Genomic DNA, 144179 nt, shown 5'->3' on the forward strand with positions numbered 1-144179 from the left:
AAATGAGATGTGAAGGAATTTCTTCTCCCAATGGGTAGTGAATTTCTAGAATTTTCTACCCCAGAGTGTTTTGGAGGCTAGATCACTGCAAGTATTGAAGAGGAGCTAGATTTTTGAAATATTGGAAAATTGAGAACTATGCTGAGCTGCATGAAAGAACAATTGAGGTCTGGGGCAAATCGACCATGATTTTATTAAATGAAGGGACAGGCTTGAGGGGCTGAATGGTCCACCTTACTTTTTATTAAGGAGGTGTGAGTGTCGTAGGCTGGCCAGCATTTATTGCTCATCTGTAGTTGTCATTTGGAAGGTGGAGATGAGCTGCCTTCTTGGAACTCTGCAGTCCGTCCATCATAGATAGACCATAACACCCTGGAGAGGGAGGTCCTGTTCATGCTTATATTTATTATATTTTTAAAACTCACACAAAACTACTATCACACTCATTGCTAGAACTTTCAGACCCAACTAATTAACAGAAACTGCTACAGCCCAGATCATTTTTATCTGGCAAAATTGTTTTAGTGCACATTTTTCATCAAAGCTGAAACTGCCTCACATTGATGAAATCTGTGCAAAATAATTCTAATTTACGTTAGATTAGGTTCCCTACAATATGGAAACAGGTCATTCAGCCCAACAAACACACAGCAACCCTCTGAAGAGTAACCACCCAGACCCATTCCCCCACCCTATATTTACCCCTGACTAATGCACCTAACACTACAGGCAATTTAGCATGGCCAATTCACCTGACCAGCACATCTTTGGATTGTGACATAAGCTGGAGCACCCAGAGGAAACCCATGCAGAAACAGGGAGAATGTGCCAACTCCACACAAACAGTCACCCAAGGCTAGAATCAAACCCAGGTCCCTGGCATTGTGAGGCAACAGTACTAACCACTGAGCCACCGTGCTGCCCTGAGCAGATGGTATAACATATCCATAAGGAAGATTCACACTACCATAACTTTGTTGTGACTGTAACATAAATGCAGCTAGTGCAAAATAAACTTTTGCAAAGGGCCATCTATCCTGTTGGTTCATTGTTAATGTTAAATTTAACTGATGAGCAGACCTTCATTCTGCTTAGGCGGAGACCTTCTCATTATATAGTGGAACAAATCAATGTTATGAACTTCATACCACTCTAAGGACAAAATATCAGTTTCAGATCAATGCTTGTGGAATATCTGTCCCTTGTTTATATTCCTGTGAAATGTAAACCAATATGATACAACACGTGGCTGAATCTTGTCTATTATCAAAGCAGAAGTGTAAATTAATCCTGAGAAAGAATGTTTCTTGTACCATCCAGCCACTTCTGTGGATTATATTTCAATCTCACTGCGTTAGCTTTGGTAACATACTTGTTTCTGAGTTCAAAGGTCATGGGACAATGTCCCATCCCAGCCACTTAAGTCAATAACACAATCTGACATCCAAAGTTATGAGGAAAGAGATCTGTACTGGTGCAAGTGTTGCTTTTCAGGTAATGTGTTAAATTCATAGTCTCTCAGATATTGTGTGTTGCGCTACCAATTACTTGTGGTTGGAGTAAAGTGATGTCACTAATCTTTCCTAATAAAGTTTTTTTATTCACTTGTGAGACATAGGCATCACTGACTGCTACATATTTATTGTCTGTCCCTAGTTACCGTTGAGAAGGTGGTGGTGAGCTACCTTCTTGAACTGCCTCAACAACTTTTCCTTCGAATCCTCCCACTTCCTTCAGACCAAACAGGTAGCCATGGGCACCCATACAGGGATCACCTATGCCTGTCTCATTGGATACATGGAACAGTCCATCTTCCGTAGTTACACTGGCACCATTCCCACCTTTTCTTCCACAACAATGATGACTGTATCGGCACCACCTCATGCTCCCATGAGCAGGTTGAAGAGTTCATCAACTTCACGAACACCCTAACCTTAAGTTCATGTGGACCATCTTGGATACCTCCCTCCCCTTCCTGGACCTCTCTGCCTCCATCTCCTGCAACCGACTCAACATGGGCATCTACCTGAAACCCAACAAATCTGGACTCCATCTCCTCCCATCCCCACTACAGGAAAAACACTATCCCTTACTCCCAGTTCCTCCGCTTCCACCGTATCTGCTCCCAGGAGGAGCAATTCCACTCTGGGATATTCCAAATGGCCTCCTATTTCAAGGACCGCAATGTCTCCTCCCACATGATCAACAGTGCCCTCCAGTGCATCTCCTCAACTTCCCGCACCTTCGCCCTTGAACCCCACCCTTCCAATTGCAAAAAGAATAGAATTCCTCTGGTCCTCACCTTCCACCCCACTAATCTCGGATACTGCACATTAGTGTCCACCATTTCCGCCACCTATAATCAGACCCCACCACCAGAGATATATTTTCCTCCCCACCCCATCTGCATTCCACAGAAACCATTCCCTCTGCGTCTCCCTCAGTAGGTCCACAACCCCCACCAACCCACCCTCCACTCTCGGCATCTTCCCTTGCTGCTACAAAAGGTGTAAAACCTGTGCCCACACCACTCCCGTCACCTCTGTCCAAGACCCCAAAGGATCCTTGCACATCCAGCAGAGATTTTCCTGCACATCCAAACACCTCATCTAAAACGTCCATTGCCTCCAATGTGATCTCTGCAACATTAGACAGGCAGGACGCCAACTTGCAGAACATTTCAGGGAACATCTCTGGGATACATGCACCAAACAACTCCACCACCCTATGGCCAACCACTTCAACTCCCCTCCTACTCCGCCAATGACATGCAAGTCCTGGGCCTCCTCCACTGCCAAATCCAAGCTACCCAACAACTGGAGGAAGAATGCCTTATCTTCTGCCTTGGGACCCTCCAACCACACGGTATCAATGTCAACTTCACCAGTAACCTTATCCATCCTCCCCCCACCTCATCCCAGATTCAACCTTCCAACTTGGCACTGCCCCCTTGACATGTTCTACCTGTCTATCTTCCTATCCGCTCCACCCTCCTCTCTGACCTATCACTATCACTCTCCACCTTCATCTACCTATTCCCAGCTACCTTCCCCCCACCCCCACCCTCGTATTTGTCTCTCAGCCCCCTTCCCCTCCCCCCCATCATTCCTGATGAAGGGTTTATGCCCGAAACTCTTCTGTTCCTCGGATGCTGCCTTACCTGCTGTGCCTTTCCAGTACCACACAGATCTCCAGCATCTGCAGTCCTCACTTTCTCTCTTCTTGAACTGCCTGTAGTCCAAGTGCTGTAGATAGCAATGGTAATTAGCAATTAGCTAATTAGCAATGGTAGATGATTTCCTGAAGGATTAAGATAATTTACTAATCACCAAGAACAAGCTTGGCAGTGCCCAGATCCAAAATACTGGTGGTGCCTGTAGTATTATTAGAATGCATATTTAATGATATGATGCTCAAACCCTAACATCAACATTCATTTTATATCGAGGTTCTGAGAAGACCTTTACCTTGCCTGCAATCCCAAGCCTTGTAGGTGTTTAAGCCAAGGATGAACCTATAGCTCAGCAAGATACGCTCTCTGTGGACCCTCTAGCCTCAACCACCTTGAGGTCACTTGCCCATAACTCCAAAGCCAACAGGCTGCACTATAGGGCAGATTCCTTTCATCCTAAACTGTGGCACCTAGACATAGTGAGAGGGAAAGGAAAAAGAAAGTCTTATGAGGGCATAAACATGGCATGAATGAAAGTTCATTATAGATACATTATCATGTTTGTTAATACATGTTCATTTTCCATCGTCACCTGTAAGTGAACATCATTTTAACTGAAACTACAAGAATTAAGGTAAAGAGTCCAGCCAGACTCTGCACTCCACAATTTCTCACCCTTTCTGAGCAATAGCTGTGCTTTGCATAATGCCCATACCAACATGGCACATTGTTAGGACTGCAGTGGATATTGTGACGGCTTCCATTTTATTTTAACCTTAACTTTTATTAACCCACTCCTCAGTCCAAGTAACCAGCCAAACCTTCACATTCCTTTCTTCCTTCCTGTCTTTGTCAAACCCATTAGTTTTGATTTTCCTCATGTTCTCAACCAGCCTGTTTACTTAACTGCTCATCTTCCACTTCACTCCCTGAGTCCCTGACAGCTTTGTTATGCCTAGGCACTGTAACCCCCCTGTTGAAGCCATGGTGATGGTGATCATTGATGAACTCCGTCTTGCTGAACCCCTTGTTCTATTTTTCCTATCCTTATGTGTTCAGTTGCCCTGGTCTCCACAATTATTTCTCCTCCTGCACCCTGCTCCAATCCCCACAACAGATTTCCCCAGTATCTTCATCACAGCAATGATAAACATCATTACATTTCAGTGAATGGACCCACTGGACAAACTATGGATCACTTCCTAACTGACTAATGAGTGACCAACCCCTGACTGATCTCTGTAGAGCTACCTAACTGATCTACTACTAATTACCAAGCTGATTGCACTCGCCCTGCAGGAATGGCCACACCTCACTACCAAAATACAATAATGCTGACCCTCAGACAGGACAGCTTAAGTGTCCTTCAAGCCAACTGATTATCTAGACTGAGGTTGGATGGTATCCTTGAGTTTTGTAAGAACCTCCTGACTGAAATACTCCCCATAGACTTGACTGGAGACTACTCCCCTTAGATTTTGAGACATGTGGTGTGTTTGCTGCACAAGCAGCTGGCTCATGCTGTAGGTGTGATATTAGCACAACACAGTGCTGTGCAGCAACATGTTCATCCTGTTGACTGATTACTACTGACAGTAATGACAAGCTGCCTGACTTCATGTCTGTGTTAAAAGGCAAGGCAAGACAGAAGGACTGTGAGCCTGTAAATTCTAAACAAAGCAGTAAAATCCAAAAAGACAAGGCAAGGAAGAGATACTGTGAGTATCCAAGTAGGTACAAGGTAAATGAGTGTCAAGAGAGGAAGCTAAGAGCCCTGAGGTACATTCTGCTCCAATATGTGAGATAGGTGCCAGTCCCTGCATGTAAAGTGGACAGGCAGCAACATTTCAATGCAAGGTATCAGCACACTCCATAGTGTAGAATTGAAGTAGAGGACTGGATTCTAATTGAGTTGAACATAAGCCATGATGATCTGATGGAGCTAGTGTATGTCATTTAGGGATTAGTGGAATTCCTCAGTCCTGCCTTTTAGGGTGGAATGATTCGTGTGATGCACAATCTTGTGCTTAACACCGTGGTAACAGAATGCTCAATACTCCTACTGCACCTGCACATAACAGGTAATATTATCAACATTCAATGCTGCAAGCTTCCTTTTTGCAATGGCACCTGAGTAATGACTTTGTGAAGAAAGCATAAATTATAATTCTACTCACTTCATAATTGTTTAAAATTCATACTCTGTATGCCTTTTATCAGTTGAAATTTAATATAGTTGCAAAGTTTGATATTAAAGGATGATTTCACTTGAAAGAAACTTTCAAGGAGAAAAAGTTTTAGCAGATTTCTCTTCTTAAAAATAAAGATTTGAAATTTGCACCTGGAGGTGACTGACTGTTATAAGTAGAGTATCAACAACTTAATTCAGAAAGAATATTCAAACTTTTGTTCCAAAGGAGGAAGGTGACTAGGTAATAGATGCATATGAAAAATTTAAAATATGGATATAAAAATTAATATGCTATGATGTATAGTTCATAGTTGAGACAATATTAGCCTAAAGAGTACAACTGATAATACAAACAAGTAAATGCTGAAGCACATCTAAATGACATTTCTCCATCCATTAGCAGATACATTAACCAATTGAAAGTAATGTTTGTATTAAAATAGCAGATTTACAAAAGTCATATGAAGATGCTTAGCATTTATCCATTAAAACTGCCAATAATTTTTATTGTCATCCTCGGTAAAAATGAGCAGTTGTTTGTTTCAGCTACAGAATGTTCTTCTGTTAATTACAGCCTTTAAATTATATTATTCCAGACATATAATTGTGTGTTGCAATTGAGAGTATAATTATTGGTTGGATACAGGTAATATTCAGGTACTGTAATTGTGAATACATATTGGACGATTGATGAGTCAGGCTATATTCAGCTAACCAGACCCTGCAGAACCAAAGAATTGTCGAAAGTTTTGGAGATTGTAATTATTGCTTATCTGGAGGTTCAGTATTATTGACGTTCCCATCAATGTTAGCTCATTTATGTGGAATGGGTTGAACAGCCAGGTAAATTTTTATCAACAAAAACTTCTGGAAATGCTTTGGTTGCTCCATTGAATCAAATCTTAAATATTACAACATGATAGCATTATCTCGAGAGATTCAATCTAGTATTAAAATTGTTAAACTGAATCAAATCTCAAACATTACAAATATGATAGCATTCTCTAGAAAGATTCAACCTAGCAGTAAAACTGTTAAACAACAGGTGTTACAAATATTCCAAATTTGTCATTCCATACAGTATAATTTAATTTCCAAAAACACACCTTATTTACAAGGCCTTCATATCACTCAGAACAGTATGTACATTGTGAGATGAATGGTATGTGACTTATATACATTAATATCAGTTTTTCTAGTGTTTGGATTTCAAACTAATGTCATGTGGGTGTTGGTCTATTATTGTGTCGGGGTTTAAAAACAAATTAGAGAGAGATGCTTTTAATAGTCATTTCTACCATATATAGCTGATGCAGTAAAAATGAGATAGTGGTCCGTTAGGACCGAGATTATTATATGGACAGCACAAACTACACAATTGTACACGGCATAATATGTATAAGAAGTGCGAAATACATAAGTTACAGTGTAACAGAAGAATGATGGATAATAGACATTTTTCTAGCAGCAATACGAAGTAATTTCAGATGGGAAAGTGTCCAGTTATACAGTGTTAAGGAGACTGATGGCTTGGGGGAAGAAACTATTGCACAGACTGGCCGTGAGAGACCGTATGCTCCAGTATCTTCTGCCAGATGGCAGGAGGGAGAAGAGTTTGAGTGAGGGGTGTGTGGGGTCTTCCACAATGCTCTTAGCCTTTCGGATGCAGCATGTGGAGTAAATGCCTGTAATGGTGTGAAGAGAGACACCGATGATCTTCTTAGTTGCCCTCACTATCCGTTCTATGGTCTTACGATCTGAGATGAAATGAGCCAGTGATGCTGCAGCTCAGGGTACTCTCAATGCAGCCTCTGTAGAATGTGGTGAGGATGGGATGTGGGAGGTGGACTTTCCTCGGCCTGCGCAGAGAGACGTTGCTGGGCTTTCTTGGCTATGGAGCTGGTATTGAGGGTTCAGGAGAGATCCTCTGCCAGGTGTACGCCAAGAAATTTGGTGCTTTCCTCAATTTTCACAGGGGAGCTGTCAATGTCCAGCAGAGAGTGGTCGCTCTGTATCCACCTGAATTTCAACAACCATCTCTTTTGTCTTGTGCATGTTCAGAGACAGATTGTTGGCTCTGCAGCATCCGTTAGCATCTCCTCTCTGTATGCTGACTCGTTGTCCCTAATGATGAAACCCACTATAGTCATATCATTTGTGAATTTGCTTATGTGATTTGACATGTGCATTACTTCACAGTCGTGTGTCAGCAGAGTGAACAGCAGTGTCAGTCTTTCCAGATACATGACTTTAAAGTTAGTATGTGACAAACAAAGCAGGTGACTGCAAGGACCCTTGAAGTATGAATGGAAGGTTATTTATACTTTGGGGTTTCACAACTGGAGAGAGAAAACATGAAGCCTTTAGCTGTAACAGAGAAGGATGAGCAAGTTTTTTTTATTTTGGGTTCAGTTTGATGGAGATATGACTGGGATCAAAAACAAATATTGTTACACCTAGATAAAGAGATTTTTCAGGGCAGTTAAGGAAATATGTTAATGCAGTGAAAGAGCTTGTGAAACTTCTACATCAGCATGCTTGGTTAAAATGCTTCAGATCTTTCAAAGCTGAGAAAGTACAAGCTTTCAGTTGTGCATGTTTTCAAGGGAAAAGGCAACATGTCTCACAAGACAGGAACTGAAAAGAAGATCCACCTGAAGATTGTAAAATTTCTTTGATTTTGATTAACTGGCAAGAGATGGTATCGGAATATAGATAGGATTTTGTGTAGCCATCGAAATCTTTCAAGCTATCTTAGATATAATAATGTGGATTATTTGTGTGTGTGTGTGTGTGTGATTGTGTGTGTGCAATTGTAAAACAAGCATGTTTATTGTTCAAACCAACTCTGCAGCCTTATATGCATACTTTCAGTGAAAGACCACCATGTTAAGTTAAAAGAATGAAAGGTATGATCAACTAAAACAGATTTAATTCTCGGATCTGATTTGTCTAATAGCAACATCGGGTGGGATCATAAAAATTGAATGACTTTATTAAAATGCATGATTAAAATGTGGGATATGACATTTTGTAGTGGGTTAGTCAGAACAAATGGAAAATTTTAACCTTCAAAAAAAAGGGGTCAATTAGTGTTGGGTGAGATAAAATGTGAAAAATCTTTTACTTAATCCATCCTGCCTCCAACCTGCCTACTTTCAGATTTAATGGAGGTAAGACGGGGACAAACAGCCATCCTGTTTTCAGAAGGTGGATTGGGTAGACATTATAATGAGGCTGGGAACCTCATGACATCCTTTCCTTATTCCTGGTCATAAAAGTTCTTCATTGCATGCTTTCCTTTATTGGTCAGAGTATTGAGTACAGGAGTTGGGAGGTCATGTTGCGGCTGTACAGGACATTGGTTAGGCCACTGTTGGAATATTGCATGCAATTCTGGTCTCCTTCCTATCGGAAAGATGTTGTGAAAGTTGAAAGGGTTCAGAAAAGATTTACAAGGATGTTGCCAGGGTTGGAGGATCTGAGCTGCAGGGAGAGGCTGAACAGGCTGGGGCTTTTTTCCCTGGAACGTTGGAGGCTGAGGGTGACCTTATAGAGGTTTACAAAATTATGAGGGGCATAGATAGGATAACTAGACAAAGATTTTCCCTGGGGTCAGGGAGTCCAGAACTAGAGGGCATAGGTTTAGGGTGAGAGGGGAAAGATATAAAAGAGACCTAAGGGGCAACTTTTTCACGCAGAGGGTGGTACGTGTATGGAATGAGCTGCCAAAGGATGTGGTGGAGGCTGGTACAATTACAAAATTTAAGAGACATTTGGATGGGTATATGAATAGGAAGGGTTTGGAGGGATATGGGCTGGGTGCTGGCAGGTGGGACTAGATTGGGTTGGCATGGACGGATTGGACCGAAGGGTCTGTTTCCATGCTGTATATCTCTATGACTCTATGACACTGCCTACAAGTGTCAAAAGGGGCAGAAAGATTTCCCTTTCCACTTACCACACCATATGAGTGATTTGAACTTTATCCTACACAACAAATTTCAGGTCAGGATCATAAAACAATCAAAATATAAAATGAGTTTGAATGGAGCTGAAAAATAACAATGTAAAGAGACCCTTGTAGGAGCGGTTTATAGGCCCTTTCATAGTAACCACCTTGGAGGACATGGTCGATAGCAAGAAATAATCAGAGCTTTTGATAAATACACTGGTGATTCGAATCTGGATATAAATTGGATGAATCAGATTGGTGAATGTAACTATAGCCTGGACGATGAGTTAATGGAGTCTTTTTAGGACATTTTCTTACAGCAATACGTTCCAGAGTCAGAGAGTCGGCTATTCCTAGATCTGTTATTGTGCAAAGAGACAGGATTAATTAATTACCTCACATAGCAAAGGTACACTAAGTAACAGTCACCATAATATAGACCCTATATCATATTCAGGATGAGGGACCTAATATGTTGGCACTTGATCCAGTGCTTTCACACTGGTTGGAGCACTCACTCCTAAAGATGCTTACTCCTACACTTTGACATGCAAACAAATGCTGGCCAACATAAATTTATTGGGAAATAGTCACCCGATGTCTTTGTATGGTCGCAGAATAAGTGCACAGAAATATTTTCTTTTGGGAAAAATAATGCATTTCCACTTTTAAAGAATTGTTTAGAGTTAAATGATAGCATTGCAAAAGCAAAATACTTTACAAGACAGAGTTTCTGTGGAATGAGTTCTGTTGTTAAAAAGAATGCATTGTTGATTTCTTATTTTTTTTATTAAGAATACAGCGCAGTACAGGCCCTTCAGCCCTCGATGTTGCGCCGATCAAAGCCCACCTAACCTACACTAACCCACTATCCTCCATATACCTATCCAATGCCCGCTTAAATACCCATAAAGAGGGAGAGTCCACTACTGCTACTGGCAGGGCATTCCATGAACTTACGACTCGCTGAGTGAAGAACCTACCCCTAACATCAGTCCTATATCTACCCCCCCTTAATTTAAAGCTATGGACACCAAGATCCCTCTGCTCTTCCACACTACCAAGTAGTCTACCATTAGCCCAGTAATCCATCTTTTTATTACTCTTACCAAAGTGAATCACTTCACACTTAGCTACATTGAACTCCATTTGCCACCTTTCTGCCCAGCTCTGCAGCTTCTCTATATCCCGCTGTAACCTGCCATATCCTTCCTCACTGTCTACAACTCCTCCGACTTTCGTATCATCCGCAAACTTGCTCACCCAACCTTCTAACCCTTCCTCCAGGTCATTTATAAAAATGACAAACAGCAATGGTCCCAAAACAGATCCTTGCGGAACACCGCTAGTGACGGCACTCCAAGATGAACCTTTGCCATCAACTACTACCCTCTGTCTTCTTCTAGAGAGCCAATTCCTAATCCAAACCTCCAACTCACCCTCAATGCCATATCTCTGTATTTTCTGCAGTAGCCTACCATGGGGGACCTTATCAAACGCCTTACTAAAATCCATATATACCACATCTACCGCTTTCCCCTCATCTACCTCCTTAGTCACCTTCTCAAAGAATTCAATAAGGTTTGTGAGGCACGACCTGCCCTTCACAAAACCATGCTGACTATCCTTGATCACATCATTCTTATCCAGATGTGCATAAATCCTATCCCTTACAATTCTCTCTAAGACTTTGCCCACAACAGAAGTGAGACTCACTGGCCTATAGTTACTAGGATTATCCCTACTCCCCTTCTTGAACAAGGGAACCACGTTTGCTAGCCTTCAGTCCTCTGGCACTACTCCTGTCGACAAAGAGGACACAAAAATCAAGGCCAATGGCTCTGCAATCTCCTCCCTTGCTTCCCAGAGAATCCTAGGATAAATGCCATCAGGCCCAGGGGACTTATCTATTTTCACCCTTGCCAGAATTTCCAACACCTCTTCTCTACATATCTCAAAGCCATCCATTCTACTTATTCGTGCCTCAGTATTCATATCGACAACAATGTCCTGTTCCTGAGTGAATACTGACGAAAAGTATTCATTCAGCGCCTCCCCAATCTCTTCAGCCTCCACACGCAACTTCCCATTACTATCCTTGATTGGACCTATTCCTTCCCTAGTCATTCTTTTATTCCTAACATACCTATAGAAAGCCTTAGGGTTTTCCCTAATCCTACCAACTAAGGACCTTTCATGTCCCCTCCTTGCTGCTCTTAGTTCTCTCTTCAGGTCCTTCCGGGCTACCTTATAACTCTCAATTGCCCCTATTGAACCTTCACGCCTCATCTTTACAAAGGCCGCCCTCTTCCATTTAACAAGGGATTCCAACTCCTTATTAAACCACGGCTCCCTCACACGACCCTTTCCTCCCTGCCTGATAGGTACCTACTTATCAAGGACACTCAATAGTTGCTCCTTGAACAAGTTCCACATATCAATTACGCTCTTGCCTTGGAATCTACTTTTCCAATCCACACATCCTAAGTCATGCCTCAACGCATCATAATTTCCCTGCCCCCAGCTATAACTCTTGCCCTGTAGTACACACTTATCCCTCTCCATCACTAGAGTAAAAATCACCGAATTGTGGTCACTGTCCCCAAAGTGCTCACCTACCTCTAGTTCTAATACCTGGCCTGGTTCGTTACCCAGAACCAAATCCAGTATGGCCTCACCTCTTGTTGGCTTATCTACATATTGTGTCAGGAAACTCTCCTGCACACATTGCACAAACACTGACCCATCTAACGAACTTGAGCTATAGCTTTCCCAATCAATATCAGGAAAGTTAAAGTCTCCCATAACAATCACCCTATTACTGTCACTCTTCTCCTGAATCATCTTCTGGGAAATAAACCCATTTGGAGCTGTAGTAACTTCAGTTCAGCTCATGAGATACTGTAGATGTTACCTATATTTTTGTACGTCCTTGGAGTTTGGCTTTTCATAGCAATTGTGCAACAGTTTATTGTCAGAATTTAAATGATGCTTCAATGTGTGTGTGAATCGTCTAAGAAATTAATAAAAAATTAACAACTGTGAAAAGACTCTCATTCAAGGATAAATAATTCCTCTCAATCTTTGTTATACAGTGAAAAACTACATTCATTAATCGCATGTTCTCAGCAGGGAGAAACTCTTAAGAGGGACGATGTGTCATATAAGCCTATTATTCTGTGGGACCCACTCTCCGCACAGTCTCTCAAGTGTAAATACAGATCATGAACAATGGATCAATGAATTTTCCTAACATTTTCCTCAATGGACAAGCAGTAGAATTTGTTTAGTGAATCTCAAGATAAAACGTCTGTTTAAAAGGATCCAGCATAATACAACTGAAACTTTATTTAGGAGAAGGTCATTTTAAGTTGTATTTTTTTCAATTTCCTGAATCAACTAACTTATTCTGTCTTAGGCCATTTCCCCTTTAAACTACAAAGCCTAAAAATTGGTGAGTTTACATAATAGTAACTTTAAAAAAATAAAATTCTACAATATATCATTTCTTATGAATCTATTCTAGAATGGGCAGAAAGTTAGAAGCTGCTCCTAATTGAAGGTTACTGAAGCACCTGGAAGAGATAAGGAGAGAATACTACCATTTGGTAGTGAGAAAAAAGGTCAGGTGTGTGAGCATTGGAGATGAGAACTGTTGGATTACAATAACTGGAAAAAGGGTTCTGGAATCTTGGAAAATTGGGGATGACGTGAGAATGGGATGGAAGCATTGGTGTAGAAGATTGTTTGTGTGTTTAATTACAACATTGACACTGGGTGGGGCGTTGTACAGTCTAGTGCAATATGCCTGTGCAGGTGGTGATTCTGGAAATTATAATATTGTGTTCAAAGCGCCTATTGAGGCTTGTGGCAGCAGGAATCACACTGTAACCTGTGATAGAGACATAGCTTGGGGCAATTTAATGGGAGGCAAGTATAATTATGGGGAATATAAGTATAGTAGGAAAGTTTGACAGGCAAGTATGCAGGACAGAAGAGATAGATAGATAAAAATAGTGCTACAGGAAATAAGTGTGACCTTTACAAGAAATGTATGTGAGGCATGTAATGTTTCACATAAGAGTTAGGTAACTAATTATAATGGAATGTTGAAAGTCAGACATGTTTTTAAGAAGAGTCATATCAAGCTGTTACTCCATTGACTGGCTGGGTTTCATCAGAATTTTCTGGTTTTATTTCAGTTTTCAAGAATCCACAGTATTTTGTTTTTATATTTTCAAGAACTTTTATTGTTGACAGCTAGCTATCTCCATTAAATGTTTTAATGTTACATGTGTTTCAAAATCATGTAGAGAAAGCATCACATGCAAGCGAATTGTCAGATGCTGTCCAAATTTTGCTATGGATTTCCATAGGTTTCAAAATTGATCAGTTCTTCTTTAAGGACTGCTTGGTTTGCACTGGCACATCTTCTATTTCCCTGTTGACTACATGCTTCTTTAATTTCTAACTTGAGATCACACATTCCTTACATTCTTTTGTATGATGTCAGGACTGTTTTTGACGTTAGTTTAAGATTCATATCTTGGTCATTCACACCTGACTGCTACAACTTTATTTGGTGTATTTAACACGAATTAATTGAATTCACATTCTCTGATTCTGGACTTTCCAATTTGCTTTTCTTTATGTGACATTTTCTTCAAAACCAATGAAAAATCTAGAAGGTCATTCATAGTTCTTGTTATGGAGGAGAAAGTGAGGATTGCAGATGCTGGAGATCAGAGGCGAGAGTATGGTGCTGGAAAGAGACAACTGATCATGCAGCATCTAAGGAGCAGGAGATTCTCTTACTCCTCGGATGCTGCCTGACCTGCTGTGTCTTTCCAGCACCACGCTCTCAACAATGGTTCTTATTATGCATAGTTTCAGTTTACAAACCAGTGGTCTTTTGATAGGATTCTATAATAACAATAACAGCCTTGTTCAAAGTATATGTTTCATGTATAAAATTGCTGTTACATGTCCCATAAGTAAGTTAAACAGAAGAAATGCTGCCATATAAACCAACAGTCTGTTAGGTGGAAACCATGTTGTTAAGGAAGTGCAGTATCTACAAATTATAAATTATGTTTTACAGTAATAAGGTTAAGCAAGTCCTGAAGTTCAGGGGCATCTCCAAACAGACTTCTGTATGCAAAATCCTCATTCAATATTGCATTCTCCTCACCACCCTCCCATCCTCACCTAACTTGGATTGTGGTGAAATATATTCACATAATACTTTAGGGGAGGCAATAGCCTAGTGGTATTATCACTGGACAGTTAATCCAGAGACCTGCATAATGTTCTGGGACCTGAGTTTGAATCCTGCCATGACAGATGGCGGAATGTCAATTAAATAAGAATCTGGAATTAAGAGTCTCCTGATGACCATGAGTGCATTGTTGATTGTTGGAATAACTCATCTGGTTCATTAACGTCCTTTAGGGAAGGACATGGTCTGGCTTACATGTGACTCCAGACCCACAGCAATGTGGTTGATTCTTAAATGCCCCTGCCATCTGGGCAATTAGGGATGGGCAATAAGTGCTGACCCAGCCAGCAATGCCCACATTGTGCAAATGAATAAAGGAAAAAAATATCATGACATGTTTATTTCATTTTATTCACTTTAAAGTGCACTTTGTTCACGGGAAAATTTAATGGTTTTTTTATCCCTGTTTATCATATGATGTCAACAATGAATATTTTTAGAAAATTGTATCAGTTAAATTTGCATTGCTGTCATATGGCTTGCAGCAATAGTAGCTTAATTGACATTGTATTTAAATTCTAAAAATACCCATACTTGGTGCTGGACAAAATATCTTGTTCATGAGCCTTGCCAATGTTGTTCCAGCAGAAAATGCATCTTGAATTGTATTTACGTAATGTTTTGTCAAAGGTATAATTTATATGAAGATAAATATCCATTCTAGGATCTAGCACAATAGCCAGAAGTATATCTGGTTATCCTGGTGTAACGTTCATGCTATCTCTGTGTAACTAAATTCACCATAGTCCTACTGAACCATAGGCTGTTCCGTCTTTAGATTGTGACAACTGGTGGTGGTTTAACCTGAGGGTCACCACACCTCAGGCGAGGAGTGAGGTTGAGAAGGTGGTACCTTCATGGCAACCTCAGCTGGTATAGGAATTGAATCTGCACTGTTGGTGCTAATCTGCATTGCAAATCAACTGTCCAGCCAATTGAACTAACCGTGCTGAATATCTCTGCGTAGAGAATAATTAATAATCTATATAAAGGCCAAAAGCTGTTGAAGTTAGATCATTCGTTGTCTCTTTGGACTTCTTGTACATCTAATGTTTTGTTTACCTAATTTTATTGTTTTATCCTTCTGCATAAAGCAAATAGATTGCCTATATAAAAATGGTACAATGATTAAACAGCATCTGCAAGGCAACAGTAGTAATAGAGAAGACCTTGTCTCTAATTTAAGAATAGTTATTAAACTAACTTTGATGACCACTTTTGTAGGTGTGATGCAAGTGCTGAAGGATGTTCAAATATATACATCATGTATAGAAAGACTGGCAATTTCCACCAGTTCTACAACGCTGAACAAAATGGATACACTTGAGTAAGCTAAACAAGATAATTTTGGTTTCAGGACTTCATATGACTGTGCAGATGAACACACTTACAATGCGGTACTTGTAGGCCAACATGCCTCCTTTATTCTAGGCACTAGATCAATACCGAGATGTGTGAGAACAAATGTAGACTACCCAAATTGGATTGGTTCGATTGATACCTGATTCATTGCTCTTTGTAGCACAGTACACATTTTGTATGCCATCAAGGTTCTGTATAGTTACTGTCAACTGATCAGGCAATCTTCTGCCAATGGAGTAGGTCTGTCTCAGTCGGCAATCATCTTGCTATCACTTTCCTTTGTCTTTGTGGTATTTTTGTCTCATTGGTTTCTTCTCCAAGTCACATCTTTCCCAGTTGGCAGATCTTATACAGTATAGTGTTTTGTTACATCATCGCATCCTTATTTTATCAACCTAAATATTAGTCATCCCAGAAGTTTCTCGTGTCTGCACTTGGTGGTACGGGGATCCTCAAGGCCATGGCAACAAATCAACCCAATGATACAGTTAATCAGTGCATTTAATTAATTATCTCATGACTCAGTAGCATAATCATTTATGAATTGACCCAGTAACACAGTTATTCACTGTGCAGATAGGCCCAGCATTCAGCATTATGTATCTGCTTACATATCAAAGCTTCACTGGAAATTTGATGAAGCCAATGGATTTATGGTCAGTTTTGCATAATCTTTACATTTGCTTAATCCAATAGCTTCCTACACACTCAGCCTAAGGACAGGGAGATATTGGAATCTTTGGAATGTATTCAGTTTAACCAATCTTATAAGAACACAACATTTGAAAAATGTAAATAATATACTAGTATTATTTTGGGAATTTGGATTTAAAATAGACAGAGATGGTTTTTGGGCAGTTCTGTGAAGGCATTTTTCAAAGCAGGTCAGAAAGTCATTTGAAACCGTGACCTAAGTACATCAATTCCAAGAAAGAAGATGACTGCAGTTAAGTACTTGGGAGAATCTCTGTAATGTTAGAGGATCAAGTGTTTATACTGTTGCATTTATAACAGAATAAACACATTAAGGCAATTAGTTTTGAATAACTTCTGAACTAAAAGTTAAAGGTTTTCGTTTAGAAGAACCTGCATTTAAGTTCAGAAGAGAACAGTTTTTCTTCCAGCCAAAGAACCAAGCTTTTCATTTCATTTCAGGGGAATTAGTCACCTCGGATGAAGGTATTTCTAGTATGCGAAGTTTCCAAGCCAGAATAGTTCGAATAGAAGTCATCAAGTGAAGAGATTTAGGCCATGAGAACTGTGACAGGTTCATGCCAGTCGACTCAAAAATACCCCATAGAAAATGGTCTCAGGGATCACAGATAATGTACCTGGAAAGCATCAGTTAACTACAGATTTAGAAATTTGTGACAGGATTAAGTCTGTGTGACAGATAGTGTTTGAAAAGTTTGAAACGATTTTTTTTTATTTTTGTGTCAAGATGCTACTGTCTTCTATTTTAATATATATCTAAAACTTAGCTTTATTTTCTGTTTTTGTGAAATGGGCATATGTTCTGTTGTTAAGGAACATCTGCAATCTCATGTGCTTATGTCTCACTGACTAATCACTGTGACAAACAACTGCAAAAAATAAATATATAGATCAATAAAGGCATGTTCATTCTGGGATTTGACTTGTTCAGTATTACCAGCAGCTGAGATCATGAGATGCATATGAATAAAGGGGGCCCCTGACTTACAAACGCCAAACTTGTAAACACTCTGACTTACGAACATGATCTCACTCAGGGATGTATTAATATTAATTTTGATGGTCTGGCATACGATCACTTCGTCATACCTATAAACGGCTATTTTATATTGTCCTGCAATGTATTCCAACATGCATTCTCAATACACACAGACTCAATAATAGAACCCATTTGCAGCTCAGGGACAGCATACAATTTTTAGACAATACATTGTTAAATACATTATGCTGCTGAGAAAAAATGTGACTTTGAACCTGTTTGCTAAAGTGCTTCAACACTGGAGATTTCTTTGTGCGATTTCTGGGCTTATATTGAACTAATTGATAAGGATAGTTTGCAGCTATTAGTCTATTGTGCAAACAAGAATGGCAGAATATGAAGTAAATAGATTTTGGTCTTCATTTGTCTCGCAATTTCTATGTTCTTTTGAGACATATGTAATGTATTACAATTAGTTGCAGTACAGAGTTAAAAAGTCTGCCAGGATTCCCTCAACTAATCTCTATCCAGTGAGCCCTACTGGAAAATTATGTATATGAGTTTCAATTAAAGACAGGATTAGGTTCCACTGTAATTACCCATTAGTTGAAAATCTTGGCAATAATCATTGCACAGACTCCTGCATAAAGAAAAGTTACTTGCAGGAAGAAAGGTGAGGGATTTTCTTTCTAAATTTAATATGGCTAATTAAAGTTTGTTTCCAAAATACAATGCAGAGAATTCTAGTGCAGGGGAGCTTATTTTTCAAGGAATGCACAAAGGCTATTGGTTTAACTGATCTTAAATTACTATCTTAAATTTAATTCTTTATTCAGCTATTTTAACCTACTCAAGTTTGTATTTCAGTCTGTTTCTCAGCTGAAATAATTTTTAAATCTGTAACAATAAGATAACACTGAAATACTTCACAATTATTATTTATTTAAAGTTGTTCAATGGAAATCAGGAATTAAAGATGTGAATTTTAATTTGAGACATGATTTGAAAGAGGATGGGATGCACAAACTTAACAACTTCCATAGTTAAGTGTTACATGTTTGAATGTGTGTGAGCAACCCCCTTAAGCAAAGCGAAGTGTCAATTTCACTGCATTAATCATTAAATTAGACCAATATTAACATGGCTTTTGTAATGGAATTATATCTTCATGCATTTCATGAAACTCACCAGTGAAATTGTGGTGAGAACACAGTGGCTATTGCGTGAACTGAAAACATCATCGGAAAATATGACAGTAACTACAGAAACAGTTGATATTTTTGTCTGTATGAAGGATTTTGTTTCACAGTACTGTTGTAGGGAAATTTCTTTCACAACTTCAGGCGTTACTTTTGCAACTGTGGATATGTTTGTTCACTACTTTGGAGTTGTGGTCTATCAGATCAGCCTGCATGTTCCATATGCTGCCTGACTTTGCACTTCAAATGAGGACTAAGGGAATTGAGCATCTGTAGCATTAGCAGTAGGAGCAGCACCAGCCTGAAACTAATAACTGCTTCATAAGAGGAGGGATCATACAAATGCTTGCAGGATGACATTCCCCAATGTAGAGTCTATAACCAGAGAATAAACTTCATCTGCAAGTTGAAATATTAGTGTCACAGGAGACTCAGGATCTTATATAAAATGGTTACAGGCATTGGTGGTCGACTGGAAAAAATTTCTGCTTCTAATAGACCTGTTGGCCACATTTCCAATGTCTGTCACCACAACTCTCAATTTCTTCATCTCTAGCACCTTCCTGGCTATGCTGGAGACATTTGCAGGATATTGCAGTAAATAATCCTAAAATAGTTTATTTGCCAGAGCAGACCATCATATTATCTTTGGTACTGATGTTATCAATCAGCTTTCACTTGGTCTTGATTCTGTATGGAATCCCTCTGTTGCAGAGTATCATCATCTGCTACAAATGGCAATTAAGATAACCCAGATCACCCAGGAGTCTTTATCAACCACAAAGGTTCATAACCCTGGAGCAGCCTTCTGATGATGTCATGGAGCTCTACTTCCATGAACATGTAGAGTACAGATTAGACAGAGTTTTTTTTTAGATTCCCTACAGTGTGGAAACAGGCCCTTCAGTCCAACAAGTCCACACCGACCCTCCGAAGAGCAACCCACCCAGACCCATTCCCCTGCATTCACCCCTGACTAATACACCTAATACTACGGGCACATCTTTGAACTGTGGGAGGAAACTGGAGCACCGGGAGGAAACCCGCGCAGACATGGGGAGAATGTGCAAACTCCACACAGACAGTTGCCCAAGGCAGGAATTGAACCCAGGTCCCTGGTGCTGTGAGGCAGCAGTGCTAACCACTGAGCCACCATGCCACCCCAAATCTAAGCTAGACTATTCTACACTAGTTGTGAATTTTAGGAAATCTTAAGAGCACCTGGATATGTCTACATGAAGAAGATAGATTAGTCCTTAGCTAATATAGTTATGATCATAATCATACAATCCCTACAGAGTGGAAACAGGCCATTTGGCCCAACAAGTCCACACTGACCCTCCATAGTGTATCCCACCCATTCACCTACCACTCTACATTTCCCATGAGTAATGTAATATTAAATCAGAGGTAGATATATCTATGATTACCACATAGAGCAGTACTTACTAATAATATAAAATAAAGTGTTACTTTGAAATCAAAGTCTGAAGATAGTTCTTGACTTTATCTTCTCCATGTCCAGCTTGTTTTGAACCCAAATTCATAGTGTGGCATCAAATTGAATGATAAATGTTGGTGATAGTGACAGGATATGCTGAAAGAAAATTGTGGAAACACTGAAGAACAAGAAATAGACCTGAGATCATCTGGAAAAAAGAATCAAAACATTTTTTTCTTGGAAATTGTTGATACAGCTTTCAGAGCAGCTGGCTGCCAAAAAAGGCACACAGGTAAACAGTTACTGCGAAGGGAACATCTCTAAACAGAAAACTGCAGGATAAACCATCATCACTCAATAAATCTCAAAAGTCTTTGAGTCAACAATAGGAGAAAATAACTTTTAAAAGAAAGTAGTGAAAATGATAAAAACTTCTAAATCTGCATTGCATACCTGGGAAACAAGGTTGACTCCTGTACACCCACAGCAGATTCAATCAGTTTGATAAAATGTCTTAGTTTCCACCTGAGGAGCATAGTTAAGATATATAATAGTGAGTTGAAAAATATCTGAAAGATTTACTTGATGATAAAGTTAACAACAGCAAGTTAAGGTAGTGATTCAGTAAAAGGATATTGTTTTTTATTGTAGGTACTGGTTTAAGGAAAATCTAATGAAAAATGGGGGAAAAAAGAATTGGGAATAAGAACAAGCTTTTACAATTTGAAGCATCAGAGCTAACAGTATATATGAGTGAAATCTTTATTATTTCAACAGGTTATGGAACAAGTTCAGCTATTCAGCAATTACTGTTGATTTTTCTTCAATAAAAATACCGCAAATTGGATAAAAGAAACAAGTGTAAATCTGATCACATTTTGTTGAAGGTAGTAACAAAATACCCAGATGTGGCTAAAAAAGGCTCAAATGACATCATGGCAGCCCTCTTTGATACAGTCAAAAAATCATTGAATCTTATCGCGTAAAACAATTTTTAAGAAGTTCTACCTCTGGATCTTTGGGAAATCCTTCAGCCAACTTGAAAAATGAATTTATCTTTCATTTATCTCTCCGAAAGTGTTGTAACTGAGAAGGAAATTAGATGGAAAACAGCATTTAGAAAAGCAGAAGCTTTACAGCTTTTACCACAAGATGTGGTTGTGAGACAGTGGCAATCAAATGGGCTGCTTCACTGTGGATGTTGTTAAGATTCTTGAGTGCTGGTGGAGTTATATTCATCCAGATAACTTGGGAGTATTCCAAAACACTGCTGACTTGAACCTTGTAGATGGTGGAGAGGTATTGAAATGACAGGAGGTGAATTACTTCCTTCAGAATTCTTAGTCTCTGATATAGCCTTGTAGCCACATTATTTCTAAGCTAGTTCAGTTCAGAATCTGGTCAGTAGTAACTTCCAGGATGTTGACAGTAGGAGATTCAGTGATGATACCACTAATGAATGCCTAGATGGTTAGGTTCTGTCTGGTTTGAGATGCCTGGTACTTGTGAGTTGCAAAGTTAATCAACACATATAAATCCTGGATGTTGCTGAGATCTTAGGCTATAGGTGCTGGAGATTCAGAGTCAAAATGTATGCTGGAAAAGCACAGCAGGTCATGCAGCATCCAAGGAGCAGGGAGATTCGGCATTTTGGCCATAGGCCCTTCATCAGGAAAGTGACATTCCTGAAGAAGGGCTTATGCCTGAAACATTGACTTTCATGCTCCTCGGAAGCTGCCTGACCTACTATGTTTTTCCAGTGCCACACTCTTCAACTCTGTTGTCTAGAATTTCCTGCATAAGGACACAGGATGCATTTAGTAATTGAGGAGTTGTGAATGGTGGTGAATGTTGCGCCATGATCAGCAAAAACCTCAGGTTTGGTGTTATGATGGTCATTGACAAAGCAGCTGAAGATGGCTGATCCTGAGGAACTCCTGCAGTGCTATCCTGGAACCACAACAAACTTCTTTTGTGGATGTAAGTTTGCTTGCTGAGTTGGAATTTTCATTTTCAGATGTTTGACCATGATACTAGGTAACATCATCCATGAGCCTCCGGTAAAGCACTGGTTTTATGACCCGCTTTCTATTTATGTGCTTAGGTTTCCTTGGGTTGGTGGTGTCATTTCCTTCAGTGATGTCACTTCCTGTTCTTTTTCTCAGGGGTTGATAAATGGGGTCCAAGTCAATGTGTTTGTTGATAGAGGTTCTGTTGGATTACCAGGGTCCAACCAGAACTCTATCAACAAACAAATCAACTTGCACCACATTTACCATCCTCTGAGAAAAGGAACAGGAAATGACATCACCACAGGAAAAATAACATCACCTACCCAAGGAAACCTAAACATGTAAATAGAAAGTAGGTCATAACACCAATGCTTCATTGGTGGCTCACTGATGATGTTACCTAGTATGGTGGCAAAACGTCTGAAAACGAACCTTCCAGCTCAGTGAGTAAACTTACATCCAGAACCTCAACTTGAGCTACAAATCTTCTCAAAACTCATGAACTTCCTTCATGCAATTGGAGAGTTTTCCCTTTGATTCCCATTGAACTTAATTTTGTTAGTGATCTTTGATGCCATTCTTGGTCGAATGTTGTCTTAATGGTAAGGTTAGTCACTCTCACCTCATCTCTGGAATTCAGCCTTTTGTTGATATTTGGGCCAAGGATGTAATAACGTCAGAAGCTGAGTGGCTCTGCTGGAACCCAATTTGAGTGTCAGGTTATTGCTGAGCAAGTACTAATAGCACTATCTGTTTTATTACGAAACATAGGAAGTTCATCAGTATACGTCCGAGCGACATCTCATGGTATTATCTCTGTATCATAGCAGTAAAATACTTTTTGGGAGGCAAACGTACACCATAGTAGCAGTGGTAGCTATCTGTAAAAGACTCCACTACCTCGATGTAGATATTTGGAAAATTATTTGAAAGCTAGCTTTGGGACCATGAGATATAGGAGTGGAGGTAAGGTCATTCGGCCCATCGAGTTCACTCCGCCATTCAATCATGGCTGATGGACATTTCAATGCCACTTAGTCGCACTCTCCCCACATCTCTTAATTCCTTGACAATAGAGAATTCAGTCAGAGAGAATTCCTCATTATAAACACTGTTTTAGGTGTTTAAATGCTGTAGGCATTTATAATCAAGAAAACAGAGCTAATTTATTTTTGGTGAGAACATGTTTTCAACATGGAGAAATTTTTAAAAATTGCCTGAATTAAAACAAATAAAAAAAGCAGGCATTCACTCATGAACTGAGACGTAAGGCTAGTGCATTGTAGTACAGAAAGCTGGAAGGCAAGAATGCTTTGTTCCTGACATTTGATATTGAAGTAACAATTTCTCAAACACAGTAACAAAGTCTTTGCCGTGACAAAAAGATTTGTTTTAATTTGCACTAACATAAAATCAGGGATGCACAGCTTAAGATGGCATAGTGCGATGTTAAGGTGAAAACGTGAATAGTAGAATTATGGATAATTATGGAATTATGAATTATGATTATAGATTAGAAATTCAGTGGCACTCTTACTGAATTACAACTGTTGATATAATGTATCCAGCTCTAATTTGCAGACCATATGTTAGATGATCCCAAAAAAGAGCTCCACTGACCTTTCCTTTAACTTGCAAAGAGGGGCTTTGCAAAATTAACACATCCAGTCTTTCCATAGATTGTCATAAAGATCCAGAAAATATCTGGATTGTTTTTGATGAGTAGCACTAAGTAACTTCAGAACTCACAGACTCTGCATCATATCATACAAATGACAACTCCATGAGTCTATTGACCAGTTTATTAGATAATGTCACAGAGAAGGACACATACATGATTTTTAAAAGAAGAACTATTAGAGAGGCTCTTTGAGTTACTCATCACTCTTCCATTGATCAAAGCCTTTAGGAAGGATCTTTTGGACAAGAAGGCAGCCCACACCATTGATGCATTACTTGAGAATGGACATAAGTGCAAAGCCATAGTGGTATACTAATAACAATTACATGCTTTAGGTGCATAAACATTACTGTTATGATTAGCAAAGCTCATCAAATCATCAAAGTATGTAATAGATAGATATTTGCACCAATGCACAAAGATGTCCAGTTTTCTTGATATCTGTAAAGCACAAGGCACCAAAGGACATTAGCACACAAAAACAGATAATTTAATTCCATAGCTCGAGCTAGATCACTGAACAAAACATAGGTGATCAATAAGACTGTACATCACCACAACACTGGCAAAAAAAAGTACTAAGAAGGTTACCCAGGCAAAGGTTACATTTCAGAAGATGAGCAGGTTTTCCAATTTGTTAATGTCATACATCATGTCACTGGTAAAAGGTGATTAGAAGCTTATACAAGATGTCCTGAAAAAGCAGAATAATACACACTTAAAGAAACTGTTGCAGTCAATTGATAGCTGGGGGTCCAGTAATACTGTTTATTAGAATGCCATCAAAAGGTACAGCAAATATTCAAAAAGACTAATGGAATTCTAGCTTTTATATCTAGATGACTAGAATATAGTGGGTGGCACAGTGGCTCAGTGGTTAGCATTGCAGCTTCACAGCACCAGGGACCTGGGTTTGATTCCAGCCTCAGGTGATTTAGATTAGATTAGATTATTTACAGAGTGGAAACAGGCCCTTCGGCCCAACAGGTCCACACCGACCTGCCGAAGCGCAACCCACCCAGACCCATTGCCCTACATTTACCCCTGCACCTAACACTACGAGCAATTTAGCGTGGCCAATTCACCTAACCTGCACATTTTTGGACTGTGGGAGGAAACCGGAGCACCCGGAGGAAACCCACGCAGACACGGGGAGAATGTGCAAACTCCACACAGTCAGTCGCCTGAGGCGGGAATTGAACCCGGGTGTCTGGTGCTGTGTGTGTAGAGTTTGCACATTCTCCCCATGTCTGCGTAGGTTTCTTCCAGGTGCTCCAGTTTTCTCCCACAATCCAAAGATGTGCAGGTTAGGTGAATTGCCCATGGTATGATATTAGGTGCATTTGTCAGTGAAAAAATAGAGAAAAAAAGGAATGAATCTCGGGTGGGTTACTCTTCGGAGGGCTGGTGCGGACTTGCTGGGCCGAATGGCCTGTTTCCACACTGTAGGGATTCTAAGTTCTAAGAATACAAGAGGGTAGAAGTTATGTCACATTCATACAAAGTCTTGGTTCTATCACAACTGGAAAAGTTTGAGCAGTTGTAGGCACCCCATACCTTGGAAAGGATATGCTGTATATATTATAAAATGTTAGAAAGGCAAACTTTCCCTTCCATTGTTCTTAATCTGTCTGCAGCCTGCAGTCTCACCATGCCTCTCCATGGTCATCCAGCCAGGTGGGACAGCTCTCAACTGGATCCATTCTCAACAAATTTTACATTGAACAGTGGCTTCTTTCTGGTATCCTTGAAAGATCTACCCTTGAACACATCCTATTTTTCACGTTGTGTTAACCTTCAGTGATATCATCCAAAACCACATCAGTAGTCTTGACATGTATTCTATCAACACCCAGGCCTTCCTTACTACCAAATCCAATGACTCCTCCACTGTTGGTAAATTATCCAACCCTTAAACTGGCATCCAGTACTGGATTGGCCAAAAGTCTCTCCAATTAATTATTGGGAAGACTGTAGCCATTGTTGCTGCTTTTCTGTCCAAACTGCACTTCCAAGATATCAAATCCTCAGCTGGTGACAGGCTGAAAAGGATGTATGTTTGCAACTTTGGTATCACATTTAATCTTGAGATAAGCTTCTGACCAAGTGTTTGTGCCACAATTAAAAAATCTTCGAGGAGAAAGTGAGAACTGCAGATACTGGAGATCAGACCCTCACCTTGACCTCCTTCTACCTATTGCATTTGCAACACCTCTCCCCCAAGTCCCTCCTCCCTACCTTTTATCTTAGCCTACTGGACACACTTTCCTCATTCCTGAAGAAGGGCTTGATTCTCCTGTTCCTTGGATGCTGCCTGACCTGCTGTGCTTTTCTAGCAACACATTTTCAGCAACCACAATTAAAAAAGCCAACTTCTACCTCTACAACATCACCCAAATTCAACCCATCTCAACTTATCTACTGTTGAAATCTTCATTATTTTTGTTAACTCACAACTTCTCAAGTACTTTATGGGCTGGTGTCCTACATTCTATCCTGTGAACTAGGGGTCATCAAAAATCATTTCCTGTGAATTAATTTGCACCACGTTCTGTTTGCCTGGCGCCCCTATATTCTGCTGACCTGTATTGGTTCCCAGAGAAGAAATATTCAGATTTTGAAAAGCTCATCCTTGTCTTCAAATTCCCCAATGGCCTCAACTCTCCCTAATTCTGCAACTTCTGCCAGCTCATCGACTCCTGGCTCCTTGAACATCCCTGATTTTAATTGCTCAATCATTGATGACTTTGACTTAGTTCTGGAATTTCCTCCTTCACTCACTTTCTTCTTTTTAGACATTTCTGAAGTCTAAACTTTTGGCTAAGTTTCTAATTATCTGAACCAATGGGCAGCACTTAATAAGGGCAACAGGAGTCTCAGTTGTCAGCTAGTGAGCTAGCGAGAGCCTCACTCATCTATGTTAGAAAAGACCCACTCCATTAATTTCCCATCAGGCAGACCCTCCCTCCATTAAAGAAGACAAGAACTGAGGGTTCCCTCCTTTCCTGATTGCTGGCCAGAAGTTGGCAGTTGTACTTAGAAATGGGTCCACAGGCTGCTGCAAGTCATATATCTATAAGAGGTCGAGAATTGGCAAGTGATCCCAGTCCAAAGGCAAGGTGAGGGCAGGATGGAGATCATGGGTGCGTGGAAGGCATGGAAGGCAGGAATTGGGTCTGCAGGAAGAGCAGAGAAGGGTGGCTCTCAGCAGCGTTCTCTTTCACACCACCTTCTCTGTACTGAATCAGACACTGAGTGGCTTTAAAGAGAGGAACCCCCAAGTAAACACATCAGTATTTGATTTTCATGCTTCCAACACAAGATACCTCTGTCTGGAGCTGGTTAAATACCAATGTAATCTCCTCTCTAAACGACAACAAATCCAACAAGGCACAAGAGTGATTGCCTCCCTGGATCTTTATGTATCATCTCTGTAGTGGCACATGATCCAATAACGTTCTAGTTCAAATGTCGGAGTGCGACCAACTAAGCCATGTTGACTCCAACAGCAAGTTGGAGCAAAAGAAAGATAATTGTACATTTTTCATAACCTCGCGGTTCAAAGAAGGCTTTACAGTCAAAAATTAAGAACGGCTGGAATGTCGATACTGGTGCAGCGTAAGGAAGTGAATCCTATTGAGGCTCTGATGACCTGGTTGAGAGGGAAAGAGCAAAACAGCAAAAACAGAAAAAGTGAGGGGGAAAGAGAGACACAAGAGGGAAAGAAGAGAGGGGTGGAAGAAAAGAAAGACGAAAGAGAGAGAGAAGAAAAGAGGGAAGCAGGAGGAATGAGAGGGGGAGGCAAAAGCGAACAGACGAAAGAGTTCGGAATGGACAGACGGAACTGGAAAGAGAGGGGGAAAGGGAGGGAGAGGAGGAAAGGGAAAGAGAGAGGGAGAGGAGGAAAGGGAAGGAAGGAAAGAGAGAAAGGGGAAGAGGAAAGAGGAGGAAACAGTGTTAGATGAGGAAAGAGAAATTAGGAGGATGAAAGAGAGACAGAGAAAGAAAGAAAGAAAGCTATTATCCATAAAGCATGGAGAAATATGGGTCCTGCTACCTAGTTGGGTCCCTTTAAACGCAATAAAGGCAACTATAGCGCCCCAGTGACACCGCTCCCCCTGGACCCGCAGTCACTGCGCTGCACTCCCACTGACCGCCAGCAGCGGCGCTGCCGCAGCACGAGCCGAGTGTACATCCGGGACCCGGCGCTCGGATTTCCCAGGCAGAGACAGAAACAATATGGCGGAGGTGAGGCGGCGCAAGAGCTGGTTTTACCCTGATGTGATTTAATGACTGCGCCGCGTTATTACAGGCTCCCGAGCGGCCGGCTCTTGAGGTATAGATCGAGGGAGCGGCGCTTGAGCCGCCGGGGTTGTTGAAATCGGAGTCGGCGGGTGCAGGCATTAACGGCGAGTGATTTTTATTTTGTTTTTGGGAGTAAGGCGGGGGGGGCGGGAGCGGTCGGTTGGGTGATGATGGTGGTGGTGGTGATGGTAGTGGGTTGGGTGGAGGTGGGGTAGTGTGTTGGGGGCGGGGATCGCCTGTCCCGGCCCCGGCTTCACTGAGAACCTGACAGCTCCCGGAGCGCACTGCGCCTGCGCGCCTCGCCGACTCTGTTTGTAAACTTACTGCCACATTGCCCCAGAGGAGCTCAACAACAAAAAAAAACATCTACAGGAATGAGCCTTCAGGCTTTCCATTCAACCTGCTGCATACCTGCACTCCATTTCATTATATACGTGCATCGATGTGCATCTGCGTGCAGACAGCAAATGCAAAGGCACACACTCAGTACCTTCATCCCAATGGGCAAAAATGAGGACTGCAGATGCTGGAAACCAGAGTCTAGTTTAGAGTGGTGCTGGGAAAGCACAGCAGGTCGGGCAGCATCCGAGGAGCAGGAAAACCGACCTTTCGGGCAAAAGCCCTTCATCAGGAATAGAGGCAGGGAGCCTCCAAGGTGGAGAGATAATCCCAATGCACATCCTTTAAAAAACTGGCAGTTTCTTGCTTGTGGAGGGGGATCTTTCACCTGGTTCCTGATCAGATCTTGGACGTGCATGCGGTATTGTTATGAGCGCGCCGCTGTGCGTGTGTTGCAGAGTGTGATCCAATATACGCTCTTGTTTATATGGCAATCCTAGTGCTTTGCAAAGGTGAGATTTCACCCTCTCTGAGTGTGTGTGTGGGTGTGGGTGCGCGCGTGCGCGTGCAAAATCCGCTTGCTGCCGGAGAATTGCTTCAGTTTCCGAAATCGACCTGTGTGCAACCTGGTTATCAGCTCGTTCTCCTCCAGAAAGGGACTGTGCTGCACGGCCTGAAGTACCACCCAGTGATGCGTTGGCAGAACTTGAAGTGTTGGGAGTTGTCTGTGCTGAATATTCGGACTTCGGAACCTTTCTTTTTTTAAAAAAAAACAATAAAAGCCCAGGCAGAAACTTGCCCGGGTTGTGGTCGGGCGTGTTTTTGATGCTTTTCTTCCTGCCGCTCCCGTGTAGTTTAACTTGTGCAGTTGACGGCAATGCTGGCTGGAGATCAGAGTCTTGTGCCACTGTGTAATACAGGACTTTATTCCATCACAATTGTGTGTTGCTCAACTGTGCCCAGTGGTGGGCTCAATGACGTAATGTGAGCAAGATGGAAATGCGAGTTTAACTGAACGGAGGAGTGCGTCAAACAGCTGAAATTCAAGTAGAACGGAAGATTGTTGCACAGTTTGAAAAACTCCGTTTTAAACAGACCCAGGAGCGTTGGAGCTGGGAGCCTCAGCAGAAGCTGGAGATGCGGCAGGCAGTGCAGGAGCACATGAGAGCCCAGTGTTAAAAGGTGAAATAATTCTGCATTGCAAAGCAAGAATGGGAATTATCCTCAATTGATTTAATTCGCCAAACCGTAACAACCCCACGTAGTTTCAGTTTATTATTTCCCAAGGGGCTAAGTGTAATCCATATTTTCAGTGACACGATTCTTTCCTCCAGGTCACCATGGAATGTTGCCTATAAGCCAACCATAGTGGGTAAAAAGAAACAAAATACAGCGTGGCGGCATGGTCCTGTTAATACACTCTTTAGTCGATAATTAAGTATTCTTTTCAGAATTACAAATTGCGTGCTCTACAGTGTGAGCGATCCTTGAATGATGGAGGCTGTTTTTTATGGAAAACTTGAAACAAATTATCATAAATAAGGAGTGTGTTTGTGTGCACGTTCTTGCTGAAGATGTTTTAGCTGGTATATCAAATGTTAGCGACATATTTGATGTTCGTTTTCTCTTCCTTCCTGTAATGTATGTGCAAATGCAATCCAGTGGGTGATACATCTGCTGATGTTCAAAAAAGAACTGAAGTCCCCAGTGTGCATATAGGTCTTTGGGAAATACAGAATAGATTCAAAATTAAAGGAACTGCAATCAACATGATCGCTATCACACATCAAATATAAGAAAAATGCCAATAATACTCTGGAGGTCGGCTTCGATGTTTGATGAAGATGACAGATCTTGATTGCAGAAACTACAACCCAACTTTAGATGTCTGGAAAAGGTTGAGCTGGTATCTTCAGCAACTGCAGGACTGTGTGATTGAGTGATTATGTCCAGATGATACCCTTTCCAACCCATTTAATGTCTTCAGAAGATCAAACCTGGTTGTATTCTTATACTGAACTCCTTTGGTCTCTACAGCTTTGATGACTGTCCTACAAGATTGGAGAAAAGTTACATGTCAGGTATGGAGCATCTGAAAAACTTTTCAATTTGAGCCAAGTACTTGATTTGGCCAAGGTTCTTTGTAAACCTTTATTAACTTCATGAATATGTGATACATTCTTTTGGGGTGCCAATCAAAATGGTGTTCAGTACTACGCATAGATTGAGGAACTTTTGAAATGGCACAAGAGTAATCATTATCAACAACAATGTGAACACTTAATCCATGACTACAGCAAAACCTCTGCATGCACATTAGGAAGCCCATGCTTCTCAAACTAGATTAGGCCTTTATTCTGAATGACTCTGACTCTGTCTTGATCAGCCAGTTATCTACCACCTACACAAGATAGGGAATTGAATCTGTGTTGAGATCATATCTCTTTTTGCCTGGTTGGTTGGTACTGTAGCAGGACTGAATGTTAGACTCGTATTCCACATATGGTTGAGTCAAGATGACATTGCGATACTAAATACCTTTGGATCTGATACTCCAGCTTTTTAAGAATGTTAGTAATTCAGGGATGGGGGTACATTTGCAGAGCTGGCAACTGTACTTAAACACCTACCCAGTTGTACTAGTGTTTCATACTCACAATAGTAGCAGTGGTAAAGAATTATAGTTTTATCACAAAATCTACAGAAAGAAAGTGTTGTGAAAACCTGAACCCAATGTATAATAATTGAAAGTGATTCTGGGAGGTTTTCTGTTTAGCACTATTGTTATTGATTATGAAGTGTTTTCACATACAGAAGGACTTTTTCTTGATTGGGAAACTGAAAAGGGTGAGCCGAGGGCAGCCTTGTTTAACTTTACGCATCAAACTTTTTTTTTTCCTTTTTTAAATTTTTTTCACGGGATGTGGATGTTGATGGCAAGGCCAGCATTTGTTCCCCCTCTAATTGCCTTTGAACTGACCATCTTGTTAGACCATTTCAGAGTTCAGTTAAAAATCACATTGCTGTGGATCTGGAGTCACATGTAGGCCAGACGATATAAGAATAAGAAATTTACTTCTCTAAATGACATTAGTGAACCAGATGGGTTTTTATGACAATCCATGATAGTCTCAGTAATGGTGATCTCAAGAACTAGCTTTGCATTCTACACTTAATTAATTGTCTTTCAGTTCCACCAACTGCCCTTGTGGAATGTGAGGCGGTTAAGATCTTCATTTCCTCCTACCAAGTAAACCACTGTGCTGTCATGTTCAGGTGTCATCTCGATTAGTTTTGTGGAGCAGATAGGAAGTTGGCATTACCAGTTGTGCAGTGTTTATTTTTGTGGGATTTGGACATCACTTGGCTAGGCTAACATTTATTGCTCATCTTTAATTGCACTGGAGAAGACAATTAACTTGAAGTAATTAAGAGGACAGCTGCATTAGGCAGGATATCCAGATTCAAAAAACTGTCAGACTTTTCTAGCATATTCTATATGGTAACCAGAAATATATCAAGCGTTCATGTTCTTCCTCTGCCGACTTCATGAATATGTGATAAATTCTTCTGGGGTGCCAATCAAAATGGTGTTCAGTACTACACATAGACTGAGCAACTTTTGAAATGGCGCAAGAGTAATCATTATCAACAACAATGTGAGCACTTAATTAATGACTACAGCGAAACCTCTGCATATTCATTAGGAAGTCCATGCTTCTCAAACTAGATTAGGCCTTGATTGTGAATGACTCGTCTTGATCAGCCAGTTACTGAACACCCACACAAGATAGAGAGTTGAACCTATTATCTTGAGATCATATCTCTTTATTAATTTTTTTGCTTGGTCAGTTGGTACTGTAGCAGGACTGAATGTTAGACCCTTATTCCACATGTGGTTGAGTCCAAGATGACATTGCGGTACTGAATACCATTGGATTTGACACTCTAACTGTTTAAGAATTTATTAGTAATTCGGGGTGGAGGTGCATTTGAAGAGGCGTTAGAAGTTCTCTGTTTTATATAACATCCTTCTGCAAAACCACCGAAGAGATCATGATATTGTGCAAGTTTGTTTCCATTCATGCCTGTAAAACAGTGGTTTCATTGGAAAAAATAATTTATTGGTTGAGAAAAAAGGAACAGATGTAGGCCCGTTGGCCCCTCAATTCTGCTCCCCTCTTCAGTATGATCATGGTTGATCATCCTATTCAATACTCCATTCTTGCTTTCACCCCACACCCTTTGATCCCTTTATTTCTAAGAACTGTATTTTTCTCCTTAGTCATAGATATGTACAGCACTTGGATAGAGAACTGGTTCAAAGGTAGAAGACAAGGTGTTGGTGGTGGAGAATTGTTTTTCAGACTGGAGGCCTGCAACTAGTGGTGTGCCACAAGAATTGGTGCTCGGTCCACTGCTTTTCATCATTTTATATAAATGATTTGGATGTGAACTTGGGAGGCATAGGTTTGCAGATGACACCAAAATTGGAACTGTAGTGGACAGTGAAGAAGGCTACCTGAGAGTACAACGGAATCTTGATCAGATGGGCTGGTGGGCTGAGGAGTGGCAGATGGAGTTTAATTTATATAAATATGAGGTCCTGCATTTTGGAAAGGCAAATCAGGCTGGACTTTGACACTTAATGGTAAGGTCCTGGGGAATGTTACTGAACAAAGAGACCTTGGAGTGCAGATTCATAGTTTCTTGAATGTGGAGTCTCAAGAAGATAGGATAGTGAAGATGTTTGGTATGCTTTGCTTTATTGGTCAGAGCACTGAGTGTTGGGATTGGGAGGTCATGTTGCAGCTGTACAGGACATTGGTTAGGCCACTTTTGGAATATTGCATGCAGTTCTGGTCTCCCTCCTGTCGGAAGGATGTTGTGAAACTTGAAAGAGTTCAGAAAAGATTTACAATGATGTTGCTAGGGTTTGTGGTTTTGAGCTGTAGGAAGAGGCAGAATAGGCTGGGGCTGTTTTTCCTGGATCGTCAGAAGCTGAGAGGTGACCTTGTCGAGGTTTATAAAGTCATGAGGGGCATGGATAGGGTAAATAGAAGAGGTCTTTTCCCTGGGTTGGATGAGTTCAGAACTAGAGGGCATAGGTTTAGAGTGAGGGGAAAGATTTGAAAGAGACTTAAGGGGCAACTTTTTCATACAAAGGGTGGTGCATGTGTGGAATGAGCTGCCAAAGGAAGTGGTGGAGGCTGGTACAATTATAGCAATTGAAAGGTATCTGGATAGGTGCATGACTAGGGTTTAGAGGGATGAGGCCCAAGTGCTGGCAAATGGGACTAGATTAATTTAGGATATCTGGTCAGTATGGATGAGTTGGACCGAAGGATCTGTTTCCTCTTCCTCGAAAGCATTTAATGTTTTGGTCTCAACTGCTTTTTGCGGCAAGGAATTCTACAGGCTCACTACTCTAGATGCAGAAACCTCTCCTCAATTCAGTCATAAATGGCGTACTCCCTATCCTTAGTCTGTGACGCCCTGGTTCTGGACTCCCAATCATTAGGGATGTCCTTCTTGCGCTCACTCTGCCTAGTTTTTTTGAAGGTTTCTACGAGACTCCCCATCATTCCTCTGAACTCCAATGAATATGGGCCTAACCAATCCAGTCAGCCCTGCCATTCCAGAAATCAGTCTGTTTAACCTCTGCTGCACTCCCTCCATAGCCAAAACATCCATCCTCAGATAAGACCAAACCTGGCTCACCAAGACTCTGTACAACTGCAGCAAGATGTCTGTGTGCCTGTACTCAAGTCCTGTCACTGTGTTGACTAATATACCATTTACCACCTTCACCCCGTGCTGACCTACATGCTTACTTTCAGAAACTAGTGTGGAAGGACACCTGGGTCTCTCTGCACCTTCCAGGTTTCCAATCTGCTAGATCCATCAGAAACACCTCAAACTGAGATAATAAATCTGTACAATCTTGCTTCATCCACCTTGTTGCTTTCTATTTTAACTTTCTGAATTATTGTTGCAAGTCTGTCTCCTGTTTTTGTCGATGATTAATTGTGCTTTATAAAGTAATGCTCTTGAAAGAGAAAAGTGAATGAAAATGACAAGTTAGCAAACAGAAATTTTCACTTCTCTATTTCTGTTGGATTCATCCAGGTGAGTGGTTAAATCTAAATGTTTTATTTCTGTTTTATCTGATCACTGTTGTATCAGAACTCTATTGGGGTGCTCATCAAGCTGGGTAGAAGAGAGGACCTTTTAAGCTGTCAGTGCTACTATATCAGCCTCACATGTGCTTTTAAGTTTTCTCCTCAACACTTCCGGGCTTTTTGCCTAAGTATGTCTACCTCTGGTGGCCTTCGTTGCTCTTCAAGTAGTGGTCTTTTGTGAGTTTTGGCAATTACTTACCCTATGTTTTGCATTTAATTACCAGACATGGTAATGTATGTTAAATGATAGACAGTGATAGGAAGCGATAGAGAGTACAAAAGTAAGTCAACAGTTAAGGTTAGTGGTTACAAAAGTACTAAAGAACAAAACTAAAGATTATATATGGATACGCATTGCATGCAAAACAATATTGATGAACTGATAGTGAAATACAAATAAGTACGATATGGTAGCCATTATGGACTCATGGCTGTCCATGATTGGAGCCTGGATATTGCTAGGTTTGATAATTAGAAGGCCGGAAAGATAGGAAGAAATTGAGGGTGTCTCAGTTACCATATATCCTTAAATAAAAGTCTATCTCCTGTAAAAGTCAAACCCCTCTCTTTGGCCAAAAAATCTGGAATTTTCCATATCTCTCGTGTAAAAGTTGACTCTAGCTCTTCACATAATTCACACCGATGTTAGTCTTCGGATTTCTTAAGTTCATTATTGAGCGAGCGCTATAGTTAATGTAATTAACATTCACTTTTTGTATGGCTGTTCCGCTTGGCTCTGGGATTCCATTCTGCTGGCCGTCCTGCTCAGTTCTGGGACTCCGGTTATTCTAGTCTGCTGGCTTTTCTACTCTGTTTTGGAATTCAGTTCGCTGGCGTTCTGGCTCTAGTCTGGGATTCCAGTCTAGCCCTCAGCTGCACTGATGATGTCATTGCTGCTCCAAGGTACATTGTTTTATATGAAAGAGACAATAACAAGAAAAAAAAAACGAAGGTGGACTAAATAATTATTCATTTTATTTTCTATTCTCTTTATCCAGTAATTACTGTAATCCATTGTGTCACTTTCTTTATTCCTTAAGAGAGCAACTGGGCTGCTAATGATACAGCATGAATTTTGACGGTCATGAATTTCAACCCCTCAAAAGTAATATCCATGTAATAGTCGACCCCATAAATTTAACCTTAAAACATAGTCTAAAATCTGACTCTAACATGAGTATATACATGATTAATGATGGTGTTCATGCAGTAGAGAGGGACAACCTGGGTTCAGGAAATCAGGGGTAGACACAGTTTGGGTGGAGGTGATATAAAGACAAGAAGTCACTCGTGAGAGTGGTATACAAACCTCCTAACAGTAATCATATGGCAGAAAGAATAAAGGATGTAATAATAGGACCCTGTCAGAAAGATATGGCAATAATCATGGATGATTCTAACCAATGTTCCAGTCTGAAAAAAGTTTGATGCAAAGATAGGCTAAATATGAAGTTCAGAGAATGTTATTAGGATGATTTTTTTGACAGTACATCTGAAGCAGACTAGAGAGCAAACTGTGCTAGACCTGATATTATGCATTGAGATAGACTTAATTAATGAACTAAAGAGATGTCCATAAGTAGCAGTGATCAAATTATGATTGAATTTTACATTCAGTTTGAGGGAGAGGAGTGGGTCTAAGGCTAATATTTTAGGCTTAAACAAGGGCAGTTATGAGGCATAAAATTAGAGCTCACTAAAGTGAGCTGGAAAATTATTTTAGGGGATAGGAAGGAAAAATAGCGATTTGGTGGCAGATATTTAAAAGAATATGGCAGAATACATAGGATAGATATTTTTAACGAGAAACAAGAATTCCAAGGGAGGATCACCATCCATGATTTACTGAATGAGAGTTAAAGATTAGACAAGGATTTTCTTTCTTCTAAATTTGATACTAAGATGGATGGTAGGTTAAAAGATTGGTTAGACTAGAGAAGAAAACAATGAATGACAAAGACTAATAGGGAAATCAGTGTTGAGAGAAAGCTGTCTAGAATTATAAAACATACAGTTAGTATTTCTATGCATAATTGAAAAAGAAAAGCGTTAACAAAGTGAATGCTAGTCCTATAAGCCTGGGGAATCAATGGAAGATGGAGATCCTTCAGGTGATTTGAACATTTTGCATTAGTCTTCACTACAAGGGATACAAGTAACATCTTGGAAATGGCAGTAAATCAGGAAATAGGTGGAAACTTGAAAATTATGGTCTTCAGAGAATTGGAACTGAGCTAGTTGTTACACCTATAGATTGACAAGGCCCTGAGTCCTGATGTATTAATCCTAAGGTCTTAAAATAAGAGAGTCTAGTGGGAGGGTTGATTTTAATTTTCTAAATTCTCAAGATTTAGATTGGCAAGTAGTAAATGTAACTCTTCTATTCACAGGAAGCTACAGGCTAGTCAGTTTAACCTTGGATGTAGAGAAAATATTACAAGCTGTTATTAAATATGTTATAGCAAGACACTTAGAAATAAATGAAATAATGCGGCAGAATTAACATATCCTTTCTGTGAAAGGGAGATCGTGTTTTTTATCAACTTGTTGGCATTATTTGAAGAAATTGCATGTGTTGTGGATAAAGGGGCACTGCTGTGGAAGACATTTGATAAAGTTCCACATCAAAAGCTTTTGCAGAAAATAAATGCTAGTTATGGTTATAGTTATAAATAACTTGAGTATTACTGAAAGCTTTTGCGTGACAATTTGCGTGAAATATCAATGTAGAATATCAATCGGTCTTCTTGGCAACTAATTAGCACTTTCCTCTCTATACAATATAAATGTTTTTCCCTCTATCTTGATATTTTTTGCAAATTGTTTTATTGAGTGCAAGTTAAAGACCTTCAACGAAATGTATCTTTTTCCAGCAGTACTCAAAAACCGATGGTGTAGGGGTAGCATATAGGCATGCATAGAAGATTTGTTTCTTGTTAGCAAACCAGAGAGGAGGCGTCAGTTGATCTTGTTTTGATTGACAAGATGTAACAAATGCTCTGCCTTCGGGACCAGTGCGGGTGCCTCAACCTCAACTTTTTAAAACGTATACAATTGATTTAGATGAAGGTATGAATGGTTGCTAAGTTTGACAGAAAGTAAGTTGTGAAGAAGCCAGAAAAATGCTACAGAAGAGAAATAGATCAGTTAAGTGAGTGGGCAAAGATCTAGTAGACTTTGTGTAATGTGGGAAAATGTAAAATTGTCCATTTTGACAGCAATTATTTTTTTAAAAATTATTTAAATAGTGAGACATTACGGAGTTCCAAAACTCAAAATGGTCTCTATTTCCTTGTGCATTAATCGCAGAAGTTTAACATGCAGGTGTGGCAAGTAAATAGAATGTCATCATTTATTATGGGTGGAATTGAATACAAAAGTGGAGATGTTAAACTTCAGTTATTGAAAACATTAGTGTGATCACATTTGGACTACAGTGTACAGTTTTCTCTTACTTGAGGAAGAATAAAGGTGCTTTTTTTTGAAGCAGTGTAGTGAAGGTTTATTAGACTAATACTTGTAATGAGTGTGTTATTCTGAGGTTAAACAGACTATTGAAAATATTTATAGTATCTTATTATTGGAAACTTGAATTTTAAATTGTAGGCAAATGGTGTTTGGTTTTAGTTCTGTGGGGGTGACCTTTTTAAAATAAGTCAAAGTAATTTTTGAACAGTGAGTTCAAGAAAGCATGCAACTTATGCTAAATGACAAGATAAACGATCTGGAGAGTTAATTGATGAAAATTTTGCAGATTTAAAATTTATGATCTATAGAAAGGCAGACCAGCTTTTAATTGAGCTGGGCAGTTTCTTACCAGCGGAAGGGCTGTTTAATTTGTAGTAATCTAGGCTTTTGAAACTTCTTCCCAGCTTTGAAACTTTAATTAGTTTAAGTGGATAAGACTTTTCTTGAAGTTCTGCTAAGAAAAGTCAGTGAGGTAACCCATGCCTTTGCATCTTGAGGGGAGTTATCTTATCTGGTGAATGCTGAGAAAGACGCTGAAAGGGAATGCTTGCAATGTTGTCAATTCCATAAATTTAAAAGCTAAGATAGGAATAATAATTCAGTAAAATTGAGTGCTGTCAAAAAGGTTGAAATTTATTTTTTGCAGTTTGTTAAGATCTTTCAAAATTTCCTTGGGATTTTTTTGTAATAAACTTGTGATTTTGTTTTGTTAAAAGTACATTGATGGCCTCTGTGAATGTGTCAGTGTCAGTGACAGACTGCCATGGTAACCAAACTGCAAAAATAAAACTTGTGCTCTATTAAGTCAGCTTTCACTCTGAGATCTGACGTGTCCAAAAAAAGTACGAGGTAACTTGATTGAACCATGTAAAATTCTGAGCGATCTTGACAGGGGGTGCATTTGGAAAGGATGTTTCCTTGTGTGAGAATAAGGCACTAGGGATTGCTTCTAAAAATATGCAGTTGCCCATTTGATATGGAGATGAAAAGAAATTTCTTTTTCTCAGAAAGTCACAAAATCACACAGCATGGAAACAGACCCTTCATTCCAACTTGTCTCAGCTGACCAGACATCCCAATTTAACCAACTTCCATCTTCCAGCATTTGGCCCATATCCCTCTAAACCTATTCATGCACCCATCAGTTGCCTTTTAAATGTTTGTAATTGTACCAGCCTCCACCACTTCCTCCAGCAGCTCATTCCATATACTCATTACACTCTGCGTGAAAAAGTTACCTGTTGGGTCATTTTAAAATCTTTCTCCTGTCACCTTAAACCTATGCTGTCTAGTTTTGGACTCTCCCACCATCAGAAAAAGACCTTGGCTATTCACCCTATCAATGCTCCTCGTGATTTTATAAACCTCAAGCTTTGGACGTTCTGGAGAAAATATCCCAGCTTATTCAGCCTCTCCCATTAAGTCAAACTCTCCAATTCCAGCTACGTCCTTGTATATCTTTAGTGCATCCTGTCAAGTTTGACAACATCCTTCCTATAGAAGGGCTACCAGGAATGCACACAGTATTCTAAAAGTAGCCTCATCCATATCCTGTACAGATACAACATAACATCCCAACTCCTATGATCAATATTCTGACAATTGAAGACGAGCATGCCAAATGCCTTCATCACCTTGTCTACCTATGACTCAATTTTCAAGGAAATATGCACTTGCACCCCTTGGTCTCTGATCTGCAGTATTCCCCAGGGCCCTACTATGAATTGTATAAGTCCTGCCCTGCTTTGCCTAACCAAAATGCAAACACCTCACATTTAGCTAAATTAAACTCCATCTGCAATTCCTTAGCCCATTGGCTCATTTGATCAAGTGAAAATAGAGTTTTTGCAGAGTTCGATAGATTCTTGATTAGCAAGGGGATAAAAGATTATCAACAGAAGGTGGGAATGTGGTATCATTAGATAAATGTGGTCTTTGTGAAAGTGGGGCAAGCTTGAGGGATTGGCTGGCTTTCTCTTGCTCCTGATGTGTATGTTCATGTGGTTAGTTTACTTTGAGCTTAGTTCTTTAAGCTATCACGTCCTAATATGTATTCACAGGTGTAGATGAAGAGAAACAATTTCCAGCAGTTGGGGGTTCTAGAACTGGGGAGCTTGTCTGAGAATTAGGGCCAGACTGTTCAGGAGAGATGTTAGGAAATAGTGTATGTACAAAAGATGGTAAATGTTTTGAACTGTCTTCCACAATCAGCATTGGATGCAGATCGGTTGTTAATTTTAAATCTGAGAAAGATAAAATTTTGTTCAGCAAAGATATTAAGAAATATGGGCCAAAGACAGGTATATGGAGTTCGGCCACAAATCAGCAATGATCAAGCGGCTAAATGACCTGTTCCTATGTTAAACTGTTGTAGCATGTTATCTGAAGATAGAGTATTTGACAGGCACATCAAAATAAGTGGTCAAATTTCTCAGTCAACCTTGGACTGTTTTGTAAAAGATTTTTTTAAATGCTTTACTTTCTGTCAAATAATCTAAACAAAAGTTTGAGCCACCAGACCTTATGCTGTCAGTAAAGATTAGTAGGGAACCTTTACCATGCCCAAATACAGCAATGCAATTTGAAATCAGAATCTGGAGAGGAAGACGCGTTCTAGAGAAATAAAGGAATTCATTTAAACAGAGGCATTGTTTGGATGTGGGTGATCGTAGCATGTTACTGTTCATTGTTCAACCTTTGTTAGCCTCAGAAATTGTGGTGAGCCCCCTTAAGCCATTGCTGTTCTCGTCCCTCCTTAACAGCATTAGATAGAGAAATCCAGGATTCTGACTCAGTCACAATAAAGGAATGGATGTTTATTGCTCAGTAAGATGGTATGTGATTTGGAGGGCAACTTGTATATTGTTTAATATTTGGAATGATAATTGTGGAATTAGCAATGCTAATTTAATTATGAATGAATTTTAATGGTATCAGATAATAAGACATGGTGTATTTGAGTTCGTTTTATTTTACATCTTATTTGATTATTGTAAAACATTTCTTGTGATGAATTTGAAGTGTATTTGTAATCCTGAATTTGGTTTATGAAAACTTTTTATCAAACCCAGGCAACTCTATGTCCCAGTATCTTTGGACAGATTACTGCAATGGCTCCTTTCAGTGAATGTATTCAAAGCATGATTTTTTAATTGAAATATTTTCCATGTAAACCATCTTCCTTCATTGTGCAAGGATCAAAATAGCACTTTGATTAACGTCATGATTAAAAGGTATGATACTGTGGTTAGATTCGTTGGCATAGAGGAATGTAACTAATACCCAACATCATGGTGCATAATTTGTAAAGCTAGCATCAAATTGCTATATAATCCTGGAATCCTACAGCACAGAAGACGGTAACTTAGCCCCATTTTGTAGGTGCTAGCTCTTTCTCTGTCGTCATGCAATTTTTCATTTTGCTGTATATATTCTATCATTGCTTTTGAAGTTACTGTTAAAAAAAAGTAAGTAAAAATTGTATCAACTTCGGATGTAGCAGCTTTTGTACACTGGGAAACAGGCAATGTTTCTAATAGGTTTCTGTGTTGGGCATATAAAGCAGTATTGGTTTGATTTAGAAACTCTTGAACATGGTGATGTGTTGCCATGTGTCAGATACCTAACTGATGATATGACAAAAGCTCATCGTTTGCCAGTCATTCTCTACTTGAGTGGTCCTTGACCAGCTCAGCTGTGTTCCGAACAAATCTCGGCAGGAGCCAATTTTCAGAATGAGAGTGGTGTTCCCAATTGTCTAATGACAAACCACGGAACTGCAAACTGCAGATGATGTGCATCATAGGATCTCTTTGCTTAGTGTCAGTGGATGCCTTTTCAACCACAAAAAACTGGTTATTTGAGATCTATGTGGAACAATTACTTTGCAAAGGTAGAACAGTGTTTGAACTTAACGCTGCTGGACAGCAATGGGGTAAGTACTTCTCGTTATAGTTTTCTTCCCTCTAATTTGCTATTTATGTGATGGTATTTCATTCCCTGCCGATAGCTGTAGAAAGAAAGCTCCAAATTCACAGCATGCAGACACACTGCAACATTTGAATTTCATTTTGTGTAATACCTGCATATAAGTTATTTTAACCTAGGTGAAATGAATTGAGTTATTGTCGAGTGACTTAGGTAAATCCATCACTTTTGAAACCAGGTATGCGTTGTCAGGCAATGTGTTCAGATACGTTTCTAACAGGCATAGGTTGAACTCATTTGTTCAAGATGTATGTAGTGCTGACTTATTAAGATTGTTGGTTCCATGTGGCCCTGCGGATGTGAAGGGAATGCAAAGCTTGGCTTTAACTCTTTTCAAACTTCTCATTTATTTTTGCAATGGTTGATTTCTCTTGACATTTTAAACTTCGTATTTACAATTACTTTTGCAATGTACAGTGAACAAATGTATGCTGTGTAATATTGGGAGATTGAAAAAGGTCTTAAAAATTAGGCCAGTGGCATGGCTTACTGCGTGACTCTTTACCAATTAATGCTATTTGATTTTACAAATTATGGCCATTTATTTTAAATAACTGGTTGTGATAGTGATATTGGTCTGCAATCTCGTTTTGAGCATAAACTGCCTCATAAACAACCAAAGACCTGTAACAGTGAAGTATACTGACCCTTGGTCAAATGCAGCATTAAGTAGCAAATTATTTCTGCCTTTTTAAGATAAATGGAGCTTGCCACAAGTGGCAGCTAACAGTCCTCTTGTTAGAAATGTTGTGCTGTGGAACCAATAATCAAATGTGTTTTTTTAAAATCTCTTTAATTCCAAATTTTACAGCTGAAACATTTTGTTTACCTGTGTGCAGATGCATTGCGTCTGAATAACAATGCCTACTTCCATTTATTTAACACCTTTTTAATATAGTCAAATATACAAAGATGTTTTGCAGGACATTGAACTGCATAAGGTATTAGAAATATGACCAAAACCTTAGAGAGAGGTTTTAAAAGTGACACAGAGGCAAAGGGATTTAGGGAAGGAGTTTCAGTGCTTTGGGCCTGTGCAGCTACACATTGAAGAACCATTAAAATTAAGGATGTGTAAGTACTAAATTTAGAGAAATAAAGAGATCTCTGAGAATAATGGGGGTGGGGAAGGACAAAACCTTGGAAGGATCTTGTCAGGCCTAGGCTGAATGCCCTGGTCCTCCTCCTAACCCCAATGTTTTCTATGGTAGTGTTAAAAAAGGACTCTCAACTTTCATCATTTGATTTTTATTGGCTAGAACCTTTTAGGGACTGTAATGGATTTTTTAAAAAAAGAAAAAGAATTACTTAGTCGCCACTGTGACCACCTGAACAGGTTGAGGCAAGCTTCATAAAACCATCCATAAGTAAGGCTGTCTAAACTAAGATTAACATCATCAAAATGACTTTCATCTCTCAATTGGGTTGAAAGTTGCCTACAGGTTATCTAGCTTGGAAAAGAATGAAACCAGATACTGGGTTACACAAAAGAACTGTATTTCAGACAATTTAGTTTAGGGCAAAGGGGAAGAAAACTAATTTGCACCATCAGAATTTGGAAGGCTTGTACTATCTCCTCTTGGCCTTGGAAACCAAGATGTGGTGATAAGCCAAATTGGAGAAATCATCATGCACTGAGAACTCAAGGCAATCTACACATAACGCAAGATGTCAATTAAGCAACTCTAGATTCAGGTTAAAGTCTTAACACTTCAGACTCTACAAGCTTTTCTTCAAAGCTACTTTATTCTAGACTTTGTGTATTAGACATTTTTCTCATTTTAAAATTTACATCCATTTTTGTGTGTGCGTGCGTGTGTATGTGTCTTTTTGTGGGCTGGTAAATAATAAAATTCATACTATTATTGCATTTTATTTGCAGTGTTATCTCAGCTGCACACTAAAAAGAATTTTAAACCTTTTTGTTGCAGCCAGTCGAAGGGTATTAAAAGAGCAAAGCTGATTTATCCTTCCTCACCTGGTTGTAACAACTTGTAAATGATGATGACAATTTTAAAATTAGTAATTGTCCAATTGGTCACTGAGCACAAGGATAATTAATAAATGAAACTTGGTGTGAATTAGGAAATGGGGCGGTTCAAGTTTAAGATTGGAAGATAGGAGGCTAGTAAGAGATATGTAGGAGTAGTCAAGCCTAAAGGCAGCAAAGGAATGGATGAGCATTTCAGCAGTAGATGAACAAACTCAGGTAGTATTATAGACTTGGACATAAGTAGTTTTGATGGTATGTTTATGTCTTTGGAAGTTCATCTTGAGACCAAGTCTGACATAAAGGTTGTGAATGGTCTGGATTACCTTCACGCGGTTGTACGGTCAGTTTTCTAATTGAAGTGTGTTCTCCCCATGTTGAAGCACATTTCCTTCTTCACTCCTCATTGTTGGGCTGCTCAGCTGATACAATGAAATTGAATGTGGCTGTTAAGGTTACACTTAAATAAGCTCTCTTCATCAGTGCTGATATAAACAACAAACTACATGTAATATGTTGAAGATTTGAGATATAAACTGGATGTTAGCTGGATTTTCTGGTGGTAATGAGAATGAAACTGTCAGCATTCACCGTCATTCCTCCATCAACGGTGACAGTAGCTTTGGAAATATCACAGAAATCTATAAATTACAATCGATAGTTTTGCATTTCTCTGGTGGCTATTGAAGCACAATCAGTGGGAAATCTTATGAATTAGCAAAACTTCCAGTCTAACTGTTAATCTTGAAGCAATTGATGCAATTACAGCTTGTTGAGGTGTAACTGGGTTTTTAATAGCATACTGTTAAATACCTTTTCTAGCCTTCAGGAACTAAGTTTGTTTATAGAATGTCAAATTTCTTTGAATAATTTTGTATTGATGTAGAATTAGTTATCATTATTTTAGAATATTTGTTAAACTAATCACATTAAGTTGTTTTGTCATCTGGAATTTAAGATTAGATATTGAGGATGTCAAATGCCTTTCTCTTGCTGTTTGGGACAGTGTTTCAATGTGATCAGCTGCTTACCTCCTTGATAACATCAATGCTACTGCATCCCAATTCATCCCTTCATCCTGGTGTCAGGCTTAAACTGCCATCGTGAAAGAGGAAAATCGTACCACAGATGGCGAGATCTTTGTGGGCAGCAGCCCATGTCCTTATTTCAATGCTAATGATAAAATCGAGGCTAAAATTTTTCTAAATGAAATTTTATTTTGGACACAGCTAATCATTTTTAAAATCTTGTTTTTAGGCCTCTGTTGGTAGACAGAGTCCACGTGTGGTGTTATATCGAACACAGGATCTATGTTCCTTCGAAAACAGGCTTCAGTCTGGAGGAGGTACAGTATGTTAATATTTTAAGGTTAGTTGTGACTTAATAGGGATTGTTGGAGCTTAGTTTGTTTAAAAAATACAGCCATTATATTTTAGTTAATGTTTTTCAAAATATGAAAATCACTGTATTGCTGACTTAAGAGCTGCTTGAATGGAATCTTCTTTCTACCTCCACACTGCTCTGGTGATGTCAGTTCTGCAGAATGTGTCCATTATAATTAGTCATTTTGATCACATAGAACTAGAGTATTATTGAAAAAAGTTACATTTCATTGAAACTTTTTAGTCTTGTTGGGATTTTATTTGTTTTCTGCTTTATTGGTATTCTTGCGAATTGTCCTGATGTGTGCAAGGCAAAATACTTCAACAAAATGAGTTATTTTGGCAAGGTGCAAGAGTATTATTATGAAATTATAATTTCTTAAAATCATTAACATGCTTTTGCAGCGGAGCCAAAATGTCCAAAATTTTAGTCAAAATAGCCAGATTTGATCTAAATTCTGTAGAAATTTGTGACCCGTCCTGTTGCTGTCAGTGATGGTGTTCACCAGGGTTGTATTACAAACCTAATTCCATATCTACAGCTATCATGATCAACTAAACTTCCTGATTTATTCCTCTCAACTTCAGCTAGAGGGATCTAGAAATAAGGAGACTGGGTCCATTGGATCTAAACTGCCTCCGCCTAAAGGAAGAAAGCTAGCCAGCAGTTTTACCCTCCTCCTGATCTTGAAATCTAGGCATCATTTTTAGCCAGTTTGTAATTTTCCTGGATATTATGAGGATCCCATTGAAAATCATCAGTAAATGTTCCCCCACCAAAAGGGATTAGGAGTTAGACTCAGAGTATTTTGATAACAGGACAATGAATGAGATGATTTACATTTTAAGCGCGTGCAAATTTATTATGATGAAAAAGCATACAGTTTGGTGGTTATAGAAAAAACATAAATTCCACAAAATAAAAGCTGGCTCTTATTGTATAAGAAATTCCAAGCTATAAAATGTGTTTGTTACTTGATATAAATTTTGAAAAGAATGCAAGGAGTCCATTAAATAGTAGAATAAGGTTATCTTACCAACCGTGAGATGCAAGAGCAGAAGTAGGCCATTCAACCTATCAAACCTATTCTAGTGCCATTCAATGAAATTATGGCTGATTTGATCATCATCAGCTGCACTTCCCAGTTTTTCTTCCCATAGCTCTTGATTCCTTTACTGCTTAAAACCTTGTCCCAGCCTTCAATAGCCTTCTCTAGTCAAGAACTTCCATAGATTCACAACCTCTGAACAGAAATTCCTCCTCATCTCTGTCTTAAATGTTTGACCTGTTATTCTGAGATTATGCTATCTGGTCCTAGGCTTTCCCACAAGGGCAAAAACTTGATGTTGACTAGGCAATCCAGCAGTGCAGAAAGAGTTTGTGTGTTAACGGAAACAATAGAGAAGTAGAGTTAGATGTTGAGGACTATGCCTGTGAAAGCTACTGCCTTGGACTGATTGTGCCTTAAAGTTCCTTGTAAATAAGGAAAAGCAGTGATCTGTCAGGGTGATGGGATATAAGAAAGAGAAGCCATTGTGGTAGATATGTGGTCTAAAATAGGTGAGAATAGAGCTACCAAAGGACAGTCATAATTTGGGACTTTGAGGAAAGACTGTGAATGGAGAATGGAATAGTCTTTTGCATGAAGTGCTGAAATAGATTGAAGAAGATAAAGAAGCACAGTAACTATTCTCACAAGTGAAAATATGTTCTTAGCTTTGGTCAAAGTCATCCTAGTTTAAGGAGAATGTCTTGTTCTTTGTTCTAGAATGCTGAAGGCACATCTGTACCTGTAACTCCTCAAGGCAGCAACTATTAAATTGTGACATTTTATAATTCTGTCAGGGTCACCATCATATCCTTCAGAGAAAATTGCGGTTAGCCTGATAATTATGGGAGTAAGATGGTAATAGGAATTACAGTAAAGAATAGTACTGAGGAGCATATGAACATATGTATTTGGAGCTGAAGTAGGCTATTTGAACTCTTGAGCCTGCTCTACCATTCAGTAAGATTATGGCTAATTTGTGTTTGAAATTCCACATTGCCACCCACGCCCAGCAATCTTAAATTCTAGTTAAGCAAGAAAATAAGTCTACCTCCTCCTTAAGAGTATGAAATGGCACTGCTTTCTGCCCTTTCTCAGGCAGAGTTTCAAAGTCACACAACCTTCTGAAGAAAAAAATTCTCATCTCTGCCCTAAAAGGGCAACCATCACTTTTTAAGCTGTGCTCCCTAGTTTAGATTAGATTAGATTAGATTCCCTACATTGTCGAAACAGGCCGTTTGGCCCAACAAGTCCACACCGATGCTCCGAAGAGTAACCCACCCAGACCCATTTCCCTCTGACTAATGCACCTACCTGGATAAATAATTTGGATGTGAGCACAAGAGGTGTAGTTCGTAAGATTGCAGATGACACCAAAATTGGGATTTATAGCGGACAGCTAAGAAGGTTACTTCAGATTACAACTTGATCTTGATCAGATGGGTCAATGGGCTGAGAAGTGGCAGATGGAGTTTAATTTAGGTCAATGCAAGGTGCTGCATTTTGGGAAAGCAAGTCTGAGCAGGACTTATACACTTAAATAGTAAGTTCCGCAGGAGTGTTGCTGAACAAAGAGATCTTGGAGTGCAGGTTCATAGTTCCTTGAAAGTGGAGTCGCAGTTAGATAGAATAGTGAAGGCTGCATTTGGTATGTTTTCCTTTATTGGTCAGAATATTGAGTACAGGAATTGGGAGGTCATGTTGCGGCTATATAAGATATTGGTTTGTCCACTGTTGGAATATCACGTGCAGTTCTGGTCACCTTCCTATCACAAGGATGTTCTGAAACTTGAAAGAATTCATAAATGATTTAAAAGGATGTTGCCAGGGTTGGAGGATTTGAGCTATAGTGAGAGGTTGAATAGGCTGGGGCTGTTTTCCCAGGGACTATTTTCCCAGAGGCTGAGGGGTGACTTTATAGAGGTTTATAAAATCATGAGGGGAATGGACCAGATAAATAAAGTTTCTTCCCTGGGATGGGGGAGTCCAAAGCGAGAGGGCATAGTTATTGAGTGAGAGGGGAAAGATTTAAAAGGGATCTAGGGGTCAACTTTTTCACCCAGAGGGTGGTACATGTATGGGATGAGCTGCCAGAGGAAGTGGTGGAGGCCAGTACAATTGCAACATTTGAAAGGCATTTGGATGGGTATATGAATAGGAGGGGTTTGGAGGGATATGGGCCAGGTGCTGGCAGGTGGGACTAGATTGGATTGGGATAACTGGTCAGCATGGATGAGTTGGACCAAAGGGTCTGTTTCCATGCTGTACATCTCTATGACTATGACTCTATAAAACCCACGCAGATACAGGGAGAATGTGCAAACTCCACACAGACCGTTGCCCAAGCCTGGAATCTAACCCAGGTACCTGGCGCTGTGAGGCAGCAATGCTAATCACTGAACCACTGAGCCACTAATTCTACCTATCAATCTACTCCTCTAAACTACCTCCATGCATTTACATCCTCTCTTTCCAGGCCGAGGGTGATTGCTGCTGAACTGCAGTCCAGCTCTGTTGTGACTGGGTGAATGGTTTCTGATGGTGGGCAATCTGAGACTTTGTGGGTAGGGGATCCCCGATGAAGACCTTGGTCAGAGATGCCATATGGGAGGAAAGTGCCATTCAGAAGGCTGGAAGCAGTCTTAACAGGGGAGCGGCCACTCAAACATTGTGTTGATCAGGTCAAATAGGGTATTGCAGTACTGTAAGCAACATTAATATGAATTTCTGATGCTCAATTATATTTCCAATCCTAATAACCTTGATGTTAAAGCATCACTAAAAGGGACAAATTCAGACTCAGACTCTTTGTAGTGAAGACAAGCAAAGCATTTGTTCATTTCATCTACTGTTTCCTTATTATCTGCTATTAACTTCCCATTCTTGAGTATGCTGAAATATCCCGTTAAATATCTGCTGCTGCTTCTGTATTGACCCATCTCCCAGCATGGTTATCCCAGTTTATTTCAGCTTTCATGTCCAAGTAATTGTCCTTATTTGAGATAAAATACCAATTAGCAAGTTTTGAGAAGATTTGTAGCTCAGGTTGAGGTTCTGGATGTACATTTGCTCGCTGAGCTGGAATGTTTGTTTTCAGACGTTTCATCACCACACCAGGTAACATCTTCAGTGAGCGTCTGGGTGAAGCTTCATCTGGAGGCTCACTGAAGATGTTACCTCGTCTGGTGACAAAATGTCTGAAAATAAACTTTCCAGCTCAGTGAGTAAATCTACATCCATAAAAAAATGCCAATTTTAGACCCACTCTTCTCCCTTTCATGTTGATTACAAAATTTGGCCATAATATAGTTGTTGCGAATAGGAGTACCTTTACTCATAGATGGTATTAATCCTGGTACTACATAATACCAATACTATAACCTGCTTTCTGCTTGGTTCCACAGCAGATTGTGAAATTATCTCAAAATCATTCCACGAATGTCTTACGCAGGCTACCAATGCTAATTTGATTTTTCCAGTTTCTATATAGATTAAAATCTTCTAGGTTATTGGTATCCCTTTATCACAAGCACCCAAAATTTCTTCTTGTAAACTCTGTCCTATATCATGGTTCCAATTCCTGTAAACCACTCCCACTGGTGGCTTCTTTCATCTACTATTATTCAGCTTCACCCAAAGTCAGTCTTCATCCTGATATCAAGACTGAGTCATGTCTTACTATTGCATCAGTGCCATCCTTGGTAACAGTGGTAGCCCTCCACCCTTTATATAACTTCCTATTCTTCATGCATATCATACACCCCTCAATATTCAGGACCCAATTCATTATGTCATGCAACCATGTCTTAATAATGGCTGTTTGATCATATTTATTTGCGTTATCAATTTGTTTCCTCTGTTACAAACACTATGCATGTTCAGATAAAGAGCCTTTAGTTTTATCCTTTTGTTATCTTTAATAAAATGAAATCTTGACTGTTGGTGTATTCTTAGATTTAGTTTCCTTCTCTTCATGATTTCATCCTGACTTTTCATCTCCCATATTACTATTTTGACTTTTGACTTCCTACTTTGACTTTATCTCTTAATTTGCTACATCTACCTAAACTTGATCTCTCACCCCAGTGTTTAGTTTAAAGCCTGCATGTTTGAATTTATTCGCAATTTTGCACAGGATTACGTAATATAAGTAGCACAGACACAGGCAATTTAGTCAAACCAGCTAATTATTAAAAAAATTAATTCATGGGATGAGGCTAGCTAGCTAGTCTAGCATTTATTTGCCCTCTCCACAGTGCCCAGAGGGCAGTCAAGGGTCAACTACATTGCTTTGGGACTGGAGTCACATGCAGGCCAGACCAGTTAAGGATGGCAGTTTCCTTCCCTAAAGTGACTCAGATGAGTTTTTCCAACAATCCAGATTATTTTTTAATTGAATTGAAATTCCACCACCTGCCAGACAAGGATTTAAACAAGAGTCCCCAGAACATTTCCTGTGTCCCTGGATTAATAGTCCAGCGATAATACCATAAGCCATTGCCACCCCTGTTTATGCTGCATTCAAGCCTCCTATCTTATGTCATCTCAATCCATCATTATAACCCTCTATTTCTTCCATCCTCATCTGTTTACCTAGCTTCCCTGAAATTGACACTACTCCCTCCAATCACTTTCTATGTTAGTAACTTACATGTTTTCAGCATTTTTTAGGTGATTTCTTTGAAATCCCTGTTGGACTTTTTAGGGACTGTTTTGTATTGTAATCCTGTTATGCTATCTCCCACATGAGTCATATGCTGTAATTGTAAAAACTTCCCATAATTTTAAAGATGTATATCTATTAGAGTCATCCCTCAGCTTCCTTTCTTCAAATGAGAAGAGACCAAACCTATGAATTTTTTTAAGATATTATTATGATCCCAGCTAATGATAGTACTGGACAAGTCAGATGAAATCTGGCTTGATATATCTTATTTTTGCTGATGTGACCGTCAGTCACTGAAGCAGTCAAATGAGGCTGCAAAGTTTATTAAGTGTTTTGCATAAAAGACTAAAACAAGCTATAGAATAAAGTTTAGAAAACTCCAGCAAAATAACGTTATCAAACTACTTTACAACAACATCCATTTCACTATCCATTGAGATTCAAGTTCAGCAAAATTGCCTCTCAATATCAAATCTTTAAGTTCTCCTTTAATAATTCTCCAAGTTTCTTTCTTGTGAATAGCGGAGTCATTCTACATGAGTACCCATAAAATTGAGAGCTTCGGTTACTGCTCTAAGTCCATTAGTTCTAACTCATATTGCCTTGTTTATTTTTTTTTCTATTATTGTGTGCAAGAGAATGTGTAATTGTTAAATTTGATTTTTGACTTTTAGCTGGCTCAATGGGCTCAGCAGATCACAGATTCAATTTGGCCGATATCCTGTCTCACAATTACCCATCTCAGGAAGAAGAGGAAACGCCTGAGGCCGATAAATCATTTGAGGATCTGGAAAGGGTAAACTCATCTCAGGAATTTTCAAATTTTTAACTTTTGAATGCCATATAGTTATGTTATACATCTGATTTTGTTTGATAACTAGATATTTGTTAATGTCACCTGTATAGCATGTAAAAGTTTGTGAGAAGATTTGTAGCTCGGGTGGTCGTTGTTGTGGTTCTGTTCGCCGAGCTGGGAATTTGTGTTGCAGACATTTCGTCCCCTGTCTAGGTGACATCCTCAGTGCTTGGGAGCCTCCTGTGAAGCGTTCTGTGATGTTTCCTCCGGCATTTATAGTGGTTTGAATTTGAATTTCCCGCTTCCGGTTATCAGTTCCAGCTGTCCGTTGCAGTGGTCGGTATATTGGGTCCAGGTCGATGTGCTTATTAATTGAATCTTTGGATGAGTGCCATGCCTCTAGGAATTCCCTGGCTGTTCTCTGTTTGGCTTGTCCTATAATAATAGTGTTATCCCAGTCGAATTCATGTCGCTTGTCATCTGCGTGTGTGGCTACTAAGGATAGCTGGTCGTGGCTAGTTGATGTTCATGGATGTGGATCATAAGCTGTCTTCCTGTTTGTCCTATGTAGTGTTTTGTGCAGTCCTTGCGTGGAATTTTGTACACTACATTTGTTTTGCTCATGCTGGGTATCGGGTCCTTCTTTCTGGTGAGTTGTTGTCTGAGAGTGGCTGTTGGTTTGTGTGCTGTTATGAGTCCTAGTGGTCGCAGTAGTCTGGCTGTCAGTTCGGAAATGCTCTTGATGTATGGTAGTGTGGCTAGTCCTTTGGGTTGCGGCATGTCCTCGTTCCGTTGTCTTTCCCTTAGGCATCTGTTGATGAAATTGCGCGGGTATCCATTTTTGGTGAATACATTGTATAGGTGTTGTTCTTCCTCTTTTTGTAGTTCTGGTGTACTGCAGTGTGTTGTGGCCGTTTTGAATAGTGTCTTGATGCAACTTCTTTTGTGTGTGTTGTGGTGGTTGCTTTCGTAGTTCAGGACTTGGTCTGTGTGTGTGGCTTTCCTGTAAACCTTTGTGGTGAATTCTCCATTCGGTGTTCTCTGTACCATCACGTCTAGGAATGGGAGTTGGTTGTCCTTTTCTTCCTCTCTCGTGAATCGGATTCCTGTGAGTGTAGCATTGATGATCCGGTGTGTGTTTTCTATTTCTGTGTTTTTAATGATTACAAAGGTGTCATCCAAATATCTGATCCAGAGTTTGGGTTGAATTTGCGGTAAGACTGTTTGTTCTAATCTTTGCATTACCGCTTCTGCTATGAGCCCAGAGATGGGTGAGCCCATAGGTGTGCCGTTGATTTGTTCATATATTTGGTTGTTGAATGTGAAGTGTATTGTGAGGCACAGGCCCAGTAGTTTGAGTATGTCGTCTTTGTTGATCGGTTCCCTGTCCTGTTGCCTGTTCTGTATGTACAGCAGGTTGGCTATTGTTTCTCTGGCTAGGGTTTTGTCAATAGAAGTGAACAGTGTCGTTACATCAAATGAGACCATAGTTTCTCCCTTGTCTATGTGTATATTTCTGATGATGTCCAAGAATTCCTGTGTTGATTATATACAGTGTCTGAATCCGCTGATCAGGTGTTTCAGTTTCTGTTGTAGTTCTTTAGCCAGTTTGTGTGATGGTGTCCCTGGTAGTGATACTATGGGTCTGAGTGGGATGTCTGGTTTGTGCACTTTAGGTAGTCCATAGAATCTGAGGGTGTTGTTGCATCAAGACACTATTCAAAAAGGCCACAACACACTGCAGTACACCAGAACTGCAAAAAGAGGAAGAAGAACACCTACACAATGTATTCGCCATAAACTGATCCCTGCCCCCATAATTTCATCAATAGATGCCTAACGGAAAGACCATGGAACAAGGATATGCCGCAACCCAAAGGACTAGCCACACTACCATACATCAAGAGCATTTACGAACTGGCAGCCAGACTACTGCGACCACTAGGACTCATAACAGCACACAAACCAACAGCCACTCTCAGACAACAACTCACCAGAACGAAGGACCCGATACCCAGCATGAGCAAAACAAATGTAGTGTACAAAATCCCACACAAGGACTGCACAAAACACTACATAGGACAAACAGGAAGACCGCTAACTATCCACATCCATGAACACCAACTAGCCACGAAACGACGACACCAGCTATCCTTAGTAGCCACACATGCAGATGACAAGCAACATGAATTCTACTGGGATAACACTACTATTATAGGACAAGCCAAACAGAGAACAGCCAGGGAATTCCTAGAGGCATGGCACTCATCCAAAGATTCAATCAATAAACACCTCGACCTGGACCCAATATACCGACCACTGCAACGGAAAGCTGGAACTGACAACTGGAAGCGGCAAACCACTATAACTGCCAGAGGAAACATCACAGAAGTGCTTCATAGGAGGCTCCCAAGCATCGAGGATGTCACCTAGCCAGGGGACGAAATGTCTGCAATGTATAGCATGTAAAATTGCTGTAATTGCCATTGTTTCTGCTTTTCTGCCACTTACCCAACTCCAAGCAAAGCAAATCACTTGTATATGACTATGTGCTGTAACTGCAAGATATATTTAGCAAAAATAAATGAACTGCAGAATTTGTTGAGCCTTAATTCAAATGTATTTGTTTTGCTAATTGATGATCCATAGAGGAACTCCCCAGATGTTCAGCACTTCAGTCGCTAATCTCATTGTTAGCAGATATCTATAGTATACTCTGAATTATTGTCTCTTTTGCACTAAAAGGGATCCATCTAATTTTTTTTTATTCATTCGTGGGGTGTGGGCTTGATTGGCAATGCTAGTATTTATTGCTGTAGAGATATTGGTAAATGGTTTGCCAGTCCATTTCAGGTAGCAATTCAGAATCATCCACATTGCAACGAGGCTGGAGTCATGTGTAGGTGAGACCAGATACAATTTAGGCAGATTTAGTTCTGTAAAGTTTAGTAGTGAACCCAGTGGGTATATATGATACTCCAGTGGGTTTATGATCGCCATTACTGAAATCAGCTTTATAATTCTGATTTTTTTTGTGCCTCTAATACCAATCCAAAGATTTCACGATAGCCTGGTATTCATCATTGAAAAGGTTATCAAACTGCGACTTAAGATTTTTAAAAACATTTATCTCTTAATTGTGTCTGTCTGTGTGAGAGTCAGGGTCTATGTTCAGAGGAGATTGGACTTAGATAGTAGATATCAATTGGATTGACTTGCAGTTTGCCTGTGTTCTGCTAAAGTTACATTGTGAATAACCGCTCCAACTGAACTGATTCCACACCCAGATTCCCTGCACCAATATGTTTTCATTGCATTGATTTCATCTTTCACTAACAATGCCACATCACCATTTTTTTTCCCACCTAAGATTGAATTCTTTTGCATGTTCAGTTATAGCATGATCGTCAGCTGTCACATATCCACAATCAGAATCCGATTATCATGTTTACGATTATTTGCATTGTTAATTCATTTAACTGATCCCTAATGTTCTGTGCACTCAGATATACTACCTTCAGACTTATTGACATTTTTGCACATTTTGTTTGTTGCTAGTTCTTGGTTCCTCTGTCTTCCTGCTTTGCTTTCTACTTTTCTATCTTGGCTTTCCATTGCATTCTTGTCTCCCCAGTAAGGTTCCCCTTCCCCTGCCAGTCTAGTTTAAAATCTCTCCCACAGTACTGGTACATGCACTTGTAGGATAATAGTCATGGTCCGGTTGGGGTGCAAACTGTCTAATCTTTGCAGGCCCCAGTTGCCAAAACTGGTCTCAAAGCCTCAAGAAGGTACATCCTTCACTCTTCCACCATCCCTCCAACTACTGACTGAACTAATCTATTCTCCTGCCCCTGTCCTCACAAGCATGTGGGGGCACTGGATGTAATCTATGACTGCGATCATTTGAGGTCCAGTATTTTAATTTACTTCCTAGCACTCCATATTCTGCCCCCAAATCTTATTTATGCCGTTACCAATATGGACCACGAGCTCTGGTTGTTCTCTCATCCCTTCAGAAGGTCCTGTAATCATGCAGTGGCATTCTGACCCTGGTACCAGGAAGGCCATCTGACCCTGGTACCAGGAAGGCCATCCGACCCTGGTGTCACTTTGTCAGAACATCTGCCTGTACCCCTTATGATATAAGGCCCTCTTACTATCATGCTTCTATGTCTTTTCTCCTCCTGTGCTGCTGGGTTGTTCCTGGTGTCACAGTTTTGGATCTTGTTGCATTCCACTGAGAAACTACCCTTTCAACATTGAGAAATCGGAGATGGCACGAAGGGATTTATCAGATATTATATTTTCCAATGAGAGTCTAGTGTTAGATACAGGTGACCTTTATCTTGGTACAACTTTATTACAGCTTCAGATTTTCTTCACAGTAAGGCACACAAAAGCTTCAGATTGTCTTAGCTTATGCAGTTTTTAATTCCGAGCACAAGCCTCCACCCTTTTGACAACTATAGGTCAGTGGCACTGGGTACCTCTCTGTAATTGGCTGTAGGTATAGCATCTTACACAGTTCAAGCTTGCTCATCACTGAAGTGCACAGGTTGTGTCCATCCCAGGTCCTCGTGATGTTTCCCAGACCTTCCTATCTTTCTTCTTGAGGCTTTTCACATTAGATACTGTATTCAACTAACCTCTGCCAGCTGCACTGTGTTAACTGACAATTAATTAGATACTTGAATATAAAAGAATACTGACTTTTTTATCAGTTCCAACAAAGTTATGTGGTTACACCTAATGTTAGAATTCTTTACTTAACAAGTTGTGTGTTAATTTGTCCATTCAAACCACATTCCAATGTCTGCTAATTTCTGTATTCAATCCTCCTCATAATAACCGGGACTGCTTTTGCTGTCTGAAACTGGTTTGAATCCTTTCCTCTAATGCTTTTGGTGATTTTATTTTTGTATGTAAGTGGATCAATAGCTACTTCGGAATCTACATCTGTGGTTATCTAAAGGATCTTAACTAATACCTACTCTTAATATTGTAACAGATTGATTAAATAATTCAAGAGAAACAAATAAATAGTGCGAAATATTCTTATCTATATTAGCCATTGCAGCTGCACATTCTCACTCATTTAAGTAACCTTGAGCCTTACAGAGCTGCTGCTGTTCTACTTGCAGAGACTATATCAAGTAAATATTTTTCCATATGCTGTCACTACTGTCAGCCATGTTCTGCTGCATTAGCCATGGGCAGCCATTGGCCATTTTGTGCCGTTCAGTCATGGGCATCCCTAATGCAGGATTCTGCATTGTCTACCTGGTGCTTTTTCCTTGTTTGGCAGTAGTCCACTCCTTTTGTACCTGTGCACTCTTTAGCTGTGGTGTGCCAGTCAACTATGTAGATCTCAGCCTTGTGTATTCTCTACAATTATGTTAGCTGCCGCTCCAGACCCGAAACACCAATTTTCCGTAGTTGCAACTGCAGACAGTTCATGTACATATGGCCAGTCTGGTCTTCCTGAGTGTCCCTGACTTCCCGAATTGCACAGGAGAAACATTCCACTAGGTCCAGCTGCCTTACCGTGACCTAACCATGAATTACCCAATTTATGTTTATTTTCTCTAGTTTAAAAAATATTCAATATATACTAAGGACCTTACCTTATTCCTTGTACTCAAATACCCTAAAGACCAATTTTTAACTTCTCAATACAAGTTAATTAAGATGGTGACACAACAAAGTGGGATTGAGTTAAAAATTAGTTAACAAAAAAAAAAGAATTAAGCTTGGGCGATTTCAGCAAAATTGTCTCATGGAGACTAGTAATATGATTTCATCTAGTCTTGCCTTTTATAACTTCATTGCTTAGTCTTGCCTTTTATAACTTCATTGCTTTGTTGTGACATGTTGTCTTAACAGTTGTAGTATTGCATATTTATGTTCAAAGGAATTAGAAAAAAAGGAGCCAAGATTCATGTTTGCTAATCTTAATTATATTTACAGGAAAGTGATGTGCCTTTCGAAGAACTTCTAGCACTTTATGGTTATGAAGCATCCGATCCAATCTCCGAGCATGAAAGTGAGGGCAGCTCACCCAGTGAGCTTGCTGATAACTTGCCAGAAATGACTCTGGATAAGGTAATCATTTATACCACTTATGTTGTTTTGAACTTTTAAAAGCAATCAGCTAATTAATGCCAATATCTGCCTACGTTTTTATAAGAAGCAAGTGAATCTTGGTTGGTCCTGCTCATAAAGATCAAAGGGAAATGTCAACCTTTATGTGAAATTTATTATGCGACCATGATGGCAATAATATTTTTTGGGCTGCTGAAAAATCTGAATGACTGATCAGAATGTGTCTGTCTTTGTTCTGTGAGTGCACTTAAAATTAAAGTTTCATTATAATCAGAATTCTTGCATATGGGGAGTCATTAACAAATCCCACACTTGATTAATGTGCAATGGTTTTTGCTGGTGAAGTTTAGACTGTAGCCGAAATCCACAGCTTTATTAAAGGAAGCTCTTAGCTTCTCTGCCATTTTCTCTGTCTAACAATTCTACTGTTTTGCCAAAAACTTTGCTATTGTCACCATGATTTCTTCATAGACCTGCAATGAGAATGCAAAATCTTACTTGACGACTTGCAACATTTTCTACTCTTTAAGAAGCACCAGCTGAAATATTTCTTAGAGTCTGCATAAAAGAATGGAATGATGGATAGTCATTTCTTAGAGACCCTATTAATGGAAAGTACAAACCAATTTGAAAATTTAATATACAATTAAACTGGTTAAAAATAGATAAAAAGCAGAGTTGCAGAATGGGGCAACGGTGCAAAGTGAGCATAACAGCAGATACATCAATTTTTGATAGTCTAAACTTGAAACTTGATTTTTCTTCTTTTAGGTGCTGTGCTCAAATAGCAGTTCTTTTTTTTTATCAACACCCTGAAACCATAGATGCTTCATGTCTTGTAATCAGTTTGAATCTCTGTCTTTTAATCTAATGACTACCATGCAATAAACCATTTGCTATTTGTTGTGATTGAGCTGACACTTGCTTTCTTGTCTTGCTATCTTGTAGTTTGACCACAGCAATCTTTTGTCCTATATAATTGAAGGATCAGTATGAAAGATTGTCAATTTATTGTGCAATTGGTATCGAGCTTAGCACATTCCATGAAATTGAACTAAACAGTGAAAACCTTTCAAATTGTGTACCAGTTATAAAGGGAAAAATATATGTTAGTTTCTTTTCGTCATTAGTTACAATGACTGATTAAAATACTTGATAACTTTTGTATTTGTTCATGGAATGTGAGAATCACTGCTGAGACCATTATTTGTTGTCCATCCTTAATTACTTTTAATTTATCATTGTGACATGTACCGAGATACAGTGAAAAGTAATTTAGAAGGTTATGCTGAACTGCCTTCTTTAACCACTGCAGTTCATATTGTAAAAGTTCTCCCAGAATGTTGTTACAGAGGGTGCTTGAGGGTTTTGATTCAGAGGCGTTGAAAGAATGTCAATGTATTTTCAAGTTAGGGTTTTGTATGACATTGGGAATTTGGACATGCTGGTGTTTCCCATTCACGTGTTGCCCTTGTCTTCGTTATGATTAAATGTTGGTTCTGGAGGTGCACGTGAAGAAGTCTTAGTGAGTTGCTACAATGCATCTTTTTGATGATGTGCATTGCAGTGATTGTGTACCAGTGGTTGAAAGAATGAAATGTTTTAAGATGGTGGATTGACCATCAAGTGCACTGCTTTGTTCTCCTTGATGTTAAATTTTGTATGTGTTGGAGCAGTACTTTAAGACACTCCTGATTTATGCCTTTAAACAAGTAGAAAGGCTAATAGAGTTATAGAGATGTACAGCATGGAAACAGACCCTTCGGTCCATGCTGACCAGATATCCCAACCCCATCTAATCCCACCTGCTAGCACCTAGCCCATATCCCTCCAAACCCCTCCTATTCATATACCCATCCAGATGCCTTTTAATTGTTGCAATTGTATCAGCCTCCACCACTTCCTCTTGCAGCTCATTCCATACACATACCCCCCCTGCATGAAAAAGTTGCCCCTTAGGTCTCTTTTATATCTTTCCCCTCTCACCCTTAACCTATGCCCTCTAGTTCTGGACTCCCCCCACCCCAGGGAAAATACTTTGCCTATTTATCCTATCCATGCCCCTATGTTTTAGTAAACCTCTATAAGGTCACTCCTTAGCCTCTGACGCTCCAGGAAAAACAGCCCTAGCTATTCAACCTCTCCTTATAGCTTAAATCCTCCAACCCTGGCAACATCCTTGTAAATCGTTTCTGAACCCTTTCATGTTTGACAACATCTTACCAATAGGAAGGAGACCAGAACTGCACACAGTATTCCAACAGTGGCCTAACCAATGTCCTGTACAGCTGCAACATGATCTCCCAACTCCTGTACTCAATACTCTGACCAATAAAGGAAAGCATACCAAATGCCAACTTCACTATCCTGTCTACCATCAAGGAGCTATGAACCTGCGCTCCAAGGTCTCTTTGTTCAGCAACGCTTCTGAGGACCTTACCATTTAAGTGTGTAAGTCCTGCTCAGATTTGCTTTCCCAAAATGCTGCACCTCACATTTATCTACATTAAATTCCATCTGCTACTTCTTAGCCCATTGGCCCATCTGATCAAGATCCCGTTGTAATCTGAGATAACCTTCTTCGCTGTCCACTACACCTCCAATTTTGGTGTCATCTGCAAACTTACTAACTATACCTCTTATGCTCATATCCAAATCTTTTATATAAATGATCAAAAGTAGTGGACCCAGCAGTCCTCCAGTCTGAAAAACAAATCCTCCACCATCACCCACTGTCTTCTACCTTTTGAGCCAGTTCTGTATCCAAATTGTGAGTTCTCCCTGTATTCCGTGAGATCTAACCTTGCTAACTAGTCTCCAATGGGGAACCTTGTGGAATGCCTTACTGAAGTCCATATAGATCATGTGCACCTTTCTGCCCTCATCAATCCTCTTTGTTACTTCAAAAAAATTCATTCAAGTTTGTGAGATATGATTTCCCACACACAAAGCCATGTTGACTATCCCTAATCAGTCCTTTGTCTTTCCAAATACATGTATATCCTGTCCCTCAGGATTCCCTCCAACAACTTGCCCACCACCGAGGTCAGGCTCACTGGTCTATAGTTCCCTGGCTTGTCTTTACCGCCCTTCTTAAACAGTGGCACCACGTTTGCCAATCTCCAGTCTTCCGGCATCTCATCTGTGACTATCGATGATACAAATATCTCAGCAAGAGGCCTAGCAATCACTTCTCTAGCTTCCCACAGAGTTCAAGGGTACACCTGATCAGGTCCTGGGGATTTATTCACCTTTAACCGTTTCAAGACATCCAGCACTTCCTCCTCTGTAATATGGACATTTTTTTAAGATGTCACCATCTATTTCCCTACAGTCTATATCTTCCATGTCCTTTTCTACAGTAAATACTGATGCAAAATACTCGTTTAGAATCTCCTCCATTTTCTGCAGCTCCACACAAAGGCTGCCTTGCTGATCTTTGAGGAGCCCTATTCTCTCCCTAGTTACCCTTTTATGTCCTTAAATGTATTTGTAAAGTCCCTTGGGATTCTCCTTAACTCAGCTTTGGCAAAGCTATCTCATGTCCCTTTTTTGCCCTCCCTGATTTCTCTTTTAAGAATACTCCTACTGTCTTTATACTCTTCTAAGGATTCACTAGATCTATCCTGTCTTTTTCTTCCTTCTTTTTCTTAACCAAAACCTCAATTTCTTTAGTCATTACCTTGGGGAGTCACGAGATGTGTCATTCAACACGGAATATGCTGCCTTTGATATGTTCTTTTAGTTGCAGTATTTGAGAGTCAGGAGTTTGATGATAGTAATGCCAATGAGTGTCAAGTAAAGTGGTTGAACTTTTATTAGAGATGCCCATTTCCTGCTCCGCATGTTGCTTGCATGTTATCAACCAAAGTTGTCTAGGTCCTGCTGCAAATCTGCAGAAATATGAATAAATAAGCATATGTGATGAACCCTGCCTTTTATTAACAGGAGCAAATAGCTAAAGATCTTCTTTCTGGAGAAGAAGAGGAAGAGACCCAGTCTTCAGCAGATGATTTAACTCCGTCTGTCACTTCCCATGAGGCATCTGATCTTTTTCCCCACCCTCTGAGATGTAAGTTCAAAAACATGATGGTTTACAAGGTTCTTATGTATGTGGAAGACTAAATAAGCCATTTTCAAGCATTTATATTGAATAACCGTATACGCATTCCTTTGTTGCACCTATTATTTCTAAATTATACCATGGTTTTTGCACCTACTTTTGTTATGATTCCAGCTAACAGTAATACTGAAGCTGACAGTTTCTAAAGTGAAACCCTGATTTGATCGACTTCAAATCCTACTTTTGCAATTTAGTCATCATGCTGGTCAGCCATTCAGCTTACTCACAAGAGGGTATCAATGTATTTTTAACATAAGAGCATAAAAGTCTATTGGACACACAGAGGAGAAAAAAAACATAAACTAGTTCACATTTGTTTAATGACATTATATCACTCAGGACTACTTTTCAACCCCAACTTGTTTGAACAGTGCTAAAGTAACAGAATCTTTCCTGACATAGACCTGTTTGCTCTGTCAGAAACCCGAACACTGCCTAACCTCTGGATGGTTCTCTTTATTGATACCAAACTTGTTTCTTTCTCTGTCACCATGTGGCACAAGAAACCTCATTGATAGGCAATAGCCCAATTGTTTTTCTTCGACTGTGGGTTTTTCTAAAGCATTTAACTACTGATTTTCAGGATTCCAGGAGGAAGTGAGGACTGTGTTCAGAATTCTTAAAAGCTTCATTTTAAATGCATGTAAACAAATTACCAGACACCCTGGTGGCTCTCTGAGAACTCAAAAATTAAACAAAGTCCTTCTCTTAATCCATGCAATATAGCTTAATGCCCACACTTAAAGTTTTATATGACTTTGTTGACATTAGATTCCAATTTTCTACAAAATAATAACTTATCATGAACTATCATCACATTTTCTGCCTGGAAATCCAATTTATATGTTCAGCTGTTTGCTTAAAAGAATATTCCAAATCAGTTTTAGCGTTGTACTGGTTTGAACTTGTTTTAATCATAACTTTAGCTTTACTGTTATCTTCCTCTTGAGAATGAATAAAGTATGATCTAATACAGTTTGCACAGGAAGGTGAAAAAATATAGAACAATTCATTGTTCAAATATTTTATGAAAATCTCCTTGAAATCTGCTTTATTCAATGTTGATTATATTTCACATGTGATGTTTGGCTGTTACAACACAAGAACCACCAGGATGACATTTCAGATATGGAAGACCAATGATTCATAATCACTCACCCTTCCAATTTTTCTTCCTTTCTACTGAAATGTTTCATTAAATCCTTTTCATATCTCAGGAGTGAAATCCTATTTTAAAAATTTCCATCCAACAACCTATACAGGTATTTAGTTCCAAATGTTGATTTTCCATTTGTTAAAGAAAATATAGTTAGATTTTAGAACCAAGCTGCATAAATTCAATGAAAAGGTAGACAACTATGGCAATTTTTAACTTTTAAGTCCCTTAATTCAGAACAAAATGTTAAATTTCAACTACCCATAGTGTCCAGAGGAAGAGCAATTACAGTTTGTAATTTCATAATTCAGCTCAGTAAGTTTTAGTATTGTAGCCTTTTATTAGACTAACTGTGAGAGCATTCATTATCTGCTCTGAAGTAAGAGCCTAAGCATGGCCAATGTATTCCAAAAGTGATCTTAAACCATTTACAATTTTAATAATCATTTTCAACTCTTGCTGTATTATGAATTTAAGAGAATTAACTTTAATGTTAGTCCAGTGATGTGATTGGTCTATGGTTGCAACACCACAAAATCTGAATTTCTAATAGGTACAATAATCTCAGTACAGGAACTGGTAAAATGTGTGATTGGGTAACTCTCGGTAACCAGCTTCCCTCTCAATTTGGTGGGATCTAGTTCTGCTACTCCTTCCAAATACTTAACATTGAATTATTTTCAGCCCTTTCTGACTTGCATCCATGAGGTTGTACAGTCTTGTCACTTTTTATTTTTAAAACTAAAGATGAAAATCAAACAGGGACTTGACAAGGTCAGCAAAGTGTGGAGCAGTTACATGAATAAACCTGGTCAACTATTTGTATATGATCGATTTGTGATCGTGAAGAGTTTTTGTAGGAAATAGACAAACTCTGAGGAGAGAAAAATAAAAAATTAGAGGAAAAATAAGTGACTGGAGTGGGAGATAAAAATTGCTAGAATATATGTGACCCTCTAAGTTATGGGTTTTCAAATGATTTCAAATTTTGAGAGACATAATGTTATGAGGGTGTGTAAGGGGTACTATATATTTAAGAGAGTTGAAGGACTTAGCAAACACACACAGTGCTGGAGAATTTACAATGTAACATTTGACACAGCAGCTAGCAGTACATGGGTTGCTATGAGACAAAAAACAAATTCAAATTTGGCCAGTTTAAATTATGCCCCAAGATACTAAACTCCAGTCAAGTTTGAATTTGATATTTTAACAATGTTAAAACCAATGAAACGATATGATGCTAAGAGTTATAAGACCAGGGAAAATTGAACAGTTGGAGGACAAGTGCCAAAGGACCAACAGAAATAGGCTACAGTAAGAACTGTCAAAGAGGTACGTGTCTGGAGAAGGAGTTTGCACAGAGAAAAAGATCGACACCAACCTGGAGAGCAAATTTACAGAGGCAGATACCAAGAGAAGATTCGACAGTTGGCTGGTTTTGAAATTTGAATTTTTCTGTAAATCTTAATCAGGGGTCTTATCAGACCAGCATTGTAGGGGGGACGGTAAAAGATAGGTTTAGCTGATTGAGTTGTAAATAGTTGTTAATTATTCTCTGTTAGACTTAAAAATTAACAACTTTTTTTGACTTTTGGGATAATTCTTTGCCTCTCAAATTTTATAAGATTACAGCATGGGTTAAATCATTCCTGTGTTGCAGGTTTAAATTAACAGGGGCGTTTACCCTGTGTCGTAACAATAAAAAAAAATTACATTCAACAGCTCCCACTTTGTATATAGATCAGCTAGGTCTATCTGGCCATAAACCTCGTTTATTTCTTTCTTCAGAAATGCATGTGAGCAGGTTACTTGACGTCTGTATGTTACTTTTGTTTCCCCTCTGTTGTAGGCTAGATTAGTTCTTTTGAGCTCCACTTCAAAATGAATTTGAAGTCCTGAGGTTATATTAATTTGAGTTATCTCATTTGCAGGTAATTAACATTTTAGGACTCTTAATTAAATAAATTTTCACCTCCTGTATCTGGCGGAGTTCCATTAAAGAAATGTGACTGACTGGGAACATCATAATTGTATTTATTCATGAATTCTTTATATCCCAGTCTTTTACATTGTTGAAATTGCAAATGTTTTCTTGGAAAAGTGACCTAGCAAGATGCTTCTTTCAGGAAACATCAATTCAGAAGGGTCAGTGATATTTGAGCTGGAAACTAGAAACTATGATTGTTGTATTTAAAACAAAATTGCCCAGTAAAAATCGCTGCTTTCCCACACGCTTGGCCAAAGCAATGCTATTTTCATAAAATATGCTTCATATGCAGGACAAGTGTATGTTAGGTGGGCTTCAGATTGTTGCATCGTCCTGTGGAACCATCGAAGGCCGAAGGGCCTGTACTGCACTGTAATGTTCTGTTACTTAACGTGTATATTTACTTGACAAACTTGTACCACTGTTCAGAGCAAAAATTTGCAGTATTTCTCTTCTCAAAATTTCAAAGCTTTGAATTCTGACATGAACCTGTGAGAAGCATCACATCTTTGTGCAACTTTGAAGTTTTTGTCTCTATGTGGTGAGGAGTTCTTGCCAACTTAATTTGCATGATGGTAAGGAACTTTGAAAAAGAAAATTCATGTCTGCTTTCCACTCCAAACAGTTAGATTGTGCTAGTTGTCTACCATATTGTTCCTGTTGAAGCTGTTTCACATTGGTTTGGAATTGTTTTTGTATGCTGCTTTGGAGTGGTTCTTATCAGTCAAGCTGATCACAACAAGGCCTCTCTGCATACATAGTCCCTGTTTTGTGGTGCTGAATTCTGGTGTTCTTGCCTAACCTTAGCAGATGGCCAATAAGGAATAAAGTACATCCAATAATTAAACACATCTATACTCTACTTTTGAGACTGTAGAGGAAAGATTAAGTATACGTCCACAGTTGGTATGCAATCCTTTTATTTATTCATGAACAATGCAATTAATCACATACATTTGGAAGACTAAAACTGTTGGCTCTTTCAGTTAGAAACATATGTGTCAATAGTTATTGCTTTTTAAAAAAAACTTGCATTTATATAGCACTGTTTAATCTTAGCATGCCCTAGTCACAGTCAACGAAGTACTTATGAAATGCAGTTGTTGTCATAAGTACACCTTAAAATCCAGTTTGTACTATGTCCTTTGTAGGGTGATAGTTTACCAGGTAATTTGTTTAATGCTGTTTGTGAAGAGCTAAATGTTACCTAGATTCATTGGTTAGCCTAACAAAGAAGAAATAAAGGGAGCTTTGAGGAGAAATCCCTAAAAACTACTGTTACACAAATAGAAGCTTTTCCTCAGCTTCTGTAATACTGACATGCCATTTTATCCTTGTCCTCACACACCCACTCCATATTGTCACCAGGAGTTGTACAACTGGACAGGGATGCAGGCTGTGGGACAACAACCAAGACTCTAGCAGTCTTGGTTCTAGAATTCAAGCCACCAACTACACATCTAATGCAAATAGACAGAAGCTATTATATGTGAAGCCTCTCATTTTATTCTGCCAATCTATACCAGAGGAATTGTGACCTGTTGGTGATGCTGTTGTGGCACTTTGAAGTTGAGATTAGCTATCTCTGCAGATACAAAGCCAACATTCTTTTTGGTGGAGGAACGTGAATGGTCGGTGAGGAGGTGGGCATTGTGATAAGTGGTCATAGAAGAAGAAAGAATAGGTGACCACTTATCCGTACCTGCAAAGTTGTTCGAAGGAATGTTCCTCTAATTAATCTGGATTATGTTCAAGCCTAAATTCTGTAAATCAAATACGCAGTTGATGGTGGCAATTGCGTGCTAATGAGTATGATTGTCCACTTAGGAAATTCTCTGTCACTGGTCGTTGGTTCTGTGGATCCTTGTGTGGTTGTTGGGCCTACTCCTAGAGCTGCAACTTTGATCACACACTTGCCAAACTGTTTTTGGGAGGTAGAAGTGGTGCATGGCCTATGACCTTGAGATCATTGGCACTCCTTTCCCCGGTTCCTTTTCCGAACTTTTTCTTCCTGAAGAATGTTCCCAAAGAATTGTCTCCCTTCAAACAGGAGCTTCCTCTGAACGAGGATCTCCGATGAGTTGACATCTATGTTACATTTCTTGATGGAAATCTTGAAATACTTCAAGGGAGACTTTGAAATACTTGCTTTGTTCTCTCGTTTAAGTGCCTTCATTCCTTGAGTTGGGCAAAGATGATTTGCTTTGGTAGTCAGAACTCAGGTATCATGAGCATGTGCCTGGCCCAATGGAGTTGAGTTCGGGTGATTATGGCCTTGATTCTGATGCTGTTAGCTGCTTCAAAGTTGCTGATGTTAGTACATCTGTCCTCCCAGCTGATGTGGAGAATCAGTTTCAAACAGTGTTGATGATACTTCTGAGGTGGTGTGTATATATAGTCCAAGTTTCAGAGCCTTTTAGAAGAAGCTTGATAGCCTTATACACAAGGATCTTGGTATCCGCGCAGATGTCACGGTCATTGAAGTCATTCTTCGTTAGGTGTCTGAAGGTTTTGCTTGCCAGTTGGATGTGATGTTGAATCTTCACATCGTCGTCACCCTTAATGAGTGGTAACGCCCCAGGTGGAGGGATTGACTGGAACTTGACCTGGGATCAGTTGATAAAGAATTTGAATCTTCTTGAGGTTGAGGGTGAGACCAGCTCTTCTGAGAGAGCAGAGGTGACATTGTCATCAATATGCTAAAGCTTCACAAGTGAGGCCAGTGTCATTTTCTTCAGGGATTTCAACTGATTGAGGGTGAAATGTTTTCAGTCCATCCTGTGGATAATGACCACACCACTGGGAAGCTTGTTCTTTACAAGATAAAGAATAGTGGCAATCAAGATGGTTGAAAGGGTGGGAATGATGACACATGCCTGCTTGACAACTATTCTGACCTGAAATGTGTTCTCATATTACTGTCAGTGAGGACTATTGCCAGCATTTTGCCATGGAGGACATTGATGAATTTTATCGGATAACCAGCCTTTGGGGTCTTTCATAGCACTTCCTGATGGATAGAGTCAAAAGCCTTCATCAAATCAATGAAGGCCAGGTGGAGTGGTTGGTGTTGTTCGTTGCATTTCTTTTGGAGTTACCAAACTGAAAATCATGTTCCATGGTTTTGTCAGAAGCCCACACTGGCTATCAGGAAGGATTTCCTCAGAGACTGGGAAAAGATACCTCACAAGGCTTTGAGTAATGATCTTACCAGCGATGGAGAGTAGGAAAATCCTTCAGAAGATCCCATGGTCCAGATTGTCTCCTTTCCTGAAGGCGATGGTGATGGTAGCATCTCTGAGATTGACAGAAATTTCTTTTTGTCCCAGATTTTCAGGAACAGTTCCTGGATCTACTCCAAGTCTGAAAATCTTAACTGGAATCCCAATTTACTCTGTGGATCTTCTATTTTTCATGTGTCTTAATGGTGTCTTCAACTTCTACCACACTAGCTGGGAGTTCAAAATCATCTTTGGTGGGGAGTTGGGATATTTCATCAAACATGTCATTGTGTATGATTGTTTTGCGGTTTAGGAGAACTTTGAAGTGTTCTCTCCATTGGAAGTTGATGTTTTCTTTATCTCTTAAAATGGTTCCATTCTTGCTCTGCACCGATTTGAGGCCAAGAGTGTTGGTCCATGTATTGCCTTGATAGAACTGAAGAAACTATGAGGCTGTTGAGCTTGTCAGTAACGAGTTGCAGCTCCTTCGTTTTCTCAGTCCATCATTGGTCCTTGATTTCTGTAGTTCTTTGTAACTCCAACTTTGCTTGAAGTTTTTTAGAGGATTTGTAGCTAAAATTCTAGATAAGGTTGTTGACTTGCTCACTGAGCTGGTAAGTAACATCATCAGTGCGTCTCCGGTGAAGTGTTGGTGTTTTGACCCACTTGTTATTTATTTGTCCTGGTTTGCTGAGGTAGATGGGGTATCATTTCGACTGGGACAACACATGCATCCTTGGACAAGCCAAACGAAGACACTCACGAGAATTACTAGAAGCATGGCATTCTAACCGGAACGCTATAACAAACACGTCAAGTTAGACCCCATCTACTACCCCCTGAGAAAAGGAAATGACTTCACCACAGGAAATGATATTACTAACCCAAAGAAACCCAAAAATATAAATAGAAAGCAAGAATTTTCAGCATTGTTTCGCATGAGACCCATTGAAGCTGTTATCTAGTAAGGTAACGAAATATCTGGAAATGAACCTCCAAGCTCAGCAAGCAAGCTTACATTATCGAGGACACCAGAATAGATGGGGACAAGATTATGATTTCTTTCAACGTGACTGCATTGCTTACCTCCATAGACATCTCACTCGCCAAGGAAACACTAGCCTCGCTACTAAACAGACCAGTGATGCAGACACCCTACAACACCAACACTATCAGCAAGGACAGCACCCTCAAAACTACTGGATCTGTGCCTCACAACCCACAGACAAATCAACGGAACACCTCTGGGATCGCCAATATCAGGATTAATAGCGGAAGCTGTAATACAAAGACTAGAACGGACGGCCCTTCCCACTATCCAGCCTAAACTTTGGATCAGCTATGTGGATGATACCTTTGCCATTACCAAATGTGCTCAACTGGAAGAAACCCATCAACTCATGGACAACATCCTCACCGGCTTAAAATACACCAAGGAAAAAGAGAACAACAACAGACTTTCCTTCCTGGATGTCATGGTCAAACGAAAGGCCAATAGTGAGCTCCAGACCAGCATATACAGGAAGGCCACCCGTACAGTTAAAGTACTCAACGACAACAGCAACCATCCCAACACACACAAATGGAGCTGTGAGCTGTAACACACTGCAGCACCCCGGAGCTGTGCAAAGCTGAAGAACAACCATAGAGCATCTTCAAAAACAATGATTATCCAAAAAGTATAGTCTGCCGGTACCAACGCAACTGACCACAACAGGAAGACACAACATGTCTGGATACACTAATCACCTTACCATACATCAAGAATGTATTGGAAATGACCACCAGACTGCTCCAACCCTTAGGTGTCATGGAAGCCCATAAACTGACAAGAACAGTATGACAACTACTGATGAGCATAAAGGTTCCCGTACCCACAATTAACAGAATTGTTGTATATGGCAAAATGGAAGAAACCTAGTCATCAGGATACACGTACACCAACTAGCCACCAAGAGACATGATCAACTAACACTTGTGCCCATACACATGGAAAAAGAAGGACACTGATTCGATTGGGGCAATATATTCATCCTAGGACAAGCCAAATCAAGACATACACGAGAATTCCTGGCGGCCTGGCATTCAACCCTTAAGTCCATTAACAAATGTGTAGAGTTAGACCCCATATCCCAACCACTAAGAAACAAAACTGGAAATGATACCACCTACCTCCGCAAACAGAACACATAAATAGCACATGGGACAGAATACCAATGCTTCACTGGAGGCACACTGGTGATGTTGCCTAGTTTGGTGTTGAAAGTCTGCAAACAAACTTAGCAGCTCAGCGAGCAAATCAACAACCTCCTCCACCTTTGCTGATTTTATGAGTTCTCCTCTTTGTGTCACTGTGATGTTGTTTTGCCAGGCAATGGGAGCTTTCCTGCTCTCGTCGATGAGGTCTTGCATGATACTGTCATTCTTGTCAAACCAGTCTTGGTGTTTCCTGATGTTCTCGCTGATGGTTGCATGACAGCATGAGATGATGGCTGATTTCAGCTCTTTCCAAATTTCCTCCACTCCATTAAAATGAACTCTTTGGAGATTTTGGCGAAGATATATGTTGAAGGTTTGCTAGTCTGCTCAGCTGTTCAAGCCACTCAATGTTGAGTTTTTTTCTGAACTGTTTCCTTGTCTTAAGTTGCTTCTGATGGCATTTGATGGACATTGTAGAGCAGATGAGCAAGTGGTCTGTCAGCAGTCATGTACACTGATCATCACTTCCAAAATGAGGCCATCTTTTGGTCTTGGGATTAATGATGACACAGTCAGTCATGTTCCAGTGCTTTGAACATGGATGCCTTCAAGAGGTCTTGAAGATTCCTTTTTGCCAAAACAGTGCAATGATGATGATCATGATGACCAGCTGGCGTTCATACTTTTGGTGAACAGGAGAATCCCATTGAAGTTACAGTTCCTGACTTCTTCCTTTCTAGATGGTTTCTTTCCAGAGTTGGGTGTCTTTTCCAACCCTGTCATTGAAGTCCCCAAGGGTAACAGTTTTATTTTCCTTCGGGATGTTGGTGAGTATGGTGCCAGGCATGAGTAGAAGCTTTCTTTGGACGACTCTAACAAGGAGAAAGTGAGGATTGCAGATACTGGAGATCAGAGTCGAGAATGTGATGTTGGGAAAGCGCAGCAGGTCTGGCAGCATCCAAGGAGCTGGAGAATCGACATTTTGGGCATAAGCCCTTCATCAGAATGATGAATCCTGATGAAAGGCTTATACCCGAAACGTCGATTTATCTGGCTCTTGGGATGCTGCCTAACCTGCTGTGCTTCCCCAGCAACACACACTCAACTCTGTGATATCAAGGGTTGGAACGTAGACATTCATGACTATTGCCTGCTGGTTTTTGGCATGTTGTAGGCAGAGAGTCATGAGGCTATCATTGATGCCGACAGGGACTTCCAAGACTCAGTTGACAAAGTTGTTCTTTGATAGCGCATCCAATTCTGTGTGTCCTGGTTTTTCCTCTCCAAGAGAAGGTGTAACCACCTCCTTCTACTACTATTATTATTACTACTATTACTTGTGTTAATGGGTTCAAAATTATAATGTCCTCTGATGAAGAAGTTTGTCCTAAGTTTCCTACTGGATTTATTGGTAACTACCAACCTTATATGTGTGGCCTCTAGCCCTGTTCCAACTTGCAAATGGAAACATTTTTCTGACGTCTACTTTTCAAACCCAAACTTTTGAAGACCTCCATCATCAGGTCACACATCAGTCTTCTGATTTCCAGAAAAGAGATTATTTTCCCTGATGTACATTATCTCTATTCTAGCATAATTGTAGCAAATCTGGTTTTGTACCTTCTCCAGTGCCTCAAAACTTGCTGCTGGACTGTAGATGTCAAACCATTAACAGGACTCCAACTGATGAAGTTGCAATGTCCACTGACCAACTGGTTGGCATGTGGAAGGGAAACAGACTTTACAAATGTCAGTTCATTCATTGAGAATTAACTGCTGAAGGCCCACAAGCTTGCAAAACTGCTCCTGAAACTTCTAGCCACATTGTGTTTGTGTGTCTTTTGTCTGAAATCATATCTTAAATCAACTCAAAAATTTGCATCTTGGATCAGTGTTTCAGTTTTTCAAAAAATATATCTTGATCATTGATGGGTTCAGATTCTATTTGGAATATGCTCAGAATTAGCATTGTTGAGACATTTAATTTGGTGACTTGAAAAAATGATAAGCTACTTTTTGCGAAAATGAGCTCCAAAATCCTGTTTATTTTATTGATACAAATGCATAATTTTTTTCTTAATGTTGCACTTTTTGGTCAGAATAATTAACACAATAATTACATGACAATTATTGAAATGCAATAAAAATATGATTTCCTTGATTAATTGTAATTAAATTATAAACTTATTTTGTTTCCAGCTAATTCTATTGAGGATGATAAGGAACTGTCATTATCAGATGAGGATTCTGAAGAAGATGATTCCATTTTATCTAATGACTGTAAAAAGGTACAGTTTATATTTTCATTCCTTCACTATTGAAAACTAGTTATTGCGTATTTCCAGGTAAGTTACTATCAGCTGGGGACATCTGTCACAACATAACTTTTGAGTATTGAATTATGCTTTCTCTTCAAAACAACTTTAGCCATTTTTCTTTTTAGTTTTATTAGTTCATTTTTGTTTTGTTCCCACTCTTGGTGTCTGTTAACACTGCCAATCTCTAGTTCTAGCACTGAGTCACTGTTATGTAATGTGGAGTGGAAACTATCTAATTTTTGGAACCGGGCTGTGCCAGAAGGTGCATCACAATTGATGTGAGTGATTCTGAGCTGAGATGATTAGCTAACTTACCTATTCTTCATTGCTGCCTAATAGTATCTGCTGATAAAAAGCACAGATTATTGAATGATGAAATTATTGATGCTGATTGTGATGTCTCCTCTGGAATATTCATCTGATAGCTTGTCAAAACTGATCCAGCTCACATGTATAATGGTTAATTGAGATATTGAAGGGTTCTCTTTGCTTACTACTGAACTGTACCGGATAGCAGATCAACAAGGACATTTTGACGGTGGAAGATGAGTCTGAGATATGTTTTATTACCTAAAATAGCTTGTTCAATTTCTTGTTTAATGTTTGGGAAAGCAGTGACTATAATGTACACTGGTTATTTAACAGTTAGGTTTTACAGTTAATTTTGAATCCTATAAACAACTGCTGTTTCTCAAAAAAAAAATTTCACCCTGTTGTCAAATCACTCCATGGTCTTGCTGTTGACCTCTCACCCTTGAGTGGTTTCAACATATCACTGTATATACTGTTGTGCCAAAGTAGAAGCTTATCCCTTGGTGAAGACTGAATGATATAATCAGCTTTGGTTAAAAGTTGTTGCAATTTGGTTGAGACTTGAGGATATATTTCACACCTTAAAGAAGAAAGTACTGAAAGTATATTTTGGTTTATTTCAGGAGATTATGGTTGGGCCTCAGTATCAAGCACCTATTCCACCATTTATTGGCCGATATAGACAAAATGAGAAAGGTAAGAATAGGAGAAAGAATATAATTTCTTCTTCATTGGTGTTTCCTTTTTCTTAGTCCTCTGGACTTAATGATTGATTCTTCTTTCATATACAGCACTGTTTGAAATATATGCATTTGCATGACCCATAACATTGTTAAAATTTTATCAATTACCATAAAGTTTTAACAAATATATAAATACTTGTATACATTTCTAAACTGTATGCTTCATTTTGCACAATACAACATTCTAGGATCGTAATGAATACCTTTGTACAGTTTGATATTTTAATGTTAATAAGTAATGTGCAGTTTATTGAAAGGCATTTACTCCTGTACTATTGTAGCAGGGCCAACAGGCTTCAATACTTGGCACTTGCCTTTCTGATATCAAGCATTAATCAAAATTTATTGTGATTCAATGTAGAGATACTGACCGGTCCTCTTACCATTAATCAACTTCCCTAACTGGTAGTTCATGCTAAGTTCAGAAATGCAGAAACCTGACATTTATCTATGTGAAGAGCTGTGTTTTCTTTCCCATGACAGTGCTGTTGCCAACAATGGACTTTGAAAGTGGCAACCATCTTGTCACTGCCTTGTCCCATAGTCTCTAGTCATCTGTAGATGATACTTACCTAGCTGATTGAATTCATATTCCAGTCCTTCACAAATTGTTACGAAGTCCAAATTCCTGCTCTAAGTCCTGTGCTTTTTTGCAATTTGATTCTTCCCACTCTCCCCTTGTGCCTTATACCTTGCTATTGATATCAAAAGTCTCCTACCTTTTTCTCCAGATGTCTCCACACTCTCGCTCATTCTACCTCAATCATCTCCATTACATTAACTGTCATTGCTGATAATCTGACACAGTTCTGCAGTTGTTCTCTATCTCTAATTGAAACCTAAGTACAGAATTTTGGTCCAAAGCAGTAAAATAAAGAAAACAAAGTTTAGAAAGTTAAACATTACAGTCCTTCTTTGTGAAAAATAGAAAAACAAAGAAACTCAATTAATACTTCAACACCACAGTCCATAAATGCCTAGCCATGCTGGGCTCACACTCATTGTCTCATTTTTAATTTTCTAATTTTTAGAACTGGGCTGCCGGAAGGTGCATCACAATTGATTTGATTAACTCTAAGCAGAGGTGATCAGTCAGCTTACCTATTCTTGATGTGGAGGTGCCAGTGTTGGACTGAGGTGGACGAGGTCAGAGGTCACATGACACCAGGTTATAGTGCAACAGTTTTATTTGAAATCACAAATCTTTGAAGCAGTGTCCCTTCATCAGGTGACTTGGTGAAGGAGCAATGCTCTGAAAGCTTGGGATTTCAAATAAACCTTTTGGACCATAACCTGGCGTTGTGTGGCTTCTGACCTTCTCTATTCTTGATTGCTGTCTAGTTATTGTCTACTTGAAAAAAGCACAGCACAGATTATTGAACAAAGAGATTATTCGCATTGATTGTGATGCATCCTCTGGGTGCTCACTTGATAACCTGTCAAAATTGACTGATCAGGCTCACACGTATAATCCTATATTCTCGCTTTCAAAAGTCTTTCAAAGTATTGTTCAGCCAATCTTTTGATCACTTCACTTAGTTCAATATACTTGTTCTTCCTTTTTATTCCATATTTTTTCTGCTTCACACTGTAAAGTATTCTGAAAGCCTTTTTCAGTGTGTAAGATTTTCCATAAGCATACTTTTGTGAATGACTAAATTTGACTGTTTAGAATTGCTACACTGTCTAGTTTAATGGGTAAATTATTACTTTTCTGCTGAGAATATCTGGTATAGATGTGTGAGTAAAAATAAAACAAAAAATTGATTCAGTATCCAATGATGTATGTCAGTTTTGTGGATCTAGTGCTTTACAAGTTAGTTCAGGTGACCATTCATATAGTTGAATGAGCTAGAGGTTTAACTTTGACCATTATTTTAAAATGGAGTGCAATTTTTTTACACCTGTACCTTTTTATAAACTGAAATACTGCTCAGTTGAGCTAGTAATAAGATCAAGGAAGTCAAAGAGTAATCCATTGAGTATACTTTTTTTAAATAACCATTAAGTTTAATTTGCCTGAGTTTAATTATTGTAATACAATAAATGCCAGTTAGTGGTGGCAATAAGCTTATGAATCCTACTATTGTCATTATTTGATATCATGCACTGGTGTTGATTCGAAGTATTATACTCATCTTATTTTGTGTATACCTATCTGGCTACAGCACTGCAAAAAAACACTTACGTAAATTACATTAATGAACATTAGTGCATTATTCAAAATAAGTTGGCATTTGTGGCTGCTTATAACCACTTGCAACACAATAACAACTTCTATTAATGTAACAGTTTTGATCTAAACAGCTGTCCCAAGCCACTTCACAGTGTCATTCTAAAACAAAGTGTGATACTGTGGCACATAAGTTGTTTGAGCAGATGACTTAACTTGGTCAAAGCATGTCTTAAAGAAAATAAAAACATAAGCTAAGGTGGCAGAAAGTTGTATGGACAGAATTCCAGAAATTAAGATATGGCCATCAGTAGTAGAGCAATTAAAATCAGGGATGTTGAAGAATCTAGAATTAGAGGAATACAGATACCTCTGGGTTTTATTTGGAGGGTGGGTTTAGGTTTCAAATGATTGAGAGCTCTGGAAAAAAAATGAAACATCCGGATTTCATCGCAAACTTTAAAATGACTTCTCTGAACATCATGCTTTTTTGCTGGATTAAATTAGTCTGTTCTGAGAGACTTGGCTTCTCTCTCCATCCTGTTGCTCTTTTCCTATAATTAAAGACACTTTGGCTATCTGGCCCTTTCTCTGTAGCAGCTGTGACTGAGACACTTCGGTTCCCCGCTAAATGTGTGACTAGCCACAGTTTATACTGTTTTTTAAAGTTTCAGCTTAATTCTATTCCTGGTCAGAAACTTACTGTCGTCAAAGTACAATACTTCCCAGTGCACCTTTTGATATTCTACTCCCAAATAGCCTTCTGTCTTCATTCGCAACATTTCTCTCCAAACATGAACAACGGTCATTGGTGCTTCATATTCACTCCACCCTACATAAACTTTGTCCCATTAAGTGACCCCTATCTCTCAGTCTGAGCTCCCTCCTATTATTTTTCTTGAATTGAATTTAATTTATTGTCACATGTACCGAGGCACAGTGAAAAGCTTTGTCTTGCGAGCAATAGAGGCAGATCACTTAGTTAAATAGCGTAGACAGTTAAATAATAGGTAAACAACGGCAAAAACAAAAACGCTAGTACGGGTGAATGTTAAGAATTTGTGAGTCCATTCAGTATTCTAACAACAGTAGGGTAGAAACTGTCTGGTGCGTGTGTTCAGACTTCTGTACCTTCTCCCCAATGATACAGGTTGTAGAAAAACATTGCCAGGTTGGGATGGGTCTTTGAGGATGCTGGAGGCCTTTTCTTGACAGTGGGCCTGGTAGATGGATTCTACAGATGGGAGGTTGGCCTTTGTGATTGTCTGGGCTGAGTTCACCACTCTCTGTAATTGTCTCCGATCTTGAATGGTACAGTTGCCATACATCCAGACAGAATGCTCTCGATAGTACACCTATAAAAGTTGGCAAGGGTATTCTCCATCATGCTAAATTTCCTCAGCTGCCTGAGGAAGAAGTGACATTGTTGGGCCTTTTGTAACCGATGCATCCACATGAAGAGTCCAAGAAAGCTGCTTGTGGATGACCACTCCAGGAACTTGACGCTCTCCACTCTTTCCACCTCTGTGCTGTTAATGTGTAGGGGGGCATGAGTAACATCCCGCAGAAAGTCAATGATGAGTTCCTTGGTTTTGCTGGCATTGAGAGCTAGGTTGTTCTCAGTGTACGATTCTTCCAAATCTTCCATCTCCTCTCTGTAGTCTGTTTCGTCACCATCTGAGATTCGACCAATTATGGTGGTGTCATGAGCGAACTTGTAAACATCTTTACTCTGGTTACAGGGGAACCTCAATTATCCAAATACCAATTATCTGAAAATTGGATTATCTGAAGGAGATCTTGAGGCCCCGATAGAAACATTACATCAAAGACGTGTTTCCAGCAGTGATTGTGTCTTTTGTTTACAGTGATTAAACAGGCACTGTCTCCAAATGACTGATCTCCTGCACTCTCTCTCTCTCCCCACACTTTCCCTGGAGTTCTACAGAGGAGTGCATCCTAACCCCACCCCACCCCAGGAATAATCTCTCCAACTTTGTCCTGTACAGGGCAAACATGGAACCTGTCAAAGATTTACAGTAAAAAGTTGTATGTGTATCTGTGTGTGTCTGTACGCTATTTGGAGACTTAGCCCACAAAAGCAGCAGCAGTCTTGTTGTTGGTATGCAGTCCAGATGCCCCGGGAAGGGCCGGGGTTGGGGGGCGGGGTTGGACTGGTTGGGGTTCAGGGTTGGACCAGGGTGGGGTTGGGGGCAGGATCGGACAGGGTTGGGGGCGGGGTCTCGCATGCTTTGTGTTGGGGGCGGGATCTCGCGTGCTGTGCGCTGCTGCAGTCTCCTGAATAGGGAGCAGACTTTAAAACTCCAAGCCCCAGAGGAAAGGCATTTAATCGATTTTTGGAATAATTGATTATCCGAACGAAATAGTGCCCACCCATCATGTTTGGATAATCAAGTTTCCACTGGATTTGGTGACACATCATGGGTATACAGTGAGCACAGTAAGGGGCTGTGTACGTACCCCTGGGGGACTCCAGTGTTGTGTGTTGGTGAGGATGAAATATTGTCCCCATCTTCACTGATTATGGCCTGTGGGTCAGAAAACTTTTCAACCCATGATCCCACCACCTAGAAGGACAAGGACAGCAGGCACTTTGGAATATTACCTCTTGCAAGGAGCTCTTCTTTATTAAAATTCAGATAATCCAATGAGCTATCACTACTGCTTCCCTCCCTTCATATTGATTCAGTGAAGCCCCAGCCGCCCCAGTCCCAAACTCACTTCATTCTTTCTCTAGTTTTCCTCAGTGACTGCTCATATCTTAGTGGTTCAGACTTTTCTCCCATGTTCCCCAGGAGTCCTGAGACTCCTTGCCAGCAGCTAATTAGCTGTACAGTTTCAGCCTTTTACCAATCAGCTGACTGCTGCTGTGCCTGAATATCCCTAGATCCCAGATCCTATCTCTTTGGCTTTCCTTTCCAGCTGAGTTGATTTACTTCTGATACCAACTCCTTTTTCCTTTGACCAGACTGTAGTCCAGCCACACTGTTGTCAACAATTGCTTACCTTGCAGCTGCTCACTCTCTTTTCCTAAGGCTCCATTTCACACAGCAGCACTCCAGCGATGAATCACTGACACAATTCCAGCTCTCTGGCTTCTGAGTGCAGAATCCCACTGCTCGTGGCTGTCCTTTTCACCAACCATGTGAAGCAAGCTAACAGCACTTTAGCAGCATGTAATCACCTTTTCTGAGTGTTTCTCACAGACTGACTGACCCTTGAACTGATTTGAGAAACCAGGCCCTGTCCTTGTTCCTAAATAAATCAAATGAAAAACCTTTGATTGCTTTGAGCTCAAATGTTGCAATCTCAACAAACTGACTGCCCCACCTTACTAATGGATGAAAAGAAATGCATTTTATTTTTTAAAATGCATTTTATCGCATAACTGATATTAAAGATTTTCACTGTTCAATTACTCTGACCTTTGAAATTGGCGTAACTATCTGTTCTTCTAATCCTAGTCTCTTGAATATTCTCAGTGTTAATTGTTCTATTTATGATTGGTCCTGGGCAGCTGAATGTGTACCTATTTCCCATCCCTAAATCTCTCAAATGTCCTTCTCTGCTTTAAGTTGCTCCTTTAAAGCCTGCCTCTTTGACCATGTATTGTTCTGTCAGCCCCAATGTCACTTATATTGCTATGTCAAATTTTACTTTATAATGGTCATGTGAAACCTTTTTGCTATGTTAAAGGAGCTTTGAATTACAATTTGTTGGTGTTGGTGGTGTTGGAGGAGATTACAGAGATGGGAAGGGGTGAAACTATAACAGAAAATTGAAAACCAGATTGATAATTATAATATTGGTTTGTTGCTTGATTGTGGTAAGCCAGTGAATGTAGAAGTGATGGGTTTTTTGTTCCCCTTTTTAACTTTTGTTCATTTCACATGATTGCTTTTAGACAGTTACTTTCCACTGTAACAATTTGGGTTTCACTGAAACTGATCCTTAAATTTAGCAGAATTCCTGTATTTCTTTTTGTAAGATATGGTACTACTATTAACTGAAATGCAGCAAGTCGCAGTCTTAACCACATTCTTTATTTCTCGGTGCGTGACGTTATGCTGAACTAAGTGTAAACTATGATTTAGAGATTGTCTGTCAATTTCTACAGTCAGTAGATTGTACATTGCTCCTCTTCCTTTTATCCACTGGGTGGTAGCAATTAGTCACTTTTCTTTCCAAAAGGTAAATTATACAGCAGGAAAATACCTTCTTCAGTGTCTAAAAAATATTTCAATCAACCTCTTCAGAGATGTTATTATACAACTCTGGTGCAAGTGGGACTTGAACCTGGGTCACCTGCCTCAGAGGCAGGGACGCTACTATAATTTTTCTAGTAGTGAGCAATACTTTATCCAGAAGAGGCTCCAGAGAGAAATGTCATTAAGCTGAATTTAACAACCGGGTTCAAGAAATTAGACTAAAAAATTGTGTCCAGAGCCCATATTGTTGGCGGCATAGACTTGGTATTTTTACTGCAGACGGCCTTCTCATTGACTGCCTGAGGGCCTGATGTCCAATTTGAATACAGCAGGTGGATTGTCTGTGCTGCCAGCCTCATCCTACGACTGTCTACTGTGGAACCGCACAGAGCCGCCATGAAAGATAAATCTTGGTGGTATCTTGGCCACAACTCTTGTTAGAGACAAATGCAAATTAAAACGGAGAGTGGCTGATTGGGACAGGCCTACTGTTTGCAGGCAGACTGTTCCAGGGGTGTATCATTGGGACCATGAGGGCTGCTTTTCTTTCTCAGGCCTCTTCTGTCTGACAAAAAAGTCCTGACTTATGGTCCCCGCAGTTTGACCGAGGGAAGCTACTTCCCTGAAGCTAGTGGCCTCCCCATGCGGTGGGAAGGGGGTCTGCCCTGCTGTTGGCAATTTATCATAAAATTGTCTTTACCTGATCTCTAAGTTATGGAAATTGCCTGTCTTCTTCCCTCTGTGATGCAACCGTTTGATTGACTGAGCAGCCCATCTCCAAGAAATTCTGTGACTGCAGTGTAAGGGCAGGAAATTTCCTGATACAACATCCCACTGTTTTACCCACCCTCTACCTCTGCCAACCCCAACTTCTGGCCCAACAACCAGGTTCCAGTAAAACTCAGCCTGGTGTCTTCACTATCAAGTATAGTGTACAGTATCTTCTAATACTCTGCTACATTTTTAGCTTTGCTGGTGTCCTGCACAGTGGGTGCTGGAAACCATTTCCTAATTTTCTCAATAAAACAAAACAATTTCTGGAAGCTCACCCAAATCAGCGAGTCATCACAAATAAGAGAGAAACATTTATTTTTAATTCACTTGTGGGATTTGGCATTACTGGCTGGCTAGCATGCACTGTTCATTCCTAGCTGCCCTGAGAAGGTGGTGAGTAGCCTCTTGAATCTCCTGTAATCTACTTGCTGTTGGTAGACCCACAATGCCATTAGGGAGGGAATTCCAGCATTTTGACCCAGAAACAGTAAAGGAATGGAGATATATTTCCAAATTAGAATGTTGAGTAGCTCGGAGGGAAACTTGTAGATGGTGGTGTTCCCATGTGTCTTCTGCCCTTGTCCTTCTAGATGCAAGTGGTTGTGGGTTTGGAAAGTGCTGCAGATCTTTGGTGAATTTCTGCAGTGCACCTTATAGAAAGTACACACTGCTGCTACTCAGCATTAGTAGTGGATGGAGTCGATGTGATGCCAATAAAGTGATCTCTTTTGTCCTGGATTGTGTAAAGCATCTTGAGTGTTGTTGGTGTTGCACTCATCTAGGCCATTGGGGAGTATTCCATCACATTCCTGATTGTGACTTGTAGATGGCATTGCAGAGCCAGGAGATAAATTACGGTTTGCGATATTGCTAGTCTGTGACCTATTGTTAAAGCTACCTTATTTATATGATGATTCCAGTTGAACTTCTGGTCAATGGTAATCCCCAGAATGGTAATATTGGGCATTCAGTGATGGTAACACTTTTGAATGTCAAGGGATGGTGGTTAAATTGTCTGTTATTGGGAATGGTTGTTGCCAGGCAATTGTATGGCACAATTGTTGCTTTTCACCAGGATATTTTCTCAGTCTTGTTGCATCTGGACATGTGTTGCTTCAGTATCTGAGGAGTCATGAGTGGTGCTGAATATTCTACAGTCCATGTCTTCACTGCTGACCTTATGGGAATGTCATTAATGGAGCAACTGAAGGTGGATAGACCTAGGGCACCAGAGGTGTAACATGCCTGAATTGGTTGATTAGAGAAATATACCCTGAGAAACTCCTGCAGAGATGTCCAGGAGCTGAGATAACTGACTTCTAACAACCATCTTCCTTTTTGCCAGGTGTGACTCCAACCTGTGTTGAGGTTCCCCTCTAATTCCTATTTATTCCAGCTTTTCAAGGGCTCCTTGCTGACACATGTGCTCAAATGTGACCTTTAATGTCCAAGGCTATCACCTCTGGAAATTGTATCTTTTGCCCATGTCTGTACCAAAGATGTAATGAGGACAGGAGCTGAGTGGCCATGGCAGAACCTAAACTGGGCTTTAGTTAGCTGATTGTTGTTAAGTACGAGCTTCTTGTTGCATTGTTGATAACTCTTTCCATCACTTTACTGATGATCGAGAGTAAACTGATGGCACAGTTAGATTTCACCAACTTTTTGTGTATAGGACATACCTGGACAATTTTCCACATTGTTAGTAGATTGCACTTTGAAAGCAATACTGGAGCAGCTACTCGAGGGGTGGTAAGTTCTGGAACACAAGTCTTCAAAACGGTTGCAGGAATGTTGTCAGGGCCCATAGCCTTTTGCAGTGTCCCATGCCTTCAGCTGTTTTCTTTACATCAAATGGAATGAATCAGATTACAGTCGTTGAAGATTGGCATTTGTGATGCTGGGAACCACTGCATGAGGCTGAAATAGATAATCCATTTGATACTTTGGGCTGAAGATTGTTGCGAATGTTTCAGCCTTCTCTGCAAGATAACTGGGACAGAGAAGCTAATTTCTAAAAGTGCACAGGTGGTTTAACTAATAATGCATTCCAAGTAAGAAGCCAACCATCTCCCATCTCTAAGATGTGATGTCTAAGTTATCGGTAGTTAAAACATTGATATCGGATTATTATTAACTCACATTGATATCTGCTCTAAACCTGAATTTATAATGAAGGTTTTACTAAATGTAATTTGTTTGAAATGAAATGGGTACTTAATTTACCCACTGAACAAGTGAAACCTCCCATATCTTTCTCCAGTTAACAACAGTGAAAGTCTTAACTGGCTTGTTGACTTCCATTTTATAGATTTCTAAATAAGTTGCAGTTAAAAACACATTTTCACGCTTTACGCTAAAATAACCAGCATGAAGTGTACTGCAATTGTTCATACTTTGATCTTATGTATAATTCAAATCTTGTTTTTTCCATATATCTCATATATAAATCGACCCTACTATATCGCATTCATTCATTCATTCATACCGGTAACTATTCATCACTCTTTGTTTACTACATCACATCTCTATTCATTCATTCATAACTCTATTTACCACACTTGGTTTACTACAGCACATTTTGATTCATTCACTCATTCATTCAGATTGGTAGTAAGTCTATCGGTAATTATCATAGTTTGTTCACTATACATCCAAAAGTTAATATCGTTTAAAAAGTGCAGCATGAATTTTAGCCCCTCAAAAGTTGTGCCTGTGTATTAGTCGACCCCCTAATTTCAGCTTTAAAAAACCATCTTCAAAATTCAACCTACACAGGCAACATGCTAATTTTAGTTGAAACTCGTTTTATTCAATCATTCATCTTTTGCCTTTGCTCTGGGGAAACAGCAAATTGTGCGAAAAAAAATGTGGGAAAAGATACTTTATTTTCATTCTTTTGATTATTTTCAAAAAGCTACACAAAATTAAGCAAATTCCCCATTTTATGACTGCATTAAGGCCTGTAAGTTCTGTTGCTGCTGCTGAATGTTGTGTAAAACCCACCAGTTGAATGCCAGGCAGTTGATTAGTGCTCTTTAGAAATAGATTATCCTTCCTCACTTGTGAAGTGTAAATGTTCCCTGTAGAGAATCATCAAGTACTTAATTTACCTACTGAACAAGTGAAACCTCCCATATCTTCCTCCAGTTAACAACAGTGAAAGTCTTAACTGGCTTGTTGACTTCCATTTTATAGATTTCTAAATAAATTGCAGTTAAAAACACATTTTCATGATTTACGCTAAAATAACCATCATGAAGTGTACTGCAACTGTTCATACTACCGTATGAACTCATGTATAGGTTGATCTTATGTATAATTCAAATCTTGTTTTTTCCATCTATCTCATATATAAATCGACCCTACTATATCGCATTAAATCGCATTTGTTTTGTTGATCTGCTCATACAAGATCAGGGCATAAATAGACCATTAAGCCACTCAAACCTGGTCCTTTATTCAACAAAGTCATGACTGATCTGCTTGTGGTTCAAATTCCACGTTCCCAAACTATACTCTATATCCTTTGATAATGCTGTTTAACAAGAACCAATCCACTTCCATCTTAAAAATACTAAATTTATGGTAGCAACTGGTCTTTTCAAAGCAATATTTTTCCATGGTGCAGTTCTAAAATCATCATATTCAACAATAAAGCAATTTCACAACAAAAAAAATCTGACCCCACCACCACCACCACCACCACCTTCTGAGTCAAGGATCATCTGGATATTGTTCATGTTAGTTCCTGGCTGTACTGAATTTGTAGAATGTTTCTTTCAAATGTTTCACTAAATTAACAATCCATTTTTACTGGAGAATTATGTATACAGTCGTTTCTGCTATAATGCAGTACTTCCATTCTCATGCGACCACGAGTTATAATAAAATCGAGTAATAGTAGCACCATTTAAAGTAATTAGGCTGGAATCACGGTATAACCAATATACACTTTGAAAGTTCACACTTTAGAAACAGTGTTCCCAATTCGTTAATCGTGTTATAGCGAATTCCCATTAACTGAACACACATTATAGTAGGATGACCTGTACTGCTGGAATTAAAGCACGTCAGATACTCACTCAGTTGCTTGTCTCCATTGCTTGCTGCATGACTCATACTTAACTGGAGAAGTGTTAGTGCCCTGAGCTTTGTTGAAACAGTGGGCCAAATCTTCCAATCCCCTGCTCAATGGAAATCATATGTACAACTGAAGATGTAATTTGGGACTCTGGAAGCCCTGACCCATGGACCTGTATGGATATTTCCCAGGAAGTTTAAACTACCAATGAGCAGTTCCTGGGTGTGCACCCTGAATGCCTTTGACTCAGAGTTAAAATTGGACACTTTGCACAATTCCACGGTACTTATCCTGTATAGTTGCTCAGGATTAGGTTATTAAAAGAAATAGCGACTCATATAGTGAACATGCTGTTAGCAATCTTCCAAGAATCCTTAAATTTTAGAAAAGTCCCAGAGGTTTGGAAAACTATCAATGTAACTCCCTCGTTCAAAAGAGAGGGAGATGAAAAATGGATAACTTTACGCCAGTTAGCTTAACATCTGACATGGACAATGTTAGAGTTTATTGTAATGGATGTATTGCATTCAGAAATACACAATATAATCACAGAGTCAGCATGGCTTCATGAAGGAAAAATCTGAAGGCAAATTATTTTTAGAATTCCTTGAGGTATCAAGGAGGATAGGCAAATGTGAACTAGTAAATGCAATGTATCTAGAGTTTCAAAAGACATCCAATACCTTACCACACAAGGGCATTTAAGAAAATAAAAACCACTGGTGTTGAGAATAGTAAATTAGCATGGATGAGTACTGGCACACCAGTAGAAGACAGTTTGGATAAAAGGAACATTTTTAGTTTGGCAACGTGTAACTAGTGGAGTGCCCCAGGGATCCGCGCTAGAGCCACAGTTAATATGTCAGTGACTTACATGAAGGAAATGAATGCCAAAAGACAAAAAGAAGTGTGAAGGCAAATAGTGAGAATGATGCAAAGTGTCTATGGAGTTATGCGATTGGGCAAAAGCTTGGCAAATCGAATATAATATAAAATGTGAGGTTATGCACTTTGGTTTGATGAAGAGAAGAACAGAATATTATTTAAATAGAAATTGCAAAAATCTGCAGCACAGAGGGCTTCGGGTTTCCTCATGCCTTAATCTCACAGATTCAGCATTCACACTCAACAGGTAATAGGAAAGGGAAAAGGGCCTTTCGGGAAGTCTTGTTGCTAAAAATATACAAGGTAAAGTCAGACCATGCCTAGAATGCTGTGAACAGTTTTGGTCCCCTTATCTAAAGAAAGGTTATGTTGGTACTGGAGGCATTCCAGAGAAGGTTTACTCGGTTAAATCTAGGTATGGAGTAATGTTACTTATGAGGAGAGGTTGAGCAACTTGGACTTGTATTCATTGAAATCTAGAAGAATGAGGTGGAGTCCTTATTGAAATATATATGCTTCTAGGAGGTGCTTGACAAGAGTAGGTGCACAGAAACTGTTTGCACTGCTGGAGGAGTCTAGAACCAGAGAGCATCATTTCAGAGAAAGCCCTTTTAAGACAGATGAGGGGGAATTTCCTCTCTGAGGCAGATATTCGACCTTTAGCATTCTTTATCATAGAAGGCTGAAGAGGTTGGGTTATTAAGAATACTCGAGGCTGAAACAGGTACATTTTTTGTCAGTCGGGAAATCCAGGATCATGGGGAAATAGTAGAAAAGTATAGTTGAGGATTTTCAGATCAGCTATGATTTCATTGAATGGCAGAGCAGACTTAGTGGGCTGAATGGCCTACTTCTGTTCCACTATCTTATGCTATTAGGGCAACTTAAGCTAACATCTGGATTACACAGTCAACCCTCTAATCACCTCTCCTCCCTCCCCTCCAACTTCCATTCTGACGTATCCCAATTAAACCACCACACAGGCCTGACTATGGCATCCAGCCTGTACTGATCACTCACCCACTAACCTACATAGGTAAAAACAATGACTGCAGATGCTGCAAACCAGATTTTGGATTAGTGGTGCTGGAAGAGCACAGCAGTTCAGGCAGCGTCCAAGGAGCAGCAAAATCGACGTTTCGGGCAAACACCCTTCATCAGGAATAAAGGCAGAGAGCCTGAAGCATGGAGAGATAAGCTAGAGGACGGAGGGGGGGTCGAAAGTAGCATGGAGTACAATAGGTGAGTGGGGGATGGGATGAAGGTGATAGGTCAGGGAGGAGGGTGGAGTGGATAGGTGGAAAAGAAGATAGGCAGGTAGGACAAGTCATGGGGACAGTGCTGAGGTGGAATGGAAATGAGGAAGCTGTTGAAGTCCACATTGATGCCCTGGGGTTGAAGTGTTCCGAGGCGGAAGATGAGGCGTTCTTCCTCCAGGCGTCTGGTGGTGATGGAGCGGCGGTGAAGGAGGCCCAGGACCTCCATGTCCTCAGCAGAGTGGGAGGGGGAGTTGAAATATTGGGCCACAGGGCAGTGTGGTTTATTGGTGCGGGTGTCCCGGAGATGTTCCCTAAAGCGCTCTGCTAGGAAGCGTCCAGTCTCCCCAATGTAGAGGAGACCGCATCGGGAGCAACGGATACAATAAATGATATTGGTGGATGTGCAGGTAAAACTTTGGATGTGGAAGGCTCGTTTAGGACCTTGGATGGAGGTGAGGGAGGAGGTGTGGGCGCAGGTTTTGCAGTTCCTGCGGTGGCAGGGGAACGTGCCAGGATGGGAGGGTGGGTTATAGGGGGGCGTGGACCTGACCAGGTAGTCACGGAGGGAACGGTCTTTGTGGAAGGCGGAAAGGGGTGGGGAGGGAAATATACCCCTGGTGGTGGGGTCTGTTTGGAGGTGGCGGAAATGTCGGCGGATGATTTGGTTTATGCGAAGGTTGGTAGGGTGGAAGGCGAGCACCAGGGGCGTTCTGTCCTTGTTACGGTTGGAGGGGTGGGGCCTGAGGGCGGAGGTGCGGGATGTGGACGAGATGCGTTGGAGGGCATCTTTAACCATGTGGGAAGGGAAATTGCGGTCTCTAAAGAAGGAGGCCATCTGGTGTGTTCTGTGGTGGAACTGGTCCTCCTGAGAGCAGATACGGTGGAGGCGGAGGAATCGGGAATACGGATGGCATTTTTGCAGGAGGTAGTTTGGGAAGAGGTGTAATCCAGGTAGCTGTGGGAGTCGGTGGGTTTGTAAAAAAATGTCAGTGTCAAGTCGGTCGTCATTAATGGAGATAGAGAGGTCCAGGAAGGGGAGGGAGGTGTCAGAGATGGTCCAGGTAAATTTAAGATCAGGGTGGAATGTGTTGGTGAAGTACCACTAATCCACTAACCTACATATTCTATTCTACCCACTTAGCCATTGTTCAACATAATGGCAGTTTATGCTGTAAAAAGGGGGACTTCTTGTCTTCCTTAAGCACTGGAATGTTCTCATAACATCCTGCATGGGCTGCTATGCATTTGGGGAACCTTTCAATTCAGTGGCAATCTGTTCAAGATTGTCATTGCTTCGACAATACCCGAACATAATTCCAGTTGCAAACCCTGCAGAGTCAAGACTCTTGAATTAACTGAAGTGGGTTGGAGCAAGAAATCTTACCAGTCAGGTTTTACTGTGACAGGGAATCTTGAGACATGTTCTATTTGTTCAACTTACTCCTATAACCACAGAGTTGCTCAAATTCAAAGTCGACACATCACAGTGAGGTAACCAGAGCATTTAGAACATAGAACAGTACAGCACAGAACAGGTCCTTCAGCCCACGATGTTGTGCCAACCACTGATCCTCATGTATGCACCCTCAAATTTCTGTGACCATATGCATGTCCAGGAGTCTCTTAAATGTCCCCAGTGACCCTGCCTCCACAACTGCTGCCGGTTACGCATTCCATGCTCTCTCAACTCTCTGTGTAAAGAACCCACCTCTGACATCCCCTCTATACTTTCCTCCAACCAGCTTAAAACTATGACCCCTCGTTTTAGTCATTTCTGCCCTAGGAAATAGTCTCTGGCTATCGACTCTATCTATGCCTCTCATTATCTTGTATACCTCAGTTAGGTCCCCTCTTCTCTTCCTTTTCTCCAATGAAAAAAGTCGGAGCTCAGTCAACCTCTCCTCATAAGATAAGCCCTCCAGTCCAGGCAGCATCCTGGTAAACCTCCTCTGAACCCGCTCCAAAGAATCCACATCTTTCTTATAATAGGGCGACCAGAACTGGACGCAGTATTCCAAGTGCGACCTAACCAACGTTTTATAGAGCTGCAACAAGATCTCACGACTCTTAAACTCAATACGCCTATTAATGAAAGCCAAAACACCATATGCTTTCTTAACAACCCTGTCCACTTGGGTGGCCATTTTAAGGGATCTATGTACCTGCACCCCAAGATCCCTCTGTTCCTCCACACTACCAAGAATCCTATCCTTAATCCTGTACTCAGCTTTCAAATTCGACCTTCCAAAATGCATCACCTCGCATTTATCCAGGTTGAACTCCATCTGCGAACTCTCAGCCCATCTCTGCCTCCTGTCAATGTCCCGCTGCAGCCGACAACAGCCCTCTATACTGTCAACCTTTGTGTCATCTACAAACTTGCTGACCCATCCTTCAATCCCCTCATCCAAGTCATTAACAAAAATTACAAACAATAGAAGCCCAAGGACAGAGCCCTGTGGAACACCACACACCACAGACTTCCAGGCAGAATATTTTCCTTCTACTACCACTCACTGTCTTCTGTTGGCCAGCCAATTCTGTATCCAGACAGCTATGTTCCCCTGAATTCCATTCCTCCTGACCTTCTGAATGAGCCTACCATGGGGAACCTTAGAGTCTGAATGAAGAGGGAAACCAGCTAAATGAATCCTGAATCGGTCAGACTGAAGGATTGTGGAAATAAATGGCAAAGCAAGTATAAATTTGGAATTAGTTTGGATCTCAACATTGGTATAGAAAAGGAGGGAAAGAAAGTAGGTTGAGAAGGAACGAGTGAAAAGAGACAAGAAATGCCAGTTCTTTAAAATTACACATTTACAGTTGCTTACATATAAAGAAATGAGACTCCACATTTCATTTTCAGTGCCAGACATGTTGATTGATACTAATGAACATTCACACCTTAAGCAGTTGAAATTATGATTCTTAACATTTTGTGGGGAGTTTATTTCATACCCACCATGCATATGCATCAACTTCCTGACATTTAATGTGTATCAGTGGTAGGGTGAGCAGTGCCATGTCAACAGCATTTGGATTTTGACATTGGCATTTTTTCTTTGCCTGACGTTGTGCCATGTATGCGTAAATAATAGAGACACTATTAGTCTCACTTTTATGTAGACATGTAATCCAGCCTGTATAATCCAAACCATTAATTGGTTTCTAAAGCATTATACAATTGCAGCACATGGTTTTTTTTATTTTAGCATTGGACCATCTAATTTAGTGTCTCTTTATGGATGAGGTATTAAGTAGAAGTTCTATCTCTCTGTTTGAGTGTACATAAACAATCTCGTGACATGTATCGAAGAAACGTGGTGGATTCCTTCCAGTATTTTGCCCAATATATATTATTAAACCAAGGTCACCTAAAATGATTGACTGGTTATTTGTCACATTGGGGCCTGCTATACTAGAAAGTATTGCTGAAAACGTGCTGGAAGAAAATTCATTTGGGACTTTCTAAAAACAATTGGACAGTTGTTTAAGGAGGAAGAAATTTCAGGCAATGGGGAAAAGACTAGTGATTAGAGTGACTTGGAATCAACAGGCTGAATAGCCTCCTTCTGAACTATAACTTTCCTATGATTCTATGAATTCAGCAACCTTGCTTGCCTGCAACAGTGGTACACTATCTGTAAAATACTTTGAAATTTATTGGAGATATGAAAAGCATTTTAAATCTGCATGTCCTCTCTGTTAAGTCTGTATTTTAAATTATCAACATCTGCTGCATTTTATTTAATGATGTGCTTGCTACTCTTCAGTTAGACTACTAATAATGTTGATTCAGTGTTGAAAGATTCTTATGTTCAGTATTTGATTGTCTTTACATCTGCTATTTTTCCATACTTCTAGTTTATGATAACGAGGATCAGTTGCTTTGGGATCCCTATGTTCTTCCAGAAAGACAAGTTGAAGAGTTTCTATATAAAGCAGTAAAGAGAGCAAGAGATGACAAAACGAATGAGAGCTTACCTGAAGGAATACTCATTAAGGATAGCGAACAGGTGACGAGTTAATCTGTACAAATTAATTTCAGTGGAAGTCTGAACTTACTTCACCTAATACTTTTGCATAAACAATTGATAGGTTTTATGCAAATCTAATAATTTAAAATCAACTTATGATTGCTGATTACACTACCAAATGAATCTCAGAATACGTTTCATGTTGTGATCAATTCAGAGCTAATACATTGCCAGAAAGTTCTTATTTACCGTTGGATATGCTCTTATGTTCCATTTGATGTGTGAGGAGGAAAGACTGTAAAACAACTCATCCGTAGCTTAGCAACACAGTTTTCAAAATCTGTGTATAAGAGAAGGACATGCAAGTGTCATGGGTAAAGTTAGCACTCTTAAAAGGACATTTTCATTCAAGTGATCATTTCATGTGTGACCATTAAGCTTACACTAAATTCAAACTGTTGATAGGATAAGAAGGTATTTGTTCAAACTAGCACCAGGTAAATTTTTGACAAGTATCATCAAGAGGTTGTTCAACCAAAATGATTGATACATGAAATATACAACTGGATAGAATGCTACATCAAAATTGACTGCACAGAGTCACTCTGATCTTTCTAGATATTAATTGATATTTTTAAAAATTAGCTGGCTTTTCTCATCCTTTTTTATTTTGAGTATACATTGATTTTTAACAAGAAGCTGAAAATCCTGGTAATTTGCCAAAAAAAAACAAGTTTCTGGAAACGCAATTGGTCAGGTCTTTCTGTGGAGGAAACAGACATGTTCCTGTTTCAATATGAAGCTGTGACATGTTACTATCTGAGAGAACAATTATTTATATTAAAGTGAACATCTGAATTGCCAGCTGTTCCTGGTTTGTCTGTTCTTGTGCAGATTCTGTGTATCCTCATTTTCTAGATTTATTTTTGTTTTGAAATTTTTAAACAGCTTAATGTTTTAAGATATTAGTTTCAATGATAATTTAGTTTGTTTTTTTATGTATAGAGTGTAAGATTTCAATTTCTTTATTTTACAATCCCTGCTTAAATCCATAGGCCTTGTACGAACTTGTAAAATGTAACTTCAATGCAGAGGAAGCCCTGAGAAGACTAAGGTTTAATGTCAAAGTCGTGCAAGGTAGGGAACCTCTTTTTAAATATCTTTCTACCTCTATTCAACAAGTTATTTAATTTAGGGTGAGGCCTCCTCTCTCTCCTCATTGCATCTCATGTGACCCAATTCTATTTTGTGATAACTGTTTTAGAGATGTGAGGATGGATTTACTTATACTCATCTTCTGCTGTTTCTTGCATTCTTTAATTATAATGGAAAGACTTTCTGAAAATTCCTTTTATTCATTTCTAACTTGATGTAGTCTAACAAGATGTGAGGAAGTAACTTGTTTGTGTTGCAAATTATTACTCTGCTACTAATTGTGCTATAAGCTAACATTTGGAGCCTAGAAATTGTTTTATCGTTGTCCGGAAGTATCACATCACTCTGTATTGTAGTGATACCATGCCATTGTTTTGCACTTGCAGATGAACTGTGTGCCTGGAGTGAAGAGGAATGCAGAAATTTTGAACATGGACTTCGGGTTCATGGCAAAAATTTCCATCTCATACAAGCAAATAAGGTAAAATGATATAAAGGCACAATGTAGCTGAAGCTGGAAATCTGAATTTAAAAACAAAAAAGGCGGTAGTTCTGTCAGCTGCTGTGATGAGAAGTAGAGTTAATTTTTTTCATCTGTAAAGACACTTCAAGCTGAAAAACTAACTCACTTCTCTTTACAGATACAGTCTGACTTGTTAACTATTTCTGTTGATTATTGTTTGGCTTTAGTATGGCTAAAATAGAATGTCTCTTTCATTAAATCCATGAATAGGAAATATGTTTTGTACTGCCTAACTTCCCAGGGTGTTGTACATAGGGAATCAAAACCAAATTTAGTCTTCAGGTGAAGCTTAGCTAAGTAGTGGGGAATAATCAAACTAGGGAGTGCCAATGTAATGTATTCCTTTATGTAAAGTCATGTAATCCATTATAATGTGAACACAAGCAGTTAATGGCGAAAGAGTAGTCAGGATACAGTAGTTGATGCAAGAGTTTTATTGTGTTAACCTGCTACATTGCTTTTCCAGCCACTAAGCTTTACACATGTTGGCATTATTTCAAGCTTTTCTTTTGAACTCTTGTCTGTTTGTCATTTGAGCTTTGCACAATCACAGATCCACCACTTGACAGGAAAAATGATTTGGCTTCCAGCTAATGTGTTGCAGCAACTTGGATATTCGTGGAAATTCTGCAATGTGGGGATTGATATTGTCGGAAATTGCCTGTTCATGTTTAGCTAATGAATACAGAGATGAAAAAATTGAGATCTTGGTCTTTTTCAACTTTGCTGCAGTTTTATTGACTAGTTCAAATGTTAAGTATGCTTATTTGTTACTTTTGAATGAGTGAAGCGCCCAGAGCATCATTTTGTATTTGATTAGATCATAAGCTACAGGAGTGGAAATTTAAGCCTTTCAGCCCATCCAGTCTTCTCCGGCATTCAATTATGGCTAATAGGTTTCTCAACCTCATTCTTACACTTTCTCTCCATAACCTTTGATCCCCTTGATATTCAAGAACCTATCTATCTCATTATTAAATGTATGCAATGACATGGCCTCCACAGCCTCTGTGGCATTAAATCCATGGATTCACCACTCTCTGGCTGAAGACGTTTCTACTTATCCCTTCTAAAATGTCTTCCCTTTATTCTAAGGCTGTGCCCTTGGGTCCTAGTCTCTCCCACCAATGGAAACATTTTCCCAACATCTACTCTGTCAAGGCCATTGATATTCTGTATTTTTAAATTAGATCCCCCCATATCCTTGTAAACTCCCAATGAGTTTAGACTGAGTCCTCAAACATTCCTCGTATGTTAAGCTTTTCATTCCTGGGACCATTCTCATGAACCTTCTCGAAACACACTGCAGGGCCAGTGCATCCTTCTTGAGAAATGGGACCCAAAACCGCGCACAGTACACCAAATATGATCTGACCAGAGCCTTGTATAGCCTCAGAAGTACATCCCAGCTTTTATATTCAAATCCTTTCAAAATAAATGCCAATGTTGCATTTGCCTTCGTAACTATTGACCCAACCTGCAAGTTTCCCTTGAGACAATTCTGCACTAGAACTTTCAAGTCTCTTTGCACTTCAGACTTATGAATTTTCTCCCCATTTAGAAAATAGTCCATGCTTCTATTCTTCCCACTAAAGTGCATGGCCTCGCACTTTGTCACGTTGTATTCCATTTTCAGTTTCTTTACCCACTCTTCTAACCTGTCCAAATCCTTCTGCAGCCTCCCCGCCGCCTCAGTGCTGCCTGTCCCTCTACCTATCTTGGTATCATCTGCAAACGTAGCCCAAATGCCCTCAGTTCCTTCATCTAGATTGTTAATGTATAAGGGGAAAGGCTGTGGTCCCAAAATTGAGCCTTGCAGAACGCCACTTGTCACTGGCTGCCACCCTGAGAAGGACCCTTTTATTCCCATCTTTGCTTTTGCCACACAGCCAAGCTTCTATCCATAATAGCACATTGCCTCTAATACCATGGGCCCTTATCTTACTCTGTTGCCTCCTACGCGGCACCTTGTCAAAGGCCTTCTTGAAATCCAGGTAGATAACATCCATTTGGCTGTCCTTGGTCTAACCTGCTTGTTACTTCCTCAAAAGAATTCTAGCAGATTTGTCAGGCATGACCTACCTTTGATGAAACCATGCTGACTTTTCCCTATTTAACCATACATTTCTAAGTATTCGGAAATCTCATCCTTCAGAATAGATTCCAGGGTCTTACCCATGACCAAGGTTAAGCTAGATTGTAGCTTTTGGTGTTGTTAATTTGGCTCTGGTCTTTAAAGATCAAAGTTAGGGCTCTTGTAGTACAGAGATAATGTCCCAGAGTCTGAACCAGAAGACCTGGGCTCAACTTCCCCTGCTTCAGAGGTTTGGAATAACATCACTGAAAAGGTTGATTAGATAAGATAAAATCTCAGGCTCTGCTGCAGTAGTCATGTCCCTCCATCTGAACAAAAGACCCAGGTTTGACTCCAACTTGCTCCAGAGCTTTGGCATCATATTTCTGAACGCGTTGATTAGGAAAATCTAAAGATCTGTGTTGCATAAAGACAGTGATTTTGTGCTGTGAAGCAATGTAATAATTCCCTCAATCATTTGACTTTGTTCAGATATGTGAACACTCAGGTGTGAAATAACACTATTAGCATGTTGCAGAATTGGATATGTTATTTGTTGTCAAGGAGCTGACTGAAATAAGGAGATCAGAAATAAGAGCTGGAGTGGACATGACAGTCCTTCAAGCCTGCTCCATCATTCACTGAGGTCATGGTTGATCAGGTCTAAGACTCATCTCTACTTCCAGGCCTTTTCCCTTCGAACAAATAGACAGCTTTTTGAAAAGTAGGAGAGCTGAAAATATGTTGCTGGAAAAGCGCAGCAGGTCAGGCAGCATCCAAGGAGCAGGAGAATCGACGTTTCGGGCATGAGCCCTTCTTCAGGAATGAGGAAAGTGTGTCCAGCAGGCTAAGATAAATGGTAGTGAGGAGGGACTTGGGGGAGGGGCGTTGGGAATGCGATAGGTGGAAGGAGGTCAAGGTGAGGGTGATAGGCCGGAGTGGGGGTGGGGCGGAGAGGTCAGGAAGAAGATTGCAGGTTAGGAAGGCGGTGCTGAGTTAGAGAGATTTGACTGAGACAAGGTGGAGGGAGGGGAAACGAGGAAACTGGAGAAATCTGAGTTCATCCCTTGTGGTTGGAGGGTTCCTAGGCGGAAGATGAGGCGCTTTTCCTCCAATTGTCGTGTTGCTATGGTCTGGCGATGGAGGAGTCCAAGAACCTGCATGTCCTTGGTGGAGTGGGAGGGGGAGTTGAAGTGTTAAGCCACGGGGTGGTTGGGTTGGTTGGTCCGGGTGTCCCAGAGGTGTTCTCTGAAACATTCCGCAAGTAGGACGACGGATGATACGATGTATATGGAGGTTGGTGGGGTGGTAGGTGGGGACCAGTGGGGTTCTGTCCTGGTGGCGATTGGAGGGGCGGGGCTCAAGGGCGGAGGAGCGGGAAGTGGAGGAGATGCGGTCTAGGGGGAAATTGCGGTCTTTGAAGAAGGAGGCCAGCTGGGTTGTACGGTTTTGGAACTGGTCCTCCTGGGAGCAGATGCAGCGGAGACAAAGGAATTGGGAATATGGGATGGCGTTTTTACAGGGGGCAGGGTGGGAGGAGGTGTAATCTAGGTAGCTGTGGGAGTCAGTCGGTTTATAGTAAATGTCCGTGTTGATTCGGTCGCCCGAGATAGAAATGAAAAGGTCTAGGAAGGGGAGGGAGGAGTCTGAGATGGTCCAGGTGAATTTGAGGTCGGGGTGGAAGGTGTTGGTAAAGTGGATGAACTATTCAACCTCCTCGTGGGAGCACGAGGCAGCGCCGATACAGTCATCGATGTAGCGGAGGAAAAGGTGGGGGGTGGTGCCAGTGTACCTGCAGAAGATGGACTGTTCCACATATCCTACGAAGAAGCAGACATAGCTGGAGCCCATGTGGGTGCCCATGGCTACTCCTTTGGTTTGGAGGAAGTGGGAGGATTGAAAAGAGAAGTTGTTCAGGGTGAGGACCAGTTCAGTCAGTCGAAGGAGGGTGTCAGTGGAAGGATACTGGTTGGTACGGCAGGAAAGGAAGAAGCGGAGGGCTTTGAGTCCTTCGTGATGGGGAATGGAGGTGTACAGGGACTGGATGTCCATGATGAAGATAAGGTGTTGGGGACCGGGGAAGCGAAAATCATGGAGGTGGTGGAGGGCATGGCTGGTGTCCTGAACGTAGGCGGGGGGAGTTCTTGGACTAAGGGGGACAGGACATTTCCACCACCTCCAAACAGACCGCACCACCAGGGATATATTTCCCTCTCCACCCCATCAGCATTCAGGAGAGACCACTCCCTCCGTGACTCCCACATCAGGTTCACACCCCCCACCAACCCATTCTCCACTCCCGGCATCTTCCCCTGCAACCGCAAGAAATGCAAAACTTGCGCCCACACCTCCCCCCTTACTTCCCTCCAAGGCCCCAAGGGATCCTTCCATATCTGCCACAAATTCACCTGTACCTCCACACACATCATTTACTGCATCCGCTGCACCCGATGTGGCCTCCTCTATATTGGGGAGACAGGCCGCCTACTTGCGGAATGTTTCAGAGAACTCCTCTGGGACACCCGGACCAACCAACCCAACCACCCCGTGGCTCAACACTTCAACTCCCCCTCCCACTCCACCAAGGACATGCAGGTCCTTGGACTCCTCCATCGCCAGACCATAGCAACACGACGGTTGGAGGAAGAACGCCTCATCTTCCGCCTAGGAACCCTCCAACCACAAGGGATGAACTCCGATTTCTCCAGTTTCCTCATTTCCCCTCCCCCCCACCTTGTCTCAGTCAAATCCCTCGAACTCAGCACCGCCTTCCTAACCTGCAATCTTCTTCCTGACCACTCCGGACTTCACCCTCACCTTGACCTCCTTCCACCTATCGCATTTCCTACGCCTCTCCCCCAAGTCCCTCCTCCCTACCATTTATCTTAGCCTGCTGGACACACTTTCTCATTCTTGAAGAAGGACTCATGCCCGAAACGTTGATTCGCCTGCTCCTTAGATGCTGCCTGACCTGCTGTGCTTTTCCAGCAACACATTTTCTGCTCTGATCTCCAGCATCTGCAATCCTCACTTTCTCCTCGAAAAGTAGGAGAGTCCACCTCCACTTTGTGTCAGTTAAATGACTTCGCCTCCATAGTCTCTGAAATAGAAATATCTAAAGATTCATGAACATTTGAAAGAAGATAACCCATTTACCTTCAATTGATGACTCCTTACTTAAACTGTGGCTCCTGGTTGTAGATTCCCTTACTATTACCAATCCTCTTAGAATTGCATCTCATTGTTCTAAATTGCAACAATTATAGGACCAACCATTCTCATATCACCTCCTATCCCATGTATTGATTTAGTGAATAATTTTTGAACTGCCTTCAATGCAATTACATGCCTCCTAAATAGAGACAGAAAATGTCTGTCATAGTCTAGGTGTGATCAAAATAATACCTTGTATAGTTCAAGCAGGACTTCCAGTTTTTATACTGTGTCTCATGCAAAATAAAGACCACATCCTTCCTTCAATTTGCCTTCCTGACTTTTTAATTGTATCTGCAAGCTTTTATCTTATCCACAAGGGCACCCAGATCCCTCCGTATCTAACATTCTGTGGTCTGTTCAATAATAGGTAGTGTAAGTAAATGTTAAATAACATAACAACACTATTTGCAGGATGCACATGACGCAACCTCTCAGCAATACTGTCCAGATGGGCAGTAGAAAATGAATAACTTGTACTTAGAAGTTAGTTTAAAAATAAGAAGGAACTTTGCACAATCATAAAATTGTAATAGAAAATTAGTCAAAGGGAAAATAAATCTTCTTGCAGAGACTGAGAACACAGCTGAGGTACTGAATGAATGCTGTCTTCACTAGTGGAGGAGATGGTGCTAATATAGCAGTAAAGGAGAAGTATTAGGAGTCTTATGTTAAATAAAAAGTGGTAAACGAGGTATACATAAAAGGCTGGTAGTCTGGAAGTGTATGAAAGGGGCAGTGACAGTATGGATGCAAAATAAGTTTAGGGACAGAAGCAAAGAGAAGTGGTGAGTTTTATTTTATTTCACACAAACATGGTATATATACCTTGATGTTATTTAGATATTGAGACCATTGCCCTTTTAAATATTTAGTAATAACCTGGTCTTGATATGAATTTGATTTTTCAAATGACATGAAACCCATGTTTGTAATAAACAGAGCAGAATTGTTGCACATGAGGACACTTCAAGATCAGGGCAGACACCTGCCTCATGAAATTTAAATCCAGAGTGTGAAGTGATAAATTTTGATTTGAAGAACTGCGAGAACCAATACAAAATTAATTGTTGTAAACTGTTTTATAGAGGGTATAGGAACAGAGAACTGTGTTTCATGTACACATATTTCTGAGGTTGGTTGGGTAAGTTCAAAAGACTTTTATGAAAGGTATGTAGGTCTTACTAACTGTATGCAATAATGCAGTTATGATAAACCTTTACAAAACATTAGTTAGGTGTCAACTGAACAACACTGCTGAAATGCATGTCAGGGCTTTAGAAAAATTTCAAGAGAGATTTACCAAAGTATGTCAGAAAATTAAGAGATTTGATGATGTTTAAAATTCTCAAATGGATTTGGTAGAGAAACTCTTTCCAGTATTAGATGGCTCAGTAGCCATGTTTCTGCCAATTTCCAATTGCTGTTCACAGTTCATTTGTTCCTTTTAAGAATATTGTGAGTCTACAAGTGTGCAAATCTTAAAGGAAAAACTTCCTGGGCATTACCTGTTCATTCTCAGCATGGTATGTTTGGCAAGGTACTGCATCAGAGTGGCATACACCTGACCAATTTATAAGAAATGTTGGTCATAAACTGAGGGCACAGATTTAAGGTGATTAGCAAGAGAACAGTTTGAGACAAGGAGAGTCTTTTTGCATAACAAGTAGGTTTGGTCTGAAATTGACTATCTGAAAAAGATTGTAGCAATTGGTTCAGCAGTAACGTTCAAAAACAGTTTGGATATATAATTGAGGAAAATTGTTTCCAGGTATGATGGATCCAATACTAGAGACATTAGTTCGAAGTTCTTTGTTCAATATTACTAATTACAAAATGTGTACTTAATAAGTTGATGTATTAAACTAAATCATATTGATAATTGATGCCAATTTAAAATTGTCAGTGCAGTGAGTGAATCATAGTTTTACTTCACAATATCCAGCATTCTTGAATCTTTCTAGGTAAGAACACGTTCCGTTGGTGAGTGCGTTGCATATTATTACATGTGGAAGAAATCCGAGCGTTATGACTATTTTGCTCAGCAAACAAAATTTGGGAAGAAGAAGTACAGTCTTCACCCAGGTGTCCTGTAAGTATTGTTCTAGATATTTAATCTATGGGATTTTTGTTTGTGATAAGATCAACATGTCTATTATTTGATAATGTGTGGATGTCAGGAGATTTAATTCTTATTTTTCTGAACTCAGTGTTTTCATCTTGCATGTATGCTTTTGTTTTTTTTTTCTCTCCTCTCTTCAGTGACCATAGAAAATAAATTTGGGGCTGTTACTGGAATGAATGTTTGCATTATAGACTTTTTCTTTGCACCAAAGCTGTTAGTTGAGGACAATACTGAACTGCTTCATGAAATTGAAACCCTTTAAAGGATTTCATGATTCATGGTAATTGGTAGAGGGTGGATTTCAACCTCAGATGTTACTTATGTAAAACTTGACCACCTACTTTTTGACTGAAAATTTAGACTTGACTTTTATACCAGATCTTACAGTATTATGTAAGTTCTGCAGAAGGTTCCTGATGTCAAAGTAATGAATTTACATTTGTGTCAAATGGCAGAAATTCCATAATGTTTGACACTGATCCCAGTGATTTGATTTTAGGCACTAGGTTAGATAAGCTTGGACTGTTGGGAAAAGGAGAGTGATACCATGCAGACTAAATGTGAATTGAGTTGTCAGTCTTAGTATGAAATGAGGAATAACTCAAGGTCATTAGTGTAGGATTAAGCTATGTGCCTGAATGACAGACACCTAATATACTGGAATCTAATAAAATAACCACGCGTAACTTTTTATCAAGAGATCCGAGAGAAAGAAACTTTTTGTTTAACAGGTCTTCTACAGTTACGAATTTTCCAGTAGAGATTTTTGTACAGTTTTTAAAGTATTTATGAAGTAAATAATAAACATTGCAATAATAATGTTTGTTTGTCTTTTGGAAGCTATTCGCTATATTGTAATTCAGATCTGTAATTTCCAGTATTGACTGTGGTACTTATGTACACTGTATTAATTTCTGTGATCCAGACTGATTAGAATGCTTATGGAAGACCTGATTTGCATTTTGTTTTTAACCAGGGAGATATAATGGTGTGCTATTGGAAGCCACTCTCTTATTAGAGAACCATCCTGCCAACTGAGCTAAACCAACCCCCTTTGGGTTGCTATTGTGGTGTGTTAACAACATAAAATATAATAAAGTAAAAATAGCAGTACTTGAAGATTGTTTACTGGACTAGACCTGTCACCAAATTTAATGTTTCCAGGAAAAATTGGTAATGCACAATGTATATATTGTACAGTATACAATAAACTGCTAATACACAGTCTTAACTATAACAGTACAACTCTCAAAGAAGAGTGTCTACATGGGTTTTTATACACCAACCTACCTTGCTCTTCCCCACTAGGTAAAGGGCTCACACTCATCCATCCACCCACAGGTACACATAAGCACCCACACACACACACATGTGCAGCAACTGTGTGTGTGTGTGGTTTTGTGGATCTACTGTCATATTTTGTCATGGCTGAATTTTGAAGGGAACACTTGTATACCTTTTTCCAAAAAGAAGATGAAGATAAACTAATGAGTGACAGTAAGATACCAAAGTTGCATGAGCACCTGCCATGCTGGCCAAATGAATGGAAGACGACATGTCTATAAGTTGTTCATGATCATTGTATATATGTCTCCTTGCTACACTTTGGCTCATTAATTGTGCTTTCATGTGGCCTCATTTTAATGTATGTAAACTGTTAGAACTATTAAAGGCTATATTTTTATGATTTGTATCATTTTAAAACTTACAAGTAAAGGGCAGATTTTCCTCTTTTAGTGGATAAAATTAATTGTTAGAGTGGAAAACAAGGTGAGACTGTGAGAGGAATATCTGGCTTTTGGTTTATTTGAGGTCATATTGAAAAGCAATGAACTGAACATTTACAAATTATGACATAATTTCCACATATATTTATCATCTTGCAAAAATTTTGTCTTGTCAGTTCCTTTCTGGATTGAAAGTTTATGTTTTATTTAAGTAATACTAACATTTTTTTTCTAATTTCATAAGAGACTACATGGACCAGGAGTTGGATAGCATTGAGGGTGAGAGTTGCAGCCGAACCCCAAACTCTCCACCCATCTCCTCCACTACGAGCAGACTGGACCCAGAACAAGATCCACTACTCATCCAGAACTCAGGTGATCATTTCTCTGTGCCCAGAGACCTTATAAGTATTTGTAGGTAAAGTTCATTATCCTGAAACTTTGGAGTACTTCAGAAAGAACCTACATTTTTTTAACTGTATTGTCAGTTCATTCTGGCCTTTGTTTCTTTTTTGCCTCTAGTTTAAGTATAATTGCAGCAATTTCCTTCTTCCAACTCTGCTGTCGCAGTCTATGACCTGCTGTTCATATGCAAACTTATGATCAATATCTTGTAACGCAGTTAAATTGGTCACTTAATCTAATGCACTTCATGTGTGACTTAGATTGAGTCTCCGAGGTGGGTTAGTACTTGTGATATTCCTGCCAAAACATTGGCTGGGGACTGAGGTTATTTTATTATTGCATCATGTTTTTTGTTTCTCAGTTGGGTAGACATCCCAGATTTAAATTTAGACCTGTTATGTATTTTTTCTAAATGTCTTTGTGGCCTTTATGTTAGTTGTACCTCAAGGAAAGTTCTTTCTAATTTAATTCTATGCGTATAGATCACAAGGTAAGCATAGGAGTAATTCGTGGCCTGTTGTATATACAAATTAAAAGTAGAAGTGGGCTACTTGGTCCCTCAAGCCCACTCTACCATTCAATAACATCATAGTTGATCTGCCTACTTCACGTTCCCACCTACATCCATTAACCTTCCACGCCATTGCTTATCAATAACCTATCCTCCTCTGCTTAAAAATATTCAAAGGTTCTGCATTTGTTAACTTCAGGAAGAGATTTCCAAAGGCACTCAACTCCCTTAGAAAGGATTACTCCTTATTACTGTCTTAAATTTGTTTTTAAATAGTGACCCATACAACTAGATTCTCCCACAAGAGGAAACATCTTGTCCACATCCATCGTGTTGAACCTGCTCCACCATTCATGGTTGATCTTGACCTTTGCCTTCACGTCCTCATCACTCTTCCTTAATTCCCTGAGAAACTAGCAGTCTGTTAATCTCAATCTTAAGTGTAATTAACACTGGAGGATTCAGAGTTTTCTGGAGAATCCAAAGTTTCACAACCCTTTTGAGTGAAACACTTTCCGCTCATCTCCATCCTAAATGATTGACCCCTTATGCTTAGACTCTGATGCTGTGTTCGCGATTTCCCAGCCTGCAGGACTAAGCTTGGTGCCCTGTCTAGCGTCTTCAGAAACGGACATGTTAATTCTTGCAAACTGCAGGAAATGCAGGATCACTTTACTCAGCCTCTTAGCCATCCTAGAGGCCAATCTGATCAACCTTTGCTGTAATGCTGCAATGCAAATATATCATCTTACATATGGAGATCCAAACTGCATACAAAGCCTTGTACAATTGGAGCAATGCTTCTTTATTTCTGAACGACAGTTCTCGTGCAGTGAAGGCCAACATGTCATTTGCCTTCCTAATTTGCTTGCTGTACCTGCATACTAACTTTATTTTTCTTGTATGAGCACAATACAGTTTGTTTGAACATCAACATTTAGAACCTTGACAGTTTTTAAAGAAATATTCTGCTTTTATATTCTTACACCAAAGTGAATAAGTTCACAATTTCCCACATTATATTCTATCTGCCATCTTATTGACTACCCATTTAACCTCTCTTATATCTCTTTGCCTCCTCTCTGTGTCCTGCTCACAACTTAGGTTTTCATCTGGCTTATCAACAAATTTAGATATGTGATTGTCACTTTGTCTATGTTCTTTATATAGATTATAAATACTGACTTTTGAAGCACTCCATTAATCCCATCCTGCAAATATCTAGAGTTTGCTCAATAAACTAAACTTCTATTCATGCTACTACATTATTCACAAATTCATGAGCCCTTATCTTGCTTATTAACCTTCTGTGTGGCACTTTATCAAATGCCTTTTGGAAATTCAGATATATTACAACTTGTGGTTTTCATTTGAGAATAAGTTCATCTGTGTTGATAATGAGATACTCATATGTCAAATTATTGAATTGATTTGTTTTTGGTACTTATTCCCTACTACCCCACCACATTTTGTTACAGAACAGCAAGATGTCGAAATTGCAGTTTGCACCATGAGTGGTAACAGCCAGATGTTTGAGTACTGCAATTCTCCAGTGAACCGATCTGAAACTAGTTGTTCGCTGGAGCCCATCTGTGACCAAGGAAGAGTTACACCCACTCACGACTGTGATACTGTTACCTTAAGTCAAGCAGAATCGGGGTTTTTCCAGCTGGAACTGGATCAAGTCATTTTGGATAGACCAGCATTGGAGATGTCCACAAAAAAATTGAAGATGGATTTCTCTCTGCCGAAAACATTCAACCCCGGACTGTCTGATAACCCTGACAGTGTGGATTTTGAAAACCACACTTCACACATTGCTCAGGCAAAAATGTCTGTTGCTGTGACGGATTTTGGAAGTATTGATGTTGGAGATGTGAACAGCTTGCTCAGTGCTCATACATTGCACCACCCTGCAACTATTCATTCGGAATCGTTATCTCAGTGAGAGCTAGGTGTCTCGCAGAATATTTTATTTATATTTTACTTTAAAAGTTACTGGAAATCTAATTTTTGACATGACATCAGTGATGTCTTATATTTATTTACAGTGTGTATTTGTTTCTTGAGAGGAAAGAACCATTTATTTTTGGGCCCAGATACATGAATAGGATCTGACCCTGTTTGGATGGTACATGGAGAGGAGATTTTCCTCACACTTTACAGAGCAACCTTTTTCACCTATTCAGTTTTGTATTGTCTTGTATGTGAAATTGGATTCATGATGATATCACCTGCAAGTTTCATTCATGACATTTATTCTAGTCATAGACATGATCATTTTTTTAATTGTGCGCAATGTTTAAAATCCAACTCCAGTCATTTCCTGCATCTCTAAGAAGCTAATCAGTGTTCTTTTTGGACAAGGGTGTGTGTGCATTTTGTGTGTGACTGATTTCTAATTGTATCTTTGATTAAACCAAACCATCTTAATGGTGAAGGAAGCTACTTTCATGGCTAAGAAAGAGAAACACGGAAAAGCTAAGTTTATATTGGGTTTGGGAAAAAATGAACTATTCAGTTTTAATGAAATCCCTTTTCATATCAGCTGTTTGTCCCTTTTTTGGATCCAGCAACTAGAGGTGAGCCAACCTTGAACTATTTTGAACTGATACAAAATAATGATCTGGGTGCCAGGTGAGAGCACATATTATCCAATCACTAGAACAAGGCTAGTACTAGGGATTGCTGAAACTGGGTCCCAGGGACTCCTTATACCAAAATGTGTAGCAGTGGCTGTGTTGAATTAATGCCACAAGATGATGGTTTGTGGTAAATATTTTGCTGTACATCTAGTGTTAATAAAAGGGTACTGCGTGGACCAGAAAGGATTTGTATTTCCATGAACTTAAGGATTGTAGAAATTTGGCATTTCTTTTATGTGAATGTTTTGCATCCAAGTGAAGACTCCACTCTTTCCCCACAGCACCCTCCCCTTCCAAATCCCCCAAATAAAAGTAGAATCTCTTTCAATAGTTGACATTCACCAGCTTCTTTCTAGAAAGCAAGTTAAAAACTAAGTATCCATGACATGGTCCAGTTGGGATTCGTTCACTGCTTTATCCATCCTGCTGCACCCCAGTTACCTGGTCATTAAATGCTTAGAATGGTTTCAGTTTTGGAAACATGTTTGGTTTGTCACAGATTCTAATCCTAAATATCTGTGGGACTAGAAAACCCGTAGTTAAAATCTACATTCATCACTGGGAAACATTGATTAACCCAATATGTTTTGTGATTGAAATTCTTTTCCATCAAATAAAGTTGAAAGAGATTTCTGCACTATCCTTTGTTAAGCACTGCCGTGTAGGGAAGCGATTTTCAATGTGCTACAGTTCAATTGCAACTTACATAGATAGTGATGCAACAACTTTGAGTTTTGGGCGGTTGCTGTACCTTTGCCTCTAGGATTTTTAATTATGTAACATTTAATAAAACAAAATTTTAATGATTTTGCACTGAAAAGATTCTGTGCACTCAAACATTGCTAGTTTTCACTCATACTATATCAGTGTTACTTTAAAAACAAGCCTGTATGTTCATTAATCAAGTTTGCCAACTCTTTTGGCAAGACTGCTGCAGACTATTGCACAAAGGATAATGCATTTAAAGCCATTTGAATTATATTTTAATTTAAATATTGCTGAAAATCTGAGTTGACATAAAATCACTTGGCCAGGCTAAAAATCACTTGGCACATCCAGCCAAGCTAAAGACTTGCCACCTTAAACTATTGCACACTTCGTTTTATTTATGATGATTCCACGGCCCCACTTAATGTTAAAATATCTAGCAGTATGTTGTTATTTGTTATTCATTATTTTTAAATAACCCTTAAGAGTAATCTTGTAATTCATTTTGCATACAACTCCGTAAGACCCAGTCAGATGTCAAAATAAGAATTTCTCTCAAGTTGCAGAACACTTGACGTTTGTGGTAGTTTTCTTACCAGAAAATGTTTTTCTAATTCAAATTAGTATTTTCTTTTAAATGTTCATACGTCCCTGAATGTTTAGAACTATTCATTATTCAGGCTAACTTAGTTTGAATGTCACGAGGCTTTATTCTTTTGTCACAGTCATAACCCTCAGATTGCCAGCATATAACAATAAATGCATGCAGTAGACCTTAAATCCTTGAATGAAAAAAAAGTAGGTAAGTTTCCTTTTTGTTTAATGATGCCAACCTTTGGCTGAGTAATAGCAATGTGTCCAGTCAGCACTCAGACTTTATTTTATATCTAAAGCTCATAACTGTACTGAAGCTTCATTATGATATTGAGGCAGTGTTGTGTTGTCAAAAGCACCATATTCCTTTCAAAACATTAAACTTTTCAGGCGAATGCAAAATGTCCCATTGAAATTATTCCAAAATCAGCATTTGAGTTTTCCCAATGTCCTGGCCAGTATTTGTCACTAAATAAATTATCAGTCAACTATTACTCTTTGGAAATAACAATGCTATGATTTATTGGGGGAAAATATGAAAATTCCATTGTCTGACCTACTAGTGATAGGTTCTGCTCAGTTCATCTCCCTTCCTGAGTAAAGATAAAGAGTGTGTTTGGAGTTGCATTAAACACCAAAGTTCACTGCCATTAAGTTGTGATTCACTTTAAATTGTAATTAAATATTTAAGTAGTTCAAGTTGTACAGTCTCGTTTGCAATATTATGTACAATTTTGTTACTCCCCCATCCAAAACAAGAGCCATTTTAATTCTTAAAATTTAGATTTTGCAATGAAGTAAAAATTGTATATTTGTGCTGCTAGTTAACAGCAGGCTCTTTTGTTTTAATTTTTATTTGAATCAACTATTAATTGAAATTCTCGTCTAACACTGAGGAGGCACAGATCTGCATGAAACCCTCTATCATGTCTATGGCAGAGTACTTGACAGATCTTCTGCATTTTTATCATTATTTTTCTTATTGTGTTCCAGGGAGCACAATGTAATTCCAGGACAATTGTTCCCACACAAACTATGCATTCTGCCATTAAAGGCAAACATTTATAGCTCCGAGCACAATAAAAGTCGATCTGATGAGACAAAATTAGAGAGAATGAATTTGTTATGTAAGAGAAATTCATATTGTGAACTCTGTGTGAACAAGTATTAAAAGTCTTTTTAACAAGTATTCTGAATTTCCCTTGTGAGTCCCACTATGTTTATTGGGAAGCGATCCATTAATTTCTAGGAGTATAAATTTAACTAAACCAAAGTTCTGCTGTTAGAGAAGTACATCAATAAAATCCTCTTGCAGGAATGAAAAAAAGAGATTGACCATAATGACAACAAGTTTTGTAGGAAAATTCTTTAAATGTTAAGTTGTGCTGCAGTTTAATATGTCTGTTATGGTCACTTCTGTGGGCAATGTAATCATAGATGCCTGTATAAAATACAAAGAGTATAGAATTGGAATGTTCTCAGGGTCATTCTTTTTTGGTGTATTGGGCAAGTTTTCTGTAATTGTTAGAAATGTCCATATTCTAACAACCACTTATTTCAAATGGTAGTCTAATGAATTCAAACTTGCGTTGTTACTACATAGATGAGTTGTGACATCTGTGAAAATATGGTGTGGGAATAAGGCTGAGGCAAACCAAAAATTCTGAACAATGTTGATATATAAACATGCATAATGTTCACCAATGTCCAAACTTACCACTCACTGGCATATTACAACTTTAAAAGTGCCCCAGGGCCAGTAGGGGGCAGCTTGTGTTTCGTGTTTGTTATGGAGTCTCTGTCCTATTGAGCAGCATTTGCTGTTGGAATGAAACTTGATATTTTCTGAATGGCCTGATTCCTTTGTGACTTTTTATTTCTCTCCTGTGCCAGCATCTGAATAATGTTCTTACATGTATAAACTTGAGCTTCTTAAAGGATGGATGTGATCTATCACTGACATTTATGGAAAAAAAAGAGGCTTGGTTTATGGTGTACTGTCTTTGTACTTTATCACTTGCAAAGTACGCCTGTTGTCTCTTTGGAATGCAATTCTTCTTTTTAGCCAGATTCTGCCGGATCTCTACTCCGCTGGGTTTGAGTATTCAGCAGCAAATCACAGGGAGATGCAGTGTTGAAATGTGCAATGTCATTTTCAGGTCATTAATTACATAGAAAATCAGACTATTATTGTTGATCTTGTTGCAATTGTTTGTAAGTTTGGGAATGTAATGTTTCTAGCTGCCAAAGTATTGGAATTTTCTTTCCCATCCAAGAAGAGCCACTGGGCACACAAACCATTCTTCTGATTAATACTGCTGACTGGGAAAAATCATTAATAAATAGGCCCCTCTTGCACACTTTTCTAATTCACATAATATTTAAAACTGACTGATCTGACTTTGTTGCTTACTCTCCGTGTTCATTATTTTCAGAGCTGCTTTAAAATTGATGGAATTGAAAGTTTGGTGCAGCTCTAAGGAAAATGATTGTATTAAAGACTTTTCTGAATCAAGTCTGTACTGATTGTTCCTGTTGATAGGTTTTATGTATCTTACCATTTAACCTTTGCATTATTTACTCATGCACTCTATGTACACATTTTTTTTGATTTTTTTTCCCACTGTTGCATTGCTGTTTCCTCTTATTTTCTATTTGTGCCATGGACTCTCCATCTGCATCTCTTTAACCCTGTCATATGGTTACGATGAAAATGTCTGGTCCCCAAAGATTTTACGTTCTTTTAAAATAAATCTTGTAGCAAGATAACCAAATGGCAAATATTATTTTTGTCCAACTTAATTTATTTTTTTGGAGGTTGTGGAGTGAGAGACAAATAATTAAGAGCCAGGAGTGAATGCGTTTGCATCTTAATTGCATTGGACCTATCAGTAAAGCATTTTCATTTATTGTGGCGCTGTAATCAAAATCACATCATGAAGTCCATAAATATTAACAAATCTCATTAACCTTTGAAGAGACAATGGTCAACTCCACAAGGCCAGCTGAGATGTTGAACCATTTAGTTCAGAACTATTCGGGGGAGAAAAATTAGCCAGAGTTGTAAAATATAAAAAGGTTAATACTATTGAATTAGAGCAGCTTAATAGTCTGCAATCTTTGCCAAGTTTGTATTTCTGAAACTGACAGTGGGTATTTACAGTTTCCACAAACTTCAAATAGTCTATGTAAAAAGAAAAATCAACACATTTTTAATAAAGCTGTAGGTGTTCATGCAATGGTTAGAAGCAGCAATAAGTCACAGCCCATGGTGTATTATATTGAGAGAAAATGGAAACTTTATTCTTGTTCTGTGTAGTATAGCCTGAACTAATAACAGATGTATTTTTGTGAGAATATTCTACAGGGAGGTAGACTTCCAATGCAATATAATCATTTAATATTGTGACATTGAAACAATTTCTAATGGCAGAATAACTGGGTATTTGGTTTGTTGCTGCATCATATCTGTCTTGTTCTATTATACAGCAACTGATCCTCCTTGTCATTGATAGACTGACTTATAAGATTAGAAATTAACATTGTATTTGTGCATTTTCAGTATTTTAATCCGTGCAAGCCATTAATTATTTGTGAATGACATTTAATCCCTTCACTGGTCTGATGAATATTAATAAACATAACACCAGCCTAAGTATATCTTGTTCAAACCAAAATTAATTTTAAGCCTGTGAAAAGATCAGTGTTTTCTAAATTTCAGTCTGTGCATTTGTATCAGTCAGACTTCAATGGATTCACTAGAAATTGTGCATCAATTTCATAGCCAAAAGCAAGGATTTTCATACTGTTACAATGGGCATTATGAACAGCAACCTATTAGCTTAGTTGATCTTACCCTCAGGTGTTGAATCCCAGTGGCTGATGATCCAACTCCCCATACCTATTTTGGTTAGGATCTCAGAGGAGAATCAGCCAGGGAGGGAACTAGGAATTTGGAGTCAGGTGTACAGTTCAGGGTGTTAGAAGGGGATTCGTTTCAGAAAAATAAGGTTTTGGCTGATATTTTCCTTTTCAAAGCATCTTGGGCTGTTCTTGTACTGTAGCCAGGAACACATCGAGAAGTCATGTATGTTGCAAAGCATGTGGTGCATTGTAAAATTGTGCATTTACTCTATATTTGTACTAATTGAAACAAAAGTACTGTTTTATGGAAGAAACTAATAAGTGTGTGTTTTAAAAGAGGAAAAAAGAACTGTCCTGCTGCTACTACTGTATCATCCTCTGTTATTTTATCTTGATGTGCAATCCCTTTGCTATCTCTCCTTAATACTTCATTATTGGTTGTCAGGAAAAATACTGCCTTCACAAGATGAGCACAAACTGAACCCAAAATTTACTCAATCTTGTGATTTTTGTTTTGGTTTTATAAAGAAAAGCTGAATTCATAAGTTCTGACAATTTTTCAATTGTACTTTTTGGTTTATATATACATGTATAGCAATTTTCAATGTTTTTAAATTTCAGATGTTGGAATCAGTCTTTGGTATTTGGTCCAACTCAGTATGAAAAGACCAAGGCTTGAAAAGGAGTTTTTGGGGAGGCCTACATTTGAGATAATCTGTAACAAAACCTACTCTGTTCATGTGCTACTTACCATATCCTCCGTGTGATTTAGTTTTCCTTTTGTACCACCCTCCGTATGCATATAAGACAAAGCGCATATATCATTCAAAAGCTAAGATTGTTGTCCAGTTTAAAAATTGATCTGCATCTCCCGATAACATACCAAATTGATCCAATGAGTAACCAAACAGATTAGGAGGATGCTATGTACTCATCTGATAACAAGTAGGGAAGCAATTAAAGCGAAGTGCCCCTGGGTTAGGTTGCCAAAATCAGTAAGGGTTTCTGCTTCTGATTTCTATGTGATCCTTATTACAAGTGCAGAGGTTGAGTAAGGAAATGGGACTAAACCTCACGTGACCAATACCTTGCTTATCTAAGTTTACACATTGTGACTTGGGTGAAGTATTCAGTAGGCAGTTGGCAACTATGAAATTACCTACCAATTATTCAAGACTTCTCTCTAGAGATGGAGGAAATACGGTACAGCAGATTGCTAATTTTGGATTTTTTAAAAGTAAAATGTGCATTTTTCAGAGACGTTTAAACTATGTGTATATTTTTAAAACAACATTCATTGCTTATTGTTACTAGTTATGTTCTTGAAAAGAATCAAATTTTATAAATACGTGGAAGTTTTCTTTTGGATATTTTAAAGAACAAAATTTGTACATTAAGGAGGACTAGTGATGTATGCATTCCTTACCGATAACTTATGCTCCGGGTAAAATGTGACTGGCTTAAATGTGTTTGATCTACAATGACTATATTTTTACGTTTAAAGTTGAAACAACACAACTGCCATTTGTGCAGATTTGTCTTGACTAATCTAAATATGCCTTTTTATATATTAGCTGGACTGGAGAAAGTGTAAATGGATTAGACACTGCTTTCATGCATGTTACATGTATGTGGCTTCACTATGAGATAGTATAAGGACCCAGTATTTGGACAGCTAGTTGCACATTCATAAGTTGCAACATTCCTTGTATGTGACTGCCCTCTATTACTCTCGGACTGTGGCTTTGCCTACAGCTCAGCACTAAAAGTCTGAAATGTATAAGAAATTCCTGTTGTAAAGAAGAAAAATAGTGGTAAAATATTTTTGATGTTACTTTGTAAATATAAGTTATAAGGCTCATGCTGTAATGTTAAAACTCCTGTAGTTTATATGTTGTAGATTTCCCGGACTGCCTAGGTTGCCAGAAAGAAGCACTCTGCTGCAATCTGGGAAGCAACCACTAGATGGTGAAATATATTTATTTTTGTGGTCATTTAGCTGGTGAAGTCTACACTACACTTTATAAGGTTGTAATGGATAACAACATTCTGTGCCTGTAAAAGTTTCTATTCAGGACATTTAAAGAACTATCAAGGACATTCATCCTTTGCAGATCTGCCCAGGCTGATTTCCAGAAATGAGTTTTATATTGCACAGTATTTTATACTTCCACTAAGAGTACTTTGTTCATCAGCCGTCATCAAACCAAGAGAAAAGTCTCTCTGTTACATACGTATTTTATCACTATCCATTTTACTCACATTTCTCTGATTTGTGTAAATAGGTGGAGTAACATACATTCCTCATTATCAAGTTTCAGTTCTCTCAAGTTTGACATTTTCAGTACTACTTATTGAGCAATTTGCTGCATTATATAATTTATGATTACATTTGAACCATGTCCTTTAAAAAGACTTTTCTTAAATTTTATTAGATTTTATTCCAAATTGAGCTATAAGTGAGCCCATTTGTTCAGAGTGTTTCTCTTTAAATAATGCACATTTCACTGTGATGTAACTATAATTTTATTGTAGTGTTTAATACATTGTGAACTATTTTGAAAATAAGATGATTACAATGTAGTTAATGTTTTGCACAGTTATCAGTTGACCCAACATATTTAGATTACTGTGTTACATATTAATGCCCTTTTGAAACCTTCAAAATAGTTAGAAATGTTGAGAATTCTGTTTAAATGCAGAAATATATGTCATTGTAAATTGTTAATTCCAGCCTGCACAGGTCTGTAATAATGTGCCTACAATGTTGCGCTCAGAGTCCAAGAAATGAAAGCCCAGTACAGTGATGAAAGCAGGCACTTTACAAGTATCTTATATCTTCATTATTGCCTTATAGTGAATTTTATCTTATGATTTTGACACTTGAGTGCTGTCCATTGTTGTGAAAGATTCTCAGTCCATTGCCAATGTGAATGGAGTTCTATGAAAATGCAAATCGTGTCATTATACTGTCTATAACTAGAAATATTTGAAATTTATTAACTTATTGGAAATAATTGCAGTGTTGGTTGTGTGAGACCATTTTGTTTTTCAAATGTAGCTACTTTTAAAACAGTGGTACCTTTGCAAAGATTAGAGTAGGAACTTTGCTTTCATAGAGGACATAGCTGATCTAAATATCAAATTGTGTGCATGAATTGGGGGGAAGAAAGAGAACACTGTCATTTGAAAGAAGCTAACATAGCCAGGTTTCATCAGTTCATGAATATGTCAAGCTCACCTGTTTGTTCATTGCAAATAACACATGTTGTTTTTTGAATGAGCAGCACAGATGATGGAGGAATGTGTGTGTGGCTTCTTGAACATGGATAGATCAAAGAAAAATCTGAAAAAGATTTGTCTAATATCAGAAATGATTTTGAATAAAAGTGGTAAATATGAAGATAATGCAAGAAATGTTTCATCAATGAGTATTTGTGTACATTTGGAATGGAGAGATTGCAAGCTGTGAAATCTTTACTCACATGAAATAATGCATTTTTGAAATTGTCATTAGTGGCATTTGTTTTCAGTAATTACTGAACTTAATCACTGCTACCCTTCAAATGAAAATCGCGGGTACGAGAATGAAAGTCATCTTTGTATGCCATCTAATAGCTGATTGTAAGTGGCAGAAGTCTGGATGAAAGTAGTTAGGAGGGAAGTTAAAGAGAATTGTTCTTGTACGAACTTAACAGAGTGCAAAACAACTGGTACTTCAGTTGTGAGAAAATATTTCAGAAACTCGGTGGCACCTATGGTGGTCATTTGTTTCAGAAGTAAAACTTCTCAGTTGAGTTATGGTGATTCTCCTTTTTCAAAGATTTCTGTACTTTTTTTAACCTGTTTATTTTAATCTGTCAATTGTCAAAGTAACACAAAGTTGAATGAAAACCTGTTGGAGGTAAAAGTTATGCTGAAAAACAACTGAGATGTTGCTGTAAACTTAGACTTCTGAAAAAGTGCATTACGTGAAATACTTCTCCTTCCCACTGAAGTTTCCAAAAGCTGCTTCAAATTCGAGAATTTACTATACATATTCATACAAAGTAATAAATGCGTTGTAACATTTTAATGTTTCAACACGGCCAGCCACAGCAATTTCTTCTATTTCTTTTGCCCAAGTTTTTTCTATCTGGCTATTTTGTGCATGTACTGTAATTGCATCCTTGACTTTCACATGTAGGTTGCAGAAGGCTAACTACACAGTAACTGAATACAGTACACTGAACACAGTACATCCTGTGTGTGAAATTGATGTGGGTCACAACCTGTTGATGCGAAATAACAGCACATGATCAGTCTGATTTGATACTTAACTCAGTACCTCAGTAATCTTGGTTCATTATCCAGTTTCTCTACAGTTTTCCTTTATAGGAAGGAGTATTTATATCTAAAATTTCTTAATGTACTTTTGAAATTGTTCTTGATTCAGTTGAAATAATTGCAAGTAATGTAGACTTCCCTCTCAAACCGTGACCAGTTTAGTATTGTTTGTCTGCTGTGAAAAGCCTATGTTTGTCATTTTGTACTATACAATAAAATCTTGATAAATAAAATAACTTTGCTAGCTTGTTTGACCTGGTGATATATCGCTTTGCATAGATTTACCTCCTTTCCATTCCTTATCTCTCTTTTTTGAAACAAAAAGTATAAGCCATTGAAAAGAACTTGGAGAAGAAAAACGTAGTTAACTATCAGCACTACAGCAATATATAATATATAATTGAAGCAATGAACTCCCAAGAACATCTGTTTTTGTTAAACTGTTATTATCTGTTACGTGTTTTAGTTTTGAAAACCTGTAGCACAATCTTGCAATACTAAAATCTCTACCTTTTGACCTCCCATTTTAGTTGCTTTCTGTCTTACCTGATCAATATCCTGCTTTCAAGTTACTTCTTACCTCCCAGTTGATGTACCTTTTTAATCCCATTTTCTAAATTTATAATTTTGTGTCAGGCTTCCAACCCCACCAACCAAATGTTTACTTAAATCACAGAATTCATATAGATATTTATACAATGTTTCTGCTCCAAAACCATTCTTATATCACGTCTGTATTGGTCTCTCTTATAATGTGGATATGGCAACACATTTATTCCCACTCTATTACCCAGGAGCTTGTAACACAGGAATACTGGGTGAGAAAGCTTTATTACCATAAGAGTGGCAAGGTTAGCACATCAATGAAGCCTCAGAAGGAAATGCATACAAGAGCACTAAACAAATGCAAGAATTGTTACACTTTTTAAAAGATTATGGCTGTTAAGTCCTGAAGTGTTAATGTTTTCTCTGTGAATATTATCCAAGTTGCTAAATACTTTCAGCAATTTCAGTTTTTATTGCTAAAATAACTGAACAATGAAACACTGCTGTAGGAGACTCAGGTACAGTACTAAGTATTTTGCTTTAAAATAAAACATTTTTAAATGAGGATGACAACAATGCTTTATGAAAAAGGTCACAAAACATTTCTATTTTTTTTCATTGTCTTCTGAGTCTACTGCCGATTATTTAGTATTAACAAACTTAGAATTACACATTCCAAATTAATGCAAAATTAATCCGAATATTTTCATATATACAGAATTGAAACACAAAGGACAGGTACTTTGGCAAAGGGGATAATGTTATTTTCTGTTTAATTGCTGAAACAGTTCTGACAACAGAAATTGGAAACGTGTACAGTAGGATTCTTGTGGTGCAGTGCTATTGTCTCCAATCCAGTTGTGAAGGGGTGTCATGCCAAGAATGAATATGTTGATTAAAAATATGTGGAAACCTGTAAATGTTTGATGCTTACTAGAGTTCTTGCTGAATTACAGAGAGGTTCTGACTTCAAGGGTTGTGCACAATGTTTCCCTAGATATTAGTGCAGTGGTAGATATGCCTGTTTGACCAAAGCATAGCTCAAGTAATGAGCAGAGGATATAATTTTCAAGCTGCTGGATTTGTGAGCTGATAGACGTAGGCAAAAGGGCTGAGGTGTCAAGGGAGATAAGGACTTTGTGGAGAAGAACATACCCATCCGCAGCATCAAGGGAACTGTGTGTCAGATGTCCACGTTCCTGTAGGAAGTCCTCTACTGAAATCTGCAGCCAAGTGCAACCTCAGAACAGGGCAAAGACCCTATTGCCAGTGGCTGTTAAGGTGACCATGCCCATGACCTTTTATGTGTCCGGCTCCTTCCAGTCTGGAGCAGGGGACAGTTTGCTATCCAGTGTTGCAAAATGGAGGTGATTGACCCTCGCTCAGAGGGCGTTGACTATGATTCATTCTCTCGTGCCAGATAACAGCAAGCAAAGTGATACACAGCTTCAGTGCACCTCAGACAAAAGTAAATCCACTCCTTCAAATCCACTTAGGCAGTAGTTTTTTTATTAAAATGCCAGACATGAACCTAAATACTGTCGCTGATTTAACCAAGTAACTCAAAATGCCTTTTTGCAATGTTGGCAATGTTCAGCTGATGAGAATTGGGGAACTTAAAAAAAAGAGGTGATGTTATTGAAACATACAAGAGACTTGACAGGGTGAGTGTGTAAATGTTGTTTCCCCTCATGGGACAGTCTAGCAGCAGAGGGCATAACCTCAGAATAAGGGTTTATTGCTCCGGTTTCCTCACACAGTCCAAAGATGTGCAGGTCAGGTGAATTGGCCATGCTAAATTGCCCATCGTGTTAGGTGCATTAGTCAGAGGGAAGTGGGTTACTCTTTGAAAGATTGGTGTGGATTTGTTGAGCTGGAAGGCCTGCTTCCACACTGTAGGGAATCTAATCGAAAAGAGTCACACATTTATGACAGATGAGGAGGAATTTCTTCTTGAATTGGAAGGGTTTAGAGGGATATGGGCCAAGTGCTGGCAAATGGGACTAGATTAATTTAGAGTATCTGGTGGGCATGGACAAGTTGGATCAAAGGTTCTGTTTCAATGCTATATATCTCTAAGGCTGTCTGACTCTGAGGGTATTGAATCTGTGGAATTCTTTACCACAGAGGACTATAGAGGTTGGGTCATCAAGTGTAGTGAACGCTCAGATTTTTAATCCGTGTGAAAATCAAGGCTTACGGGGGAAAGGCAGCAAAGTGGAGTTAAGGAATGATAGCTCAGCCATGAAGAAAGTTGATACCTGAGACGTTGACTTCTCCACCAGGCGGAACTGAGGACTGCAGATGCTGGAGATTAGAGTCGCGATTACAGTGGTGCTGGGAAAGCACAGCAGGTCAGGCAGCATCCGAGGAGCAGTAATATCGACGTTGATTTTCCTGCTCCTCGGATGCTGCCTGACCTGCTGTGCTTTTCCAGCAGTGTTCTCCACCTCCTGGTGCTGCCTAGCTTGCTGTTTTCTTCTATCCTCCTGTTTTGTCTACTTATGATCTCATTGAATAGCAGAGCAGACTCAGTGAGTGAGTGGTCTACTTCTACTCCATATTATTTTAAATAAAAACAAAATGCTCAAGAAACTCTGCAAATCTGGCAGCATCTGTGGAGAGAGAACAAAGTTAAAATTCAGAACTTATTTCCTTCCCTAATGGCATTAGTGAACCAAATGAGCTTTTAAAACAATTGATAGTGATTTCATGGTACCATGACTGAGACCAGCTTTATGTTCTAGCTTTATTAATTAAATTGAAATTCATTTTAAGCAGTTAAAATGTCAACTTCTTTTCACCAAGTAATTAGATTCCCTACAGTGTAGAAACAGGCCCTTTGGGTCAACAAGTACACACCAACCCTCCGAAGGGAAACCCACCCAGACCCATTCCCTCTGAATGACGCACCTAACATTACGGGCAATTTAGAACGGCCAATTCACCTAACCTGCACATCTTTGGATTGTGGGAGGAAACCCACACAGACACAGGGACAATGTGTAAACTCCACACAGACAGTTGCCCAGGGCTGGAATTGAACCTGGGACGCTGGTGCTAACCACTGTGCCACCCGGCTGAGCAGGAGAGTTTCGCTCAGTTGGCTGGATACCTGGGTTGCAATGCTGAGTGATGTTAAAAATGTGAGCTCAATTCCCATACCAGTTATGGTCACCATGAGTGTCTCACCTTTTCAAGGTGTAGTACCCCTGAGGTTAAACTCACCACCAGTTGTGTCTCTCTAGTGCAAATACAATCCAATGGATTTGTGGTGCCTTTACCTTTGCTACCATGCAATCAAGGTCAGCTGTACCACTTCAATCCATTTTTACTCTTTGGCTCATGAATGTGTATTTGTGGTTACAATATTCAATACTTGGTTCCTGTACAAATGAACAAAGTTTTCTTTAGAAACTGAGTCACTTCAAAATGACCTTCGTTCACTTTATTTAGTGGAAATCAAGCCATTGTTATGACTGAATACATGTTTCAAGAGCTTTTTGTTCTGAATCATCTGTGTTCTCCAATTAATTTCCAATTGCAATTTGACTTTAGCCATGCAATGTGGTGACTTATTCAGCTCCCTCTCTCACTATTAAAATTTTGGAACTTACTAAAGAAACAATAGATTTAATTGTCCCTGGAAAACAATGCTATTACATTGCTGTGCAACAACGTGAATATCAACTAAAAAAAAGAATATCTTTCTGTGTGATGTAATAATCTTAAAAATAAAAAAAATGTTAAGCAGCCTGAAATGGTACATGCAAGGATGCCTGACTCAGATAAAGGATTACTTAAAGCAACTGTTAAATAATATGCTTGCACTTTGTGCTAATTAAAATGTTTAACTCAGAATTGCAAGAGGTCTGAATCAACCCTACGTGAAACATCTCCTGTAACAAACATTGTAGTACATCATTTTCCTGTCAAAAGCTTGTTGGAAGGTTTGAATTCAAACTGTTGTGTACAATTAACAATGGTTTCATCTTCATGTTAAAATCCCTCCTCAGTCAAAAAGACTCCCTCCCCCCAATTTCTGTAACCACCTCCAGCCATGTTGTATTCCCTCAACTCTAACCTTTTATACATACTCCCACTTTAATCACCTTACTAACTATACCTTCACCCTAAGCTCTGGAAGTTGCTCTCTCAACCTAATGCTGATCTCTAACTGTTCCCTTTTAGATGTCCCTTAAAATCCATATGATTGAGCCAGTTACAAGATGGCGGCAGAGTAGGACACTCCAGCTGGAGTTCGTCTGCTCCGCCCACTCTTCCTCTTTTTCTTCCTCTTAGTGCTTTTTTTTTGTTTCTTCTTCTCCTTTTATTCTCTTTGACTACTAGTCTGTGGCAACAATTCCTGTACTCCGGTGACGACCCCCATCCTGGCACAGGGGCCTCCTTGTGTGGTGCAGTGACCTCTCAGCTAGGCATAGTGACCTCCCAGTGTAGCATGGTAACCTCCTGAACAGACGCGGTGGCCTCCCAGTGTGGCGTGGTGACTTCCCACCCTGGCGCAGCGGCCTCCCAGTTTGGGGTGGTGAACGCCCGGTCTGGTGCAGTGGTCTTTCAGTGTGGCGTGTCATTGGTGCAGTGTGCAGCCAGGGTCCAGTGCGGACTGGAAGCTCGGTGCCAGCATGGTTGTGTTGTAATCAATGTTTATTTCAGTAATCCTGGACATTTTATTTCTCTATTGGCTGAGATCTTGTCACTAAAGAAGCTGTGCCTAGGTACTTTTGTATCTAAGACAGTGCTGTATTTGGTGACATATAAACTTTTCTCTTTAGCCATTGAGTATATGTGACAATAAATGCTATTCTATTCGATTCTTTTAATCACCCAGACTAACACGTCCTCCTTAAGACTGGGGCAAATCTTTGCTAATATCGTACCTGGAAAGCACCCTTATTTAATTTTAAAAGGACTCAGACTTGCATTTATGTTGCACTTAATGTCTCAAAGTGTTTTACAGACAATGCAATGCTTTCACAGTGTAGTCATTGTTGTAATGAAGGCTGCTCGGCAGCCAATTTGTGCAGCAGGTGTTGATTAAGAGATAAATATTGGCCAGGACATAAGATAACATAATGCTCGGATCTTCACATTGTTTAGGAAGACTTATTGGGTTAACTGTGAAACAGACACTTAACTGGGCAGCAGTGGGACTTCCCCAGAATCCAGAATCTTTGGTAGAAGTTCCATACACTGAATGGTGGTGACCAATCAGTGGTTGGCAGCGCTCTCACTGCTCAGCAGCACCAGAGGGGGCTGTGGCTGTTACCAATGGTCTTGGGCACTGTGGGAGGCAGATCGCAGATGATGGGGCTCTCAAGATAACTACAATCCACCCTTTCCCAATGCAGGGTCCCTGTGTCAGGCTTGACAGTGACAATGAGCATATACTGTGCCCCATCTTCCCAGAAGCCCAGGGTTTGCTTCTCCAGTGATTCCTATGTGTCAAATCCACTCCCCATTTAAATTTTTTCTTCATTCAATTTGTTCAGCGATAGGTTATAACATTACCGTGGGAGCGGGTAGGACATGAATCTAGGTCTCCTCACTCAGAGATAGGACACTACTACTATACTATGACAGCCCTTCCTGCCCATCATTGCCGAAGTGCATACAGGCTTCAATTGGCAGGAGGAGTTTAACAGGCTTCATTGCGTAACTGTGGTCTTCTCTACATCGGGGAGACCAAATGTAAACCTAGGGAATGGTTCGCTGAGCAACTCAGTCGGGCTTGCAGGGGCCGAACGGACCTCCCAGTCACCGTCCATTTCCAACATGACCATCCTTGGCCTCCTCCATTGCCACAACGAACCAAACCACAAATTGGAGGAACAACACCTTATCTTCTGCCTGGGCAGCCTACAGTCCAGAGGACTCAACATTGAGTTCTCCAATTTCAAATAACCTCCTTTCCTTTACCCCAACTCGCTTCCAAGGCCCTCCCCCTCCCTTCCACTTCTCCCTGCCACCAACCGGATCCATTCCTCCCACTGACCAACCAGGTCGTACCATCTACCTGTCTTCACCCACCCCCACTCTACCACCATGCCCCCACCACCCCCTTTATCCATAGTTCCCCTTAACCCCCCCCGAAGAAGGGTTACACCTGAAACGTCGACTTCTCCACCTCCTGTTGCTGCCTGGCTTGCTGTGTTCCTCCAGCCTCCTGTCTGTCTTCATTGGGTAAGTGGCAGGAAGGCAGCATGGGCCCACCTCCTTTATGGCCACCTGATTAAATATTCATTCCCTCCAGCCACATTCACTATGTGAGAAGTACACTAATTCACCCTGAGTCTGTTTTACCAACTCCAAGATTTATCATTGCGTGATACACAACATAAACTTAGTAAAGCAGAAACTTACAATGAGTTTGGGATCTTAGCTTGTTAAAAAATGTCTTTAGTAAGTAGTTAGAGGCAGGAAGGACTCACTATTTCATCACACAAATATATTATTGTTCTGTTCTGATTGCAGTTGATGATCTACACATAGATACCACAGTGTGTAATATCCTGAGGTTTATATTTGAAATTACTGTGAAAATAATTCAAAATATGAATTAGAGAGGAGAATATGTACCATTCACACAAACACTTTAAATAATGTTTTCTGGTCCCTGAATTTGAGCTCAATAACTTTTAAATTGCTTTCTTCGTTTTGTCTCCTGTTGAATATTCCGAATCCACACCAGGCAATGAAGCTTTTGAATAAATCAGAAAGATTAACTTTTATGTGACAAAAGGGAAAGAGCTTGTGGACGTTCATTTCTAATTAGCAGGTACTCACTTGTGTGAAGTAAACATAATGAAAAAAACAGTTCAATGTAATCATTTTTACCATATGTATTGACTAATTCTGTGACTAATTTACCTTGTAGGTAAATGTGACACGTCGTTTCTCAAACCATGTGCCATTTACATGTAACAATTTTCTGTTCTGATTTTGCATTGGATCCCAAACTGAAGCATTGACCAGACTTTAAAATGTGTCCCACTCTCCATTACCAGTACCACTGGAGTGAACTCATTTTCCAATAACAATTAGATTGTCATATATGTAGATTGCTGGATGAGTCCCAGAATTCAGTCCCAGTCACACAAGCACTGCAGCCAAATGAGCGCTTTGTGAGGGAAGAATGAAACTTTGTTACCTTTACTTGAAACATCCCAATCAAGAGCTCCTATTGGTGGCTAAACTAGTCTAATTCTGGGAAGGAGAACTTTGATATAAATGAGAGATTTGTACGCAGCTGCTTTGTTTTCCATAGGATAGTGGTCTAAGACAGAAATGGAGCAAATGTTTGATTCTTTTTGGTAAAGAATACATCTACCCCTTTTTTCTTAAAAAAAACAATGCATAGTCCCTCAGCTTAGAGTCATAGAGATGTACAGCATGAAAACAGACCCTTTGGTCCAACCCGTCTATGCCAACCAGCTATCCTAACCCAATCTAGTCCCACCTGTCAGCACCCGGCCCATATCCCTCCAAACCCTTCCTATTCATATACCCATTCAAATGCCTCTTAAATGTTGCAATTGTACCAACCTCCACCACATTCACTGGCAGCTCATTCCATACCTGTACCACCCTCTGCGTGAAAAAGTTGCCCCTTAGGTCTCTTTTATATCTTTCCCTTCTCATCCTAAACCTATGCCCTCTAGTTCTGGACTCCCCCCACCCCAGGGAAAAGACTTTGTCTATTCATCCTATCCATGCCCCTCATAATTTTGTAAACCTCTATAAGGTCACCCCTCAGCTTCCGACGCTCCAGGGAAAACAGCCCCAGCCTGTTCAGCCTCTCCCTGTAGCTCAGATCCTCCAACCCTGGCAACATCCTTGTAAATCTTTTCTGAACCCTTTCAAGTTTCACAACATCTTTCCAATAGGAAGACGACCCCAAAATTGCACGCAATATTCCAACAGCAGCCTAACCAATTTCCTGTACAGCCGCAACATGACCTCCCAACTCCTGTACTCAATACTCTGACCAATAAAAGAAAGCATACCAAACGCCGCCTTCACTATCCTATCTACCTGCGACTCCACTTTCAAGGAGCTATGAACATGCACTCCAAGGTCTCTTTGTTTAGCAACACTCCCTAGGACCTTACCATTAAGTGTATAAGTCTTGCTAAGACTTGCTTTCCCAAAATGCAGCACCTCGCATTTATCTGAATTAAACTCCATCTGCCACTTCTCAGACCATTGGTCCATCTGGTCCAGATCCTGTTATAATCTGAGGTGACCCTCTTCGCTGTCCACTACACCTCCAATTTTGGTGTCATCTGCAATCTTACTAACTGTACCTCTTATGCTCGCATCCAAATCATTTATGTAAATGACAAAAAGTAGAGGGCCTAGCACCGATCCTTGTGGCACTCCACTGGTCACAGGCCTCCAGTCTGAAAAACAACCCTCCACCACCACCCTCTGTCTTCTATCTTTGAGCCAGTTCTGTATCCAAATGGTTAGTTCTCCCTGTATTCCATGAGATCTAACCTTGCTAATCAGTCTCCTATGTGGAACCTTGTCGAACACCTTGCTGAAGTCCATATAGATCACATCTACTGCTCTGCTCTCATCAATCTTCTTTGTTACTTCTTCAAAAAACTCAATCAAGTTTGTGAGACATGATTTCCCAAACACAAAGCCATGTTGACTATCCCTAATCAGTCCTTGCCTTTCCAAATACATGCACATCCTGTCCCTCAGGATTCCCTCCAACAACTTGCCCACCACCAAGGTCAGGCTCACCAGTCTATAGTTCCTTGGCTTATCTTTACGCCCTTCTTAAACAGTGGCACTACGTTTGCCAACCTCCAGTCTTCTGGCGCCTTACCTGCGACTATCGATGATACAAATATCTCAGCAAGAGGCCCAGCAATCACTTCTGTAGCTTCCCACAGAGTTCTCAGGTACACCTGATCAGGTCCTGGGGATTTATTCATCTTTAACCATTTCAAGACATCCAGCACTTCCTCCTCTGTAATCTGGACATTTTGCAAGATGTCACCATCTATTTCCCTACAGTCTATATTTTCCATATCCTTTCACACAGTCAATACTGATGCAAAATATTCATTTAGCATCTCCCCCATTTTCTGTGGCTCCACACAAAGGCTGCCTTGCTGATCTTTGAGGAGCCCTATTCTCTTCCTAGTTACCCTTTTGTCCTTAATATATTTGTAAAAACCCTTTGGATTCTCCTTAATTCTATTTGCCAAAGCTATCTCATGTCCCCATTTTGCCCTCCTGATTTCCTTCTTAAGTATACTCCTACTTCCTTTATACTCTTCTAAGGATTCACTTGATCTATCCTGTCAATACCTGACATATGCTTCCTTCTTTTTCTTAACCAAACCCTCAATTTCTTTAGTCATCCAGCATTCCCTATACCTACCAGCCTTTCCTTTCACCCTGACAGGAATATACTTTCTCTGGATTCTTGTTATCTCATTTCTGAAGGCTTCCCATTTTCCAGTCATCCCTTTATCTGCGAACATCTGCCCTCAATCAGCTTTTGAAAGCTTGTGCAAGCCGAAGCTATTCCCTGAGCTTGTTCCTGATGAGATGTGGATGAAGAGATGAAGTGAGAGTAAATTTTTCCACTGAGTGAAGTCAGTTTTGATTCATCTGTGTGTTAAATTCTCTGAGATTGACTTTCACAGAATCGTACAAGAATCAGAGAATCCTGACAGAGGAAGCAGCCATTTGACCCATTGAGTCCACGCCAGTTGTCTGAAGAGCATCCCCCACCCAGACTTACTCCATTGCATTAACCCTGTAACATTGGATAACAAACATCCCACTTTCTTTTGGCTTCTCCCATGGTATGTTCCATATCCATTAAATATTCCCCTTAGCTCTGGCAGGAAAGCTATTCGCCAATTACAAAGGCAACTGAGCCTGACTTATTTCTTCGTCAACAGCACATGTGTTTCACATTGTGTCAGCATCGCACCAGAGTCACCAAGGTGAATAATCAAAAGGAAGAGTTTCTTTAGTGAAACTAACAAGCCTGGGAGTCTTCGATCAGTTACACTGGAGAACTCAAGCCATAGGCACTGCGAAACTGCTGTCCAAAGTATTACTTCAATTAGAAAATGCTATTGCAAGTGAATGCCAAATTCTTAGAAGGTACTCTACCTGTCTTCCACTTCACTAAGCTTTGGCTGCACTGCCCTGCTACCAGCTTACACCATGGCATGGGAGTAGTCAATGCCAATACAATGCAGCTGCATTGTCCATTTCTACTGAAGATCCAGAACAGAAGTCACATCATTAACACCAGCAGCAGGAGCAACACTGGCAGCTACCTTTTCCCTCACTGCATGTCATTCCACAGGACAGAGGGGTGGGCATCTGGAAGGAGGTGAAGCCTCGAAAGCAGGATTTACAGGCAGATGGTTAGCACCATTAAGAGGGCCAATGCCTTGGGAGTTTCAGGACTTTCGCAGCAGGTCATTCCTGTAATTCTCCAGCCTCCTGTAATTGGACCTTCTTTCCAGTGGAGTAAGTGGGAACATAATGCTGGTGACTGATAAGGTGCCTGTCATTGAAAAAGCGAAGTGGAAGTCCCTCTTGTCCCAGAGACAGCCGTGTCATTAGAGACAGAGTGAGATTGAACATGAGGGTCACCACGTCCGAGGTTGAGAAGATGGGACTTTCATGGTGACCTCAGCTGGGACGGGAATTGAACGCACGCTGTTGATGTTACTCCGCATCATAAGGCGGCTGCCCAGCCAACTGAGGTGCTGGACCCCCGCACATTATTGGAGGGCAATGCACTTCCTTCCTTCCCCCTTCTCCTCCTCCTGGGTCTCTGCCTCTCCTCAAGTGTTGGTGCTCTCTTCTCTTGCAAGGAGAGAAGGGAGAGAGGTGTGAGTGTTTCTAATGGCGAGTATAGAAGTCATTATTTTTCCTGTCTTCACCTTCCACCCACCTATCACTGCAATTCTCTGTCACTAGCTTTCACCACCCTTTAGCAACACCTTTTACATGGCCACCTTCCACCTCTGCTGAGGAGCAGGAGCAGAAACAATACCACCAATGGCAGCATGAGGAGTACCACAGCAACAAGACTAATGACACTAGAGTGTCACTGCAACGAAGGCTGTGATAGGGTAAGGTGAGTGATGGCTGTTCAATTAGGGATATGAGGGGCCTGCAATGAGGGAAGCTGCAAAAGGTATTGACCTGTGAATGTTCAGCAAGTCAAGGGTGTGGGGCTTGGCATCTGACAGTGTTACGCCACTCACCCTTCCCATCTTCCTGAGGTCCCTGGACCTTCTTGGTGTATTGTCTCCAGGTTGGAGGATCCACTCACCTGCTTTTTATTTCCTTGGCCTCTTCCATTTGCACTCACCTGTTTGGAGAGGTCACATGCTGTGTTTGGGAGAGCTCAAGGCACTACGGCCTCTCTGACCTTACAGCAGCAATTCCTGGTGAGAGTCAGAGACCTGGGGAGGAGGCAACCTATTCAGATCTCAGCACCGTGCGAGACATTCCCATATGTCTTCCCTTACCCTCAAAAATAGATTTCCCACAAACACAATTGACTGAGTTCCCAACTGTGTTTGATATATTTCATGCACGTTTACTCTCCTTTCTTTTCCCTTTCTCAAAACTATAACAGTACCTCATGTCCTCACCCTCCACCCACCAACCTCCATGCTCAACAGATCTGCCAGTTTTGCTACAAGAACACAAGCGTGTGGATCTAATGAAAGCAAGTGGGGTGTGCATTGCTGGCCAGATGGCACCTGCTCTCACATCCTTTATGGAAGAACAATTGACTTAAGTTCCACCGAGGCACTTGACAAACCAGAGACTGGTCTTTTCCAGGATAAAGGAGGCCTGCAGCTCTGTACCCAGCTGCCTCCAGTCAAAAGGCCTCACTTTCTGGTGGGTTAGGAAATTGGTCATCAGCATCCAACTCTTATAGTTGGTGATGGATCTATTCCAGAATTAAAGGTGCTGTCTCCTCTCTTTATTTAACTGATGTACTGAAAACTGGTTCCAATATCTTCCCAAACATCTAATTCTGTGTGAAATACGCTAACTGACTCTCCAACTATTGCAGACAAAGGATGTTTGGTCAACTGTTCAACTTAAGTAACTCACTAAGGCTCCTCCTCCAGAACCTTCCAACCCACGATTTCCACAAACCCCCTCAAGGCAGCAGATGCGCTGGAAAAAGTTCCCCTCCCAAGACACACACCATCCTGACTTGGAAATATAATGTTGTTCCTTCACTGTTGCTGGGTCATACAGCACGGTCCAACCATAATGAAGGGCTTATGCTCGAAACATTGATTCTCCTGCTCCTCTGATGCTGCCTGACTGGCTGTGCTTTTCGAGCATCACACTTTTCAATGCTGAACATAATCCCAAACTAAGTAGTCCCACCTGCCTGTGCTTGGCCATATCCTTCTAATTATTCTTGTTATTCTATAGACAATAGACAATAGGTGCAGGAGTAGGCCATTCTGCCCTTCGAGCCTGCACCACCATTCAATATGATCATGGCTGATCATCCTTAATCAGTATCCTGTTCCTGCCTTATCTCCATAACCCTTGATTCCACTATCCTTGAGAGCTCTATTTAACTCTTTCTTAAATGAATCCAGAGACTGGGCCTCCACTGCCCTCTGGGGCAGAGCATTCCACACATTCTCTTTGTTATTTCTTAATCTTGAAGTCATAGAGATGTACAGCACCAAAACAAACTCTTCAGTCCACTTGTCCATGCCAACCAGATATCCCAACTCAATCCTAGTCCCACCTGCCGGCACCCAGCCCATATCCCTCCAAATCTTTCCTATTCATAAACACATCCAGACGCCTTTTAAATGTTGTAATTGTACCAGCCTCCACCACTTCCTCTGGCAGCTCATTCCATAATCGTACCACCCTCTGTGTGAAAAGGTTGCCCCTTAGGTCTCTTTTATATCTTTCCCTCTCACTCTTAACCTTTAGTTCTGGACTTTAGTTCTGGACTCCCCGACCCCAGGGAAAAGACTCTGTCTATTTATCCTATTCATGTTCCTCATGATTTTATAAACCTCTGTATGGTTACCCCCCAGCCTCCGATACTCCAGGGAAAAAGTATTCTTGTACTTATCTAAGTGTCTTCTAAAAGTTGTAACTGTACTTGCATCCATCACTTCCTTCGGAAGTTCATTCCCACACGAACCACTCTCTGTGTAAAACAAAAATGACCCTCAGGTCTTTTTTAAGTCTTTCTCTTCTCGCCTTAAAAATTTGCCCTCTAGTTTTGAAATCCCCCATCTTGGGAAAAGACACCTGCCATTCATCTTATTATCAAAATCCTGAAACTGCCTTCCTAACAGCATTGGATGTCCTTATTCCCTAAAGAGTACTGCAGTTCACACCACCTTCCTCAAGATCATTTGGGGTGGGTAGTAAATGCTGGGCTAGCCAGCAAAGCCCACATCCACACAAATGGATAAAATAAAGAATGGGAACGTAGCCTGGATTAAGAAGGCATTAGCAATAGATGCAATCTTTCAGACGTAGGAAGCTCGATTTGTTTTACTTGTTTTGGCTAAATATAATGTTTATTTTAAATAAATTTAGTTTGAATCCTTTTTTTTGATTTACTGCCACTGTTTTCTCATTCTTGTTGCATTGTGTTAACCTCAAACAGAATCGCCAGCCATTTTGATTGACACTTTGAAAACACAATTGTGCTCTCTTATTGTGATCCCACATCTAAAAACATTGAGCCCTTAGGCAATTTCTTTTGGGGTGGGGATGGGGGTGGGAGATTCGCAATTTTCATGTGGAATTGTCTAACTTTTAGATCTTTGTGATTATTCTCAATTACAGTGAATTTAATGCTCAGATCCTGATGCAGGAACAGTTCTTCTATTGATATTGAAGATAAGCCATTTCAAAAAATTGGATTTTTACACTGATTAGCACACGAAATCTGTACTGAGTTCTTTTCTTTCATTTACCAGATTGAACAAATTACCATCAATTATTCCTAACATTTCCTTTAACTTTAGTGACTCTAGTGATTATTTGATTTTCCCCACCACGTGATTCTGTGTCTGAGTGAGTGAAGTCACTGCCAAGAACATGTTTTCTTTCAGGTGCCAGATTATGGCAGCATTTTTCTGTCTGGAACTGTTGTGTAGTGACTGGATGTTGATTTACCAGAAAGGCTATTTTAATTTTGCAATAACTTAATATTGCTAGGGCTTTTGGACAGGTTCCAAGATGATTTACAATGATCAATGTTTATTTCCTCACTTTCCTGATAGGTGTACAAACACTAAAATAGATTCTGGGTTGAATGTTCTATCAGGAATTTGATTAGTTCTGATATTTTTGCCGCTCTAACTTTTTATTATGGGCGGCACAGTGGCTCAGTGGTTAGCACTGCTGCCTCAGCACCAGAGACCCAGATTTGATTCCAGCCTCGGGTGACTGTGTGGAGTGTGCACATTCTCCCGGTGTCTGTGTGAGTTTCCTCTGGGTGCTCCGGTTTCCTCCCACAATCCAAAGATATGCAGGTTAGGTGGATTGGCCATGCTAAATTGCCCGATGTGTAGGTTAGGTGCATTAGTCAGGGGAAATGTAGGGTAAGGGGAATGGGTCTGGGTGGGTTACTCTTCGAAGGGTTAGTGTGGACTTGTTGGGCTGAAGGGCCTGTTTCTACAGTGTAGAGATTCTATAATTCTATTAAATGTAATTTGTTTCAAAAATTCTCAACTTTGATTATCCAATATTCAAGTGTCCAGAAAAGAAACCCCTACAATTGTTTAGTTTGCTTCAAAAATCTTTTATGCAATTTCTTCTCTCTACTTTTCCTCTCATCGTTTCTGCTGGTATTTTCTTTCCTTCCTCACATTCTCTCCTGAAGTCCTTGTTTCTGCTCTCTGTTAGGATTGAGGAGAGGAAGGAGGGTGGGGAAGTGAATGAGCAGTGGAGTTATCCAATATCTTGCCTAAATGGTCAAACATTCTTGTTTGAACTTTAATAGAGCCTGCAGGAGCTCAGCCAAAAGGTGAATATAGCAAAATTTAACCATCGTGATGAAACAGAGTTTGAATGCTGGCTGCTGCAGGTCAAATGAATAAGGGACTTAAGGATGGGAAGGAAATCCACCTTTGCTTTTTCTAACATATACCCCTATGCGTAGTTGGGTCATTTTCTCCCCAGGGGAAAGAAGCTAGCTGATTAGTGAGGCTCTGGCAAGTATTCTATTCTATTTCTGAGGCTTCAAACTACAGGAACAGTGGTGAGGTAAATAAAGCAGTTAAAAATAATAAAACAAGTATTTGGGTAACATAATTAAGTAGTTAATTAATTAGGATGGTAGAAAGGGTGATAAATCACAGTTGCAGAATGTGGGCTGTCCTGGATGCATTGTGATCCAGAGCACATTTCCAGTGAGTGTTTGCAGTTTCTGCAGTTTTAGCTCCGACATTATGAACTGGTGATTGATCTACAGGCACTGTGACATTATCAGTGAGGAGCAAAGTCACAGTCTATTCCAAGAGGTAACTGATGTGGATTTTTGCCTCTAGCTGCATATTTTACCTGATGTGGCAATGTCAATGAGGCTTTTAAAGAGAGGTTGATTAGAGGGCAGGACAGACTTGTCCCTGTGAAAATAAGGGATAGAAATGGCAAGATTATGGAACCATGGATGACAGGTGAAATAGTGAGACTAGCGAATAGGAAAAAGGAAGCGTACATAAGGTCCAGGCGAGTGAAAACAGATGAAGCTTTGGAAGAATATTGGGAAAGTAGGATAATCTGAAATGAGGAACTAAGAGGGCAAAAAAGGGTCATTAAATATCTTCAGCAAACAGGGTTAATGAAAATCCCAAAGCCTTTTATTGTATATAAGCACCAAGAGGGTAACTGGAGAAAGGGTTGGCCCACTCAAGGACAAAGGAGGAAAATTTTGCGTGAAGTCAGAGAAAACAGGTGAGAATCTTAATGAGTATTTTGTGTCAGTATTCACCAAAATATTGGGGTTCAGGATAGATATTTGATTACTCTAGGTCAAGTCGGCATAAGGAGGGAGGAATGTTGGGTATTCTAAAAGGCATTAAGGTGGACAAGTCCCCCAGATCTGGATGGGATCTATCCCACATTACTGAGAGAAGTGAGAGAGGAAATAGCTAGGACCTTAACAGGTATCTTTGCAGCATTCCTGAACACAGGCGAGATCCCGGAGGACTGGAGAATTGCTAATGTTGTCCCCTTGTTTAAGAAGGGTTGCAGGGATAATCCGGGTAATTATAAACTGGTAAGCCTGATGTCAGTGATAGGGAAGCTACTGGAGAAGATACTGGGGAATAGGATCTATTTACATTTGGAAGAAAATGGGTTTATCAGTGATAGGCAATATAGTTTTGTGCAGGGAAGGTCATCTCTTACCAGCTTGATAGAATTCTTTGAGGAAGTGACAATATTGATTGATGAGGGAAAGGATGTAGATGTCATATACATGGACTTCAGTAAGGTGTTTGATAAGTTCCTCATGGCAGATTGATGGAGAAAGTGAAGTTCCATGGAGTCCAGGGTGTACTGGCTAAGTGGATAGAAAACTGGCTGGGCAGCAGGAGACAGAAGGTAATAGTGGAACGGAGTTTCTCAAAATGGAGAACCGTGACCAGTGGTGTTCCACAGGGATCCGTGCTGGGACCACTATTGTTTATGATATACATAAATGATCTGGAGGAAGGTATAGGTGGTCTGTTTAGCAAGTATGCAGATGACACTAAGATTGATTGAGTAGCAGATAGTGAAGGGGACTTCCATAGAATGCAGGAAAATATAGATAGATTGGAGAGTTGGGCGGAGAAATGGCAGATGGAGTTTAATCTAGGCAAATGCGAGATGATGCATTTTGGAAGATCCAGTTCTAGAGTGAACTGTGCAGTAAATGGAAACGCCCTTTTGGAAAATTAGTGTACAGAGAGATCTGGGTGTTCAGATCCATTGCACCCTGAAGGTGGCAACATAGGTTGAGAGAGTGGTCAAGGAGGCATACAGCATGCTTTCCTTCATCAGACAGGGTATTGAGTACAAGAGTTGGAAGATCATGTTACAGTTGTGTAGGAGATTGGTTTGGCCACATTTGGAATACTGCATACAGTTCTGGTTGCCACATTACCAAAAGGATGTGGATGCTTTGGAGAGGGTGCAGAAGATGTTCACCAGGACGTTACCAGGTATTGAGGGTGCTAGCTATGAGGAGAGGTTGTGTAGATTAGGATTATTTTCATTGGAAAGACTGAGGTTGAGGGCGGACCTGATTGAAGTCTGCAAAATGAGAGGTATAGACAGGGTGGATAGCAAGAAGCTTTTTTCCTGGGTAGGGGACTCGATTACTAGGAGGTCACAAGTTCAAGGTGAGAGAGGAAATGTTTAAGGGAAATATGTGTGGAAAGTTCTTTACACAGAGGGTGGTGGGTGCCTGGAATGCGTTGCTAGCAGGAATGCGTTGATGTGGCCACAATAACATCATTTAAGTTGTATCTGGACAGGTACATGAATGAGGAGGGAGCAGAGGGATACAGATCCTTGGAAAATAGGCAACAGGTTTAGATAGAGGATCAGGAGGGCTGAAGGGTCTGTTCCTGTGCTGTAATTTTCTTTGTTCATAATATCCCAACCTAATCTAGTCCCATTTGCCAGCACTTGGCCCATATCCCTCCAAACGCTTCCTATTCATGTACCCATCTAGATGCCTTTTAAACATTGTAATTGTACTAGCCTCCGCCAGTTCCTCTGGCAGCTCACTTCATACACACACCACCCTCTGCGTGAAAATGTTGCCCCTTAGGTCCCTTTTATCACTTGCCCCTCTCACCCTAAACTTATGCCCTCTAGTTCTGGACTCCCTTTTTGTTGTCCCTTGTATCATAAGTAATTAGATGCAAATGGGATGGTATAGAAGAATTTAACAAATTTGTATTATGGCTTACTGTTATACAAATATTGCACTCACAGATATATTCATGTCAGTGTTAATGTTAAACTATATATATCCAGCATTTAAGTCCACATTTTAAATCCATAACTGAGGAACATGCTTCTTATGTGTTATACTTTTTGATTTTCAGTACATTGGGATCTTTATACCCTCAGGTCACATGCTGCAACACAGTGATGGTGACATCAACATTTCTGTTTAAGGCATACTGACATATAGACCATAACAGAAAAGTTCCCTTTTTTCAATAATAACCTCTTCTCCCATATGGGTATACACTGCTGTTCTTAGGCACGTGTTGTCAATTCAATAGTTATAAAACTCTACCTGTTTTGGGATGTTAAAATCAACCCCATAAAGTTTTAATCACCATTCTTTTCAATTATAGTATCAAGCTACATGTTTTGGTGTTCAAATATTGTAAGCCCAATTTTATTCTATACAAATCTGCCCAATTACAAAGTTAAAATGGGAGCCATGTGTATCATCTTCATTAATGGGCGATCTTTGCTGTGAGTGAACATTCCTGAACCTCCAGGTATGCCAAATAGAACAAGCTATCCCAGAGAGCTGCAGTCCAATTGACATCACTGACAATGATGACACAGGATTTGTGTCACGGCTTCATACTTAGTGCTTATTTCATGAAGCGACTGGAGAACTTGAAATTAGTTGGAGAACTGATGATCCAGCTGGATGTTCAGCCGGAGCCCTCAGTGCCTCACTCACTGCTCCACTCAGTACCACACTCCCTAACTGAAGTGGAGAGCTGGACAATGAGGCATGTGACCTGCGAGACAGCAAGGGAGAGCAGTAAGAGATATGACCAACATCAAGAGGGATGGCAAACATGGGGGTTGTCCAGGAACGACCAGTGTCGAGAGGGATGGTAAGCAGAATGATCAGAGGGAGAGATACTAACAATGGGCACGCTACAGCTGTGCACACAATGGGTGGCCAAGAGGAGTATTGGATCAGCCATGATCCTACTGAATGGTGGAACAGGTCTTACTCTTTCTCTGATTTCTTGTGTATTATGGGTACCCTTCTTCCAATTCAGGATTTGGAGATGCCGATGTTGGACTGGGGTGTACAAAGTTAAAAATCACACAACACCAGGTTATAGTCCAACAGGTTTAATTGGAAGCACTCGTTTTTGGAGTGCTGCTCCTTCATCAGGTGGTTGTGGAGGACACAATTGTAAGACACAGAATTTATAGCAGAAGTTTACATTGAAAAATACCTTGATTGTTTAAGTCTCTCATCTGTTAGAATGACCATGATAGTTCACTTCTTTCATATGTAAATCACAAAACTTTTTTTAAAAGTTACATTCTCAGATTAACTGCAGCAATTGGTGTCAGCCCAGATAAGATGTTGAAGGTGTTAGCCCCCTGTGTTCTGTTGTCTGTTCCATAATGTTTAGACTGATTCTAATCTAACAAGTGAGTTCACAGAATCTTACACTGATTCATGCAGATTTTGAGAAAAGTACAATGTAACTTTGCAAGTACAAATTCACCTCACAAATATATATGAGTATGTGTGCATATGGGTTTGTTTGTGTGTGTGTGTGTGTAAGTAAAGGGGTCTAAGTCTGTGAGTGCATGTGTGAGAGTGGGGGAGTTGTGAGTGTCTATGAGAGAGAGTGTATATGTGTGTGAGTGTAAAGTGTCTAAATCTGTGAGAGGATGCATGTGGGAGTGTGTGCGTCTGTAAGAGTGTATATATGTGTGTGTGTGTGTCTCTGGGTTGGGGGGTTGTGAGTGTCTGTGAGAGAGTGTATATGTGTGTGAGTGAGTGTAAAGGGGTCTAAGTCTGTGTTAGGGTGCATGTATGACTGTGGGAGTGTGTGTGTGTGTCTGTTGGTGTGTGTGTGTGTGAGAGAGACATGAACACAAGGTCCCGGTTGAGGCCATCGCTATGGGTACTGAACTTAGCTGTCAGAATCTGCTCAGCCACTTTTCGCTGCTGCCTGTCCCAAAGCCTGCCTTGGAGGATGGTCACCCGAAGATCCAAAGTCAAATGTCCTGGACCACTGAAGTGTTCCCCAACTGGGAGGGAACAATCCTGTCTGTTGATTGTTATGCGGTGCCCATTCCTCCGTTGCCATAGCCTCTGCTCAGTTTCACCAATCTACCGTGCCTCAGGGCAACCTTGCCTTTAGCATATGAGATAGACAACGTTGGCTGAATTACAAGAGTACCTGCCATGTCCATGGTGGGAGGTGTCCCCACACGTAATGGTGGTATCTATGTCCAAACTTTGATAAGTCTTGCAGCGCCTACCGTGACAGGGTTGTCCAATTCAGGATGTGGTTCCAATGCAGTGTGAGTACACAATGATGGTATCAGTGGCACCGTGTAACATTCACATGTACCGGCAGAAGGCATGTGTTAAAAGAAACAGCGTCAAAGTGGAAAGTGATTCACAAAAGTATGACAGACCTGACAGCAATATGTTGTCAGACTCATCGAGGTTACTGCTATAGTTTAGCCACCCTAAAGGTAGAAGCAGCTTGTTATCTTGTTTACCTTATTCACTCCCTAAAATATCTCCAGTGCAATTGTGTTAGTAATTCATGGAAGAAAAGTTTCCAGAGTTTTAAAAGGAACATTTTGATGGGAATTGTTTTGAAATGAGAAGCAAAGCATCCAGTCAGTGCATGAGGGATGCATTGTTAGTTAACCATTAACTGTGTGTCAATTAACGTGTTCTGCCTGTATCCATGTTGTACAATCTAACACGTTTCCAATGAGATTGCCTTGATCTATCTTTTTGAACTCCTTAGCTAACTATACTGTGGGAGTATATTCATTGCAGTGATTCAAGAAAGTGAATGACCGCAATTACTAGTGAGCAATTTGTTGGCTTTGCCAGTAAAGCCCACATCCTATGAATGAATAATATCAAAATAAAGTGTTTTAGTGACACATTAGGGGCTATTTATCGACTCTATTACCATTTTGTTTTAAAATTCATTCATCGGAAATGGGCAACACTGGCTGGGTCAAAGTTTATTGCATGTCCCTAGTTGCCCTTGAGAAAGTGGAGGTGAGATGCTTCTTGAACCGTTGCAGTCGCCCTGCTGTAGGTTAACCTACAATGCCATTAGGGAGGGAATTCCAGAATTCTGACCCAGCAACAATGAATGAACAATAATACATTTCCAAGTCATGGTGGCGAGTGGTTTGGAGGGGAACTTGCACATGCTGGTGTTCCCACATATCTGCTGCCTTTGTCTTTCTAGATGGAAGTGGTCATTGGTTTGGAAGATGCTGTCTTAGAATCTTTGGGGAATTTCTGCAGTGCTTCTTGTAAATAGTACACACTGTTGCTACTGAGCATCAGTGGAAGAGGGAGTGGCTGCTTTTAGATGTAGTGCCAATTGAGCAGGCTGCTTTGTCCTGGATGGTATCAAGCTTCTTGGGTGTCATTAAAGGTGCACCCATCTAGGCAAGTGGGGACGTATCCCTGACGTATGCATTGTAGATGATGGAAAGGCTTTGGGGAGTGACAAGCTGAGTTGCTCAACTACAATATTCCTTGCCTTTGACCTGCTGATATAGCCAATGCACTTATCTGTCAATGGTAACCCCAAGAATGTTGATAGCGGGGATTCAATGATGGTAAGGAGAAAGTGAGGACTGCAGATGCTGGAGAGTCAGAGTAGAAAAGTGTGGCACTGGAAAAGCACAGTAAGCCAGGCAGCATCCGAGGAGCAGGAGAATAAGGGCTTATGTCCGAAACATCGATTCTCCTGCTCCTCGGATGCTGCCTGACCTGCTCTGCTTTTCCAACACCACACTTTTCAATTCAGTGATGGTAACACCATTGGATGCCAAGGGATAGTGGTTAGATTGTATTGAATTGCCTGGCATTTGTGTGATGTGTATGTTACTTATTTTCTTTAATGAATGTGTTTAAAAGTTTGTTAAACTAGGAAGTAACTCATATCAAGAATAGACTTTCATTGGGGTGAAAATACCAGAATGACAAATCTGTATTTTAATAATATTACTGCAATAAATCTGTTTTTAAAAAAAAGGAATCCAGTTGGTGTAAAGATGCCATTCTAATTTAATATTCAGAAGCTTTAATTTGGAGATTTCACATACTTGTTTTTAATTGTATAATGATGAACACTGTCCATATTTTGGGGTGATTTTACTTCATAATTATGCTGTCTTAGTATAAATAATTCCAAACTGTGATATTCACTTTTGCATAATTGTTTTGAATTTTCAAAACACGGTCCGTCTTAATTTAAATGCACATTGATGACTATTGCATTAAGCATGATTAAAATTCAGACTGATGCATTTCTTTAAGAGCAATTTTGACTTAGAATTATATTTATTGAGCTTACTCACCATTTCTACTTACTTCCCTTGTTGTGACTCAATATATGGGCTCTTGTTTCACAAATCAGCTCTGTAAGTGAGCAGAAGACTGGGCATTCAAAATGGAAAAAAGTAACAATTAATGGGTTTTTGCATGTTTCATGCTACTCTTTGAGTTATTTTATGTGTTTTCTTTGTCTTTAATTTTGATATTATTGCTCCATTTAAATTAATATCTTCCTGAGCTATGTGCATAACATGCAAGTCATAGAGTGACTGGCCTCGTACCCTGTAATCAGTTATAAGAAGGGATATAAATATAGTGACGAAGACATTCACATGCAATTCTTACCACATTCCCGTAGGAATGCATTTGCCTCATCCTCAAGAACTCAACAGCCAACTTGACTCCAGTTGTTATATTAGTCATGATTGTAAATCTAAAGCATATGTACATTAATGTACTGTGCCAATATGTATTGTTGACCTTTGCGTACACTGAAGATTCTTGGTGCAAGGCAATGCAGTATTTTCTGCTTTTTGGAATCAAGTTTCAGAACTAAGCACCTTCAAGCCATATTCAATAAGGGTTGATACACCATTGAAAACCTCATTAACAAACGTAACATTTTCAGTTCTAAGGAAGGGTCACTGTGATTTCTCTCCACAGATGTGCCAAATCTGCTGAGCTTACCCAGCAATTTCTATTTCTGTTTCTGCTTTCCAGCATCAGCAGTTCTTTTGGTTTTTATGTAACTTTCTCAGGGTTTTTTTTAACAGGAATATCATCCCTCTCGAGAAGTAAGCTTCTACTTCCCAGGAACCATTTTGTATTTTAGGGAAAATCATGAATGTTAAAGTTATGGCATTCATTATGATGTTTTCCAGAGAAGAGACATACCCCTTTCCTATTAATTGTACAGAGATGCAAAGGTGTGAAAATCTATCTATAATATTGAGCTAACTGAAGTAACTGTATATAACACTAACTAGGAGAAATATTAAAGAGACTATTAAAACTCAAAGAGGATAAAATATCTGGTTGGAATAGATTGTCTAGGTCGATGTTAACTATTTTTTTAAAATGATACTATTCTGAAGCTCCTCGGGATGTATCATTGCTTCAATGTTGCTCTATGAATATAAGTTGTCATTGATTACATCTGTGCATTTTAAAAGATTCTGGTCAAAAAATATCCAAGGCATCATTACAGAGTTCAATAATTCATTTGAAAATGTTGTAGTGCTAGAGGATTGGTGGATAGTTACCCTGATACTTATGTTTGAAGGGAGCATATAATATATCCAGGATCAACAGACAAATCAGCTTAACATTGACAATTAGAAAAGTCATTGAATCCTTCCTCAAGGAGAAAAGAGAAAACATTCAGAAACCAACAACATAGTCATGACTAGTGAATTTCCAAAGGGAAACTCTTGATTTGATTAACTTATTCCAATTCATAGAGATAACAAGAGAGCGTAGACAAGGCAATACAGGAGATGTAAAGTACTTAAATTTCTAAAAGGCCTTTAGTAAGGTGTGACAAATAGGTTAATAAGTAAAGTTGGAGCATGCTGAATCAGGGGACATGCAGAATAGCTTAGCTAGCTGGCTTCAAGACAGAAAGTTGGGAAAAAGTGAAATTATTTAGAGGAGCAGATGCTGCGAAACAGTGTACCACAAGGATTAGTTGTGGGACCACTGTTGTTCACAATTTATATTAATGATTTATTGTTTAGAATCAAAAACATTAAGTTCTAAACATGCAGATGCCATTAAAACATCATGGAAGAATGCACCCACTCAAGAGATCATGAATAAACTTGGAGAATGAGCACAAATGCCAATTTCATCATTTACATAAATGATTTGGATGCGAGCATAAGAGGTACAGTTCGTAAGTTTGCAGATGACACCAAAATTGGAGGTGTAGTGGACAGCAAAGAAGGTTACCTCAGATTACAACAGGATCTTGATCAGATGGGCCAATGGGCTGAGAAGTGGCAGATGGAGTTTAATTCAGATAAATGCGAAGTGCTGCATTTTGGGAAAGCAAATCTTAGCAGGACTTATACACTTAATGGTAAGGTCCTAGGGAGTGTTGCTGAACAAAGAGACCTTGGCGTACAGGTTCATAGCTCCTTGAAAGTGGAGTCGCAGGTAGATAGGATAATGAAGAAGGTGTTTGGTATGCTTTCCTTTATTGGTCAGAGTATTGAGTACAGGAGTTGGGAGGTCATGTTGCAGCTATACAGGACATTGGTTAGGCCACTGTTGGAATATTGCGTGCAATTCTGGTCTCCTTCCTATCGGAAAGATGTTGTGAAACTTGAAAAGGTTCAGAAAAGATTTACAAGGATGTTGCTCGGCTTGGAGGATTTGAGCTATTGGGAGAGGCTGATCAGGCTTGGGCTGTTTTCCCTGGAGCGTCGGAGGCTGAGGGTGACCTTATAGAGGTTTATAAAATCATAAGGGGCATGGATAGGGTAAATAGAGAAAGTCTTTTCCCTGGGGTGGGGGGAGTCCAGAACTAGAGGGCATAGGTTTAGGGTGAGAGGGGAAAGATATAAAAGAGAAGTAAGGGACATCTTTGTCATGCAGAGGGTGGTACCTGAATGGAATGTGTTGCCAGAGAAAGTGGTGGAGGCTGGTGCAATTGCAACATTTAAAAGGCATCTGGATAGGTGTATGAATAGGAAGGAAAATGGACCAGGTGCTAGCAAGTGGGACTAGATTGGGTTGTGATATCTGGTTGACATGGACAAGTTGGACCGAAGGGTCTGTTTCCGTGCTGCACATCTCTATGACTCTATGACTCTATAATGATTAATTTTAAGTGTGAGATCTTACGTTTTTATCAGAAAAATAACAATGTCACATATGGATAAGTAGGAATCTAAATTGAGTAGATGAGCAACGAGATATCAAAGAGAAAAAGCACAAATCACTGAAAGTAGCGTTGAAAGCAGCAATTGTTGTAAAAGCTCAGCAGGTCTGGCAGCATCTAGGGAGAGAAACAGAATTAATTTCTGTCTTTGTTTCTGATTTCCAGCATGTGCAGTTTTTTTTTGTTTACTGAAAGTAGTGTCCTCAATTAATCAGAAATTTAAAATGTGACCCAAGCACTAGGCTAAAGTTATGTTAAACGTGTAGTGAATCTTAGTTAGAAAACACTTAGACAACTATGTGCAGTTGTGCTTGCCATGGGGAGAAAATTATTGGGGGGGGGGGGGGGCAGCCAGCCAACAGGCCCAGAAAACAAGCAAAATATGCTACAGGTGGCTAAATCAATGGATACTGGGACTTCAGTCCCTTGCTGGGAGCAAGTCCTATCCTCTGGACCTGACAGCCGAATCTGGCAGGTTCAGCAATCCCTGCGGCACCAGAGCTCCAAGGTGGGCACTGCTTTGGTCAGGATCACAAAAAGAGACCCTGTAGATTCCGGAGTGCGGTAAGTGGGGGGCATTGGGTAGGGGTGTCTTTGGCAACTTGAGGGGAATGGCAGTATGGATTTTGCTGTATAGCTGGGTAGGAAAGGTAGGGGATAAATCATCAAGGAGCAATAGGTAAAGGGTACTCCTCTGAAGATCGCAACCCTCCCTTGCCCATTTTCTTAGACATCTTAAATAGTTGGAACCTACTTCACTACCTGCCTGCCCAAGCTAACCATTTATATGTAATAGTGGGGTCAACTGAACTCTTAACAATCTCAATTGGCCCTTTGTTCTTTATTAGATGAATAGATGATTTCGGCACCTGCCACTGTCTATGTATTGGGGATGAATCCAGCAGGTGGAATAATGACGAACTACCCACGCACTTATGTTACATGTGCCTCCCTGCCAAAAACGTACCCTGCAGGGTCACATGACATCTAGCACCTAGAGGAACTAGAGAGAGCAGAAAAAGGATTTTCAAGGATGGTACAGGAAATAAAAGATTATACCTTTCAAGGGAAGGGTGAACAAGCTGGTCATTTTCTTTTTGTAAAGAGAAAGCTGAAAAGTAATTTAATAGTGGTGTTTAAAATGAGGAAAGACACACTCGGCACAGGTGTAGGGAAGAGCAAAAAAATACAAATACATAAGATAATCATCAAGAAATCAAATAGGGAATTCAGAAGACATCTCTTTACCCACAGAGTGGTACGACCACAGAGAATTGTTGGGGTGAATTTCATCAATGCATTTAATAGAAAAACACATAAGAACAAAAGGTTGAAGAGACTTGAGAGGAGCATGCATGCCAGTACAAACTGTTTGGGGTGAGTAACCTGTTATTGTGTTGCATGGACTGCATAATTTTGTGAGCTATTTCTCAAAACCCAATGCCATCCATTCCGCACCTGGCCCTGGCCCTGGCCCAATCTCCACCTGTGAGACTCTGCATGTATCTGGCAGCTTGCTGGAGAGTAGTTTCTATTTAATGAAATCAGCTTTTGAGAAAGCATGGTCTGTACAACCATGCATTTCCATTAAGTTGGCATACTTTCAGTACCCCTAGACCTGTATCATTCCAACATATTCCCACATTCCACCCTCTACAGACCTGATGCCATCCAAAATGCTTCTTCCCATTTCCTAACCAACACCAAATCCAAATCACTGATCACCCCTGTGTTTGCTGACCTGTAATGACTGTGTCGCAAATTAAAATCCTTATCCTTGTTTTCAAGTCCCTCCATTTCCTCACCTCTCTCTATGTAATCTCCTCTAGCCCCACAAGATGTCTGCACTCCTTGAATTCTGGTGTCTTGAGCATCCCCGATTTTACTTGTCTTTGTAGTTACATGCAAGTTGCTGGGCCCTTAGAACTGCAAGTTCCTTTCTAAATCTTTTCTCATCTCTCTTTTAAGATGTTCCTTACAACTTATTTCCTTATGACCTCTGCCCTAATATCTCCCAAAGTGTCTGGGTGTCAAATTTTGTCATGTGGTGCTCCTGAGAAGCATCTTGGAAAATCTAATTATGTTCAAGACACTCGATTAGTGCAAGCTGTTGGTTCTATTGGTATGTACAAAGGCCTGTTATTTACATGGACTCTTGGAGGATTCATATTTAAGAACTTTATTTGTGGCATACACTTTTCTTTCATTACAACACCTACTTCCTGGATCACAATCTTACCATTCCTTTTCTGACATGCCAGTCTTTCAAAATGCTGATTTGTTCTGCTTGACTCTGGTTGAGTCTCCAAGGTCATCCATCAACTATCTTCCAGTTGTGACAGTTGTCCTGCTCTCAAAACTGGATTTCTTCTTGTTGCCATTCCTGCTGCCTTTCCCTGCATCCTTATTCTGCCTAGCTTGTGGCTAAACCCATCTTGGCTCTCGCCCAGTGTGTGAACTAACCATCAGTGTCTCCCCTGTTCCTCTTACATTCTTTACAATCAGTGTACTTTCTATCTTGGCAGTCAAAGTTAACAGCTTGTGGGCCTGATAGTACAAATTTTACATTAACTTTTAAAAGTGTCACAAATCTTCCTATAAAATTTGTATTACATGACTTGCATTAATCAACTGATTCATTGAATATATTTGATTCATCATTTCAATAGCACAATGGTTCGTTTCTAATTGTCTGAGTGAGTAATACATTTAACATCATAAACAGTAGATCGTTCATCAGTGAATATAATGACTTTTATCATATTTGATTAAATTCTAAACTGCAGTTTGGAGCCTACTCAATGTTGTTCAGCTATCTGACGCACAGTTTGCATC

General features: G+C 39.9%; 1 protein-coding gene across 6 annotated transcripts; it reads left to right on the forward strand.

Annotated features, from left to right (window-relative positions):
• Positions 1-28219: 28219 nt before the first annotated feature.
• LOC140494702 (mesoderm induction early response protein 2-like) lies at positions 28220-115768 on the forward strand. Of its 6 annotated transcripts, none has more exons than XM_072594199.1 (14): positions 28220-28232; positions 30666-30709; positions 45513-45600; positions 52027-52148; positions 58116-58250; positions 62199-62322; positions 73139-73227; positions 74193-74265; positions 91581-91732; positions 92749-92830; positions 93235-93329; positions 100623-100750; positions 102755-102885; positions 104905-115768. In XM_072594199.1, exons 2-14 carry the CDS (start codon positions 30671-30673, stop codon positions 105372-105374), a joined length of 1728 nt encoding a protein of 575 aa, XP_072450300.1. In that variant the 5' UTR covers positions 28220-28232; positions 30666-30670; the 3' UTR covers positions 105375-115768. The 6 variants fall into 6 exon arrangements, with proteins under 6 accessions (XP_072450300.1, XP_072450302.1, XP_072450298.1 ...); XM_072594197.1 differs by lacking the exon at positions 28220-28232 and adding an exon at positions 28239-28393; XM_072594200.1 differs by lacking the exon at positions 28220-28232 and adding an exon at positions 29278-29810.
• The last annotated feature ends 28411 nt before the right edge of the window (positions 115769-144179 follow it).

Source organism: Chiloscyllium punctatum, chromosome 24 (genome assembly GCF_047496795.1).
Source record: "Chiloscyllium punctatum isolate Juve2018m chromosome 24, sChiPun1.3, whole genome shotgun sequence".
In the NCBI taxonomy this organism is placed as follows: domain Eukaryota; kingdom Metazoa; phylum Chordata; class Chondrichthyes; order Orectolobiformes; family Hemiscylliidae; genus Chiloscyllium; species Chiloscyllium punctatum.

Excerpts from the sequence above, each read along its gene's own strand:
- LOC140494702 (XM_072594199.1), top strand. The coding sequence starts at position 30,671 with ATGACTGTCCTACAAGATTGGAGAAAAGTTACATGTCAG. Across the intron at positions 30,710-45,512 it reads GGAGAAAAGTTACATGTCAG|GCCTCTGTTGGTAGACAGAG; the intron begins GTATGGAGCATC and ends TCTTGTTTTTAG. Across the intron at positions 91,733-92,748 it reads TCATTAAGGATAGCGAACAG|GCCTTGTACGAACTTGTAAA; the intron begins GTGACGAGTTAA and ends TTAAATCCATAG.